General features: G+C 49.1%; 5 protein-coding genes across 14 annotated transcripts; 1 reads left to right on the top strand and 4 right to left on the bottom strand.

The window, feature by feature from the left end:
* Positions 1-25017: 25017 nt before the first annotated feature.
* ULK3 (unc-51 like kinase 3) lies at positions 25018-49349 on the bottom strand. Its single transcript, XM_083460508.1, has 16 exons — positions 48681-49349; positions 47253-47393; positions 45719-45839; positions 45113-45217; positions 43840-43983; positions 42922-43004; positions 41903-42058; positions 41076-41181; positions 38971-39011; positions 38252-38354; positions 33956-34020; positions 33441-33519; positions 32421-32461; positions 31534-31581; positions 30160-30226; positions 25018-25518 (listed from the first exon to the last, which is right to left on the bottom strand). The coding sequence occupies exons 1-16, from the start codon at positions 49044-49046 to the stop codon at positions 25502-25504; spliced, it is 1683 nt and encodes a 560-aa protein (XP_083316634.1). The 5' UTR covers positions 49047-49349; the 3' UTR covers positions 25018-25501.
* An 833-nt stretch (positions 49350-50182) lies between these two features.
* On the bottom strand, positions 50183-75882 carry SCAMP2 (secretory carrier membrane protein 2). 2 transcript variants are annotated; one of them, XM_083460614.1, is made up of 10 exons: positions 75626-75882; positions 64452-64532; positions 63178-63267; positions 62514-62630; positions 60024-60141; positions 58849-58977; positions 58089-58248; positions 57100-57201; positions 53697-53814; positions 50183-52481 (listed from the first exon to the last, which is right to left on the bottom strand). In XM_083460614.1, the coding sequence occupies exons 1-10, from the start codon at positions 75680-75682 to the stop codon at positions 52335-52337; spliced, it is 1119 nt and encodes a 372-aa protein (XP_083316740.1). In that variant the 5' UTR covers positions 75683-75882; the 3' UTR covers positions 50183-52334. The 2 variants fall into 2 exon arrangements, with proteins under 2 accessions (XP_083316740.1, XP_083316741.1); XM_083460615.1 differs by lacking the exon at positions 62514-62630 and having other exon boundaries at positions 75626-75861.
* A 5-nt stretch (positions 75883-75887) lies between these two features.
* On the top strand, positions 75888-91331 carry MPI (mannose phosphate isomerase). 3 transcript variants are annotated; one of them, XR_014516013.1, is made up of 10 exons: positions 75888-76115; positions 78195-78316; positions 79238-79365; positions 80705-80905; positions 81369-81510; positions 83408-83590; positions 83805-83978; positions 86061-86269; positions 87924-89810; positions 90098-91331. XR_014516013.1 is itself a non-coding variant. In XM_083460551.1 (9 exons), the coding sequence occupies exons 1-9, from the start codon at positions 76043-76045 to the stop codon at positions 88140-88142; spliced, it is 1407 nt and encodes a 468-aa protein (XP_083316677.1). In that variant the 5' UTR covers positions 75940-76042; the 3' UTR covers positions 88143-91331. The 3 variants fall into 3 exon arrangements, 1 of the variants encoding a protein (XP_083316677.1); XR_014516014.1 differs by having other exon boundaries at positions 75902-76071; XM_083460551.1 differs by having other exon boundaries at positions 75940-76071; positions 87924-91331.
* Positions 91332-91639: 308 nt separating this feature from the next.
* FAM219B (family with sequence similarity 219 member B) lies at positions 91640-100208 on the bottom strand. 7 transcript variants are annotated; one of them, XR_014516016.1, is made up of 7 exons: positions 99966-100208; positions 98271-98367; positions 96755-96848; positions 95876-95953; positions 95399-95447; positions 93187-94585; positions 91640-93148 (listed from the first exon to the last, which is right to left on the bottom strand). XR_014516016.1 is itself a non-coding variant. In XM_083460652.1 (6 exons), exons 1-5 carry the CDS (start codon positions 100056-100058, stop codon positions 95318-95320), a joined length of 492 nt encoding a protein of 163 aa, XP_083316778.1. In that variant the 5' UTR covers positions 100059-100127; the 3' UTR covers positions 91640-94585; positions 95308-95317. The 7 variants fall into 7 exon arrangements, 3 of the variants coding, with proteins under 3 accessions (XP_083316778.1, XP_083316777.1, XP_083316779.1); XR_014516017.1 differs by having other exon boundaries at positions 95308-95447; positions 99966-100127; XR_014516018.1 differs by having other exon boundaries at positions 96755-96955; positions 99966-100088.
* A 2691-nt stretch (positions 100209-102899) lies between these two features.
* COX5A (cytochrome c oxidase subunit 5A) lies at positions 102900-112496 on the bottom strand. The gene is made up of 5 exons (XM_083460248.1): positions 112098-112496; positions 108135-108251; positions 106886-107007; positions 105740-105862; positions 102900-103062 (listed from the first exon to the last, which is right to left on the bottom strand). The coding sequence occupies exons 1-4, from the start codon at positions 112180-112182 to the stop codon at positions 105749-105751; spliced, it is 438 nt and encodes a 145-aa protein (XP_083316374.1). The 5' UTR covers positions 112183-112496; the 3' UTR covers positions 102900-103062; positions 105740-105748.
* Between the last annotated feature and the right edge of the window lie 28146 nt (positions 112497-140642).

Here is a 140642-nt window from a genome sequence, read left to right as displayed (position 1 = left end):
GTCGGTCACGACTGGACTTAATGGTCCGGGGTCCCTTTACCTTTTAGAGCAAGCTGTGCCCCCTCTCAATCCTTCATCCAGACAAGGAAGAGGCACGGTCAGTGTTCAAGGACATATGTCGGCTTGGCAAAAAGGCAGGGACCTAGCCCAGCCAGCGAGTTGTGTGGCCTTGGAAGGGTCCCAAGGGCGAGACAGAGAGACCTCAAGGGCCACATTTGCCCCCCCCCCCCGAGCCTGAGGTTCTCCATTTATGCTGCGTCTGGTGCTGTTTTGTTCTCTTACAAGCCTAGACAGATGCAACCACTTCATCTACCAACTGATTCATGAAACACAAACACACAACGATGCACCAGCCTTGAAATGTGACTAGCAAACCTGTTGCTGTGGATGGTGCTGGGTGCTTCACCAGCCAGATTGTTCCTTGAGTACGTCAAGGTAAAAGTGGCTCCAGCACTGACAAGGGCACTCCTGGAAGCTCCTCGGAACTGAGGGCAACCAAACTTCTGAAACTGCACAGGAAGTTCAGGTTGTTGTCAAAGGTCCCAGGCTGTTGAGGTGGCAGCGGCCAAAACTGCTTGTGCTACAAAAACCACAGGAAAAATGCCTGGCATCATTAGGAGTTCTTTGGATGTACTAGTGGGCCCAATGAAGGGAAGTGGGGAGAATGGCAGAGGCAGACCAGGAGGCCCCTCAGACCCTTTTTGGCCTGTGGACCAGAAGTTCCCTATGCCTGGTATGCACTGTGATCTGTTGTACAAACACGTTCTCCCAAAGAGACACCTTGTCTCAGTCAAAACTGGTCCCATTAGCCTGGATCCAGTGCATATTTACTCTGAAGGAAGACACATTGCCTGCTCTGACTGGCAGCAGCTCTCCAGGGTCTCTGGCACGGAATGGTCCTTCCTAACCCTGCTTTCATGACTGGAGAGGCCTGCACCTGAACCTTCCATAAAGGAGAGCATGTGCTCCATCACTGGCAAAGCAGAGGCAGCTTCCTTATACCAAGTCAGACCACTGGTTCATTTAGCTCAGGATTGTGCATCCTGATTGCTGGTGGCGCTCTAGGTTTCCAGACTGGAGTCTTCCCTGGAGAACTTCTGCAGGCAAAGCACGGGTTTCCCCACTGAACTATGACCCTACCTCTTAGAACAGGGAAGGGGAACCTGTGCCCCCAATGTCCCCAACCAGCCAAGGTTGATGGGAGGTGTAGTCCCACAATATCTGGAGGGCTCCAGGCCCCCTACTCCTTCCCTGGTAGGGCCAATGGGACTTCCATCTGGAGGAGCCATTGCTCCGTGATTTCTCTAACTCATGCTATGCATGTGGGAGGCCTCTGGCTCAGTTCCCAGCCCCAAATGTTAAATGGTGCCAGATGGTTGGAAAGTCTTCTGCCTTGGACCCTGACAAGGTGCTGCCAGTTGGTGTAGACCAGGTAAGGGGAAGCTTTGGCCCTCCAGGTGTTGCTGGGCTACAGCTCCATCTGCTCTAGCCGCTGGTCATGCTGGCTGGGGCTGATGAGAATTGGAGGTCAGCAACTTCTGGAGGGTCACAGGTTCCACATCCCTGGTGTAGACGGCCGTGGGCTGGGTGGGCCAATGGCCTGAGCTGAGCACAGGACAGCTTTGTGTCTTCAGTGCTGTCGAGCTGCCACTGCCCATATTATGTGCCATCCCTTCAAGCTTTCCACAAATCAGAATAAGGACACTCTTCAAACTCCACTATTCTTGACTGGTGCCCAAGAAGAAAGCGCACTGCAGACTGTGGAAGGCTCTTCTCCATCTGCTGTCTGCAGTTCCCGTATGTTCTTTGGTTGCATACCAAGGCAGCCTTTGTTCTTTTGGCTTGGGAGACACTAGAAAAGCACTATTGTCCAACAATCTGTTATCAGCAGCTCAGAATGAGTCTCTCCAGCACGTGAAATGGCAGGCTCAGCAGCGCACAGGGCCTGTGCATTGACTTGGGTGCGCATCCAGCACCACCACTGTCCTTGATGTCTAGAACCTCTTGGGTCCATAGGGCTCATGTTTGCCCCTGTCAAGCCACTATGTCATCACAGGACGGGGTGCTGTGAGGTCAGGTCCCATCCAACATGCCTCCCTGATTTCAGTTCAGGGCAGGGATGGCGACCCTCTTCCCTGCCCAAGGGCCACATTCCCTCACTGGCAACCTTTGGGGATGCAAATGCAAATGGTGCACATGGCCAGAGCAACAGATGCAGCCCTTCTCTTTGGCCCTTAGCAGGCTGCACGTAGCCACAGAAAAGCCAGAGACCTGTACATACATGCCCACACTCCTCCACTCAGAAAAGCGAGAGGCATGGCCACGCTGCAAGGGAACCTTCCAGGCAGGCCAAAGCACTTGAGGAGGGTATGGGGCAGGGATGGGGCAGGGGCCTTATAGAGAGTCCTGGAGGGCCAGATTCAGCCGCTGGGACCTGAGCTTACCCACTCCTGACGCAGGAGGTGCGGCTAAGGGCCTCTTCTTCGCTCCGCGCAGAGAGAGGTTCACTTTGCCATCCTCCGCCGAGTAGCTTTTTCTGGTTTAGTGCAAGCAGCACAAAGTGGCCTTTGGGGAACTGGAGAACTGTCTGCTCTAAAAATAGCAGTGGCACCACTTCTGAACATGAATCATTCCATAAACAAGCATCAGAACAAAATCCATCTCTTTTGAGCAGGCCAGTTATCTAACTACGAGTGCCTTTTGACATCACATTTTCCAACATGGGGAACACTTTTGGGTGCACATCTCATCAAGGCACAAGAAGGCTGTGGGACCAAAGAGCCATGTCGACTTAACAGAGATGATATGTGGCTAGGGGTTGGCCACAGTCTAGTATGCGCTTTCTTGAAGAATTCTAGAAAGGTGGTTTTGTTTGTTTTTGGTTCTGCTGTTTTTAAAGATCTGCCTTGAGAGCAAACCTACTATGCCTCAGGCCAGTGTCTCCAGTGCCGATTGCACGGAAGGCTGGAGGATGGGGAAGTGCGTGCCCATAAGCATGTGCACACGCTATTTCTGGTGCACTTCCGGGTCGGAGGAGCACCAGAAATTGCTTGTGCGCATGTTCACGGGCCTTCTCTGACCCGGATGTGCACTGGAAATAACGCTTGCGCATGTGCAAATAACGCTTGTGTATGCACAAATAATGCTTGTGCATGCACACTAGCTATTTCCGGTGCTCCTCTGACCAGGAAGTGGGAAGCCATGCAGTGCAGCGCTGGTAAGAGTGGGCGGCGGCGGTCACCGCAGGCCGGATAAACGAGTCCCTTGGGTCTTATCCGGCCCACGGGCCTTAGTTTGGGGACCCCTGCTCTAGAGGAGGAATGAGGAATCTGTGGCCCTCCTGCTGTTATTGGGCCACAGGACCCATCACCCTTGACAATTAACCAAGTGGTTGAGGCTGATGGCAGCTGAAGTCCAATGACATTTGGAAGGCCACAGGGTCCCCTGCTCAGGAGGGGGTGGTGGGGGGGAACCATCCCCAAAGGAGTTGTGTGGAGCAGCAGTGAGGGACCGCCAGTCTGCAGTCCTGATTAACCCCAGCAGAGACCTTAATTTGGCCCATGAGATGGCTTTCCCTGCATCATGCCCCATAAGGTATGAACTGCAACTCCCACCATCCCTAGCTATTGACCCTGCTTGCTGCGGCCAATGAGCTCTGTAGTTCTTCAGCTATGTCTGAAGTAAGGGGAAGAACAAGCAAGTGGTAGGTCCTCTGCATGGAGAATACAAATAAATGCTATTGGGTGACAGAGAGAAGGCAGAACTATTCAACACCTACTTTGTCTCTGTCTTCACCCAAAAGGAAAGGATGCCCAACCTAGTGAAAACAGAATAAATGATGCAGGGAGGGAGCTGCAGCCCAATATAGAAAAAGAGGTAGTAAGGGAACACCCAGCTGCTTTAAATGAATTCAGATCTCCAGGGCCTGATGAGCTGCACCCAAGAGTACTGAAGGAGCTTGCAGATGTAATCTCAGAGCCTCTGTCTATAATCTTTGAGAATTCTTGGAGAACAGACGGCGTCCTTGCAGACTGGAAGCAGGCAAATGTTGTCCCCTTCTTCAAAAAGTGGGAAAAAGAAGACACGGGTAACTACTCAACGCTGAGCTTGACATCGATACCAGGAAAGGTCCTAGAACAGAAAATTCAACAATTGTTCTGTGAGAATTTAGAAAATGATGCTGTGATTACCAAGACCCAGCAGGGGTTTCTCAAAAACAAGTCATGCCAATGAATCTCATTTCTTTTTTTGATGGAGTTACAAGCTTGGTGGACCAGGGGAATGCTGTGGACATAGTGTATCTTGATTTCAATAAGGCTTTTTACAAAGGCCCCCATGACATTCTTGTGAGGAAGCTGGTAAAATGTGGGCTGGAAGAGCTAACTGGTAGGTGGATTTGTAGCTGGTTGACTGGCCGAACAAAAAGAGTGTTCATTAATGGTTCCCTGTCATCCTGGAAAAAAAGTGACAAGTGGAGTGCCACATGGTTCTGTCCTGGGCCCATTGCTGTTCAACATCTTTTTTTAAACGACCTGGATGAAGGAATTGAGAGAACGCTCATCAAATTAGCAGATGACACAAAACTGGGAGGGGTAGCTGATGCCACAGAAGACAGAATCAAAATTTGAAGTGACAGTAACAGATTGGAGAACTGGGCACAAGCTAACAAAATGAATTTCAATAGGGACAAATGTAAGGTTGTGCACTTAGGCAGGAAGAATGAGATGCACAAATATAAGATGGGCAAGACCTGGCTTACTAGCAGGTGAAAAGGATCTAGGGGTCTTGGTGGTCCATAAGCTGAACATGAGTCAACAGCAAAAAGGCTAATGTTATTCTAGACTGCATCAACGTAAGTCTAGTGTCCAGATCAAGGGAAGTAACAGTACCACTCTATTCTGTCTTTGCCAGGCCACACCTGGAGTACTGTGTCCAGTTCTGGGCACCACAGTTTAAGAAGGATGTTGACTAGCTGGAACATGTGCAGAGGAAGGCAGTCAAGATGATCAAGGGTCTGGAAATTGAGCCTTACGAGGAATTGTTGAATGCGCTGGGTATGTTTAGCCTGGAGGAGAGGAGACAGAGGAAATATCATAGCCATCTTCAAATATCTCAAGGCCTGTCACATGGAAGATAAAGCAAGCTTGCTTTCTCCTGCTCTGGAGGGTAGGACTCAAACCAAAGGCTTCACGTTACAAGAAAGGAGAATCTGACTAAACATCAGGAAAAACTTTCTGACGGTAACATCTGTTCGACAGTGGAACGGTCTCCTCGGGAGGTTGTGGACTCTACTTCATCAGAAGTTTTTTTAAGCAGTGGTTGGATGGCCATCTGTCATGGATGCTTTAGTTGAGAGTTCTACATGGCAGGGGTTGGACTAGATGACCCTGGGGTACCTTCTAACTGTACAATTCTATGATTCTGTAAGATGCCAAAGCTTCCTCACCCTTTCCTTGGATCATATGTGACATTAGGTGTGGGGCAGGCAAAGACATGCCTACAAAGGAACAATCAGCAAAAAGCACTCCTTTGTGGCACCTTGAAAAGTGGGACTCACTGACAGCACAGCATGTCCCTCTGGTGCTGTCTGTTTGCTGGTGAGGTTTGGATTCAGATGTGGTCTGGTTATTACAGCACTTTATGATGGGTAAGAGGGTATATTATTTTTGTTGTTTTTTAAAAAATATTTTTAAAATTGATTTTCCAATATTTACCCAATATTACCACAGTTTTGCCAATTATAAGGCTATATTATTTATGTTTAATGCTCTAGAGATCCACCTGTGTGGCTGGACATGAAAAAACAGTTTGAGCCTGTTTTTAAAACCACAAGTCTAGCACACAGAGAGCCACAGTAGCAGAATATCATTAGACAGATTAATGAAGCTATTTAATGATTAATGATTAGGCTATTAAGCCTTCTGTAATGCTGTGTGAAGCTGCTGACCCTTTATTTTTCAATAAAATAGACCACAGACTGCAAAGTAAGTTTAAAATGTTTTACTTACAGTTTCTAGGTCTCAGACTTGCATTTTCTTATGCAACAGCAAAAAAATAGTGTAGGTAAAAATATTCTTAGAAATATAGCAAAGCAGCCTTGGGCACAGGAGCTAAGCTGAGACATGTCCACCTCTGTTGCTTGCAGCATAAAGACAGAGAACAACAGGAAATAGGTTTTGCTTCTTCCCTTCATGTAGTCACTAGCATTGTCAGCTTTGAATGCAAATCTCCCACACTTTAAAGGTATATTATGAGCTTGGGGGAGGGGCAGGTGTCCATCAGCATGATATCATTGGATCCCTTCCAGGCTTGTGATCCTTTAGCCAGTAAGGGATAGAATCTCACAGAAGAGGCTGTGAAACCTGCCCAACCAGTTCTCAGGTTAAGGTCATGGCTTCAGCTGGCCATTTAAAGTGTCTTCAGCAGCATCCCAAAAAACAAGGGAGGTTGCAAGAGCAACAGCTGAGTGATGGTACTCTCCAGGCTAAAAGGTGGGCCTCCCTCCACACAATAGCTAATTCCAGTGCCAAATGCTTCATTCATAAGGAAAGAGTGCTGCTAATAGACCTCACAAAGCCCATCCCCACTTCATTGGTGGCAATTCTTCAGAAATTTGTGGACCACTGAGCAGCCAGGATAATTGCTTTGACAGGTGGTAGGTCTTCTGAAGAAGAAGACCATGTGGCTGGGGCTGATGGGAGCTGCTCTTCGGCAAGAAGAGGAAGAGTTTGGATTTGATATCCCACTTTATCACTACCCGAAGGAGTCTCAAAGCGGCTCACATTCTCCTTTCCCTTCCTCCCCCACAACAAACACTCTGTGAGGTGAGTGGGGCTGAGAGACTTCAGAGAAATGTGACTGGCCCAAGGTCACCCAGCAGCTGCAGGTGGAGGAGCGGGGAATCAAACCCCGTTCACCAGATTACGAGTCTACCGCTCTTAATCACTACACCACACTGGCTTGATCTATTGATGAAAGCAAGCCTATATACATGCCCCTGGAGTTTTTTTCTGCAACCACCCCAAATGAAAAATAATTATTCTTGTCTTCTTTCCAGCCTTTTTGTTTTCCCTCTACAGTTGTGTTCCCTGCACCATGGCTCTGTTTCTCTCCCTTTTCCCTTTTCACAACTAGCTCTGAAACCTCATCTCTGATGAGACCATGTGATGTTTCCCTGGTTTATTTTAGGAGCCGATATGACCTCCAGTTGTGAGAAAAGGAAACAGTGCATTTTATTCTGTCTGGAGCAATAATCTGCTACACACAGGAACGTCTATAATCTAATCTGAGCCCTTTCAGGCCAGGCAAGATGATCAGATGCTTCCTGTAGCGTGAGGATGCGTCCCTTCCTGCCCAGGCCTCCCTAATGCACAGCTTGCAGCAAGAGAGTGTGGGAGGGCAGCCACACAAAGGCTTTTGCAGTGCCCTTTTTTCTAGGGCAGGCATTGACTCACCCTGGAGATGTCAACCAACACTGCAGCTTGGAGGGCAAGATCTGAGTGCCCTCCACTCAACAGATGGGAGTGGCCTGGTTAAGATCATGCCGGTCCTTGACTCAGTGTGAGACTCAACTCTGCCACAAAAGCTTGCCAGGGCACTCATTTGCCCCCCTGCCCTTCCCCATTCTTCCTGCTCCCTTGTCACCCAAAGCTAGCTTGAATTTAAATCTCACGCCTGTTACCAAAGATGCGCAGTTGAGTCTTGCAGAGCTTGAGGGCAGCCACTCCCTGTCTTGGTCAGACCGCACCTGGAGTACTGTGTCCAGTTCTGGGCATCACAATTTAAGGAGGATATTGACAAGCTGTGGTTACAGGTAGGTAGCCATGTTGGTCTGCCATAGTCAAAATAAAATAAAAAAATTCCTTCCAGTAGCACCTTAAAGGTAAAGGGACCGCTGACCATTAGGTCGAGTCATGGCCGACTCTGGGGTTGTGGCGCTCATCTCGCTTTACTGGCCGAGGAAGCCGGCGCACAGCTTCCAGGTCATGTGGCCAGCATGACTAAGCCGCTTCTGGCGAACCAGAGCAGCGCATGGAAGTGCCGTTTACCTTCCCACCGAAGCAGTACCTATTTATCTACTTGCACTTTGACATGCTTTCGAACTGCTAGGTTGGCAGGAGCAGGGACCGAGCAACGGGAGCTCACCCCGTGGTGGGGATTCGAACCACCGACCTTCTGATTGGCAAGTCCTAGGCTCTGTGGTTTAACCCACAGTGCCACCTGCGTCCCGTGGCACCTTAGTAGCACCTTAGAGACTAAGTAAGTTTGTTATTGGTATGAGCTTTCATGTGCATGCACACTAAGCTCATACCAACTGACAAGCTGGAACGTGTGCAGAGGTAAACTCTCCTTCCTGGGAGGTTTTTAGTCAGAGGTTTTCGGCCATCTGTCTTGGATGCTCTAGTTGAGATTCCTGCATTGCAGGGGGTTGGACTAGATGACCCTCAGGGTCCCTTCCGCCTCTACAGTTCTATGGGTTTTTTTTGACTCAGCTGTGCACATCCCTGAGAGAGCATTTCCAGTAGTCAGTCTCTAAGGAGCCAAATGTGACACAGCTGTAGCACAGAAATGCTGGAGGCCTCGGCTGCTGAGGGCTTTGGAAATCAGTATCTGCACCATAAACTAAGCCCCAAAAGCAAAAGGGAGCTGACACAGACTCCAGATTGCTGCTACATACATACAAACATACATACATAATTTTATTTATATGTCACTTTCCCACAGTTCAAACCATGTTCAAGATGCCTTACAAAAGGGGGTGGGGAATACTGTATTTACTTGAATGTAAATAAAAAAAATTTGGGGCCAACTTACGTTGTGAAAATTAGGGTGCGCATTAGATTTGATGTTGCATTAGATTCACATAAATACGGTAATTACAACTTAACAAAAGTAGTCATAAACAAGAAATAAAACTGCAAAAATACACAACCAAGTTAAACAATTTTCACATAAATCACAATAAGATCTAAAGTAAAGACACAAAAGAAAATATCAATAGCAGCAACAAGAACCCCTAAATAATACTCCAGCTCAAAAAGTCTTCATAATCCAGAGGGATAAGAACGGAGGTGACTTTGCAGGATAGCTCTTCTTAAATTGCACCTGCTGAAATTCCCTTCTCTAAGCTAGATGTGCTGTAGCACCTTATTTATGTTGGTGGCAAGGGAAAATAGGTGTTTGGTTGCTTTTTTGTATTTTTGTTTAAAGAAAGAATTCCCTGGATGCCAAGATCCAAGTTTGGTGCAAGTACTCTTTGGGGAGAGAATCCCCATAGAGATTTAAAACTACAAAATATACGAAGATATAGGCTATTAGACCTTTAAAATATGTCTTCGTGAGTTCCGAAACTTCCCCCTTCCCTTAGCGTAGAAAAGACCACACGTTTGTTAAGTTAAAAATGGTTTACTTACAAATTCTTCAAAGGTCAGATTCATGTGTTTTCCCATACATCAGAGAGAAAACTGAGGCAGAAAAACTTGGCTTAGTTACAGTGGTGAAAGTTCCCAAATTATTGATATAGGAACAAAAGAATGGCTTGTAAGAGCCATGCGGTCTCAGTTTGGAGCAACCAGTTCAGACCTCATTAAACACTGAGCCTCTCAGGTAGACTAGAGGAACAAAGCCTTGATAACCTATTCCCTCCCAAGGTGTGCTAAGCCTGGTAAAACAACTTACTCTGTGGTCTTAACCCCTTCGTGCATTAATTTGTTGTTTATATGAGGCTGGTTAGTCCGCAATTTATTTATTTAAAACATTTACAAACTGTTCAATAGTTTAGAAATCTCGTAAGTCATTCACAACATAAAAAACAGTAAGCAAAGTCATTAAAACAAGAAAGTAACATTAGAACAGTAGCATGAAAATGTATAAAAACAAATAAAAGGCATTCACACAAATCAAAGCAGGGACCCAGGGCTGTCTTAAGCATATGTGGTGCTGGGGTGCAAAGATCCGCCCGGAGGCTCACCCTGGTTGCCCAGTCCCAGGCACGCAGGAGGACGGAGCCAGCTGGCCACCTCAGTGTCTCGCTGGCTCGGTTGCCCCCAAACTCTCGGTGCAGAGCCGCCTGCAGCAGAAGAGCCTGCCGTGGTGCTCCAACTGACGGGCAGGCTCTTCCCCAGACTCAACTCTTGGGCTCCAGACTCTTGGCCTGGCGCCCCTGAGAGCCCAGCGCCCAGATGCCCTGCACCCAGAGCGCCTATGGGTAAGGCGGCCCTGCAGGGACCAATCATATGGATCAGGGTCCAGGGAAAGCCTGGGCAGAAAATTACATCTTTGCTAGTCATCTAGACCTACTGATGTGTTATGTACTGAGTTGAATAGGATCCAAACTGCAGCAGTCTGATTGGTCCTAGAACAATAGGATCCAAAAGGCAGCAGTCTGATTGGTCCTAGAACAATGCAGTACTATGATTGGTTGGCAGGAACCACCCAATCCTGCCCCAGATAGAAGTGAATCCACAACCTGATTGGCTTACAGTAGAATTCCGGAATTAGCCAATCATGTGCAGCCCAATGTGTAAATAATGTATATAAAGCAGATACTTTGAGGGGACATTCATTCATTCCTCCTCACCACTATGAGCTGAATAAAGAGCATGAAATCACTTTGTGACTCTGAGTATATTTCACCTGTGATTCACAGCACAGCGGCAAGCACAGGAATTGCCAGTTTTTTGGTCGCCACCCTGTGGCACTCTGTAGGGTGTGATACCCCAAGAAGAATTTCCCAGGTGAGCTATGTGATCTCACATTATTCCACACAGCTCTGTTCCTTGCACAGCCGAGCACAGCCGAGCCATCTCACTCACCAGGGAAAAGATGAAAAAGAAGTCTTGGCCTGCAGTCTTGCATACAAATGTCTAGGGGAGAAGTCATAATTCTGACTGCTCAGTCACTGCACGCTAGTCCCCCATCCGATTCGATCCGAGAGAGAAAAAGTCTCACGTCCTGTATGTTGGCCCAGAGCCATCGCTGTCTCCACAGCTGTTCTGCTCATACAGGCCACAAAACCTTTTGGATTATTATTATTATTATTATTTTATAAAATATTTATTGAAATTTCACAAATTATATAAACAGACACAATAATACAAACAAACACAGACAAAAAAAACAAGTATAATTTCAAATCCTTATTTTCTTAAAACTTACTTCACCGACCTCCTCATACCTCCCCTTTCTGCATTCCAATTTCAAATATTAGTTCAGCAAATCCTCACCCTTAATTTTATCTAATTGTTAACCTTTCTTTTCTTTTGACTTAATCTTTACAGCTGTAATCCACTTAATTTCTAAACCAACATCATTCTAACATTCATTAATTTTGCAATGTTTCTTAAGATAGTTCTTGAATTTCTTCCAATCCTCTTCTGCCGTCTCTTTTCCCTGGTCTCGGATTCTCACCAAACTGAGGTCCAGTGCCAAGGGCCTTCTGGCGGTTCCCTCATTGCAAGAAGCAAAGTTACAGGGAACCAGGCAGAGGGACTTCTCAGTAGTGGCACCCGCCCTGTGGAATGCCCTCCCATCAGATGTCAAGGAGATAAACAACTACCTGACATTTAGAAAACATCTGAAGGCGAGTTTGTTCAGGGGAGTTTTTAATGTGTGACATTTTGATGTATTGTTAATCATCATCATTATTAATTAAGCCATAAAGCTCCCTGTGCCATTTTAGGTCAGTCATAGGAACATAGGAAGCTGCCTTATACAGCATCAGACCATCAGACCATCAAACTGGGACCTTAAGGTGAAGAGCAGGCAAGGAATGAATGAATGAATGAATGAATGAATGAATGAATGAATGAATGAATGAATGAATCTCTTGGTATGTTTTGGTAGGGACATTGTACTGACTAGCCACTTCCCCGTGTGGGGCTGGGTGCCTGCAACCCAGGCTGATTCCACACTGCAAGGGCAAGTGCTGGATGTGGAATGCTCACTCAGCGGCTGCAAAAGGCACATCGTGCGCTTCAGTATGTGCAGTGACATTTTGCAAGCTTTAAGAAAATAATAAAAATGAAAATTCAAGCCCCAGTGCACAATGACTAGGATTCACTCGGACAGAAGCCAGCCACATCACAGGGGGCAGAGCTGACTTTTCTACTTGCCAGAGCCCAGGAGAGTCAGAAGAAGGAGAGTATTTTTATTTTAAAATCCCAAAAGGGCATCGTCGGAGCAAAGAGGGAGTTGAAGATCTCCCTGTCACTGATGGTCTGTTACATTATACCACCTGCATTCTTTTTGGAGTTAAGAAATAAAAAGCTCCTAGGATGAGATGGGACTAGACGGTGGTTTATGGAGCATCTCTCCAGTGTAGTGTTCAGATTAATGCACAGGGACCAGCTATAAACTCCACAAGGGAGGAAAACCTATGCATGCAGAAGGTAGCAGTCTGACTGATTGCAAGACTTTTGCTGTGAACATAAAAGTGTACAAAGAGCCCTGTTGGATCAGTCTAAAGGCCCATCTGGTTCTGGATCCTGTCCTCCCAGTGGCCAAGTAGATGCCTCAAGAGGAAGCTCATACGCAAGACTTGAGAGTTTCCCAGAACTTGTGGTTCCCAGCAACTGGTGTTTAAAGGCAAACCGTGGAGGTAGAACAGCCATGGTGGCTGGTGGAAGCCATGGATAAAGCCTGGTCATCTGTGTTGTTGTTAAAAGGGGTCCAGGAAAATTAACTGGAACGCTCTCATTTGACTATGATGGCAGCACTAGAGGTGGTGCTCCTTGAAATATCAGTTGCTGAAGAAAGTGAGCGGGGAGAGTTGCTGCTCTGCTCGTGTCCCGCTTGCAGGCATCTGCTTGGCCACAGCAAGAAGTTGGACTACATGAGCTCTTGGTCTGGCCCAGCAGGGCTCTTAAGCCATGAGGCATACACCATGAGCCCACAATACATGGCCAGATGGACGAGGAACCACATGAATCAGCTTCCAACCAAGCTGCCAGACAGAGCACTGCAATCGCAGAAACGGCTGCCTGTTGAAGTTCCCGTTAGCCTTTCCACCACTGGGCTTGGTACACACCATGGCCAGATTTGCCAGGGAAACTGCCCTCAAAGCGTCAGATCTATTGGCTGAATGTAACTGGAGGAAGGAAATAAAGTGGCACCAAAGACTGTGAGCCCCCACCCTTGATTCAAAAAAACCCTAAAGAGAGGACAGCTTTCACAAAGACTTAATCTCTCATCATCTATTTTATTATTCTTAGATCAAAGGGTTATGTAACAAGAACAACAAAAAATAATCTCAAGGGATTATGCATTGTAAGGATGCATCATCTTATGTAGCTTAAGGAGAATAATCCAATTATCTTCCCACCCCACCCCCCAAAAAACCCTCTACAATAAGAAATGCAGGATTGCGTCCAAAGAATTTGAACCCAGCCAGTCTGATGGGGTGCTCCACTAGCTGGCTGGTTCATTTTCCTTTTGTGATAAAACACCTCCAAAATGAAGCAGACTGTCATTCATTTAAGTATGAAAAGGAGCTGCGTTTTTGTCATGTGGACGCACAATCTGCTCTCCAATTGGCTTCAGGAATGGGCTCGGAGACCCATGGGTGGGTGGAAAGTTTGAGCTGTGCTTTTGTCATGTGGATGCACAATCTGCTCTCCAATTGGCTTCAGGAATGGACTCGGAGACCCACGGGTGGGTGGAAAGTTTGAGTCCATCACAACGCAAGAAAAAGGCACTGCTAAAGTGCACCTGATCTGTCAAACTGAGCAAGGGTTTCTCTTACAGTGGAAGAGACCCACTATTGGTTTAAAGCAGTTTCTCTCCAAGATGTCTTCTACACGAAGTTCTGGATTTAATGTAGTAGTTTAGGGCAGGTATTTTAATTATAAGCAAGCACACATGCCCAGGCACCGCCATCATTTGAACTTAGCCTTCTCTTATAGCTCAACCTACACGGCAGGCTTGATCTGTTCTGAATAGTTGGGAGCCTTTAGCAACATGCATTGAGAAGAGCGGCCCATTGCACATGGCCTGGATACTGAGGCAGTGGCATCCTGTATCTCAGTAATGGAGAGGAGAGGTAGGGGGGTGGGGAGGGCAGAGGAGCAACAGACAGGGTAACAGGTGCTTGCATCTGGTGCCTATATCCAACTCCCCACAGTCCCTCAGGTGCTCTACTGCTGTGCCCTATACCTTGGAGGTGGGGCTAAATGCCAGCCCAGCATGTAATATGACCACAGTCATTCATGATATAATCGTGGGTGAGGATTCTGACTTGGCACTTATTGCCAAGTCATGGGTGGGAGAGATGGGTGGGCTGGATCTTATCCACCTTTGTCCCACGGAATGCTTAGTGCAGCACCAACCCAGGCTACAAGACTGTTTCAGGTTTTCATTGGCATGATGCCCAGATCAGGACATACCCTTGACTTGATGTTTGCTCCAAATGTGTCAAGGAGTAGTCTGGAAATGGGATGTGGGGTATTTGTCTGTGACTCCGTTGCCACGGTGGGACATTCTGGTGAAGTTTGGACTCACAGCAGCCATTGCCCTCTGCAGGGGTGGGGGGACTGATTAAGATGGCCTGCCCCCAGAAGCCTACTGATCTTGATGGGTTCCTGGATGCTCTGGGCAGATCACCTGGATCCTGCGGAGGGTTTCATCTCACAGCGGAATGGTTAGATGTGGAGGACTATTGACACAATCTCTCCTGAAGCCTGGTGTCCTAGGGACCTCTATGCAATGACATAGGCTGGACAACGGCAAAGAACTCACCAGATAGAGCACATAAACACAGCTACCATGTGGCAACAGGGCAGCAAAGTAGCTTATTTGATGGCCTATAAAGGTAAAGGTAAAGGGACCCCTGACCATTAGGTCAAGTCATGGCCGACTCTGGGGTTGCGGTGCTCATCTCGCTTTATTGGCCGAAGGAGCTTCCGGGTCATGTGGCCAGCAGGACTAAGCCGCTTCTGGTGAACCAGAGCAGTGCACGGAAACGCCGTTTATCTTCCCGCCGGAGTGGTACCTATTTATCTACTTGCACTTTGACGTGCTTTCGAACTTCTAGGTGGGCAGGAGCAGGGACCGAGCAACAGGAGCTCATCCCATTGCGGGGATTCGAACCGCCGACCTTCTGATTGGCAAGTCCTAGGCTCTGTGGTTTAACCCACAGCGCCACCCACGTCCCTGCATACCAATTAACCGTCCAGCACAGCTTTTCCAGGTCATCTGGAATCTGGCCTCACCTCTTGGTGTGGCTGGGCTTCGCAGGCAGCATAGGCCTGCTGTGGCTCTATGTGTGCGCATGATGCCGCAGGGCTGTCTTGCCACATTTTGAAGTGAAGTAACACACAATCCCGTCAAAGGAGCTCCACCCCCATTCTGATAACACCATGAAGTCCAGAGTCTAAGATGACCAACCTGCCTAGACTTGACTTGGGGGGAGGGATTTATCATGAGTTCTCAACAGAAACAACTATTGAGTGTCATGTGCCTTCGGACATGCAAAGCTGATCACAAAAGGGACTACTTGCATGGGCGTAGCCAGCATTTATGTTGGGGGGGGGAACTGAGCTATCTGCAACACGATTGGTCAGTTAGTTAAGTATTATTTTTTTATTTACTTGATGGGGGGCAGCTGCCCCCTGTCCCCATTGGCTATGTCCATGACTTCCTGCAACATTTCATCACAATCCAATTCACTTCCTAGCATAGGAACCAGGTACTGTGGGGTGGGGGCTATAGCTGGAGGCCAAGTTTTGTGCAGATTGTCACCATTTTCTTTTTGGGAGCCAATGGGGTTTTCTGGACCACCAGCTTCATTTCCCTTCTCTCCGACTCCGACTGAAAGCGGGTCCAGCACTTTATCAAAGAACTCCAGAGAGTTTTAGAGCTGGCTGTGGGTTCAGGGGCATCTGCACTGGGAGAGAACCTCCTTTGCCTGCAAAAGTTACCCTGGCAGCATCTCCAGGTAGCGCTCAGGAAAAGACACTCTGTCCGAAAACCTGGAGCACCATTGCTTCCGGTATGTGTAGCCAGCGGTGGCCAAAGTGGTGCTGTCCAGGTGTCAATGGACTACAGCTCCCATTGTCCCTGATGGCTGATAGGAACTGTAGTCCAGCAGCATCTGGAGTTCACTCCATTGTCTTCCCATGGCGCAGACATCACTGAGTCAGAGGGACCACTGGCTTGACTTGGTACGAGGCACCACCCTACATCAGTAACTCTCCTTCACCAGCGGAGGTTGGTTCATTGGAGCAAATGGAGCCCTGCCCCACCAGCATGCTCTGCCCTTGGCCAGCTGCCACTTGCCTACAACCCAGTGGAAGGGGCTCCCTCATAAGGCAGAGGACACTGGAGGTTTTTAAGTGGTTGGACGGCCATCTCTCAGGGATGCTTTGGCGTCATTCCTGCATTGCAGGGGGGTTAGACTAGATGACCCTTGGGTCCCTTCCAACTCTGCAATTCTATAAGCCAACCCCTTGTCAGCTGCCTCTTCCTCCTTAGTCTCAGTGCTGCCCTCGCACAACTCAGCAGGAAAGGGGGGGCAAACTAGGATTAGGGGGGTCTGCCTGCCATTGTCTCTCTGGCGCCACCTACTGTTGGTCTCCCTGCCTCCCCCACCCCCACCAGCCCACTCTGTTCCCTATCCCACCCCACGAGATTTCGGGAGCTTAATGCAGTGTTTATAATCTCTCTATTCAGACAGGTGGCTATTCCAGTTTGGATGGAGGAGCGCACCGTCTAAGTGCGGGGGTGAGGCTCACCTCGCCTCGCCAATGTATAAGGGGACCCTATAAAACAGTGTTGCCAACAAAGGTCCATATAGTTAAAGCTATGGTTTTCCCAGTAGTGATGTATGGAAGTGAGAGCTGGACCATAAAGAAGGCCAAAGAATCGATGCTTTTGAATTATGGTCTGGAGGAGACTCTTGAGAGTCCCATAGACTGCAAGAAGATCAAACCTCTCCATTCTGAAGGAAATCAGCCCTGAGTGCTCACTGGAAGGACATATCCTGAAGCTGAGGCTCCAAGACTTTGGACACCTCATGAGAAGAGAAGACTCCCTGGAAAAGACCCTGATGCTGGGAAAGATGGAGGGCACAAGGAGAAGGGGACGACAGAGGACGAGATGGCTGGACAGTGTTCTCGAAGCTACAAACATGAGTCTGACCAAACTGCGGGAGGCAGTGGAAGACAGGAGTGCCTGGCATGCTCTGGTCCATGGGGTCACGAAGAGTCGGACACGACTAAACGACTAAACAACAAATAAAACAGTGTCTCTTTCTCTCTCCAGCTCCGCTTGGAAGCTGCAGGGGGCGAGGCGGAGAGGCCGGCCGGGAAAGAGGAGGGGAAGGGGCGATGGAGCGGGATTCGAGGGAACAAAGAGCCTGCAAGGAAGATGAGTGGGAAGGAGCCCCCAACCCGCGTCCCTCCGCTCTGTTCGTGCCCGAAGCAGCTCCTCCAAGCCTCCGGGAGAGAGCGGGGAGCGCTCGCCAGGGCCCCGCTTCGCCCAGCGACGCGCCCGGGACTTGCAACCGGCTCCGAACCCCGACCGACGGAACTAAACTGAACTGCAGCTAGTGAAGGCGCCTGCCCTGGCCAAGCAAGCCGGCCGGGCGGAGACCCCGAGGAGCCCTGCAAGAAAGCGGCTGCCGCTGTTGCTGCGAGTTCGACGCTGGGCGACTCCTCGGACGGACCCCGCGGCAGCGCAAAGCAGCTGCACCAGACGGGGGAACGCCAAGCAGGGCTCCCTCCGGGCGCGCCGGAACCGACGAGGGGGCCCTAAAGGGCGGCGGGAAGCCCTCTGGGGACGCGCCCCGAGCTGGCCGCCGCCAGCGCGGAGGAGCCCCTCGCCAGGCCGGGCGCCGGAGAGCCGGGCTGGGAGGCGCTGTTGAGCACGGCAAGCCGGCCTGCGGCCCCGCCTACAGCTAGTCCCGGGCGGCCTGCCAGCTAGCCAGCCAGCCGAGGCCGGGGAGGAGCCCGGCCTGGGCGGGAGGAGCGGCGGCCCGGCTTGCCCCAGCCAGTGCACCGCGTCGCTGGCGCGGCTAAACCTGAGTCGGAGCTGGCCGGCCCTGGAGCGCAACGCGGGCAGGCAGGACTGCGACGGCGCCGAGCGATCCTTCTGCCAGGTCGTCCTCCAGGCCAACGTGGGCCGGCTCTGCTTCGGGCCCGGCCCGGCCCTCGGCGGAGAGGAGCAAGAGCAGCACGACGGGCACGAGGGCGAGGAGCGCGGGCGGGCGCCCGGCTGGGTCCCTCGGAGGAGCTCCGGAGCGCGGGAGCGGCTCTCCTCGGCGGCGTGGCGCGCCTTGGCGCTGGCGTTCTGGGCCCTGGGGCTCCTTTAGGAGCCCTGCTCGGGGCGAAAGGATCCCGGTTCCTGCATTGCGTGGGTTGGACTAGATGGCCTTTGGGTCTCTCCCAACTCTGCAGCCCTGTGAGTCCATGACCCGAAGAGCCTTCCCTCTGCACCGCTGCCCTTCACCCCGACGGTCTCTGCTCAAAATGGGACGAGGGCAGCGGGCACTTCACAGGACCCACCTGCCCCTCGAGTTGCTGGCGGCTGCAGGGTGGCGCGTGTTTTCCTTGGCGACACGGATCCAGGGCCAGAACGTTCCCCCAACTGAATGGCCATGAACTCCCCCCCCCCAGCTTCCCCGTGAACGTGTGAATGGCCTCAACGCAGTTGTGAATGTAAACGATAAGGATTATCTGAGTTCGGTTTTCTAAACGAAGAATTAAGTACCTTGCAAGAGAGTGCATTTACACGACAATTCTGCGAAGTTACCTCCCACAGATTTATTTTGTTACCTTCCACAGATGGTTCCCACTAAGAAGCTGCATCAGTATTTTTAGACACATCAAACCGGCGCAGCTTCCCTTAGGCGCAGTGGAGCCACCTTCTTCCCCATGGAGGCTTTTTACCTGTGCCTAAGGAATGGAGAGGGACGCAGGGGGTGCTGTGGGTTAAACTACAGAGCCTAGCATTTCAAATCCCCGCGGCGGGGTGAGCTCCCATTGCTCAGTCCCAGCTCCTGCCAACCTAGCAGTTCGAAAGCACGAAGTGCAAGTAGATAAATAGGTACCGCTCCAGCGGGAAGGTAAACGGCGTTTCCGTGCGCTGCTCTGGTTCACCAGAAGCGGCTTAGTCATGCTGGCCACATGACCCAGAAGCTGTACGCCGGCTCCCTCGGCCAGTAAAGCGAGATGAGCGCCGCAACCCCAGAGTCGTCCGTGACTGGACCTAATGGTCAGGGGTCCCTTTACCTTTTTAAGGAATGGAGAAGCCAGCAGATGGCTTTGCCTTCACCCTGTCTGCAACCTCTGAGGTGGTGGTTGTGGTGGTAATACAAGGTGGTACATATGGCCAGTGGCTGAGTTTTGCCAGGCTGGACTCTTCCTTGACAGTTTTGAGCACAATCGGCTGGCCTACGTGTTGCTCAGTTGTCTTGTGTAGACTTAAGTCTGCATCAGCTGCTGTCCTTTTGGGCATACAGTATGTACGATGTACAAACTTGGACATGCATGTAGAAAGTTAGGAGACCTGTAGGAACTGAATGGTAACCAAATAATGTTAATGCATTTTGACTTACCATCTCTGTGCAGGAGAGAAGATGCAGAATTTTAGGGGAAATATTTCAGTGCAACTTCTATAAATTTTTTGACAAAAGTGACATCACCACTGTCCGTGTTTCTCTTGTTGACATGTGCCTCAGGTTCATAGACCTGAGATATTCAACAAGGTGTCCTCTGGAGATTGTTGTACAGTGGTACCTCTGGATGTGAACTGGATCTGTTCCGGAGCCCCGTTCGCATCCTGAAGCGAATGCAACCCACATCTGCACGTGTCGCGATTCGCCGCTTCCGTGCATGCGCGTGACGTCATTTTGAGTGTCTGCGCGAGCAGCAAAACCCAGAAGTAACATGTTCCGTTACTTCTGGGTCGCTGTGGAGCGCAACCCGAAAACGCTCAACCTGAAGCTACTTCAACCCGGGGTATGACTGTACTACCATTCCCGCCAGTATGGTCAGGGATGTCAAAGACATCTGCCCAACACCATGTCAGCTACCTGTGTCTTGGGCAAAGTTTACATTCTGACATTTGGTGCTGATTGCAGAAACACTGGCATCCTTAGAAACCAAGCTCCTAGCCCCTGTGATTGCTAAAAGAGGCTTGAAAGGTACAGCAAATGCCCGGTGCACTTTCAGAAGCTGTGGAACAAGGCTGGGCTGAGCCAGATCAGAAAGAGAGCAGCAGGGCCCTAGCAGCGCCTTGCATGACACAAGGCAAGATAAGCAAATGTGCCCATTAGTATTATAACTATTATTATTAAAATTTGTTAATCACTTTTTGTCTTACCCAAGGCAATAAGCAATTTACAACCAACCTTTTCTTGCTTTGAAGTGCAATTCAGTATTTTCCTCAACCCACCCAGCCCCTACAATAACTTCTGCGGGGGGAGAGGAGAGCCCCTGAATATCTGTGCATGTGCAGAGTGCTTTGACTTTGCATCTGCATTGGTATCTTCAACTGCCATAGTACTGTAGATTTGTGGTGGGTCCTGGGGGGTCATCTAGTGAAACGCCCTGCAACGCAGGAATCTCAACTAAAGCATGTTTAAAAATCTCCAATATCCTACCACAGCTCTAAGGTGAAGTGAGAGCACATTGCTCACCCTGCAGGCAACTGCGGGGAGAGGGTGGTCTTGCACACCCAGCCAAGGTTCTTGTGGAGGAGCAGGGAGATTATGGCAGGCGGGACTCCATGTTGCATCAACGGTGGTCAGTATGGCAAGAACCAATGAGTGATGACACAGGGGCTGATCTTTCCCTCTAACTGGGTTGGTGCCTTGTAGTCAACTGCTAGCACCAACTGGAGATTATATATATATAAGGCTGGTGCTGATGGAAGTTTCTCACCTGGGATGAGCAGCAGTTCTGAGCTGTGGGTGGGTGTGAATGTCTGCTGGGACTATAGCATGGGAGGAAAGGGCAAAATCCCTCCCACCCCCTGATGTCCCAATAACCATGTGAGCAAACAACTGCTACGCATAAACAATTTTCCAAAGGCACGTGGAATGTTAAATGATATCCTTAATGATATCCGCATGCAGCCTGGTCCTTAATGTTACTTGACTCTTAGCAGCAACAAAATGTTCATGTCTTTGAGGCCATTCTATATACAAAAATATGCACATTAAAATGTTTTTCTGTTTTTCTGTACATGCATCTGAGGTCTGCAGCGATGCAAATTTAGAAAGACTAGATCCCAAATGCTGGCCAGAGTGGCGGTGGCGGCAGATGACTTAATAAAGAGATGGTTGACATCTTCTCTTGACGACCTTCCAAAGAACTCCCAGATGCAACAGGGAGGCTTCACTTGCCAACCCATAAATGAATTTAAAGCCAAGAAACTTTACTTAAGACCAAGGACATTTCCGGGCCCCACAGCTCTTGGAGCGCAGCTAAGACTCAGGAGGTTAGCAGTTCAAGAGTAGCAGCTGCCATTAAAATATCCAGTGACTTGTCCACTGAGCAGGAAATCACTTCCAGGCATTGCTCACCTGTTCACAGCCTTTATAGGCCAGACACCTGAAGTGGGATCTGCAGGCTGTTTCTGCTGCACTGGAATCCTGGGAGCAGCCTGAGAACTGACAGACTGCATGTGCTTTGCCAGGATCTTCCACCTGCCTGCATAGCAGGGGCAGCAAATCGTGGGCTGTGCACAATGCACCTTGCGGTTGTGATCCAGACACAGAAAGCCTTGCTATCCTGCACTTTGGGGGACATAGTAGTGCTTTCCATACTTGAAGAAAGAAGGGACTGCACTCGTTGCTAGTCTTAATCAGAGCAGATCCATTGAAATTGCATGTTAATTTCAATAGGTCTACTCTATTTCAGTTCTCATGGTGGCAAAGAAAGGGATGATTTAACAGGAACCCCAAAAGCTGGTCTTAGACAAAAACCAGAAACATCTGGGCTGCAGTTCACACAGTCAAAGCACATAGATTTGTTATCTCCTCACCTCAAAAAGGATACTGTAGAGTTGGGAAAAGTTCTGAAAAGGGCAGACCCAAACCATCCAAGGGAAGGATTGCTGAAGCATTTGGGACTTTTTAGAATCATACAATCATAGAGTTGGAAGAGACCACAAGGGCCATCAAGTCCAACCCCCTGCCAAGCAGGAAACCCCATCAGAGCACTCCTGACATATGGTTGTCAAGCCTCTGCTTAAAGACCTCCAAAGTAGGAGACTCCACCACACTCCTTGGCAGCAAATTCCACTGTCAAACAGCTCTTACTGTCAGGAAGTTCTTCCTAATGTTTAGGTGGAATCTTCTTTCTTGTAGTTTGAATCCATTGCTCCATGTCCGCTTCTCTGGAGCAGCAGAAAACAACCTTTCTCCCTCCTCTATGTGACATCCTTTTATATATTTGAACATGGCTATCATATCACCCCTTAACCTCCTCTTCTCCAGGCTAAACATGCCCAGCTCCCTTAGCCGTTCCTCATAAGGCATCGTTTCCAGGCCTTTGACCATTTTGGTTGCCCTCCTCTGGACACGTTCCAGTTTGTCCGTGTCCTTCTTGAATTGTGGTGCCCAGAACTGGACACAGTACTCCAGGTGAGGTCTGACCAGAGCAGAATACATTGGCACTATTACTTCCCTTGATCTAGATGCTATACTCCTATTGATGCAGCCCAAAATTGCATCAATTAGTTTGAAGGCAAGAAAAAGGTGACATGATAGAAGTTTGTAAAGTTAATGTAGGACAAGGAGAGATAGGACGAGAGGTTACTGAACCCTTATTGCAGGGGTTGGACTAGATGACCCTGGGGTCCCTTCCAGCTCTACCATTCTGATTCTATGAACCCAGGACCTTCTGTGTGCAAAGCAGTTGCTCTAACAAGTGCCCTTCCCTTAAAAATAAACTAAGATTCCTGTGCTCACTGGTTTTTTTTAATTTTCATAAGATTTATGCACCAATTTTTTAAAAAGTTAAAAGTAAAGGACCCCTGACAGTTAAGTCCAGTCGCAGACGACTCTGGGGTTGCGGCGCTCATCTCACTTTACAGGCCAAGGGAGCCGGCATTTGTCCACAGCCAGTTTTTCCGGGTCATGTGGCCAGCATGACTAAGCCGCTTCTGGTGCAACGGAACACCGAAACCAGAGCAGCACACGGAAACGCCGTTTACCTTCCCGCCAGAGCGGCACCTATTGATCTACTTGCACTTTTGGCGTGCTTTCGAACTGCTAGGTTGGCAGGAGCAGGGACTGAGCAATGGGAGCAGGGATTCGAACTGCCGACCTTCCAATCGGCAAGCCCAAGAGGCTCAGTGGTTTAGACCACAGTGCCACCCACGTCCCTTACCAATGCAAATAGGGACATCCTAAGGGAAAGCGGGACATTCCGGGATCAAATCAGAAACTGCCATCAGCCCCAGCAAAGATGGCCATGGATCATGAGAGCTGAAGTCTCACAAATGCCCATCAGGCAGGCAGCTAGGAAAGAGACCAAGGTCAGGGCATTGTGGGAATCCAGAACAGTGTCTGTGCTGCCACCAGCCATGGTGGGCCCCTTAGGGTGGCCCTGCCTGCCCGCCTTCTCCTCTTCCCTAGGCTCAGCACTGACCCTGGTGAGGCTCAGGAGGGAGCAGAATGGGACAAAACCAGAACTTGCTCGCTTGACCATCCGCTGCCTCTTTTGTCTGCCCCCCACTGGCCTGCAATGGACATTGGTCACCAGGTCAGCTTGTTGTTGCAGTGGGCAGCTGAGCACTAGCACAGGGGAAGGGATGAGTGAATCTGTGGATCCTGATCAGTCTTCCTGCTGCCCTAAGTTCAGTTCTGCACACTTCCATGCATAACTGAAGACTCAAATGGTTAAATCGTATATAGTGTTCTTGAAGGGGAACTGCTGGGTGGGAAGAAAACAAGGCCATATGTTGCGTGATAGAAAGGGAGTGAGCAAGCTTTGTCACAGATAAAGAAGCATTTTGGAGACCGCAGGAGTTCCTGCTGCAGAAGCTTCAGAGAGAACTGCAGGTGAAGCACTTCTGACTCGCTGATGGTGTAAAATAAGGTAGCAGCCAAGGGGACTAATTGCGCCGGACGAAAGGTGTAAACTGCTCATTGGTTAGTGCCGCTGAAATGATGCTTTACGACGGTGTTGAACTCAGGGAGGGACACCTTGACAAGCCCCCCTTCACACCGGCCACAACCCTGGGAGAGATTTCTGCAGAGAGGATTTCATAGAGGATCATCTTTGCTGTCGCTCTGCTTCCTTTGAGCTGCGACTCCAGAGCGGAGCCTCGCTAGAGACCTGGAGGGTCTTGGAAAGCAGCACAAGCCAGATGTTAAGGGGGAGGGGGACTGCCCATCCTCGCCTTCCAGGGGGGTGGGGAAAGGAGGAGGAGTGTGGAAGGGAGACAAATCAAAAGCTTCTCCGACCATGACAGGGGGGGGGGCTCCATCATCTGTGGCCAAGACGAGTCGGGTCTTGGCAAGGTTCTCCCAGAGCGCTATTAATAACCTCCTGCAAGCGCCCTGGGAGCACAGAAGGCAGATGGGCCTAGCTGCCTCTTTGCTACAGCAGCCTTTGTGGCCCAGCCAAGGCAAAACAAAGGCCTTTCCGTCTCTCCCCGCTGCCCCCGTGTGGGGAAAGGGCCTCACAGCTGAGCAGGCGTTCTGCGTGTAGAAGGTCCCGGGTTCATCTCCAGGGAGGGCGGGGTGAGACACCCCCCCCACTCCGCCGCCTGGAATACTGGGTGGCAGCTGCCGGTCAGTGCAGACAATACTAAGCTGGACAGACGCATTGTCTGACTACATGAAGGCAGCCTCCTATGCTCAGTTTCTTCTACAAGCCCCCTCCCTTTCTCCCCACCAGCAATAAAACACTGTGGGGCGTCCCAGTTAGTGGATCATGTAACCAAAGCAGTTTCCTTCCTCTTGGGGGAAAAAGTCTAATCAAGCTCTTTCTCTGAACAGAACAAGTCCCTCCCCTCCCATGACCTGGGCTTAACAAAATTGGTGGAATAAGCACATCTCTCTCGAGGGCATGAAGTAGAAAGCAGTTTATAGGTGAAGACAGTAATGTGCTCAGTGTGAGCCCTGCTCTTCCCCCTACCAGAGAACCTAAAACCCCAATCCGTATAGCAAAGACCCTCCCCATACAATCAGACCCTCAAAAGCCCCCCTCTTGATTCCATGCTTTGCATCTCCTGAGAGGGGCATGTGGTTGCCCTGAGCTTAATTCCTGTACATTAAAACGCTTAGAGGAGCCCCCGCTTAGACTTAACGCTGCTCAACAAAATTACAATTAGCAGTATATAAATTAATTACACTATACAAGCAACAACCGTTTAAATAGCCTCACACTTAACAAAGAATGCTCCCTCCGTGTGTGTGTGTGTGTGTGTTTTCAAAACCCAAACCCAATTCCATGCCAACAGCCACCGTGAATCTTCAGTGCATAAACTGTGTCCAGGCAAGAGGACCGTCTGTTGTTCGTGGGGCTGAATCCATCGGGCACCATCCAGACAACTACTGCAAGGTACAGGCTGCAGAAGAGAAAACACAAAGAGGCTGACTAGCATCCAAATAAATCCACACCTTTGTTTGAAAACGAAAATCCCTACTTTCAAATCAGACGCAGCAATCTCAGGGGACTCTTCTTTAGCTCGAGGGCCACGCTCCCTTCTGGGCAACCTTTTACAGGCCGCATGTCAGTGGTGGGCGGAGCCAGGGGGAAAGCAGACCCAGCAGTTAATGCAAGTTTCCCCAGAGAAGGAAGGGGCTCTGAGTTCAGGGGCACATTCTAGCCAGGTGCAAAGCAGGGCCAGGGAGGCTGTGGCTCAGGAGAGTCCCTGAGGGCCAGAGGGGAGGCTTGGAGGGCCACATCCAACTCCTAGGCCTGAGGCTCACCGCTGTTGCTCAAGACGTGGGCAGTAAAATTTGAGGCAAAATTTTAACTGTTATTTTATAATCATTAGTTTAATAAGGGATAAATGATTATTTCAAGAACAGCTCTGTACGTGGAAAGCTGCTCTGCTCAGGGCCAAATGGATCTCCCTGACATACTTGCTTTCCTGCAAGAAGGAGGTTTTTTCTCCTCTTCCTCCCATGGTTCCCTCCTTGAAACACAGCACACCTGCTCCTAGGAGCCAAGTATAAATGCAAAATGTAATGCAATATAGTGGGTGCTCGGGTTGCGAACATGATCCGTGCGGGATGCACGTTTGCAACCCACAGCATTCGCAACCCGCAGTGGCACGTCTGCGCATGTGCGGGTTGCAACTCGGTGCATGCGCAAAGAGCAATTTAGCGCTTCTGCACATGCGCAACCGCCGAAACCCAGAAGTAACCCGTTTTGGTACTTCTGGGTTTCGGCGGTCCGTAACCCGAGAAAACGCAACCTGAAGCGTCTGTAACCTGAGGTATGACTGTATGTGTATGTATAGTATGTAATCAAAAAACCAATAAAGATTATCCTGGGGGGGGGGGGGAAACAACAGCACATCTGGGGGAGCCTGGCTGCAACTCACAGAAGGTGGGAACATTGAGGGAGGAATGGGTACAGAACGGAGTGTCATGCTGACTCTCACCATAAGCAGGTGTGTCTTTACACAACAATGTTTTGAAGCAGGCTTCCCTTGTAAGTCTGTATTAGCTACCTACCACCACCACCACCCCGGCCAAGAAAGCAATGGGACTGTTAAGCCCTGCTCAGTGTAGACCCACTGAAATCAATGGTCCTAAGTTAGCCCTCCTCATTAACTTCAGTGAGTCCACTCTGAGTAGGACTGGCACTGAATACTGCCCATGGTGACCAAACCAAAAAGAAATAGACAGGGAAGGCTGCTGTAGAGGAAGGGGGAAGTAGCAATGGCAGAGGTGGAAGGGACACCAAGAGTCATTTAGTCCAGCCCCCTGCAATGCAGAATGCAAATTTCCTTATGCGATTAACTGTTGCACCTTGTTGGATTAGGGAATGAACCAGAGAAGTCAGCCGGGGGTGTTTTTGTGAAACTGACACGCAGCCACTTGGCAAGGGGACATCACTAAGCCCAGGAAGCCCATTCACAAGCTCAGGCCGGGAATGAAGGTCCTGCCGCCAGCCGGGACCCCCCCTCTACCCCATTTGACTTCTCCCAGGCTCAGGAGCTTACGGCAAGCAAAGATGAAGGATTAAAACGATAAGCCATCCCCATCATCATCATCATAAAACGCGCCCTCTGAGCCTCTGGGGAGATTTCTGTGTCAAATGTGAGGCTGAGTATTTCTGTCCACACCCCCCAAACTAAAATGCATTTTGCTTTGATAAAAATAATAACAAGCAAATCCCCACTACTGCTGCTTGCCTAGCGTGGTGGCTGCTCCTGGGGAAAGCATTCCCCCCCCACTTCAAAGGATTGTCTCTCTGGGTCCTTCTGGACACCTGCCTGCCCCCCACTCCCCTGGGCAAAACAGAGTGAGGACTCCCCGCCCCTGCCCCCCCCCCCCGGATTCAATAAGCGTGCAAATGCCTGGGTGGACAGACACGGTCCCTGCTCCCAGGCTTTATGGTTTCCAGGCCCTTTGGCAGGGAGAAGAAATGGTCTCTTTGCCCCTTCTTCCCCTGGGGACGACCAATTCTCCTGAGGCCCAGCTGCGGGAAAGAAAGTGTGGGGAGAGAGGACCAACAGGGCAGTTAATTCCAATTAACCAGCCAAGCTCAAAAGGGGAAGAGGGGAGGGGCGACTTGCAGACCCCGCCCAAGCTGGAAGGAGACACACAAAGAGATCTCCTGCCTCCCTGGGAAGGAGGAACTATGTGGCCACCTCCCCCCCCCCCCCCGAAACCTCACAGACAGCCCTGCTGTGTCTGATCTGCTCCCCCATGAGGATTTTGCTCCACTCCACTTAGCACAGCAGAGCACTGAAATGGGGGCTCTGCCATTCCTATAGTTTTTATCTATATAGTAACACACGTACACCCCCCACCACCACCGCCCACCCTACTCTCCCTCTCCACACACACCCAGCCCCCCTGCAATGGAGCAATTAGTCCTGCTTACTGGGGGGGGGGGGCTGGGCAACCCTTGCTTTCATCTTATGAAGTCTGCAGACTGAACCCTCAACTGAGACGTTAAGCAGAATAAAAGTATCGTTTGCACACCTGCACGAGGCGCTTGACCCCATTCCCTTCCACTCAAAAGAGAACACGTGCAAGCTGTTCACCCCAGAAGACCTGCAGCAGGGATGTTTTTCGAAACCAGCCTGCAGATTCGCTTGGGAGGGCAGGCATTGGTGGTGGCAGGCAGGGGCAGAACCCGGAAGTGGGGAGACTGGGCTGGGCTGCAGGATTGCAGCTCTGTGTCTCTCTGGGCTCCCCCAGATTACCTGCTCAGCGGAGGCCATTTGGGTGAAGGGCACACTGCCTCGCCACTTTCGGTCAGCCTACACCTGCCTCTCTTCTTACTTTCCAACTAGCCCAGGTACGTGGCCATGGTGGTCAGCCTCCTCCTTAGTCTCAGTGCCCTGCTGTCCAGGATGTTTCACTTGTGATGCTACAGCTACAGTGGTGCCCCGCAAGACAAATGCCTCGCAAGACGGAAAACTCGCTAGATGAAAGAGTTTTCCGTTTTGAAGGTGCTTCGCAAAACAAATCTCCTATGGGCTTGCTTCGCAAGACGACAATGTCTTGCGAGTTCCTGCTGGTTCCCCCCCCCTTTTCTAAGCCACTAAGCCGCTTATCAGCTGATCCGATCAGCAGATAAGCCGCTAATAGCGCTAATCCGCTAATCCATCAATGGGCTTGCTTCGCAATACGAAAAAACCGCTAGATGAAGAGAATCACAGAACGGATTCTTTTCGTCTTGCGAGGCACCACTGTACAATGCTACAACTCTATGAGTGCTGCCCCTTGTAGACTCAAAGCTAGAATTAGCCAGCTCCACCTCTCATGATCTCTGGCTGCCTCCCTGCAAGTCCCAGCGGGCGCCAGGCCTGCTCAGTCCAGCATCCGCCCTGATTTGCTTGTACAAATCTCCCAGGGAGGCGAGACGATGCCTGGCGTTTACTGAGCCTTCGTTCTGGCTTGCTTTCGGGAACAGCTATACGAAAATGAAAATTGGTCCTGCGTGAAAGAATGCAAGAAGAGCCCTGGATCTGGCCCGTGTCCCATCACTGAGCCCAGCATCCTTCTCTCACAGGGGTCAGCCAGATTCCCGTGGGGAGCCCATGAGAAGGATCTGAGCACAAGGGCAACTTTCCTCTCCTGCAGTTTCCAACAATTAGGATTCAGAAGTGTTTCCTGCCTCTGGGCGTGGAGGTAAAAGGTAGCCAGCAGGAGGCAGAACAAAGCCGTCAGGGTTAGTAGCCATGGATGGTCACTTTCTGTTTTTTAAAGTATAAATATCTGCTGTGAAATGCTTTGGGAGGCAAGAATTTTATGATAACCCTGAGGAAGAGCTCAGTCAGTAAAGCATGAGACTTCTAACCTCAGGGTCATGGGTTTGCGCCCCACGTTGAGTGAAAGATTCTTGCACTGCAAGGAGTTGGATTAGATAATAATAATAATAGTAGTAGTAGTAGTAGTAGTAATAATAATAATAATAATAATAATAATATTTGTACCCCGCCCATCTGGCTGGGTTTCCCCAGCCACTCTGGGCGGCTTCCAACAAAGATGAAAAATACGCTAAAATGTCACATATTAAAAACTTCCCTGAACAGGGCTGCCTTCAGATGTCTTCTGAATGTCAGGTAGTTGTTTATCGCTTTGACATCTGATGGGAGGGCGTTCCACAGGGCAGGTGCCACTACCGAGAAGGCCCTCTGCCTGGTTCCCTGTAACTTGGCCTCTCGCAGTGAGGGAACCGCCAGAAGGCCCTCGGAGCTGGACCTCAGTGTCCGGGCAGAACGATGGGGGTGGAGACGTTCCTTCAGGTATACTGGACCGAGGCCGTTTAGGGCTTTAAAGGTCAGCACCAACACTTTGAATTGTGCTCGGAAACATACATAGATGACCCTTGTGCTCCCTTCCAACTCTACCATTCTAGGATTCTATGAAATACAGTAAGGGATTGTTTAGCTGAGACTCCTGCACTGCAGGGGTTGGACTAGACGCCCCTTGGGGGACCCACAGTTCTATGAGTCTATGAATAAATAACGCCAACAGAACCCAGCCAAGACTTGGTAAGGAAGAGAACGGGCACTCACAGCTTCTCACAGAGTCCAGCATCCCCTCCTTGCCAATGGCTTCCGCTTCCCACTGCGACTCCTTCATCTGGAGGAAAAGGAGAAGGAAGAGAGGGAGGCGGGTTGTTTCCTCTGATCTCCATGAGGGCGCAAGAGGAGCCTGGCTGGATCAGACCAAGGGTGCATCTAAGACCAGGGTCATGTTTCTATCCGGGCCTCTGAGATGTCCATGAGGAGAACAGGAAGGCAACAGCTCTCCCCGCTGGAGTGCCACACACACACACACACACACACACACAGCAACTAACATTGAGGGGTAGGCTGTTTCTGCATATGGAAGCTCCACTTAGACAGCAGGGCTAGAATAAGAATCCTGCTGGGTGAGACCGCACTATTCTACCCCATGCAGCAGCCGGCCCAATGAGCCAGGAAGCCGGCAAGATTTTATTTATTTAAAGTATTTCAAAAGGACCTGCATATTCTTGAAGAAGAGTTTGGATTTGATATCCTGCTTTATCACTACCCAAAGGAGTCTCAAAGCAGCTAACAATCTCCTTTCCCTTCCTCCCCCACAACAAACACTCTGGGAGGTGAGTGGGGCTGAGAGACTTCAGAGAAGTGTGACTGGCCCAAGGTCACCCAGCAGCTGCATGTGGAGGAGCGGGGAAGCGAACCCAGTTCACCAGATTGCGAGTCCACCGCTCTTAACCACTGCACCACACTGGCTCTCTGAAGAAGGATGTGAAGGCAACAGTGCTTTCCTGCTCCCAATCCCTGGCTCCTTCCTCCTTCCAGAGCTGTCAGCCAATGGCCTGCTGCCTCTGAACACGCAAAGGAATGGGCTCCGGAATTGGATCTCCAGAAGGGGACAGGTAGGGCGCAGGTGGCCCTCTGGGGACACCCAACTCCCACCAGCTAACAAGGCGAATGTCAGGGGTTGTGGGAGTCTGGCGTTGCCTGGAGGGCCCACAGCCCCCTCCCCCTGCGCCAGGCCAAGAGGGGCTTCCAAGGAGGCCCTTTCTTCCAAAGGCAGTGAGCTTCTCTGGGAAGCGAGCCCAGGGACCAAGCACACGCCAGGCAGGAACGGAGACCCAAAGGCCACCTCGCTCCCACAGCACGGATTCTGCAAAGGATGCTTTACTTGAGATTCCAACTCTATGGCACTTAAGAGCCTACAGTGACTCAGCCAATCTTCAGAAAATATTATCTTTGCTTTGAGGCTGGGTTTGTGTTGCTTTTAAAATCAATTAAGCAGTGTATACACCTTATGAAACAATAAACCACCCAAATCTATTTTTCCATGCCCTGCCCCAGCCAAGCCTCCTCTGCCAGCCCCGTGATGCCCACACGTGCCCTCACTGCAGCCCCCACAGAACGCAAAGTGCCCTCCTGTACCTTGATCTGCTCTTTCAGGTATTCCGCTCGGCCCATCAGTGTCTGGATCTGCAAACAGTCATTCACTCGGTCAGATTAGGAGGAAAGAAGAAGAAGGAGCCCCAGTTCAGAGGGTCACACAGGAAGGCAAACCACATGGGAACCCTCCTGCACGGCACCTCGAATCCCACGGAAGAAAAGGTGGTGCAACATACATATAACAATTCCTTCTACAGTGGTGCCTCGCAAGACGAATGCCTCGCAAGACGAAAAACGCGCAAGGTGAAAGAGTTTTCCGTTTTTTGAGTCGTTCCACAAGACGAATTTCCCTATGGGCTTGCTTTGCAAGATGAAACATTTTGCGAGTTCGTTTCCTTTTTCTTAAAGCCGCTAAGCCGCTAATAGCCATGCTTCGCAAGACGAAAAAACCGCAAGACGAAGAGACTTGCGGAACGGATTAATTTCGTCTTGCGAGGCACCACTGTATTTCCAATGTCCACGCTGTGAGTGCCAATCATTTATGTAGCCAAACTGGCACTAATCGCGAGGAACTGTGGCAGGAGGCTTCCCCAAGGCTTGCAGAAGTATAAAAGCGGGGCAAACATGCCCTGATGGTGGGGAACCCCAAAAAAGTTCAACAGGGAGCTCAGAAGTGACAGATTGCTGACTGAAGTTTGCAGGGGGTAGAATGCAGCGGCTGGAATCTTGGACTGGGAGTGTCCCACGCTGCAACATTTTGCTGCAGGTCCACAACAGCTGAGCCACGTCCATTCTGCCGCCTGCGCCCTTTAGTGCCCCCTGCTGGGCACTCTGGCTCCCCAAATACATCCTGCAGGGCTCCCCCACTTCTAAATAATAGCAGCAGCAAAGGGACCAAGCACAGCTCCAGGGACGAGGTGGATACAGACCTCAGCATGCAGCAACTCCCGTCTCCTTCCCGCTGGCTCAGCTGGAGGCAGGAAGGAAAGAAAACCATATAATATGATTTGTGCTGTAACTGTGATGTTTAGCATGTTTTTGCTCATGGTGTTTTATGGATTGTAGTTGCTTTGCTGATGATTTGTTAAGTCTTTAATATGACTTACGTTGTACATGGTAAGCTACTTTGGGATTTGACTGAATGGAAAGTGGCAGAGAAGTGCAATCGATCAATCCATCCTGGAAGGTGGGGTTAGACTGCACAGGAGACCTTACACATCCCTCTCTGGCTTAGCCCCAGGCTCTCTGAAGGACTGTCTTCTCCCACATGTAGCCTCGCCCAGAGATCTCTGGTAGAGGCCCTTCTCTCGTCTTCGTCCCCTGGCACGCTTGGTGGGGACGTGGGAAAGGGCCTTCTTGGTGGTGGCTGCTGCCAGACAACATTGGAACTCCTTCCCTAGAGGAGCTGGACTGGCTCCCTCCTTGATGTCCTCCCACCAGCAGGTGAAAATAGTTTTATTCCTGCAGGCTTTGGGGAACGGAATCCTTATTTAAAGGAAAGGGCTTTTACTAGAGCAGGGTTGTTTTGGCTACCTGTATTAAAGGTAAAGGGACCCCTGACCATTAGGTCCAGTCATGGCCGACTTTGGGGTTGCGGCACTCATCTCGCTTTATTGGCCGAGGGAGCCGGCGTACAGCTTCTGGGTCATGTGGCCGGCATGACTGAGCCGCTTCTGGCGAAACCAGAGCAGTGCATGGAAACGCTGTTTACCTTCCCGCCGGAGTGGTGCCTATTTATCTACTTACACTTCGTGCTTTTGAACTGCTAGGTGGGCAGGAGCAGGGACTGAACAACGGGAGCTCACCCCGTCATGGGGATTCGAACTGCTGGCCTTCTGATCAGCAAGTCCTAGGCTCTGTGGTTTAACCCACAGCGCCACCCGCGTCCCTTGCTACCTGTATTACACCCCCATTAAGCCCCCACCCACCACAAGCTGCTCCCTCCTTACCAGCTAACATGAGCAGCAGCTCCCCCAGGCTCTGCTGGTAGAGATCAAGGGTTTCGCCGTCATCTTTGCCCTCCTCCTCCTGGAAGACAAACACAGAGCAGCTCCGTCAGGCCTCAGTGCTCAAAAAGGAGCAAACAGCCGCCTTCCCCCTAACGAACGTAATGCAAGAACTGGATCAGGCCAGTGGGGGCCCATCTATTCCAGCACCGTGCTCTCACCCTGGTCAGCCAGATGTCTGTGGGAAATGCGCAAGCAGGAATCATGCGCAAGAGCAGCCCTCTCCCCTCCTGTGGGTTCCAGCCACTGAGACTCATAAGCATCGCTGCCTCTGACCGTGGAGGCAGCAGCCATCAAAAGCCCTCTCCTCCATGCCGTCCCTCCCCAGGGACAGGTACACTCCCTTGCCTCCAGGGACAGGGGAGGCAATGCAAGATTAGACTCCAGTTTTCATTTCAGGACAGAGGTTGGGGGTCAATGACAAATCAGCAACTCTCTGCTCCCCTCTGGTGACTGACCTTAGCAACAGCGGCCGACGCCACCTCCAGAGCAGCGTAGAGGCGAGGCTTATCCCTGGACATCTCTGCAGAAAAAATAAATTAAATTATAAGGGGTGTGACCCAGCATGTGCAAGGCCAAGCGGTATCCAGACGCGACAAAGCAAGGTGGTAGAGTCCTGTGAGGATGGAGCAGGCTGTACCACTTCGGGCTGCAAGCAGAGGAGAGGGCAGCACTTTCGAAACTTCTGCAAGTCACAACAGCCCCTCAAACACACCCGCCTGCAAGTAAAAAACCTAACAGGAAGAGGTTCCAGTCCAGGTGCCTGCTCACTGGTGTGGTCCTCGTTTGCTATACTACTTCATATTTCAAATAAAATCTCTAAGTAGTTGGCAACACGGTTAAGCCACAGGTTGCCTCAACTTGCCCATCTGTAAAATGAGACCAGCAGGATGAGACCAGGGTTGGAGGTGCCTGCAAGTGAGAGTGCAACAAAAGGAGGTAAGCAAACAACGCAATGAGCACATGCAGTTAAGAGACTGGAAAGGGAAGGCTTCTTAGGTGTTAGAAACAGCAGCAAAATATGCTGGTTTTCCTTGGAAAAGAAATTCCCGATGGCGATAGCATAGGTGGGACTCTGCTACTAAAGCCTATTTGTAAAGACAAAAGGCATTCACAGACTGACTTTGGACAGTTCCCTAGTGTCGCAGGAACCCCCCCCCCCAAATCATTCAGTTTGTACAAACTTCACACACACTCACACACTACATACGCTATGCTTCTGTTATAAATTCATAGAAAATCAACCATACATCGGATTTCCACTGTTCCACTTTTTTACTCCATGAAGGAAGGACTACAAAATGGGGAAGGTTTGATACAGGGCAGCCATAATCTCTTGAGCATACCAGCACATCCACAGGAGCCCTGCCCAGTTGCTATGCCAACCCGAAATGGTCCTAGACAGAAGACCATCAAGATCACAAAGAACTTGCATATGGGAGTGGATTCAGCCACTCAGCACGGACTGGAACAAAGGACAATAATCAGCTCTTCCCTCTGGGGTTAGGAAACTGCAAACTCCCCTCTGTCGCCTGGAAAGTACTCATGGGGAGGGGGAAAGGGGGAACCAGCCAGGTGACAGGACACTCAGGTTACCACCACAACTCCTCCCTCAACCCCTCCTTTCTGTGATGTATGTATGATGTTTCTGGGGGTGGTCTTGATCTACAGGGTGGCAATTTCAAAAGTCTTTATAAGACCTTGCACACCATTTTTCTGGGTCTTTCCTCTCTCCTGCAAGTGAGGGGAGCACCCTGTTGCAACAGTTCAATAAAGGCCAAGCCTACAGGCTGCTGTTTTGCTCCAAGTTATCCTGGTTGGTGTCTTTGTTTTTGTCCGAGGGAGCCCTCGGATTTTTCCGTTAACACTAGTAGCCCATAAAACTTTCAGAGAAGAGAGCACAGGAATGGGAGTAGTACGCCCTCCCCAACTCCCATCAGCCCCGCCAGCATGAACAATGATCAGGGATGATGGGAGTTGGAGTCTAGAAACATATCTGGAAGCCTCTTCCTTCCCTTAACCCCAATCCCTGACTGAAAGGAAGCCCAGCTACCTACTGATGAATTTACTACTTATTTCCGCTTAACCTCGCCTCCATCTCGCTCCCCACAACTTTGGTTCTCTTCCCCATGCCAAATTTTAAACTGCAAGCTCCACGGGGGGGGGGGGGGAGGGACTTTGCTCTTCTTCTTCTTTTACATGTAATGCACACGTGTGGCATTATCGTCACATGTAGCAGGTGAGGGAACCTTTGGCCTTCCAGATGTTGTTGAGCTACAACTCTAATTATCCCTGGCCGTGGCTGGGCCTGGCTGCAGCTGACGGGAGTTGCAGCGCAGCAACATTTGCAGGGTCAAATATTCCCTGCACCTGATATCTACCGATAGCGACCTCAATTTTTTCACTGCCAGTTCTCATCAGCTGAAACAACAGCAGCTGTGCCAAGGAGGGGGAACCGGCAGGCTGGTGCGAATCCTCAGATTCCTGCAGGAGTATATAAAATAAACCTTTGGGAAAAGGAAACCCCATTAACAGCCCAGCAGGAACCGAATACGTTCCGTGGACACAAAATATTGACTTGGGGTGGAGGAGAGAAAACTTGGCTGCAGGAAGAACAGACTGGAGTACAAGGCTGAGGATTGGGAACAGGAACACTCGGCAGTGACCTTGGACTTTAAATCCCTTCTCTGCTTACACCTTTAAGAAGGGAGAGCCTATCCTCCTCCCCCACAGACACACATATAAGACAATGATTTCACTCCCTAATAGAAAACGCACCGAGAAACGCAAGAAAACTTGGATGCAATTATCTAAGGTGAGAAAACACTGAACTGATGTCCGTTTTTCATAAATAATTTGACTGGCAATAATAACTCTTGGAAATCCTTATTTCTAGACGCATCTCGAAAAAGAAACATAAAAGAATTAAATGATACAGACTTCCAACAGATTTATAGTCGTCAAAAAACCGAGGTATGGAACCAAATATCATGATATGTTTAACATACTTTAGAATGTATATAATTTATTATATTTATAGTAGTAGATAGGTAGCCGTGTTGGTCTGTCATAGTCAAAATAAAAAATTCCTTCCAGTAGCACCTTAAAGACCAACTAAGTTAGTTCTTGGTATGAGCTTTCGTGTGCATGCACACTTCTTCAGATACTGAAGAAGTGTGCATGCACACGAAAGCTCATACCAAGAACTAACTTAGTTGGTCTTTAAGGTGCTACTGGAAGGATTTTTTTTTTATTTTGACTATGGCAGAAGTGTGCATGTATCTGAAGAAGTGTGCATGCACACGAAAGCTCATACCAAGAACTAACTTAGTTGGTCTTTAAGGTGCTACTGGAAGGATTTTTTTTTTATTTTGACTATGGCAGAAGTGTGCATGTATCTGAAGAAGTGTGCATGCACACGAAAGCTCATACCAAGAACTAACTTAGTTGGTCTTTAAGGTGCTACTGGAAGGATTTTTTTTTTATTTTGACTATGGCAGAAGTGTGCATGTATCTGAAGAAGTGTGCATGCACACGAAAGCTCATACCAAGAACTAACTTAGTTGGTCTTTAAGGTGCTACTGGAAGGATTTTTTTATTTTTATTATATTTATGATCTATGGAGTGAAGCACCTTGATCTATCTTGACATATTTTTTGATATTACCAGCTGAAGAAGGAGTGTACTCCGAAACAGGGCCCTGTCCTGGTCACCACTACTGAGTCGTACATCTGATTCACACTCCGGATACTCCTTTTTGGCCCCATTTGATCCTTTATTCTTTATTCTTTATTCTGATTTTATACAATATGGACTCTTTTTGACTGCTATTGAGACTTGTATAAAACAATTGTTGTGTACTGGTATTTCATGTACCTTTGTACTATATCACTGTGTATTTGAAACTCATTATTTCTGTACTTAAACGTTGTATCCCAACTTACCATTACTTTAAAACTATCGTACTTACACGGTGTGTTTAATTTTCTACTAGCTTCAAACTGTTATTCTTAGCAGAATATACACGTTTTTCTTTTCAACTCTTGAGTAGGAATTATTCCTTATATTGAAACTTTTGGCCAGAGTTCTTGATATATCCTTTTCAGTTTTTTATGCTGAGTCTGACCATTGCTCCATCCAGTTCAGTATTATCTACTGACCAGCAGCAATGACTCTCCAGGATTTCAGGCACTGACTTGCCATTGAGCTATCAGGCCTTTTTTATTTTTTGACATTAATTTTTTATTTCCAAAACCGAAAAAAGAAAAATTACAAACATCAAATTCAACATCCATATTCATTTTCTAACATAAACCTATTACATAATTAACTAAATTAAAATATAGCTAATTACTCTAAACTTCTCTTTGCTGTAAACAAATACAACGCAGTTAGAAATTTTATATAAAAGCTTTTATATTATAAATTTCAAATTCCCCTATATCCCCGTTCCCCTTCACCCATGTGTGATCTCTTTTTTTCTTCTTCTTCCGTCTTGTCATGTTGTTATAATTTAATCACTGTTCAGCTGATTCTTTTATTATTTCCTTCCTTACCCCTGCACGTTTTACACATTATCTATTAATATTCCAGTTCCGGAACCATAATTTTTCATATATTCCTGAAGTGAAGGGCTTTTTGGTTTGACTCCTATTTCCTAACAAAAACATGTTGCAAAGTGCAGAGTGCTCTAGGCTGCTGTTCTCAAAAACATGCCCCCTGTGCCCCACTTGGCCCTCTGCTCTGGAAATTACCTTTCAAGATGTCCCTGGCAGGGCAGCCCTGCTGAAGGAGGGCCTTGTTGTTGGAAGCAACCAGTGCTTTGAGCTGCTCTGCTCGGGAAATGTATTCGCTCACCTAAGCACAAGGAAACAACACGACACAGTCACGAAATTTCATTCTCAGAGGTGCAAGAGAAAAGCAGGCACCTCCAGGGCCTTCTTGCTTGTGGCACCAGCCCTGCAGCTCCCAGCCACGAAAGCTAACTTCTACCTTCACTGCCCAAGGCAGCCTGCTCCTGGGAGCCGGTTGCTGGGAGCCACAAGCAGGGAGAGGTGCTGCTGGGCTCAGGTCTGGTTTGAGGGCTTCTGGCAGCCCACTGCAAGAAGATGATGCTGGACTAGATGGACCACTGGCCGGATCCAGCATAAGGGCTCTGCTTATGTCCTGTTGGTGTGACATCTCAGGAAGGCCTGCAAGCCTGGGCCTTGACATGGATTCCAAGGCATCAGACTGAATTCTGGCTCTTCTGAGCAGCCCTTGGGCTAAATCAGTCAAAACGAGAACAAATCTCCGCCTGTCATGGGCTCCGCCTACTGTTGACCGCCCAGCCTTCTGCCCAATGAGCACCAGCCACCACTGCTCTGCTCCCTCATTGGCTGAACCCTGACCATGACCTCATGCACCCACCCACAGTTCGGCCCAAAGGTGCCCCAATTCACAGCTTTTCCACTGGCTGAAAAGGAGGACTGACCTTGGATCGGATCGCCTCCTTCCTGCGGACATCGACTTCGTCTGAGGGTGGCAAGACAGAGGCAGGTTAGGGAGAAAGGGAAAGTCCATGGAGTGAGCGAAGAAAATGGGAAACTGTCCCAGTACAACTCCCTGTTTCTCATCGTCAGCTCCGAGCTGCATCAGGGAGACGGACGGACATCAACCAGCCTCCGTGTCTGAAGGGGGTTGGAGTAAAGCAAGCAGAAGCGCCCCCCCTCCTGCTCAGAGCAGAGTCCCTCCTCCCAGACTCAGAGATGGAGAGACTCCCCCATGTTTCAGAGGCCTTGCAAAGATCCTGGGGAGGGGAACTGTAGGAGTATACATGTCCAGAGTGTGGGGATCAATGGGATTACTATGAAGAATTATAAAATATGCATCAAGCCATTGTGTCTGCTATGAAAGCATGGCGTTGACTGGGTTCGATTCATTGACAATAATTTCTGATCAAATCCCACAACCCTCTGCATCTCTGGCCATTTCCTCTACTGTCCATTTCTCTCTGCTTGACAAGTCACGTACACAGCCCAGTCGCCAGTTACTTCATCGGGCATCCTGAGCCATAAAAGATAGTAGGCAGTTTCTTTGATGTAGCTATTGTTAGTTTTGTTAATCTTAGGACCAGGAAGAGTTCACAAGGAGATGGTAAATACTGTTTACTCCTGTTTATGACCTTCCTAAAAGCATTCCTCTTCACTTCCTATTTTATTTACGCTGGGTTACTAGAGTAATGCATGCTCAAGTAGGAAATAGTTTCTTTGTAGTTAAAAGAATTTCTTCTGATCTAACTTTGTCCCACCTGGGGTTTTTTGAAATGCTCAGAGGAAATCTGATTGGTTCTTACGAACACTGTGTAAAAAAGTTCTTTTGTGAATAAAACGACCTGGGCCGGAGAGTGGACAGGAATTCTTATTATACGCACTCCTCCCAGAGCCTTGCTGGTTCAAGCCTCTGTGTGTATTTTCATTATCAGAGTCTAACCCTTCCTTTGCTTTGGGAACGCCTCAACACTCTGGACATGTGCACTCCTATAGGGAATTCCTGGAGACAGCCCACTTCTGGCTAGCCAGCCGGGCCAGCCCCTTGCCCTTGGGCATGTGCCCATCTCCCCTGAGCCACTATCGTATGTCATGGGTCCTGCCCCATGGAAATGGTCAAGGATGGGCCATAAGACCACACCTGTCTTCCTCCTTCTTCCCCTTTGAAATAATTTCATTTTAGGTCGTAACGGGATTAAGACGGATGGAGGTCTCTGATGCGTCCTGCTTGCCTACGAAGGACAGAAGAAGAGGAAGGCAGGGCCAGGAATGCAACCTGCTGTGGGCAAGAACTTGCCTCTCTTAGAAGTGGACTTTGGGACAGGCAACACACGCAGCTCCGGATATGAAAACAGATATGCTGTTCTCATTTAATTTATTTCATAAAATGTATATACAGTGGTACCTCGGGTTACATACGCTTCAGGTTACATATGCTTCAGGTTACAAACTCTGCTAACCCAGAAATATTACCTCGGGTTAAGAACTTTGCTTCAGGATGAGAACAGAAATCGTGCTCCGGCAGCGCGGCAGCAGCAGGAGGCCCCATTAATTAAAGCGGTGCTTCAGGTTAAGAACAGTTTCAGGTTAAGAACGGACCTCCGGAATGAATTAAGTATGTAATCAGAGGTACCACTGTACCGCTTGATTGTAAAAAGCAAAACAAAACAAAGAAACTCAAAGGAGTTTACAAAAAAGGTGATAAAATGACCAATAAGAACATTTAACAACAATAATTTAAAACTTTCAAAAAATTAAAATCAACAATAAATTAAACCCAGATTTACTTGCACCACCTTTCTCAGCATCTGGGCAGCCTTGTCTAAACGAGAATGTTTCTAGCAGGTGCCGAAAAGAGTAGACTGAAGGCAGTGAGTTCCAAAGTGTAGGAGTTGCCACCATAAAAAGTTCAATTTATTACAAATATGGAATGGGAATTTTGTGGCCCCCGTAACAAAGCTGCTTCTGCCAATCTAAGCAGCCGAGCGGCAATTGTGGGGCAAGGCAGTTTCGCAAAGAGGGGAACAATAAAAGCCTCTGGGCCACTCACAGCGCAAGGCGGGGACGAAGTACTCCAGGGCCCTGCTGTAGAGGGAGAGGGCGGCAGCAGCGTCGCCTTCCTGGTCCTTCTTTATCGCTTCCGTCACGAGAGACGACTGCAAAGGGAAGAGATACAGAATGGAGAAAAGCGGGAGAGGAGGAATGGAAGAGGGGAATTGGTTCAATGACCAAGCGCAGCTTGGGCCAAGCGGAGGGTGGACAACCTTAGGCCTGGGGGCCACATGTGGCCCTCCAAGCCTCTCCATCAGGCTCTCAGGGCCCTCTCCAGGCCACCCCACTCCCTGGTCCTGCCCCACACTCTCCCCATGCTTCTGCTTGGCTGGAAAGCGTCCTTGGACTTGGAGCTGACGCCTCTTGCTTGCCTGGATAGAGAGGTATGTAAAATAACAGTGAATTCAGGTGTGAGCCAAAGCCGAGGGTCCCACCTGCTGCCTACTGCCAGCATGCGGCCCCTGGAAAGCTGCCCAGAAGGCAATGTGGCCCTCGGGCCCCCTTCCTCTGTGTTAAGTGTCTGGAGGAGGGAATTGTACAGCTGCGTCCCTCTGTGTTCAGGAACTCTTGCCTCTGAGAATCAGCATTCTCAGCAAGATCTTGCCCCCAAAGAGAGACAGGGAGTAATGTTTGGGCTGATGGGGAAATGGACCCATTTCTATGCCCACATTCAGAAGACGGTTCCCCTCTATGTCGCCAGATGGCTGCCCTCATGCCTACAGAGGAGAGGGCAGCCCCCCATCTCACCAGCTCCAGTGCCCAACTGGTAACCCAGACCCACATCCTGCAAATCCCCCCCCCGCAGGCTCTCTCTAGCCCTCTTACCGCTTTGCCCAGGCTCTCCAAGCCGGGCATGTGCTCCATGTCCACAAAGGGGTGGGCAAAGAACTCCTGGAAAGAGAGGCGCTGCTGGGGGTCCCTCTTCAGCAGGCGCTGGAGGAGGTCCCGGCACTCCAGCGAGAGGCGGGGGCGGCTGGGGAGCTGTGGGGGGCAAGGCAGAAGGCTGAGACACAGGTAGAGAAGCTCCCAACCTCACCTCACCTCGGGGCACCGGCAGCGCTGAGCTGGAAACGGGACGGGGGAAGCAATCCCTTCCTGGACACAGGAGTGCCATGCAAAGGATTGTGGGCCCACTGGTCCACGGTGGTACTTTCATAGCCATGAGGCTCTCTCAAGAGAGTAACGTGTATTTTCCAAAGGAGAAAAGGGAGGTGCTTGCCCCAAGGAGCTTACAGTCTAATCCAGGTAGTGGGATTCCCTAGGGGGACCCTGGAGGTGTAAATGACTGCCAGATTTGTTGAATTAATTAAACTAAACTGTTTTAATTGAATTTTAGATATATGTGCAATTAATGATCACTGTTTTGAATTTTCTTGTATTATTGCACTCCTTAGTGGGTCATGCAAACGGCTATTCTGAATTCTGCATTGTATAGGGTCGGGGGCACTGGGGGTGGGTCTGTGGAACCAAGGGTCCCAAAAAGTCTGAGGACCAATTAGCGGCAGGGGGAGGCTGAACCCCCCACACTCTGCCTGACAGCAGTCCCCCTCTTGCCACTGCCCTGTGTCTGAATTGAACCAGGCCAAGCCACTTGAATGACGTTTTTGAGATGATCAGACCAAGTTACATTAATCTCTGCCTGCAAACTGAACCCTACAGGGTGTGTCAAGTTGGACCGATCTTGGCAGGACGTTGGAAGAACTGTGATGGGAATCTTCAAATAGCTGGTGGGAGGTGGTGGTGGAGTTGGGGTCAGGATGGCAGGGCAGGGAAAGGAACCACCTCCTTTCTGTCCCTCCCCAGGACTGCACAAATACCAACACCCCCAGGAGCCACGAGGTTACCTCGATGGGTTGGTTGCTGCGGATCTTCTCCTCCAGCTCAGTAAACGACTTGGAGGCAAAAGGTGGCCGGCCAAACACAGCCTCTGAGAAGGGAAATAAGCCCCCATCCCCAAATAAGACAGGGAGCCACATGTGTGTCGCATGCTCGGCTGAATTACCACCACCCAGCAGCCCCAATGCTCAGCAATGCTCAACTGCCACAAGAACCCAAGACAGCCTCTGATGGAGAGGGGAAAAGGCCATTGTGGTGAGCAGCCATGGATACCAGAGTCAGCTTTACAGTTATTGACACCAGCATCCACAAAAATGGAAGTGATTGGGGCCAGTGAAGGCAGGAAGGGGCCTAGTCAGAAACTGGGCAGGGAGGCGGATGTAGGATTAGGCAAGAGCAACCGCAGAGCATGCACTCCCCAGGCAGAACTAGACGCTTGCTTCTCTCCCTTTTAAAAATGAGCTAAGTTTCTAGCCCTCAATGCTGGCAAAGGGGGAATAAAGAACCCTGATACAGGCAGGGCTTTGTATACTCTGGACTTCAAAAGAACAATCGAAATTCCAGCCCATCGGAGATCACAGCTACACGCAGCACTTTCTGCCACTTTATTCCCATTACACCTTATCCAGAACATAAGAATATGCAATGTGTGTGGTTTTTAGCATAGGTATTTCAACCTCCTTCATTGGAGGTTTTAAAGCAGAGGTCAGATGGCCACCTGTCAGGGATTCTATGATTCCTGCACTACAGAGGGTTGGGCTAGATGACCCTCGGGGTCCCTTCCAGCTCCATAATTCTGTGAGTGTATTATTCAGTCCTCCCAATTCATTTTGCGCAGCCTCTCAGCTCCAGCATGGAGCTTAGCCAGCGCCTGGGAAGTCAAGACGGAGCCCCAACCTCCCCTCAAAACTGAAGGATGGACTTACCGTAGAGAATCACCCCCACGGACCACAAATCCACGCGGGCGTCATATTGCCGGTTGCACACCATCTCGGGAGCCATGTAGAGGGGAGAGCCCCTCAGCACGTGCTTCTCATCCCTTGGGGACATGTGCTGGGCAAATCCGAAATCTGGCAGGGAGGGGGGAGGGGGAAGGTGACCCAGAAAAACTGTCATCGGGCATGACATAGTAACCTTGCAGTTATCAACTGGCCTGGTATCCACAGGCAACCAGAAATCCCACACTGGGGATTGAGCAGGCTGGTGAAAATCTCCCTAGGATTTTCTGCTGGCTGCAGAGTGGGGAAAACTAGCCCTAATCAGGCCCATTGTAAAGGTAAAGGGACCCCTGACCATTAGGTCGAGTCGTGGCTGACTCTGGGGTTGCGGCGCTCATCTCGCTTTATTGGCCAAGGGAGCCGGCGTACAGCTTCTGGGTCATGTGGCCAGCATGACTAAGCTGCTTCTAGTGAACCAGAGCAGCTCACGGAAACGCCGTTTACCTTCCTGCCTATTTATCTACTTGCACTTTGACATGTTTTTGAACTGCTAGGTTGGCAGGAGCAGGGACCAAGCAACAGGAGCTCACCCCGTCGTGGGGATTCAAACTGCCGACCTTCTGATCGGCAAGTCCTAGGCTCTGTGGTTTAACCCACAGCGCCACCCACGTCCCATTGTACGTTACAGTTATCAGCGACTGTATTGCTATAGCTTTCTACTTTGTTGCATTTGGTATTTTTAATTTTTTATCATTACAGTGGTACCTTGGGTTACATACACTTCAGGTTACATACGCTTCAGGTTACAGACTCAGTTAACCCAGAAATAGTACCTCAGGTTAAGAACTTTGCTTCAGGATGAGAACAGAAATTGCACGGCGGCGGCGCAGCAGGCCCCTTTAGCTAAAGTGGTACCTCAGGTTAAGAATAGTTTCAGGTTAAGAACGGACCTCCTGAACTAATTAAGTTCTTAACCCGAGGTACCACTGTATCTATTATGATTTATCCTAAGTATTTCTATACATTAAAAATATCTCCAAAAGGTGTACAGAAATAGCTAAGTAGGCACGGGGAACCTCTGACTCTCTGTGTGGCTATAATACTAGCCTTTGGGATTGACTGGTTGAAATAAAAGATTGGCACATGAACGAGAAAAATAATGTGGGGAGAAAGGAGCACCTGAGCCTGCTGGCCTGAAAGCCCAAACGAAGCCTCCCTGAGCCTGGGGGGCAAGCCCTGCCCCGCCCTGCCCCACACCAACCTGCCAGTTTGAGGTGAGGCTTATCCAAGGAGCTCAGCAGAATGTTCTGAGGCTTCAGATCCAAGTGGGAAATATTCTTGTCATGGAGGAACTTTAAGGCACAGGCTGTTGGGACAAACAGGAAAGAGCAGTTGCAGGCGGCAGGGGACTGTCAAGGCATCCCTCTCCAGCCAGCAGTCTCCTTCCCAAAAAAACAGACTCCTCTGCCTCCAAGATTTCCTTTCCTTTCTCTGGCACAGAGATAGGGGAGAAAATGCAACTCCCTCCTTCCACACATCTCGAGCCAAGATGTAAAGGGAAACACAGCGATCCTTTGAAAATCCACACTTCTCTGGATTTTGCAACATGGTTCTCCAACCAAATAAAATTTGCAGGCACAGTTTGAGCCGCACCCACAAATGGATGTTTTCTCTTTGCAAATGGTTTTGCCGTTCTGCAGACGAAATAGGTTTGTTTGTGAGCACAGTTTGAATCCAAACCCCATGGCTGAGATTTTTTAAAGTGGAGATGCCAGGAATTAACCCTGGGACTTCCTGCGCACAAACAGTATGCTCTACCTATGAGCTCCACCCCCAAATTATTTTCCTTTCCTCTCCAACTCCTTACCCAATTGCTGTAGGAAAATGCGAGCCACCTTTTCCGGCAGGATCCTCCGTGCATGGATAAAGCGAGACAGGTCACCCCCAGCACAAAATTCCATGATCAGGTAGATATAGTCCTTGTTCCACTAAAAGGCAAACAGGCGCTATCAGGCTTCTAGAAAGACAAACCCTGTCCTATCTCCACCAAGTTCATTCCTCTGCCTGCAAGTTCCTAGTCCTTATGAATGCAACACAAATGTGGAAGCAGCTGGGTGATGCCATTAAGTGCAATCCTATGCACAGCAACCTGGGAATATGCCCTATTGAAAACTCAGGAATTTACTTTTGAGTAAGCACGAATAGAACTGCACTGTCAATCTCAAGAGTCAGCAAAGTGGGTGCCTCAAACCAGTATTAACACATAAATGGCTTTAATTGTTCAGAGCATCTATCACCCTTGCTACGTGTCTCGTCTACTGCAATCCTCAGGAAGGAGGCGACACAAAGCAAGCATTCTTGTGGCTCCGCCACCAGGAGACATTCAGTTTACCCCCATAGTAGACACATGAAAACAAAGGGCAGAGGCATTTTTATTTTCCAGGTGTGAGGACCATAATTGGAATTGACTTTTGGAGGTGGTATTAAAGGTAATAACTTTTGCTAAGTTAGCTTCACCAGGGCAGCATTGCACTCTGCACTTGAAGCAATATCCTACCACTTCCACACACACACCCCTGCAATCCTGGGAACTGTAGTTTAAGGGGTGCTAAGTGTTGTTAAAAGGGTAAAGGTACCCCTGACCGTTAGGTCCAGTCGTGGACGACTCTGGGGTTGCTTGCTCATCTTGCTTTACTGGCCAAGGAAGCTGGCATTTGTCCGCAGACAGCTTCCAGGTCATGTGGCCAGCATGACTAAGCCGCTTGTGGCAAACCAGAGCAGCGCACGGAAACGCCGTTTACCTTCCCACCAGAGCGGTACCTATTTATCTACTTGCACTTTGATGTGCTTTCTAACTGCTAGGTGGGCAGGAGCAGGGACCGAGCAACGGGAGCTCACCCCATCGCGGGGATTCGAACTGCCGACCTTCTGATCGGCAAGCCCTAGGCTCAGTGGTTTAGACCACAGCGCCACCTGCACCCCGTTGTTAGGAGACCCCTATTCCTCTCTTGGAGCTACAATTCCCAGAGGTCGGTTGTTAAACCAAGATAAGGACTGCCTTCCGTTTCGGCCTTTAAGCACCTGCTGAAATCTTTGCTATTCTGCCAGGCTCATGCATGAAATTCAGAATATATCTTTCCATAATAGTTAGTTGAGAGTCTCTGATTTCATATTTTTCATGTGTTTTTTCTTATATAGTGAGATTATTGTAAACTGCTTTGGTATTGTTTTCTGTATGATATAGTGGTACATAAATCTCAGCAACATCCAGAGCGCCAAAGGTTCTCCACCTTATCGGATGTGTCACACATCCGAGGAATAAAAGCTCCCCCGTTTTCCAGCTGGAGGCTCCAGAGTCCTCCTGGCTGACACCTCAGCCCAGCCCGGTCTCCCCTCCCCACCTGAAAGTCCTTCAGCTCCACAATGTGCGGATGGCGGATGGTCTTGAGGATCTCGATTTCTGTCAAGAGGTTCTCCACAGACGCCTTGTTCAAGCTCTTCTTGCTGACGCACTTGATGGCCACGACCTCCCGGACGTCCTTCTAGCCAGGAAAAGAACACGCGACACCACACAAACGAACGTCAGCAACACAAGCACCTTCAGTCCTGACGGTGGAAGTCTCAGGGAAGGTCTTGAGAGGTCCAGGGAAGTTGCTATGGAGATGGGCATTCCTTCAGATCAGGAGAGGGAATGTCTTTTCCACATCAGGGGCCGCCTTCCCTTCTGAAGAGGCTTCTGGAGGCCACTGATGGGCAAGGCCAGAGGCCAAAGCGGGCAGAGCAACAAACACAGGTTTGTGTGACAGGGCAGTTTCTACATTCCCTTGATCTTCACCCTCCACCCAAGGGAGCAAGAGGTACAGGGACGCTCACTCCAGGCAGGTGAAACATTCAAGGAGGGGGCTAAGGAGGGTCACCTGGGGCTGGGGGCTGGAGGAAGCCCTTAAGGCTGGAGGGCCAAATCTGAGTGCTAAGAGAGCGGCAGGTTGGAGAAGAAGAGAATATCTTGAGCCAGAAGTTGGGATATCAACTGAGATCAGGACAGGATCACAGCAAATACTTAAAAGACTGCTGAGATGATTGCCCCTTCCCCTCAAAGCTGATTTGATGACTCAGACTCCATCCCTGGACCCAAAAACCAGTGTTGCAAGCAAGGAACCTCCAGGGTGGCCCCAACGCCCAAAAAATTAAGACTCAGGTGAAGGATGCACTCACAAGAATCCACCTTTTGCTGAAGGGATCTACCAGTCAAGTTACACCTGGGACCCAAACCCTGCAGGGTAGCGATGGGGGACGCTTTGGCCCTCCTGCTGCTGTTGGACTCCAACTCCCATCAGCCCCAGCAAGCACGGCCAAGGGCCAGGGACGCTGGGAGCCGAAGTTCAGCAACATCCTGAGCGCCAGAGGTTCTCCCGACCCCTGACTCCGGGTGTCTCCTTTTAGTGCTACGCCCGATATCAACCCCCCTGCGTCCTGCCTCCGACAGAGGACAGCCAAACTGCTTCCGGGAAAGTCCTCTCCCTGCCGCGGCTGCTTCCAGGTACAGTGGCGTAGCGTGGGTTGTCAGCACCCGGGGCAAGGCAAGTAATTTGCGCCCCCTAACCCGTGGATTTGCGCCCCCTAACCCTAACCCCCAGATGTTGCGCCCGGTGCGGCCGGCCCCCCCTGCACCCCCCACGCTACGCCACTGTCCAGGTAGGCTGCTCCCGGGCGTGGAGGCTCCGCGCCGCGGCCTCTGGGTCAGGGGGGCGGATTCCCTGCACCTCGTGCATTTGCGCCCCCCAACCCCGGACCTCGCGCCCCCCAACCGGGGCCCTTCCCTTCCCTACCTTCCTGTAGGCTTTGAAGACAGTGGCGTAGGTGCCGCTGCCCAGCCTCTCGGTCAGGATGAAGTCCTCCAGCTGCGGCGGCGCCCAGCCGGCCATCCCGGCGACCCCCCCATGCGGCCCCCGGAGGCTGGCGAGCGGAACCCGGCCCTCTCTGGGACCCCGCGGGGGCGCCTGGCTTCCCGGAACGGCGGCGCGGGAGGCGGAGCAGCGCCGGCAGAAGCGCACCTTCGGACGCCCCCTGGCGGCGACCCGCGGCAGAGGCGAGGCGGGGCGGCGCTCGTGGGAACTCCGCCTCCGCTGTCGCGCGTCTGCAATGCGGGGCGGGGAAGAGGAGAAGCGAGCCCTGGATCGCCCCCCGATTCGCATCTGGTCGACGGAGGATAGAAGCTGAGCAGCTCTGGCCCGAATAAGCCTCGCTGCGAAATGCTGAACTCCCCTTTTGGAAAGCGCGCCCCTTTGGTAAAAAAATGGAAGAGGACTGGACGCAAGCTCAGCCCCGCGCGTGATGGCAAGAAAGTCCGTCGCCCTCGATCTCGACGCGGCTTCAGGCTCCCGTCCTCAGCTGTGATCGGTTGTGTTTGGTACTAAACTTTTAATTTTAAGAGTGGCTCTTGATCGGTGGCTTTTAGCATGTCCCTGTGGGTAACTGTATTCAACACGTTTTTAAATAAAATGTTGAAAAGTGCTGGGCTTCTAGAAGTTGTCTTAAGAACAAGCAGAACGCTGGGTTTGCCCTAGTTGTTGCAATAAAATTGCATTGGCCAAAACCTGCTTCATCCTTTGAAATTCCCCAATATTAACAGTGCATTAGCTTTGCATGTGCATTTCCAGGCAACTTACAATAATCACAAAACAAAAATTTGATTTGGAAAGCAATACTTAACGCAGCACCACCAATCCCCCTTTGGGGACACCCAACTCTCGCTCTCTGCAAAAGGCTCAATTGCATAACTAACTTGTGTTGCATTAAATACAGTAAAAACTTCATTAAAAATTAAAAAAAAAATCCTCTTCTATCTATTGCGTTTTTTGGGCCACATCCAGTCCCTGGACCATCTACCCACTGCTGCCCGGCAGGAACTTCAGGCAGCAGCTGCTGGGGCTAAGCTATGGCCATTCCCTGTATTCTCACTTGCTCTCAGGGTGCCTGGCTGCTGCTGAGTAATGCATGAAACTGCTGGTCAGCTGAAGTGTTCTCCCTACCCCTGTCCAGTGCGCCAGGCTGACTGGGGCTGACGGGAGCTCTGGTCTCTTCCAGATGTTGAAAGGCTCCTTGGCCAGACCTGCGTTAAACATAACTTGAGGTCATTGGTGCATCTGGCCCCGTATTGTTTAATCTGACAGCCCCTACAGTAGACATGTGGTCCTTGCCCCTAGAAGAGAGAAAGCAATAAAATGGGGTTGGCTGGGCTCCAACATCTGGATCCACCCATTGGCTGCCGACCCTTTGGCTTAAATGGCAGACACATGGATCTTCAAAAGCAGTCTGATTCACAAGCATGTACTAACAGTCTTGACATTTTTATTTTTGTATCTGAGCACAAAAAGTTTCGACATATACATTTTTACATGAAAAAGATCAGAGAGCTGGAAAATACACCCAGGAAGGGAAGACATTTTAAAAATCTCATTTCTGCCATCATTACTTTTACTCAAAAGGGGGAGGTGGGGAGGGAAAGAGAAAAAGACAGACATCAGCAGATACTTTTCTGGGATGTGATGGGCTACGTTAACCCTTCAGGAGAGAGGTTTGGAAACAATCAAAGGAACTATTTCGGAAAAGACACTGAGATCGTGAAAACAAGCAAAAGCAAAGAAAAACCATCAGCAAGACTTCCAGTGTCTTACTCCTCTGAACATTCCCTTGTGCTTCCACTGAAAGCAGCCTGCAGGCAGCTCAGTTCATGGAGCCCCATATTTCAGATCAGCTAAGCCAAAGTGTTAAGAGAAACAGCCATGAGTGACAGATCTTTTAGTGACTTAAGAGCACTATTCCTGGTCATCTACATTTCCCCAAGACAAAGCACACCTCTTGGAGACAAGAGTCAAAGCAAGCAAGCATGCAGTTTAGGTGGTGGTAGGCGTGGCCGATTCTTGCTTCTGCACCCCTTTGTTCACACAGGCTAAAATAGTGCTTCCAGTTACACACCCAGCGTATCTCAAGGCATTTCTGAAGCCCAAGTTAAGTTCCTGTGTCTCACACGTGCTCCTTTCTCTGCCCCTGGTCAAATTACTGCCTCCCCCCTCGCAATCCTGCCCCTTTCAGTCCATGGGAGTTACGAGGTTCACAGTTTGCACCACCCATTCAAACAGACTCCAAGGCATAACCTGCAGTTCCAATTCACTCAAGTGAAGGTTAAGGGAATGAATATTCTTCACAGCTTGTGCTCAAGGAGACAAGCAAACAAAAACTAGGGATTCCCTTTGTGTGTGTGTGTGTGTGTGTGTGTGTGTGTGTGTGTGTGAGAGAGAGAGAGAGAGAGAGAGAGAGAGAGAGAGAGAGAGAGAAGCATCTCAGGATAATGGGGTTCTTCCCCTGGGGTAGAAAAACATGGAAGTATGGTGAAAATAGCCATTCATTTGCTATACCAAAATCACAGCCAATGAAGGCTCTTTGAATGGATCACAACTAGGAGCCATGTCACACATCCAGCCAGGCAATCGTTATGTTAAGCCCCCCCTTAGGCAAACAGGCTCTTCGGCTGATCTTGCCCTTTCTCTTGACAACTCTTGTTTGCCTCCTGGAGTTCCTCATTCCCTGGAGTGCTGAGAGAGCAGCTGGCTGGAGAAGAGGAGAACACCTTGGGGCAGAAGTTGGGATATCAACTGAGATCAGGACAGGATCACAACAAATAGTGAAAAAACTGCTGAGAGATGATTGCCCCTTCCCCTCAAAGCTGATCTGATGACTCAGACTCCATCCCTGGATCCAAAAACCAGTGTTGCAAGCAAGGAACCTCCAGGGTGGCCCCAACACCCAAAAAATTAAGGCTAGGGTGAGGATGCGCCCACAAGAATCCACAGGAAGCCACCTTTTGCCGAGGGTGGGGCTGAAGGGATTTTATGCTCTACCAGTCAAGTTACCTTTAACGGGGCAGCAGGACAGAATTAACCAAGAAGGCAGGTTGTTTCTCCACTTGCACTCCCTTGGATCACAGAGTAGACGCGTACACCAAAACCTGCCCCGAACATCCCTTACCATGGTGGTGAAAGATCAGCAACTAATTAAAACCCAAAAGCAAGAAGTGCAGTGACTTCTGATAGCACCCCAAGGGCTGATGTTAGGAAGGAAAAAGTCCATTCCCCATGGCGGCGTCTAGTGGAAGAGAAATTAAAAAGTGCAAATCTGGCTTCCCCCAAACCCCTGCAATAGAAGGAAGGAGTGAAGGAAATGTACACACCCAGGTCTAAATGGGGAAATATATTTGATTTATGAGATTGGGGTTGGGGAAGAGAACACCATACACTGCCCTGGCCCTTCCCACCGAAGAGACACAGATGCAGGCAGGACAAAGCTCAAGATACGCCTCTTCCAGCAAGTATCTTGGTGCCAAGACTGGTACCCATGGAGAGAGCCTCCTGAACTGTGGAAGACCAGGGAGTGGTGAGAGCAAGTGTGGAAGAGAGCAAGACGCTGGCCCTGTCTGGGGGACTTCAGTTCCCCTGGAAAGCGCTCTGGGCAGCAGTTGAGGCGGCCCCGGCAGCAGCATTCTGGACGGTCCGGTTGGTGAGGATGCCTTGCGAGAACTCCTCCTGGGCCCTCTGGAAGCTGGCGCCCGTCCGGCGATACTGAGAGTGGACCTGAGGAGCAGAAGAGACAAGGCGTCACGTCAGCAGGGCCACTTCCCTGCTTCTGCAGCCAGTGTGCAGCACTACTTGCCGCACCTCCCACCTGCCACCCAGAGACCAAAGGCCAGGAGCAGCGAGAGCCACAGTCCATGGACATCTTGTTACCTATTTGGAACACCAAAGGGGCAGTATAAGTGTGTGTGTGTGTGTGTACACACACAAAAGGCAGGTGAAGGATCATGTCTGAATCAAATCAAAAAGCAAAGCAGCACTACACATGTAAGAAACTAGCATTTCAGTGAGGTGACCAGGTGAGAAAATGATCTACTTCTCAGGACGCTAGTTTAACTTACGCAGGCCACTGTTTTCCTTGGGAAAACATTTGAATATGCCACCCCCAATTTGAGGTGGGACTCTCCCAAGCGAGCTTACACTAAACTTGTGGGGGTTATCCCCCCCTTTCCTCAAAATAGCTCACAGCATACAGGGTCACCCCCAGCCCTTTATACTTAGAACCACCCATGGGGAAGCTGGTGAGGCCTAGTCAGCTTTGTGAATGAGCAGGGATTTAAATCTGGGTTTCCTGATCCAACACCCAAATCGCACCTCGCAGCGGCTCTTCTGTGTCAGATGCATTTCCAGAATGTTTCGAACTGACTCTTTTGCAGGGTGTCACACAACATTTACATGGAAAGTATTCTAGGTTGCAGGTCTCCAAGCCTGAATTAAATAGATGCCTTGGCAGAGCAACTGGAATTCGTTTAGGGCAGGGACAGGGAACCTGTGGTCCTCCAAATCCCACCAGCCCCAGCCAGCATGGCCCATGGTCAGGGATGTGGCAGCTGTGGTCCAGCAATATCAGTGTTGAGTGCAGCACATTTTCCTCGCCACAGGGTTTCAGGCAGCACTCCTCCGGGTGACACTGAAGGGGGTGAACTGACAGCCCTACAGTTCCCACCCCCCAACCACTGGTTATGCTGGCTGGGGCTGATGAGGGTTGGAATCTAACAACATCTGGAGAGCGCCAGATCAGGGAAGGCTTAGTTGTCCAATAGTCACTCTCTCCCACTGCATATATTTTGAAACATCTGTAGTAGACACTGAGGAGAGACAGGATGCATGAGTGAGGACAAAACTCCTGCTCCTGGTTCCCTTCTGTAAAGCAGCATGGCAATGGCTGCAGCCCTGGACTCAGCGAGCAGCATTTCCATCCGGTCCCCAACTCACCTGCTTCAAGAGGAAGAGAGAGAGAACGGAACAGACGGTGAAGAACACAGCCACCACCAGCATGATGATTGCCACTGCCAAGTTATGCCCAGTCTCCGAGAGAGCTGCAATCCAGCCGCTGGAACAGAGTGAGATAAAAACCCAGGTGAGCAAGGAAAGGAGCAAGACGACTGTGGGCGGTGGTTAGGGGGACAAACTCTATGGGCGTAAATTGGAAAAGAGCCCTTCTGAATCAGACCAAAGGCCCACCTCGTCCAGCATTCTGCTTACCTGGGTGACTGACCATGTTGATGGGAAACCTAGAAGCAGGAAGGGGCAGAATGGTCCTTTCCAGCCATTGCCCCCAGCAACTCATATGTCTGAATATACTGTGTCTTGAGTAGGGAGTTTCTATTATGGCTGGACAGTTCCAGATGGGACCCAGCTGGAAACTTTCTGCTGCCCCACAAATTCCATATCCACGATCTTTATGTTTTTATAAACTCAGCTGCACATTTTAGTTAATAAATTTTATTATTTTTCACCCTTAGCCACAAATATTTTGTTTGCAGTTCAGTCCTTTAAAAGTACATTACTCAGATATGAGAAATATATTGAACTGATTTTAATCGAGAAACCGTGTCTTAAATAAACCAAATTTATTTTCTAAGGAAAGGAAATTCTGCGAGGGAGCCCATATTCTGCACATCAATGTGTTTTGCTTTAGCTTCTCTGAACCTTGAATTTTGGAAAGTCCTGGATGTCTATCATTGTCTGCAATGACCAAAGACAAAGAGAAGGGAAAATATCATAGGCAGCTGCTTTATACAAAATCAGGCCGTGGGGCTCATCTGGCTCAGCACTGCCAACACTGGAGCACTGACCACAGGACCTTTTCCATGCAAACCCAATGCGCTTACCACTGAGCTATGGCCGTCCCCTGAATCCAAGCTTCTTTGAGGCAGCAGCTATTTTCAAACATTCACATAGATCTTGCCTTTCCATTGTGCCCATTGCCAATATCATACAGAGTTCAAGACTAACCAAGCTTTGCTAGAATACACACCGTCTATTAAGGACTTTTTTATATATTAAAAAGTACAAATACTCTCCTGTACAAATGTGAAACCACCACTTTACATGGATGTGAACTGTTGTATGTTTACCCAGAAGTAAGAATCCTATTGTGTCCAACTTACTTCCAGGAAAGTGTGAATGTATGTGCAAAGAAATGTCCCTATAAGACTGTAGACTAAAATGTAATGCCAAAATTATATTTTATTTATACAAATAGAAGAAGAAGAAGAAGAGTTTGGATTTGATATCCCGCCTTTCACTCCCTTTAAGGAGTCTCAAAGCGGCTAACATTCTCCTTTCCCTTCCTCCCCCACAACAAACACTCTGTGAGGTGAGTGAGGCTGAGAGACTTCAAAGAAGTGTGACTGGCCCAAGGTCACCCAGCAGCTGCATGTGGAGGAGCGGAGACTCAAACCCGGTTCCCCAAATTACGAGACTACCGCTCTTAACCACTACACCACGCTGGTATACCCTGCCTGTCACTGCCTTTTGGAAACCCAAGCCAGCTGATAAAGCCTACAAGCAACCGCAAACATTTAGTAGTTAATCCGAATTTCATAATTTGGGCTACAACTGAAGGAGATGAAGACCTTCTCTTGTTTCATTAGCCACGAGGAAATCATGAGACTAGGCCAACCGGGAAAATTATTTGCTATTCAGGATCGGATTTGGTTAAAATCATAAAAGCAACCAACTCTCTAAAGTCAAGCAGAAAGAAAGAAAGAAAGAAAGAAAGAAAGAAAGAAAGAAAGAAAGAAAGAAAGAAAGAAAGTTTTGAGCATGACTAAATGTGATAGTCAGGGATGGCTGGAATATGGCAAAGCCCAGAGGACTTTCTTCTCCAGGCTACATAGAAAAATAAACACCAAGTCTGACCTGAAAGGGCCCCTGAAGCTAAAACTGCCACATAGAATACTGAAGATTATTCACTGATACGTCAATTTTTAGATATAATATATATATATATTAAGACAACTTTCAGAGGGGAAGCTGGGTCATTCTGTTGCAACAGAAACAACATGGAGTCCTGTGGCCTCTTAATGAAGTGCAATTTATTGTGGCAGAAGCTCATGTAGAAAAGAGCCCATGTCATCAGATGCATGAAATGTTGCCTTCAGCTGAGATCACTCTCTCCCATTCAAACACACCCACACATGTGGGAGAGAAAGTAGTAAGTAAAGGAAACAGAAGACCATGAAATGAAAGAGAACCCACTTCACTTATCTTCAGAGTTGTACATACCTGAGCATTTGATGAAGTGGGGTCTAAGCAACAAGAGCTGAAGTCACAACACCTCTCTTAAGAAGAGGCGGGGACCATTTTGCACGCATCCAGTTGACGTGCAACTGCCGACGCACAGGTCCTTTTGGACCCAGAAGAGGGCAGAACAGGGGCAGAGTGGGGCAGGCTTATGCATGATCCACCAACGTGTGTGGAGGCCAGGCAGAACCCCCGCGCAAAATAGCTGCCGCCTGTATTTCACTTGCCACCTCTGCAAGTCCCTCGTCACTTCCCACTGGCATATTTTCCATCGGTGGCCCTTCAGATCTTGCTAAACTACAACTCCCATAAGCCCCAGCCAGCATAGCCAGTAGTCAGGGGTGAGGGGAGCGTGGTAGTCCAGCAACATCTGGGAATAGCAGAGGGCAATGGTGGAGCCATGCCGATAGATGGACAAAGTTCCCTCCCTTTGCATGGGGTCCCTTATTTGAGCCCAGAAAGACACCCCATAGACTGGCAAGTAGGGAACCTGTGGCCCTCCTGATTTAGTTCCCCCTCCTCCCAGGCCATGTGGCTGGGGCTGATGGGAGCTGCTCTTTGGCAACATCTGGGACGGCACGTGTGTTCCCCTCCTCTCCTTCACAGCCTACATGCCCATCTTTTCTCTCTCCTTCCCCACCAGCAGAGTTCACTTTGATTGTGTATCTCTTGAGGAGGTAGATACTGCTGTTGCATCTCACCAATGTGGTGCTGGGCTGAACAAGTGAGAGCAGGCAAGGCGGTGAAGGGCGGGGAGAGAGGTCTCTGCCAGGCAAGAAAACAGGGAAGAGGGACTGCTGAAGGCAGGCAGGCATGGGAGAGCATGCAAGGGAAATGACGGCAAGACGAGGATGCATTAGGAAAGGTTAGAGGAGATACGTGCCTTTCAGGCGAAGGACTTAAGAGCAGGAAGCATTGGAGTTAGAGGCGCTTCAGCTGGGATCTGTGGAAGCCGCAGAATAGAAGAGAGAAGCTTTAGAACAGCACAGCTACAGAGGCCTCACAGGCAACTGTGTGCCTGGATCCAAAGAGGCCCTTTGCTGCCCAGGACTGCCTCTCATCCAGGGTGGCAGCAATTCAGACCTACCTGACGCCCCAGTTAGGAATGCCAACGGTCTGGATGATGTAGATGGCAATCTGGCAAAAAAATACGAAGAAGAAGACAAAGAAACTGAAGGAACTGTCAGACCTGCAAAGAGAAAGAACAGGCGATGTCAAGCCAAATATCATCAGAGGTGCACAAGGGGAACTATGGGATGTTTCTTAGCTAGGGTGCTGAGCCAAGCTGCTGCAAACCTCCAGATCCTGTACAGTGACTGGAAGAGACACAGGGATTCTGTCACTGAAGGAAACTGTTTCTGCTAGCTGTGAGAGTGAGTGTCCCAGGACAGCCAACCTAGAGCCTGGCACTGGCACGAGAGGCCAACCCTTCTTATGCACGCCAAACATCACCTCCCTTTCTACATGCCCCACCCAACCTACAAGTTTACTCACCAAGACTATGGCTGACCCTATAGATTTATGGTGTCGCAAAGCTTATTGATGGAAGGGAGCGACTTGCCCATTATCTGTGCCAGTGAAGAAGCCTCTGGCCAGCTGTGCCACTAAAGCAAGGGGTAGGCACCTGCATCCAGGGCTTTGCCAGATTGGCTCTGTTCTAGTTCTGGTTGTAGTCCAAAACATACGGAGGGAATCAAGTTGTGGAAAGATGCCTTACCCTAACCAACCTCACAAGGTTGCTGCTGCTGAGGGACTACCATACTCTGAAATCCTTGGCCAAAGAGTGAGAGACAACTCAGGTAAGCATGTGACCGCTAAAATCTCTCCTCAACCTTTAGTGTATATAATATTCAACAAAAAATATAATTCCAAAGTTTTCAAGACAACTTGCTTTGAAACATGTCTGACACACACATTCAGAAGCGGATCCTAAACTTCCAGAATGCATCGCCTGATACTGCAGTACAGAAGTATTTTCATCAATAAAATTACAAACATGCAAAGTTCTCCCAAGGAAAATTACGATCAACCATGTACACTGAAGATCAATTTCCCATTCTGGGATGTGGTACTTGCCTGAAAGCCTTGTAGGCTGGCCGATACCAACAGAGGAAAGCGCAGGGGGTGAATATGATAAACCACAGGATGGAAAGGCCGAAGTCTACCCCTCTTTCGCTTCTGTCTGTGAACCACGCCAGGCAGGCCAGCAGGTTCAGCAGCAGTGTAACTGAGTGGACTGTCCGGGATAAAAAAACAGCATCAAAGTTGATCAGTGAGTAAGCGACCTTGTAAAGAGTGAGGTGTCTATGAACGAAGATCCAGAACTTCGTGTATGTGTGTGCGCGCTCACCCTGTACCAAAACCAGCTGCACCAACCTCCCAGTTCGGCGCTCATTGTGCCAAACAAGACTGATTCACTTCCTTGGCACAGCTCATTCCAACAGCCTGGAGTCTGGTTCAGACATCCCAATCTTGGCTTTGCGTACATGCAGTTTCCCATCCCCACCATCGCTTCTTGGCATGCTCTGTCCTTCAGAAACCCCTTCCACTCTTCTGCATGCTGTGATAAGCCAGGAAACCTTTAGATAACCAAGGTTTCTTCATTATGTCCGCACTAGGAAACTGTGTTACTGTTTCAGGTTTAAAAACAAAGCACAACAGCCACAGACGACTAAAGACATGAACAACATCATGTCTAGCTTAGAAGGACGTGCCATTCTGGGCACTGGGACCCATTCTAATTCCTGTAGCACTTCCAGAGTCAAAAGGCTATGCTGTGACAATCGCCCACTCTCCTGAGCAGAGTTTCCCAGCCGCCATCGCCAGTTTTACTCACACATCCACAGGTAATATAGCATCTTGCAAGTCCGCTGGTAGTCGGCTGGGATATCCGCAGAGAAGTCTTGGTAGAAACATGGCTTGACAGGGCAGCTTTTGGGAAGTGGAGGCCAGTTGTTCTGTTTCGCTGCAAGGGCAGAGGGAGGTTTTGCACAGTGATATGGGGAAAGTGGAGGGTTCAAATTATGTAGGCAACCATTTTACAGCAAATGATGCGCAACTGCTGACGCACAGGTCCTTTCGGACATGGAAGAGGCAGCGCAACGGGCTTATGTGCCCTCTGCCAAGGAATGGAACCCCCACACAAAATGGTCGCCACCTGTAATAACACAGTTATATGATTCTACAGGGAGCTAATTCTGCTGCCAAGAAAAGAAGAAAAACAAACACTAAACACACTGAACTTAATTTTCCATTGATTATTTCTTATTTGGAATATTTCTTTAAAAAAGGAATTTCAGGTGTTTGATGGGAATCTCAGGTGAGATACCCACACCGTAGAAGTTGCTCCTAGTACCAGTCACCACATGGAAGCAGAGAAAGGTTCTGATATTTTACTATTGCAGAAGATAAGGCTCGGTAAAATAGTTCTGGACGTAGGTACTATATATTAGCTTTGAGGCTTTTACAAATACTTATATATACAGATACCTACAAATACCAAGTATCTCCATTGCTCTAAATAAGTTCAGCAATTCAAGACTGGACAATTAACACCAACTGGTTAACTGACTACCAGACAGACAGACAAACAGCAGACTAACAGACACGAACGACGGAGCCTACATGCATTAATCACTGATATCCGGGCATTGGACCGTTGCCATAGCAACTGGCTTGGCTGACATTGCACCTACGATTAGCTCAGCCACAGAGTAATTTACACTCATGAAGGAAATCAACCCCTTCTGGTGTCCAGTTACTCCAACATGTTTGACTTGTTTCAAGAAGCTCTGTGGGTTACAAAACACGACAAGACATGGGCATGAAAAGACCTGATCCAACCGGCTCTGCTTATGTTCTTATGACCTGGAATAAGGCAGCTGCCTCTGCTGCTTGGCAGCCTGCTGGATTTGCACATCTGTACTGCTTGGAAGAATCCTGACTCCAGGTGAAACAGCAACAGAAGGGAGGCACAGAAGAGTTTTAAGAAAATGTTAAATGAAGACTCACGATTGAATCCTGCTGCACTGTTCTGCAGCTCACGCTCCTTCCTGTCCAACTCTGCTGCTTTCCTCTCCAGCTCCTCCTGCTGCTGAAGGAGCCCAGCCTGAGCTGCTGAGGCCACGGCCTGAGTGGAAGGAAACAAGAACAGTAACAATCATCAGGGGAAATGAAGAACACAGGGTTCAAAGCAAAGACAGTGGGAGTCTCTAAAAAGAAAACGGAGGCTCCAAACATAATGACATCGAGAGGGGGTGTCGTATGAAATGTAAGCAATGCTTGGGAGGTCTCACTACATGACCCAAAAAAACCAGCCCCCCAAAGCCATGCACAGTGGCTGGTTATGCAGATCCTGCACTTTCGCTCTGCAGAGTGGTCTGAAGTAGCAGAGTTAAACCCTTCCTGGTTTTTAATTTTCTGATCATAGGTTTTCTGAATTTTCCTAGAAACCAATAAAGTTCACTATCTCTGAGTGCAATGAGTTTATTCAAGGATGGATGGATGATTTTTGATGACACTGCACCCAGGTTACTTCTAAGAACCATCAGCTTATGGATGCAACAAAACATATTAGAACTGCATAAATGGGAGCTTTCATCAACATTTTACCCTCTGTTGGAAAACATGCCATTCCCCATGCCCTGCAAAATATCTCCCTTAATTATGTTTTTCTGCTTACTCACAGAATTGTAGAGTTGGAAGGGACCCCAAGGGTCATCTAGGCTAACCCCATGATGAAGGAATCATAACTAAAACATACGTGACAGATGGCCCTTCAACTTCTGCTTTACAACCTCCAAGGAATGAGAGTTCACACCCTCTCGTGGGAGTCTGTTCCAGTGCTGAACAGCTCTTGCTGTCAGAAAATTATTCCTGATATTTAGTCCAAATCTCCTTCCTTGTAACTTGAAGCCATTAGTTTGAATCCCACCCTCCAGAGAAGGAAACCAAAAATGCTCTATCCTCCATGTGAAAGCCCTTTAGATATCTGAAGATGGTTATCATATCTCCTCTCAGTTTCCTCTTTCCTAGGCTAAACACACCTAACTCCTTCAACCATTCCTCATAGGGCTTGGTTTCCAAACCCTTGATCATCTTTGTTGCCGTCCTCTGCACATGTTCTAGCTTGTGAATATCCTTCTTAAATTGTGCTGTCCGGAACTGGACACAGTATTCTAGGCATGGGCTAACTAAGGCAGAATAGAGCACGGCTATTACTTCTCTTGATCTGGACACTAGACTGCTAGTGGTCTACTAAGACCCCTAGAGCCTTTTCACACATACTACTGGCAAACCAGGTGTCCCAGGTGTCATCTTGAATCACAATTCTGTCTTCTACAGCATTAGCTACTCCCTCAAGTTTGGTGTCATTTGCAAAATGGATGATCATCCCCTCAATTCCTTCACCCAAGTCATTTATAAAGATGTTGAGTAACAACCGGCCCAGGACAGAACCCTGCAGCACCCCACTTGTCCCTTGTTTCAAGGATGATGAGGAAACATTAGTGAACCAGCTACAAAGCCACCTAACTGTTAGCTTGTTCAGGCCACGTTTTGCCAGTTACTCCACAAGGAAATCTAGGGCAATTTGTCAAAAGCCTTTCTGAAATCAAGATAAAGTACATTCATAGCATTCCCCTGATCCATTAAGCTTGCAACTCTATCAAAAAAAGAAATGAGATTTGTCTGGCACAACTTGTTTTTGAGAAACCCATGTCTTAGCAATCACAGTAACCCTTTCTAAGTGCTCACAGACTGACTGTTTAATTATCTGTTTTAGGACCTTTCCTGGTAACATCAAGCTCACCAGTCACTCTTTACCTGGGTTTTCTCCCCCCACTCCTTTGAAGATGGGGACATCTGCCCGACTCCAGACTCAAGGGACCTCACCTGTTCTCCAATAATTCTCAAAGATTCTACACAAAGGCTCTGAGATTCCATCTGCAAGCTCCTTTAGTACCCTTTGATGCAGCTCACCAGGCCCTAGAGATGTGAGTTCATTTAAAGTAGCTGGGTGTTCCCTTACTACCTCTTTTTCTATACTGGGCTGCAGCTCCCTCCTTGCATCATTTATTCTGTTATCACCAGGCGGAGCACTGCTTTCCTTGTGGGTGAAGTCAGAGGCAAGTAGGTGCGGAGCAGTTCCAGCTTCTCTCTGTCACCCAAAAGCATTTCTCCATCTTCTCCATGCAAGGGACCTCCTACATTTTAAAGACCATTCCAAGCAACATTAAACACCATTCCCTTCTTCCACAGAGGGATGGACTAGATGGCACCTGAGGTCTCTTCCAACTCTGTATGATTTTGGCCACACTCACTGTGCACATGTAAAGCACACGGCTTCACCCAAAGAATACTAGTTCCGAGGATTCTTTAGGAAAAACCCATGACTTTTAAAGTGCTTTAAATGTGTGGATGTGGACTCTGTGATCAGAAAAGGATTGATATAGTGGGGAGACATCTCACCTTCCTGTGGGTTTCCCTGCCCTCCCTTTTTACCTGATGTTTACCCTGAGAGCTGCCGTCTTCTCCAAGCAACCTCTGCCTCTCTGAGCCTTCTGAGCTTGCCGAGATGAACTTAGGAGTCAGGTACTTGCTGGCCTGTCTAAGCAGCAGCTGCAACACACAACTAGGCTGGGTCTAAACTCACTGGGTGGGTCTGGCCTGATCACTCACTGGAACTAAGGCACTAAGGCTCTTTAACAGGTTAGATTATGAGACACACAAAAATGGAAGCACAGGTGGGATGGGGGCAGAAGGAGAGCCGCCATGTGTGCGCTCTCTCACACATGCACAAACAAAGACACAAAGACACACACACAGAGTCACAAGGGCCAGGGCTAGGGACCCTGTGGCTCTCCTAGTGCTCATCTGGACTACATAAACCCTGATCAGTGTGCCACTAGCAGAAAAGCATGGGGCAGCAGGGCAGCTTTAAAGTCTGGGCCATTCTAGTCAAGGGGGTGTCACAGGCTGATAGGAATTTGGAAGTCTTGAATTTGGATCTTGGGTCACAGGGAACATGTTTGTAAAGCACACTCCACCCCAGTCCTTGCCAAGAGGGAGATGGGTGCATCCCAATAAGAGGAGAGCTGAAGTGATACATTTCCTAGTGATCAATCAGCCCTCAGGGCACCACCCAGGTGTGGTGGGAGGTCTTTACCTGTGGGGTGGGTTCCACCGAAGGCTGCAGCACAGCAGGTTGCGAAGGCCCAGTGGGCTGAGCAGCTGGAACTGTCTGAGCAACATTCGTCTGAGTCAAGAGAAAGGAAAACATCAGAAGACTGTGAGAGATGAGCTGGAAGGGCTTCTGGCTTTACTGTTGTGGAAGCACTAGGCAGACAGCCCACCCCTCTTCCCAGGGAAATTGGGAACCCTAACAAATCTCAGCACCCCAGGATTACTTGAGGGATGCCATGATCATTTAAAGTAGTATGATACTGCTTGCATAGTGCAAATGTGCCCCAGAAAGGCACTTACTCCAAAGTTCAGTCCAACCTTATTACTAAGACCACAAAAGATACTACCATGAACATATTGTTGTTGTCGTTTTACTAGCCTGCTAGTCATGCTGCCTGGGAAGCTCTTGGCTCTGCTGCCAGCCATGAAACACAAGCTAAAGAATTGTCTTCTGTCAAATGCACTGCTGGAGGAGGGGAAGTGTGTTCTGTCCCTCTTCTGCCAACCTGCTTAGTTTCCATGCAGGCCATGGAGGAGGGATGGAGCAATCCACCTCCCCTCTGCCAGCCCATTCAGTCACCTACATATGGTAGCCTGAAGGGGCTACCAGGTGCACTGCTGTTGAATGAAAGCTGGGCTTAATCTGATGCCAACAGTTGTTTTGGAAAGGAGATTTGTCTGACTTCCATACGATGCCCATCTATGTTTCCGTGGCCCAGGAGAATCCAGGGATACTATGTATTACCTTTTCAAAGAGAATCAGTTAGAAACATATCTTTTCCCAAGCTACTGTCAATCTAGGGGAACTTTTATTAGCAAGACTGACTTACTGGCAAACAGAAGCCAAGGATTATGACTCAAGCCTGCAACTTACACCTTAACATTATCTCTGTTTTGTGCTACTTGTACGAAATCTTGGTGAACTGTCCCCAAGACCGCTGTGATGACAACAAACATTGGTTAACTTACTATTAGAAACCAATTCACACAAAATTCCAAATATACATGATTAATATACATTGAGTTGTATTTTCTGCATTTCTGTGACAGCACGTGGTCAATGTGAAATAATAAAACAAATGCTGAACTGAGCCTCTCCCTGTGCCAAGAGGCACTGAAAGAAGGGAGCTGTGAAAGGGAGAGGTGCTTTGTAGGCCCAGAAAGTGAAGCATGCTGATCCCTGGCAGTTTCAAATAGATCCCTTCATGAAGGCAGCCTTGCTAGCTGGCGCAGGGCCTGACCCCATGCTGCACTTACCAGCCGGGAGCTCTCAGAGAAGGGGTTGAATTCATCCAGGCCACCCTGGTTAGCACGTGCCAGTTGCGTGACTGAAGGATCCTGGAAGAGAAGAGGGGGAAATGCTATTTAACACATGGCAACTCCTGATAAGTATGTGCAGTTGGATGTTCACACCAGTAGACAGGGCATGCATGCATGCTGCACTTTATTTGTAAAAATTGCCTGTGAACTTCCTTTCTCCTTGCTCACTCCCAAACCAAACACAGTGGGATTTGCCCTCCTCCCCAGCCAGCTACAATGGCTTCACTGACTCCTAATGTGAAATAAAAACACCAAATCCACACGCCCTCTTGACCATACTTCCTTTTTATTTAAAATGCACAGGGTTTTACAAGAGTTATACAAGCAACAGACAGGCCACTGCTCCCAAAGAGCTTTCTGTCCTGAATAGAGATAGTAAGGAACAGAGAGAGGAGAATGTGACTGACTGTCACTACACTAATTTAAAGCTTAACTGGGCAGAGAATGAAGTTTAAGGTAAACCAAGGTGTCGAGGAGGAAACTGACATGGGGTTGTAGCTGTAAAGCATTGTTTCAGGAAGCAGGAGATGATCACCTGAGGGTGGCTGTGTTAGAGGGGCAGAGGCCACAAATGGGAACAGAACAAGAAACAAGGGTCAAATGATAAGTTGAAGAAACCCTCTGACTCACTCTGAAAGTGGTTTATGCTGGATACAGGAGAGAACGGAAAGCCAATGAAGGGATCTGGAGAGGGAAGAAATGCAGGATTCCTGGAGCAGAGTTTTTGCCTAAAGAGAACTAAGATAGGAAAGTGGTGTCCCTTTCCATTTAGTGGTGCAGGACCCCTTGTGCCATGGGATCACAACAATTTTTTCCACCTTGTGGGCTGGGCAGACTGAGTGACAAAGTTCCACACAAATGCCCAGATGAAGCATCCCTCGAGTGCCCAGGGCAGGGGTCTGCAACCTTTAAGACAAAAAGAGCCACTTGGACCCGTTTCTGAAGGGAAAAAAAACTGGGAGCCGCAAAACCATTGCGACATTTAAAACAAATATATCTCCGGAGCCGCGATCTGACAGCGGGCGGGAAGGTGACGTCGGGACTAACACATGCACCGCCCCCATGCGACGTCACAGCCAGTACAGCGCCCGCCACAGTGGGGAGTGTCGGGGTGCACAATGCACTTCCTCCCCTCACTAGTATCTGCCCCGGAGCCGCGGCAAAGGTGTAAAAGAGCCACATGCGGCTCCGGAGCCGCAGGTTGCAGACCCCTGGCCCAGGGGAAAGTTCACTCCTAACTGCTTTGTTTACAGCTGTAGAGCATATTTTAGAAACCGTCATATAAATCCAAACATGCAAAAATAGAAGTGGCTGGCCTTGCCTCCAAACAAATAATGAATCAGATTAAACTGCTCACACATGACCAAGCAGTGAGAATCAGACTGTACGCAACAACGGGAGAGGAGAGTGTGTGCTGCAAATCAGTCTAGAGAGAGGAGGCCTGTGGTGCTGGGCAAAAATCTAGTCTCATCCCAGCTTTCATCTGCATGCTGCAAGCTCTCGTTTAATGAATAACTGCAGGCAAACAGCCTGAGCCCTGACACTCCTTGCATAAGCATGTTGTTGCACAACCTCATGAATCACTCCAGGAAGAAGAAACAGGTGGAAGCCAACCTGTGACGAAGGCTGTGGTCTGATGCAAGTGTACCAGGGAGGATGCTCCTGTTGGCCAGAGGGACCTACACATAGCAGAGGATCTGTTTTGCAAGCAGAATATGCCAGGTTCAATCCCCCACATCTCCAGGTAGGACTGGGAATGTCCCTTGCCTGAAACACTGACAAGATGCTGCCAGTCAGTGCAGGCAGTGAAGAGCTAGATGGACCAATGGTATAAAGAGGCTCCCTCTACTCCTAAGTAAACATCCACAGGGCTGGGTTGCACATTCCTTTGCCTTGCACTCTAATAGGTGCAGACTCAAGAGGGAAAAACTAAGGAACCCCGTAAGGTTTTTGCACTTACTTAAGGGGGTAGCCATCACATCAGAAAAATGATGAACCAGAGCCAGTGTTAGAAACTGGAATAGAAAAGCTATTTGCCACATGGCTCCTGGAACCTGGGTTAAGGGCACAAAAACCAAGTGGCTAGTTGCACAAATGCAGCAGCACTTTCCATTTACTTTTTCATAGAGAATTTATTTGGCTCTTTTTGCGATTTGTGGTATTTGGAGGCTTGTAACCAGCTATAGCAAAACAGGTCATACAGAGAGCACAGCAGGACTTAAATTTAGGCATGTATAGGACAGTAACACCTAGTGAACTTCATGGCTGAGTGGGGATTCGAACCCTGGTCTCCCAGGTCCTAGTCCTACTGACACTCTAACCACTAGACCACACTGGCTCTCACTGGAGGGAGCCTTTTTCTTTCTGTTTGCAAAGTCACAGCTTCTGTGATGAGTGGAGTTGTCCATCAGGCCCACATAACGTGATTATTTTCAAAGTTCTAATGTTTTTAATCTATGTAAAGGAAAGCACTTCCTTTACAGTTAGGTGATGATACTCCACCATTTCTAAAAACAATATTTCCAGCATGATAATATCCTTTAAGAGATGTGGTGAGCAGAATTGCACACAGCATTCCAAGTGCAGCTGCACTTGGAATAAGCTGCACTTGGAATAAGACTTGTATAAGGCCATTATATTTCCAGCCCTACTTTCAAGCCTTTTCCTAATGATCCCTAAAATATAGTTAACCTCTTTTTACCACTGCCACAACCTGGGTCGACATCTTAACTGAGTTATCCACTATGACCCTAAGATCTCGGTTCTTGTTCAGTCCTGCCACCTCAGACCTCAATAGCATATATGCAATGCTAGGATATTTTGCCCCAGCATGCATCACTTAAAACTTGCTCACACTGAATCAGATTTATCATTTTAATGCTCATTCACCCAGTTCGGAGAAATCCTTTTGGAGTGCCTCACATCCTCTTGTAGTTGAAAACTACGCTGAACAACTTGGTGTCATAAGCCAACCTTGCTAACTCAAACTCCAGGAAGAGCTAGAAAGATGCTCTGTCTCGTGCTGCAGACAGGTTCAAAAAGCAGACAACACACATCCAGTAAATCTCACTGGCAGTCACAAATATGCAGGACTGGAACCAAGAACTAGATAAGAATGGTTTTCTTATATATTTCAAGATATAAGAATATTTATTCTAACACTCCTCCCTCCATACCAAACACGCCATCAGATGCACAAAAGCAAACTTCAGAGTGCCAGGTACACAGGAACAGACACCCCGCAAAAAAACACAAAAACTTTTTGTCATAATTTGCAGCGTGCTCTCTCCACCCCCAGGCTCAACCTGCATTCCTAGAAAAAAAATTGCAGTAGAATCCAAATAAAAGGGGTCAACCTTTATTCTTCCAAGCCAGCCAGCAAAAATATTATTAGGAGAAGAAATGAAAGGCAAGGCAAAGAAAGGAAGCACTGCTTTACTGCTAGAACCATTTCACTTTTGAGAAGATAGATCACCCTCCTGCTTCCCCTGCCTCCAAAAGAGAGAAGCAATCCATTAAGTATTTGCAGCTTGCTTGCTTGTTTGCAAGGGACTTGGGTGGCGCTGATCAGAAGGTTGGCGGCTCAAATCCCTGCGACGGGGTGAGCTCCCGTTGCTCGGTCCCAGCTCCTGCCAACCTAGCAGTTCGAAAGCAGGTCAAAGTACAAGTAGATAAATAGGTACCGCTCTGGCGGGAAGGAAAGTTTCCGTGCGCTGCTCTGGTTTGCCAGAAGCGGCTTAATCATGCTGGCCACATGACCCAGAAGCTGTACGCCAGCTCCCTCGGCCAATAAAGCAAGATGAGCGCTGCAACCCCCGAGTTGGTCACGATTGGAACTAATGGTCAGGGGTCCCTTTACGCTTACTGCTTGTTTGCAAACCACAGCATGTCTTAGCAAAAGACTGAAGGGGGGGGGGGGTAAAATCAACCAGATCTCCCCTCCTGCAACTGTGTGAAAGAGCTTCTTCCCAGTTTGCTTACTTATGACAACTGTACAACAATGGAAAGGTTTCCTCTTCTCAGCACATCAAAAGCCTTCCTGAAAGGGAACAGAAGTTGCCCTCGGCTCTCCTGCTGAGATATCATTTGCAAACCACTTGACTGGAAATCTCAACTTGGTTGCTAGGTGGCACCCCTGAGTCCCTGTCCCCCCACTCAAAAAAAGCCTGACAACTGGTTAATTTCAACCACTGACCAGAGCATTGAACTGATGGGAGCTGAGAGATCAGCAAGGCAGGCTGAAGCCGTTACAAATATTTCTGAGTGATCAAGCTGCACCAATGCCAGAGCGCAACACCATGCAGAGGGGAGACTTTGGCTGCAGAGCTTGATGGAAAGAAGACGAAGACAGGCGTTCAAAGCTCTGGCTGTGATGCAAAATGGATGGTTGTATTTCCTATTGCAAAACTTCTGGAAGCAAGTTGCAGTGTCACTGGTGTCACCGGCAGTTTAGCTTTCCAAATCTTGCCTAGCGTGGAACATAAGAAGCTGCTTTTTTCAGACTCAGGCCACTGGTTCCCCCAACTCAGTCTTCTCCAACCTGACTTGCAGGGGCCACCGAAGGCCTCAGACTGAGGACTTGCCCACCTACACCAAGTGAATTTAACCTGGATCTTCCATATATAATGCACATAACTACTAAAATACGGCCTCTTGCTTGCATTTAGAAATCTCCCCACCCCAATTCTTCCTACTTCTAGCGATAGCCTCCCTCTGGATAACTGTGTTCTTGTGAAGCTGTTGTGAGCACACTGCGTGTCTTAATCTAGACTTTTAGCTCTTAAAAGTGAAGCAAAATACAAGGAAGTATCCATTTAAAAGTCACAAGATCTCCCTGCAAAGTTATGCCAGTCTAAAGATTATAGACACAGAGCAGAGACTTATCTGGAAATCAGGAGCAGGGATCATAGAATGGTTTTCACGCTAGATATAAATTATTCTTTAGAATTTGCAAGAAGTACAAGAGATGTGAGAAGGCAGGTTTAATTTAAGAAGGTAGACATGCACAGACACCGATCTAGCTCACCCTTAAGCAAACCGTACACCTGTATCCCCCCCCCCCCGCTGCAGAAACAAAATCAGGAAAAGACTACAGTGCCTTCTGCTCACTAAAATGATTTGCACTTGGTCTATCACAATCAAGGTAGGGAAGCCCAAAATCACAGCTCATAAGCCATAGCAGGTTTTAGCTTAATGTGATGGGAGTCTCTGAGATGCCAACATGCAAGAATAGGAGACAGAGGCAGGCTGGCTAGATAGTGGAGATGAATCCTCAGGACTCAAAAAGTTGACTCCAGATGGCTAGTCTACAGGAGTAAAAAAAAGATGGGGAGTAAACGGCTCAATTTAAGGCCAATTCAGTCAATTAGCTACTACAGACTATTCAAAAACAGGTTTTGTTTAAAAAAATCTTTTGATTATGTTTCTCTAAGCTAAATGACAAATGATTTGCTTTTTGGAGGGGGAGAAAAACTATGGCATCAAAGCAGAAGCAAAGGGAAATCAATGTCCCTGGAACATTGTAGACTATTGTTAGTCTTTAAGGCATCATTAGACCTTTTGCTGTCTTCCCTGCAAGAGGCTAACATAACCACCTTCAGGAAAGTGAAGTAACAATGCTTCTGTTAAAAGCAATAAGTGGGTTACTACAGAAGCTTCCAATTTCATTATGCAAGACGAGGCTTCCTCAACCTCAGCCCTCCGGATGTTTTGAGACTACAATTCCCATCGTCCTTGACCACTGGTCCTGCTAGCTAGGAATCATGGGAGTTGTAGGCTAAAAACATCTGGAGGGCTGAGGTTGAGGAAGCCTGTGCAAGACTCACTGCTAGACTTTAAAAAGAATCTAATTCCAAGATAACATGAAAACATGGGTTTCATTTGAGTTCAGATTTATTCTTCATCGATAGCAATTACAGGAAGGGAAGAAGAGCTGATCCAATGAAATACAGTCATACCTCGGGATAAATACGCTTCAGGTTGAGCGCGTTCGGGTTGCGCTCCGCGGCGACCCGGAAGTAATGGAGCGCATTACTTCCAGGTTCCACTGCTCACGCATGCGGTCAAAATGACGTCACACGCATGCGCGGCGAAATGCGGCACCCACAGACGTGCTGTCGCATCTTATGTTATGTTCAGGATGCGAACAGGGCTCCGGAACGGATTCCATTCACATTCTGAGGTACCACTGTACCAAGAAACAGAGCAAAAGGAAGCTTTCTAGCGGTGACCCCTTTCTGGCAATTTAGGGTTGGGAAAATCTCCTAAGCACCATTATGGGAAGGCAGAAAATCTCCTAAGCACCATTATGGGAAGGCTTGAATGCTTCCTGTGAGTTGCTCCCATGGCAGAATGACTTGTTCTCAAAAAGTAGAATCAAAAGGAAGCGCAGTACCATGGACGACACCTGGGTAGAAAAGCCTATCAGCTGTTTTCACACACAAAGTAGTGCTATGTAAAACACCAGCACCCAGACCAGGACACCTGGTCCAACTTCACAGAGACACACAGTTAAACCAGGGCATCACTCACCACCTCCAGACTGCTCAGATCACAGGTGGTACTATGGAAAAACCATCCCAACTCTTTTATTTTTATCATTTTATCCCCTTGCCCCACCATCTTATTTTTTTTTGCATAATTTTCATTTGTTCTCAGATTTATGTGTAAATAAAGAAAATGAAAAGAAGACCCCAGGGTTGTCACATGGTGATGATGAACATTCATTTTTTTCTCTTTTTAAAATGGCAAGTATTTATAATGAAAACAGTTACAACTCCAGAAGAAAAAGGGGGGGACTTGGGGGGGAAGTATTGATCGAAGGAGAGAAAGGCAAATAAACATGTTTGATTAGATCAGTGCTAGCTCAGTATCTATACAATTTAATTGGATAAAATCTGTGCAAGTGTCCATATTACTAAAACATTTTGAAGAGGAAAAACACATACAGTCTTTGTTTTCTGTGGTGAATGCAGGTACCATCCTGGAAGAGGGACTGAAATGGGAAGTGCCTCTTCCAAAACACTGCCTCCTATATGTGGTTTTTACTTTAAACAAAAGTACAGTTCTAAATACTGTTAGAAATTGAAAATATGTTGATCAATTGCCTTTTTACTAAATTTTTAATCAATTAAAAGTTACAGCCTTAGAAAGCACATACACAACTTAAGTATAAAAGGCTCAATACCATACACAGTCCAAGAATGTTGAAAAACACCTTTTAGTAACTAGAACAACAGGAAAGGTCTCCATGCTATTGTTAGCTTTGTTGCAGTTTGCCGGCCCTTTAAACTGGAAGGCTTCAACAGCTGATTGCCACAAAGCAACCTTGGTTCTCACATGGGAGTTCAGAACTGCAGCTACCTGAATAGCTTGATCTGCACACCCACACCCAGGTCTCCAAGATTAAAACGCTGGATCGGGAGCCATCTGCCAACTCCCTTGATAAACAAAGGCATGTTTCAGAGATGGCCAGCACTGCCAATGTTGTTTAGTAAAACATGAGTGACACTCTGGGAACAGAAAAGCTCCTTTCATTCTCCTGAAAGCTGAAAAGAGAGGACAGTGCCCATGAGTTTCGTATATTTACCTCTGAACCCAACAGTTTGACAAGGAAAAAGAAAAAAACACTGTAGTGCCGGGGGAGAATGCATCACTTGAGCAGGAATAGGGGACCTGCTGATGTCCAAGCATGCTAGATTGCAACTCCCATCATCCCTGACCGTTTGGCTATGCTGGCTGTGACTGGTGGGAGTTGGGAGTCCAGAACACCTGGAGAACCACAGATTTGCCACACTGGCTATAAAACCAGCTAATTCAATACAAGGTAGTTTTGCACCGGTGCCACCTGACACAATTGCAACAACTGCTTCATCCCAGCGGCCCAGCCCTTCCCACTTGGGGGCTTCAACAACTGAGGATCCTTGCCGCCAAAGAAAAAGCCCTTCCTTGGCAAGCATGTCTGACTTGCTAACTTGGAGGCATTTATTAGGCCAGATTAATACATGCCTTCAGCAGTGCGGAAACTTCTTGAAGACACAGCCACACAGGGGCTACTCCACACAGGAAGCTCTTTGTCAGAAGCACATCCACACACCCTTAGTTCCAGAGGTTCTCACTACAACTCATACAAACAACTTGTCTGAAAGTGTGTATACAAGCCATATCACAAGGCTAATTTCACATGTAAGATCAGGCCTTCAAAAAAGGAAAGTCATGCCACCTGCATTTACTATGTGCTGCCTCACCACACTGTAGGGCTGAGCTTAAAGTGTGTCAGGTATAGCGCCTTTTCCTCACCACAGGCTCTCGCAAGATCTCCCAGTTACACAAGCTGGCTATATTGAAGTAGGAGCAGGGAACCTACTGCACTCTATTGCTGGACTACAACTCCCATTGGCTATGCAGGCTGGGAATCTAAGCTCTGGAGGTTTACAGGTTCACCACCCGTGCTGGAGAAAAGAGTGCAATCCAATGCACAATTCCTTGAAATTACCACTGAATTTAGTTGGCCTTATTTCCAAGTAAATACCCAAAAGGTTGTAAAATATATAATCTGTTCTGCATGTGTATGCATTTTAATTAATGATTCTTAAAACATGCTTAAAGTCATAAATGTTGATAAAGATGGATTCAAAAAAGGAACTGGGTAATCAAAGGAAAGTTCTGCGGCTTAACTCTGAAGAACCAACTTAAGCCATTAAGTATGCTCCTTTAAACCCAGGCACATCAGATTGAATTGACCAGATACAGAGAGGAGAGCAGTCCAGCTTCTCTGTGCGTTCAATCAGAAGTCAGTCCCACTGCATTCATAGGGCTGACTACCTAGAGCAAATATGTTTAGGACTGCAAATTCGGTGTCCTAAAAGAATCAGAACTACATTATGAGCTTTCATAGTAGGCAGTAATGTTCTCATTCCACCCATCTCATGTACACCTGAGAAGCATCAGATGTAGGAGGGCAGAGTCAAAGCAAAGTAGCACTATGACAGTGATGTGCTAACAGGAAAAGCAATACTGGAGAAACTGAAGAAGAGTCGAAGCTGTTATAAACAAGCCAAAAGGATTACGATTTCCCACAGCAACAGTAGAATTAGCACTCAATTTCACCCCATCACACAAACAGGTGTTCAGATCAATGAAGCTGGATGCCTGGCAGCCAGACAGCTCTGCAACAGGTAGCCAATCTGGCAGTCTCCAGATGTTGCCAGACAACTTTCATTGATACTGATCACTGGCCATACTGGCTGAGGCAGATGGGAGATGGGAGTCCAACAATTTAGTGAGGGCAACAGGTTCTTCACCCCTGCTTGACAGAAGCAGCTGGCATTTGCAATAGACGTGTTGGTAAGTTGTCATTTATTATTTGCTTAAGTGCCTAAAGCACACTATGCACTGTACATGATGAATGGTTAAGTTGTCATATAATAATTGTAAAAGTGCCTAAAGGATACTCGGCACTGGGAATGAATTCAAACCTAGAAATTCCTACCTACAGGCTTATAATCTAAAGTTTAAAAAGTGTACTTATCAAGTAGAACAGTATGCACACATGCAACTCTGCCCCTTTCAAGAGATAATGCAGTGTAGTATCAAAAACCTGGTACTAGTTCTTGACAGAGCAGCTCAGGAAAGGAAACTGCAACATCACTACAGAGCATTGCTCATAATTCTGTCATGAGAAGGAGCAGCAAGCAGGAATGGAGCAGCAGCAAGCTCTGCCTGGTACAAGTCAAAGAATTAAGAAAATTGCTACAAACTCCAGAGTGTACAAAAATTACAGCTCCCCAAAAGTGTCAGTAAGCAAACACTCCTTTTCCTCAACAATGAAGATACAGTTCTGCCTCCCTGCCACTTGGTTCTCAAAGGAAAAACCTGTTTGCCAAGACAACATTTGTGTTTAAGGATGGATATGCCCCCATCCCATCCTCAGATGATCCCGTGTATTAAGAAGCAACATGAGATGGGTAATCTTAAAAGCATAGGCTTTGATTTTCTGTTAGAATTAAGGTAACAGGCCACATCCATTCATAACTGAAGAAGCCCCAAATCTTGTCTCAGGCCAGACTGGAAATCCCCCCTGTAATTTACCTTGGGCTTAAATCCATAACTTCCCTTTCCCATTCCTGCAGTTCATTGTGATATAACACCTGCTTCTGGAGGGTTTGTTATGTTCACTGGGCAATGAAGAGACATGTGACCTCTTATTTTATTTATCAATTCCCTCATTCATTGCATTTTCATTCCAGTCTTCCTCCAAGGAGGTCAAATCCCAAAACTCCTAGATCTTCCCAGTTGTTGTCCATCTGACCCAGCCTAACCCCTAAACCAGGGGTCTGCAACCTTTAAGACAAAAAGAGCCACTTGGACCCGTTTCCGAAGGGAAAAAAAACTCGGAGCCACAAAACCACTGCGACATTTAAAACAAATATATCTCCGGAGCCGCGATCTGACAGCAGGCGGGAAGGTGACGGCGGGACGGTGCGTGACTAACGCATGCACCGCCCTCATGCGACGACACAGCCAGTACAGCGCCCGCCACAGTGGGGAGTGTCGGGGCGCACAATGCGCCTCCTCCCCTCGCTAGTATCCGCCCCGGAGCCGCGGCAAAGGTGTAAAAGAGCCACATGCGGCTCCGGAGCCGCGGGTTGCAGACCCCTGCCCTAAACCATAAGGCAGGCTTCCTCAACCTCGGCCCTCCAGATGTTTTGAGACTACAATTCCCATCATCCCTGACCACTGGTCCTGCTAGCTAGGGATCATGGGAGTTGTAGGCCAAAACATCTGGAGGGCCGAGGTTGAGGAAGCCTGCCGCAAGGGGTGATTGAGAAACAGGGCTTCTTGGTTCGAGGGCCAAGATCCCCCAACGTGGCTAGCAGACTACACGGAGCGCGCTTACTTAAGCTCGGCTCGCTTCAGGCCCTGCCACCTCTGGGGCCACAAGGAGCGGGAAGGGGGTTTGCCGCCCTCCTGCTCCCACGGAGACCCCTCCACCCCTCCCCCACCCCGGGGCTCTTTTGCATTCGAGGGGGGCAGAGCCGAGGGGCGTGGCCTGTGGCCCCCCGCCCTCCGCGGCCACAGGTGTTCCCTTCACACGCACACTCCCCGCTCACCTGGAAGGGGTTGACGTCGACGGGGTCGGCGAAGGGGTTGGTGTCGAAGGCCGACATGGCTGCTGCCGCCGCCGCCGCTCTCCGAGACTCAGCTCCGCCGCACCGGTTCTCAACCCGGTCCGCTCCCTGGAAACGGCACACTTCCGGGACCAGGGGTCTCCTCCCCGCTCCTCCGCCTCTTACGCGCCTGCGCAGAACGACCCGCAAGACGCAGGCGCACTCCTTCGCCACGTGACAAAGACGCCTTTTTCTCTCTCTCGCTTTTGTGACCTCATCGAGCCGCAGAGGAAAGGGCGCGTGGAGGTAGCAGGGCGCATGCGCAAATACAGAACGCGCGCTTGTTCGCGCTCTCGCTCTGTCGCTCCGGAGATGGAGGAGAAATAGATCTCAAGATGAAGGGGAAGTTGACTTCCGGGCATGCGCACTGAACGGCGAGAGCGCTCCAGGTACCGTAGTGTGCCGCGTAGTGCGCAGCAGTCTGTTTAACTCGGTAAGCGTGAATGTAGAATGGCAGCCAAAATCCTAACAGCAACACACTACTGTATATGAATTGAATTACATTTATATCTCCCCCATCTCCTCTGAGTAGTTTCTTTACTTCATGCCTGAAAGGTATTAACGAAGGGGCCAGGCAAGCTTCCTTGAGGCTATTCCTTGGACTTATTTATTAATAACAGTGATGAACATGAAAATCAGGGCACCACCACAGAAAAGGCCCTGTCCCCTGTGGTCGCCTGCAGAACCCCCAAAGGTGGGCCTGGGCCTTTCCAGGCAACCTTAGCATACACAGGAAGGCTCACCCACAAGGACCTTCAGATCCCCAAGGCCTTTTGGGAGAAGGGTGAGCAAGAAAAGGAGAACCAAGGTCAGCTTGCAGGTTGCTGAACAGTTTGCAGTAGGCCCCAAAGTGTTTTTGACTTCACCCTCCCTGTCAATAGCAGCAACAACAAGGGTTGTCGTGCGTCGTCATACTCGTCATCAAGTGCTTTAGCAGCCTTTCTTAAAAACCACACAAGGCAACTCACAGAAATCTACAAATATATGCTGCAATATTCTAACCACCTAATTTAAGAATATAGGCTGCTACAATCTCTGATTTGTAGTAACCTGCAGGGCAGTCTTAGCCACATCTATTCAGAAGGAAGTCCTATGCAATTCCATGGGATGTACTCCCCAGGTTAGGATGGCAGGTTTAGTCTTAGTTATAGATCAGGCACAACAATTCCCATCATCCCTGACCACTGGTCCTGTTAGCTAGGGATGATGGGAGTTGTAGTCCCAAAGCATCTGGAGGGCTGAGTTTGGGGATGCCTGTTGTAGAGGAAAAAAGGATCCATTTACATTGTCTCAAGCTCCCTGCTGGAAAAGTGGGATATAAAAATAGGAAATATAAAAAATAAGAATAACAGATTTGCATTGGAATATGTGTGGGTCATCCTATTGCACTGCATGTGGGATACCTGCAGCAGGTAATCGGCTCCCCTCCTAGATTCATCATTTTGTACCTGATTTTGCTGGATGCAAGTGATGGACTCCAGCATCCTCATTAAAGTAAAACAAGTCCCAGATGCTGGAGCTCTGTGCACCCAATTTGGGATTTTACTGGCCAAAGCCAGTACTTTGAAATGAAACCACTGATCAGCACCTTCTTCCAACAAGCCTGGTTCTAAGTTGAGATTTTTGTCCTGGTCAATATTTGTATTGTGCAATTTGAAACTGTTTCTGTACATGTCATCGTTCGAACACTCATTATATATGTGATTGTTCTCTATGCTTTGCATTGTGGTGTTGCTTTGAGATGCTTCATAGGAAGTGATTCAGCTGTGGAAGAACAGGAGGAAGGGGGGGGGGGAACAAGCATAGCCTGCAACTGCCCTGCAGGAACTGTTGGCCCCTCCTGGGCCCTGGCCTCTGCCCGCCCCCCACACCCTGTGTGCAAAGGCAGCCCCACCTGTGGTGCATTTTTGGGTGTGATGCACACTCACTTGGAAGCAAGTCCCATTCAAGGAATAAAATGATGTAATTGTAGAGTTGGAAGGGTCCACTGGGATCATCTAGTCCAACCCCCTGCAATGCAAGAATCTTTTGCGAAATGAGCCTGAGATTAAGAGTGAGAGTCTTCTGCTGTACGGACTATTCCAGCTGCAGCAGGGTTTACGCTTGCGGAACGGCTGAGAAAACGCTTGCGGAACGGCTTAATACTTGCCAGACCTAAATGTTGCAAGAGCTTGATTAATTAATTGCATTAATACATTTCCGGCAACTCGTGCGTAATATAGCGCCTAGCCTGGCTGCACCATCCAGCTCCCCCGGCAAAAGAACCACGTTTCCTGGAGCACAAGAGAGATTGCGGGAGAAGACTCGGATCCGGGTTCGAATCCAACCGCTCACTCCCGTGTCTGACCATAAACCTTTAATAAAGTCCAGCTGCCCCTTTTGCGGAGCGTTTCAGGGGCGGCCTCGGGGCCCCTGTGTGGCTGCTGCGCTGCACCGGTGCAATTCCTGCTTGCAGCTCCAGGACGCAGCAGCCTGGCCCGGGCTGAGGCTGACGGGCGCTCTCCCTCCCCAGACACCTGATCCGGAGCGGCGGACTACTTTTCCCGGCGTGCCCGGCCAGCCGGCCGGCCGGCGCCTGGAAGAGGCGGGGCAGAGCGAAGCAGAGCAGCATCGCGGGGATGGCGGAGCTGCGAGGTGAGCGAGGCCGGGGCAAAGGAGGGCGCCTACCTTGCCCGCCTTGGGGGTCCGGGGGGCGGCGGCGGCGGGCGGCTCCTCGTGCTCCCCGCCCGCGATGGACGGAGGGGCTCCGGGACAAAGCGGCGGCGAGCAGGAGCAGGAGCGAGCCGCTCCGGGTGGGGAGAGGAGGGAGGCGTTCCCGCGGAGCGAGCAGGCAGGAGCGGTGCCCGCTCTCGGGGGAAGCCCGGTCCCTCCTGCGCCTCCCGGGGGTGGGAAGGGGTTCCGACCGTCATCTAGCCTAACCCCCGCCATTCAGGACGCGCAGCCTTGGCGCCCCTGACCGATGATCGCCCAACCTCTGCTTAAAACCCTGCAAGGAAGATAGGGCCTTTTTCACAGCGGCCCCGTTGGCCAACAGTAAATTTTGAAGGCCAGGCAAATCTATTTTATTCCTCCAGGCCTTTAAAAGAAAAGAAAATCTCTTAAAACCATCTCATTCTTTCCTATTAGCGTCTCCGATATCGGCCACCGCATCCCACCAAACCATCTTGGGAACTGTAGTTTGTTTTGGGCACTGAGGGTTTTTAGAAGACCCTGTTCCGCCCACAGGGCTGCAGCTCCCCAGGAAGAGGGGTGGGCTGTGAAAACCAGAGGGAACTGTAACTCTGAGAGATAACTAGGGCTCTCTCAGCACCCTTAACAAACTATAGTTCCCAAGATCCTTTGTGGGAACTCATGACTATTTAAAGTGATGCTGCTTTAAATGTGCAGGTGGGGGCCTTTGTCAAGATGCAGGGTAAGGGTGAGGGGGGCTCACTTACCCTGAGAGGGAGCATCCTGACAACAGGGATGGAGCTGTGGGGCCGACTGGGGGCAGCTTCCCACATTGTGTTCTTGTGCATGACCTCCCACCTGTGCCTGTGTCTTTTGCTCCCTCAGTGTTTCCCTTGGCCTGCACCGTGCAGAACTACTCCTGGGGCAAACTGGGCCAGGACAGTGAAGTGGCCAGTCTCCTGGCAAGCAGTGATCCAATGATCCACATCGAAGCGGGCAAGCCCTATGCGGAGGTGAGTGCAAACTGCCTGGGGGCCCTTGGGGCCAGGCTCCATCCCCTCCTCCCTCCTTGCCCATTCCCAAATTCCACTATATGGCTGGGAACTTAGATCAAGGTGCTCAGATCAGTCAGGGCGACCACTTGTGCTCTAGACCTCTGCCCCTCTTGCCTGATAAAAACCAGCAGGGAGGGAACAGCGGACTGGGCCAGGGAGGTGATCAGTGCCTCTTACAAGAGGGGGTGGTCCCTGCCTGTTTGAAGGAGGCAGTGGTAAAACCACTCCTTATGAAACCTTCCCTGGATTCAGAATACCCAACAAACTACTGGCCAGTTGCTAATCTCCCTTTCCTGAGCAAGGTTCTGGAACGAGTAGTTGCTTTTGGAAGAAACTGATTTTCTGCATCCATTTCAGTTTTGGCACAGAAACTGCTTTGGTCGCTAGTGCAAAATTCAGCGGCCAGGTTGCTCACTGGAGCAGGATGGTTTGAGCATATTACACCGATCCTAGTCTGACTGCACTGGCTACCAGTTAGTTTCTGGGCCCAATTCAAAGTGCTGCTTTTGACCTATAGAGCCTTAAATGGCTCAGGACAGCAATGCCTCAAGGACCATATCTCCATATGAACCTACCTGGACCCTGAGGTCGTCTTCTGAGGCCCCGCTTCGTGTTCCACTTCCTCGAGAAGTCCAGAGGGTCACAACACGAGAATGGGCCTTCTCTGCAGTGGCTCCCCGTCTGTGGAATGCTCTCCCCAGGGAAGTTTGCCTGGTGCCTTCATTTTACACCTTTAGGTGCCAGGCAAAAACGTTCCTTTTTAACCAGGCCTTTTGACTGACATCCTATGCCCTTTTAAAATGTGGGTTTTTTGGGGGGGTGTTATTGGGTTGTTTTTATTTTGATTATATATATTGTGGTTTCATATTTTGATTTTGTTCTATGAACCACCTTGAGACCTCTGGGTATAGGGTGGTATGTAAATTCAATTTTAAAAAGCAAAAAAACCTCACGAGTCTGAGCTCTCAGCCCTGTCTAAAGTGGCCACGGGGGAACCGTCACAACACTGCTGCTCAGAAACTGATTTCTCAGGGCTCCGAAATGGGGACAGACAAGGTGCCACCTTTCCTTTGTTGTCAGATGCCCAGCTCCCATCATCCCCAGCCAGCAGGGCTAGTGGTTGGAGCTGATCGGAGTGCAAGACGCGTGCTGTACTCCAAATCCTATCAGCCCTGATTTCTGGCTGTGCTGCCTGGGGCTGATGGGAATTGGAGCCCATCATCTGAAGGGCTACAGGTTGCCCAGATGTGCGCTAAGAGGTTTTGTGCATCATCTGTGTGCTCTCTTTTCCTCCTAGCTCTGGATGGGCACTCACCCCAAAGGAGACGCCGTGATTCTAGATAACCGCATCCCCCAGAAGACCTTGCGGCAATGGATCGCGGACAACCCCGACTGCCTGGGCACCAAGGTCAAGGAGGCCTTCCAGGGCCAGCTGCCCTTCTTGTTCAAAGTGCTGTCTGTTAACTCAGCCTTGTCCATCCAGGCTCACCCCACCAAGGTAAGGCCCTCTTCCCAGGGTGCCAAACGGCATAGAATCCTGCTGAGCTTTCTGGACTTTGCAGGTCAAGGACAAGGAGCTTGAAGGAGCATCAGCGGTTGAAGCCGGAGTTCAGAATGGCGTACAAGGGAAGCAGGTGCTCATCTGTTGGGTCCAGAGGTTCCCGTCCTCCGATACAAGGAGCCTTCCACCAACAGGCAAATGGAACCTTTTGGATCCAGCCCAAAGTTTCACGTTAATGGGTTAATGTCAGACCTGGGGTCGCAGCACAGATTCCGCCTGCTTCGCTTCTCATCCTTGACGTATTAGCCCACCCCTGGGTGCGTTGCCTGGTTCCCCAGGTGCTCTGTGGCTCGCTGAAGCCACGGCAGAGCACCCCCCCCCCCGAGCAGACTGACTGTGACACTGGAGCCTGGGGCTCAACACCTGTCCCCCCTCTTCCCTCCCTCTTCCCCCCTCCCAGGAGCTGGCAGAGAAGCTTCATGCCCAGTATCCAGAGCACTACCCAGATGCCAACCACAAGCCGGAGATGGCCATCGCCCTGACGCCCTTCGAGGGCATGTGTGGCTTCCGGCCTGTTGAGGAGATTGTGTCTTTTCTCCAGAGTAAGCATGGGAGGGGAGGGGAAGGGAAGGAAATAAGTACCAGCAAGATACAGGGACTCGGGTGTCCCAACTGGGGATGGAATTGTGTCCTTGGAACCGTGTTGTGATGGAAACAAGCATTGCCTCCCTGCAGGCTCACCCATCCTCTCCCTCCCCTAGCACAGCCACAAGGAGGCAGGTGGCAGCATTTGCTTTCAGTTTCAGCTAACCACAGTTTAGTGTTACAGCCCAGCCCTCAACCGTGGTTTGCTTAATAGTAGTATGTTGAAATCAAGTTAGCTTCTTGAACTATAGTTTGAATTTGGCTTGTTTCAAGCAAGCTGTAGTTAAGATTGACCACACAATTAGTTGGGCTTGGTCGACATGACAGGCTGTGATTAACTGGAAGCAGAAGCAGCTAACTGCCCCCTCAGGGACCTGCCAGAGGTGGAGGATTTTAAATCAATTTAGTTTTTCAAATTTTGAAATTTACAGACAATTGTCAAACATCCAAAATAAAAAGAGAATTCCGTAGATTCCTCTGGAATTCCCTCCTCCCCTGTGTGGGTCCTTAATTAAGTTTTTCCTCCTGCATCTTCTCTATTAATCCAAATCTATTAAATCTCCATTGCAACCATAATTCAACGTTAAACTACAAGTATTATTATTCCAATCCAACTAATAATTTTAATTGTTTCAAAGTGATTTTTAAGGTAAATTATTTATTTTCCCCATTCCTGGTTTTCCTGATTTCTGATTCTTCTGGTCATTTTTGCCATTTCGGCATAGTCCATCGACTTAATTTGCCATTCTTCTCTGGTAAGGATTCTTCTTCTTTCCATCTCTGGGTTAGTAACAACCAGGCAGCAGTGGTCGTATACATAGTCTTTTCTGTTCTGTTGTAATTTTGGCACCTAGAATTCCTTCAAGGAAAGCTTCGAGTTTTTTAAAGAAAAAGTTATTCTAAACATTTTTTTCTACTTCATTATATACCGTCTCCCAAATTTTTTTTTACTACTTTTTAAGCCCACCACATCTGATAAAAGGTGCCTTCTTTTTCCTTACATTTGCAGCATGTATTTGACCTTGTTTTATACATTTTAGCTAATTACTAGGAGTTAAGTACCAACGATACATCATTTTCATACAATTTTCTTTCAAAGTATAACATGCTGTAAAGTACCAGTTCCATAACTTCTCCCATGCTGTAAGTTGTATATTATATCCAAAGTCCCTCGCCCAGTGTATCATAACTGATTTAACCTGTTCATCTTTTGTATGCTATTCTAATATTACTTTATACATTTTAGAAAACAATTTGGTCTTGTTTTCTAACAGTTCTTTTTCAAATTTAGATGTTTTATTTAAAAAGCCTTTCTTTTATCCATCTTAAATATATCATTAAGCGGATGGTATTCTAGTGGCTGGGGAAACCCAGCCAGATGGGCGGGGAATGAATGAATGAATAAATTCTATTTATTTATTTATTATTGTAACCAATCAGTTAATAGTTCTCTTATATCCTCAGACCTATTTAATTTTAATTGATGTTCTACTTCCATTAACAATTCTTTATAAGTTGCCCGGTCATTTCTCATATTTAATTTTTTTAGAGATGCTGCTTTCAGTGGGAAAGTCATCATGGTGTTTTTCGTTCTAATAATTTTTTACATTTTCCGCATATTTCATAAACCACTTTCCTTACTACACGATTTAGGAAAGCTCTATGTACTTTAACTTCATACCACAAATATTCATACCAACAATATCTGTTATCATGACCTTCAAGATCTAAAACTTAAGAATTTTTAGTGATATCCATTCCTTTAGCCAGCATAGACAGGATGCTTCATAATATAGTCTTAAATCCAGCTAGACTCCATGCAGCCATTCTCAATATTCTTTGGGTTCCTTGCAGACGTTCCTGAATTCCGGGCCCTGATTGGGAATGTGGCGGCGGAGCAGCTGGAACGCTGCGTGGGCGAAGACCCCCGGGGTGTCTCTGCCGCACTGCGCATCTGCTTCACCCGGATGATGAAGAGCGAGAAGAAGGTCTTTGTGGACCAGCTTAACATGCTGGTGAAGCGGATTTCTCAGGAAGGTGGGTCTGGTGTGAGACTTGGGTGCTGGGGAGGTTGTGGCCCTCCAGGTGTTCCTGGGACTGCAACTCCAGGCACTCTTAATGGTGGTTGGCCGTGTTGTGGGAGGCTGATGGGAGCGACCTCTGTGGGGGGTTAGGGCCTCCACTATAAGGTGAAACTTGGCAACCAGCAGCTGCTGCTCACCAGACTCCTCCATGTGTCTCCATCCCACAGCAGATGCAGGGAAAGATACTTTGGCCAGCTGTGGGGAGCTCCTCCTCCGCCTCCACTCCCAGTACCCTGGAGACATTGGCTGCTTCGCCATCTACTTCTTGAACGTGATGAAGCTGCAGCCCGGGGAGTGCATGTTCCTGGGTGCCAATGAACCCCATGCCTACATCTACGGAGGTGAGTTTCTGGGCATAGAAGCAAAAGAGAGGCTTGGAGGTTGAATCCTGACAAGACAGAAGTACAGGGGGCAGGTGGGTGTGGGGGACTCCCTGGTTCTGAATGGGGTAACTGTGCCCCTGAAGGACCAGGTGCGCAGCCTGGGAGTCATTTTGGACTCACAGCTGTCCATGGAGGCGCAGGTCAATTCTGTATCCAGGGCAGCTATCTACCATCTCCACCTGGTACGCAGGCTGAGACCCTATCTGCCCACGGGCTGTCTCGCCAGAGTGGTGCATGCTCTAGTTATCTCCCGCTTGGACTACTGCAATGCGCTCTACGTGGGGCTACCTTTGAAGGTGACCCGGAAACTACAGCTCATCCAGAATGCAGCAGCTAGACTGGTGACTGGGAGCAGCCGCCGAGACCACATAACACCGGTCTTGAAAGACCTACATTGGCTCCCAGTATGTTTCCGAGCACAATTCAAAGTGATGGTGTTGACCTTTAAAGCCCTAAACGGCCTCGGCCCAGTATACCTGAAGGAGCGTCTCCACCTCCATCGTTCTGCCCGGACGCTGAGATCCAGCGCCGAGGGCCTTCTGGCGGTTCCCTCATTGCGAGAAGCAAAGCTACAGAGAACCAGGCAGAGGGCCTTCTCGGTAGTGGCGCCCGCCCTGTAGAACGCCCTCCCATCAGATGTCAAAGCGATAAACAATTACCTGACACTCAGAAGACATCGTAAGGCAGCCCTGTTCAGGGAAGTTTTTAATGTGTGACATCTTAGTGTATTTTTGGTCTTTGTGGAAGCCGCCCAGAGTGGCTGGGGAAACAAATAATAAATTATTATTATTATTATTTGTATGGCCACCAGATCTCCTCTCAAGGCAGCTTCCCAGGTTTATGGGATTTAACCGCTTGGATTGAGCACTTGTGGGGGGCAGGGGTAGCAGGGCTGTGGCCGTGGGAGAAACCTGGAAGCGGTCACGTATGGCGCCCAAGCCTAATGCTCCCCATTTTAATTAGTGCTTTGAAAAACTAGATCAGCCCTCAGAGGAGAGGCAGCCAGCATGGCAAGCAGGTCTGTGGCTAAGTTCCGCGTGGCCACAGTTGGGTGCACTGAGTCTGAAGATCAAGTGGGGTAGAGCGCAGCTGCATCTTAAGACCTGATGAGCTGCCTTGCAGAAGATGGGGCAGACTTGCTCTCTGTTGCTCAGGAGGGCAGGAGCAGAGCAAAAGGTGGAAACAGAGAGGAAGCCGCCTGTGGCGATCACACAGGGTCCCTGGATGTATTGATCCCTGTGCCACCACTGTGCTCGCTTCCCCGCTGCCACCAACCCGTTACACTCGGGTAAAACACTGAGTCCAGACAGTTGTTAAAAGTGAACCAAATAAACGAGTTTGTTTTATAAACATTAACAAGTTTATAGTTTCTCAGATAATATTCCTGTCGGTATCTTAACTTTAGTTTCTTCTGACTGATTATCTCAACTGTTTGACTGACTCCTCTTAACAAATTCTCTCACTCTCTCACATCATACTAGCCCAACCCACAGACTTATCCTCTCAGTCTCTTCTAACTCCAGACTGTCTTCTCAACCACCCTAACTCTAACTCCTCCCCTTGGGTTCCCATTGGTTAGTCATTTTACAATTAGTTAACCCTTTCCTTATGAACCCAGTATGATGTCACACACCTAGGAAGGCAAACACCACACCGCCCAATGGCCAGGGCTCTTCTGGCAATGGAATGCCTTGGCAGCCACTTCCTCCAGATGTGCTGGACTCCAGTTCCCATCACGCCCCAGCTGGCACAGCTGATGGTCAGGGATGATGGGAGTTGTATTCCAGAGATGCCTGGAGGTCACTAGGTTCACTATCCCTGCTGCAGCTGCAAGAATCCTGCGCTGGGCTAAGTGGCCTCAGGGGGCCTTGCCAACTCTGAAACTCTTAACTCTTAGTTTGAGATGACAGGGAAGGGATGATAAAAGAGGGTTTCTTGAGATGGGGCAGAAGGGTGTTTCTGGAGGGCCTCTCTTGCCACCAGCAGCAGCCTCTGCTCTTCCTGACGGCCAGCTTCTCTTTCTTTCCTGCCTTGCCACAGACTGCATTGAGTGCATGGCCTGCTCTGACAACACGGTGCGCGCTGGCCTGACGCCCAAGTTCATTGACGTCCTCACGCTGTGCGAAATGCTGAACTACACGCCGGCCCCTGGCAGCTCCAAGCTCTTGAGCCCCGTCCAGAGCCGCCTGGACCCTTGTGTCTACCTCTACGACCCGCCTGTCCCAGACTTCTCTGTCATGAGGATAGAGGTGAGTTTCTCGGGGGCTTCCCCTGCCCTGATGACGGCAGGCGGTTCCTGCTGCAAGAGCCTTTCAAGTGCCGAGGTGGCATTAGGCACCTGCTCCCTGTGCAGCTTGGCTCAGATGGATCCGTCCACTTTGGTTTCTCATTCTGCCCTCACCCCGAATCTTAGGTTCAGTTTGCTCTCTTTCTGGATGTCTTTGCGGTTCATTTTTAAACAGTGTGCATGGAAAATGTGTAAAACACATTTATGCACACAGTGTCCTCTAATATAATGCATGTTGATGCATTATTTTCACTGATACACACTTTCCCCAAATCATGCATTTCTTTTTTGGTAAGAGGAGTGCATCACACATTTGAAGAACAGCATATCTCCAAGGATACCTGCTTTCAGATTGCACGTTGGTTCAGAAAAGTGTGAATTACCGTATTTTTCGCCCTATAGGACACACTTTTTCCCCTCCAAAAATGAAGGGGAAATGTGTGTGTGTGTCCTATGGGGCGAATGCAGGCTTTCCCAGGCTTCCTGCAGCTCCGCGCCACCCCCCGGATCCCGGCGCGAAGCCGCGCGGGGCTCCGGAGAGTGGCGCGGAGCTGCCTGCATTCCGAAGCCTGGTGCGCGCTGAAGAGCGCCCCCGGGCTTCGCGCACCTCTCCGCAAGCCTGGGGAGACCGGTGCGGCTCCCTAGGCTTGCAGATAGCAGGCTGTTCTGGGGGCTGGGGTCGGGGGAAGCTCTGGCTTCCCCCGTGCCTGGGGAGGGGAAAATTTTTTTTCTTTATCCCCCCCCCCAAAAAAGAATTAGGTGCGTCCTATGGGGCGGTGCGTCCTATGGGGCGAAAAATGCGGTAGGTAGCTTTGCATGTTAATGCAAATTTTACAAAGTTGCCTCCCTGTCCCTACATGGGCCCCAACTTTATTTATAATGACATTCTTCCTCCAAGGAGCTTGGAGTGGCATGTGTGGTTCTCTCTCCTTATGTTTAAATAGGGATTTTTGTGTGAAACTCTATATTTTTTTTAATGCACATTAAGATACGGGTGGTGCTGTGGGTTAAACCACAGAGCCTAGGACTTGCCGATCAGAAGGTCAGTAGTTTGAATCCCCGCGACGGGGTGAGCTTCCGTTGCTCAGTCCCTGCTCCTGCCAACCTAGCAGTTCTAAAGCACATAAATGTGCAAGTAGATAAATAGGTACAGCTCCTGCGGGAAGGTAAACGGCATTTCCGTGCATTGCTCTGGTTCGCCAGAAGCGGCTTTGTCATGCTGGCCACATGACCTGGCAGCTGCACGCCGGCTTCCTCAGCCAGTAAAGCGAGATGAGTGCCACAACCCCAGAGTCGGCCACGACTGGACCTAGTGGTCAGGGGTCCCTTTACCTTTAAGACACAAGTGGCACAGGACACCCGTGAGATTAGCGTGGGTGAGAAACAGACATGCCCGTCGTTGCCTGCTTTTACAGTTGCTGAAATCTCAGTTTGGCTTGAGATGGAGACCAGCTTGCACTGCTGAGCACTCTGGAGGCTGGAGGGAAGTCAGGATCTGCCATTGCCTCTGGATTTGTCCCACGCCCAGCTCATTCGCTTCCCACTTAGTGAGGCAGGATGTTAAAATACCCAGGCCCCACCTCTCTACTGAGCAAGGGTTCTGCTTTCTCTCGCAGATTCCTTCCTCCATCAAGCTGTACCTTATTTCGGCCATCGACTCAGCCAGCATCCTGTTGGTGGTACAAGGAACTGCTGTCGGGACCTCCACTGCGGCCGCTTCAGAAATGGCTGTCCGCCGCGGCTCTGTGCTCTTCATCTCCGCCAATGAGAGCGTCTCCTTGCACCTGTCTGCACCTGATGGCATGCTGCTCTTCCGAGCCTGCTGTCTCCTATAATGTGGGGTGCTTGGCTCTTTCTTCTCTTGCTGAGACTCCAGTAGAACGGCTGTGTGTCCTCTGCACAGCCAGTTACTCCCCTGACCCATCAAACCACTGTGTCAAAAGCCCAAAGCATTGGCGCTCACCCCTGTATGGTGGGTCCTCGTTTCCCACACAGCTTGACTCTATCCAGGGAGAACACTCCTGCTCCTGCAACGGTTGCTGTAAAACATGGGGCTGGGAATTCTCCAGACCTCGTCGTTTTTTTAAAAAAAACTGCCCTCTCCACCTTGTGCTAGACCGTTCTGCTTTTGAGGGGTAGCGGTCTGCACACCCTGAACTTTTAAAATGCTGTAAAACTTATAAAAACCAGCAGTCAATGGTGTGCCTCTCCCCCCCCCCCCACCCTGGGAAGAGGGTGGAAGTTTGGAAGAAGGGCTTGGTGATGATTTGAGCTTCCCAGCCACTGGAATTCCCTCTTAGCCAGGACTTTCTGCCTCCTGCCCTTTACCCTGGGGGGCAGGCAAAAGCCTGTCTCCACCTCGCCCCAGTTCCTGCCGATGGAGAGTGGTTGGCTACCATTGCTTCTAATCCCTGGCTGACAAAGTTTCCTCTGGCTGTAGTGGACAGCATGTTCTGGTGTGAAAGTGCTTCCTCCTTGAGGGCCAGCTGCGGGTGGTTCCTTAATCTAGGGGTGGTTCTGTCTGCCCACAGCAGGGCCATGTGAGTTGACCCTGATAGGAGTTAGGAGTCCAGCAACTCCTGGGGAACCATGGGCTCCCCACTCCCAGCCAACAATCCTGATTTCGGGATGGGAGGACAAGCCAGTGGTATCTTTTTGGTACCGGTGGCCTTTCAGGTGCAATGTCCACCCTGGGCCAGGTGGCAGAAACAAGACGTCCTCTAATTCTACAGGCCTGGGGCTTCGCTTTGGGTGCTTTTCACCATCTGCTTTCCCCCCCAGTAGCATTTTCCCAGCACCATGTGGTTCTATCCCCTGGCTCCATGTGGGTGTCACAATATACCATAGCTTGTTGTGATAAGAACAAACCTAACCCTGGTCCAGCTCCCAAGTGCAGTATGTGTCTTCACTTTTCCTTGTTTGAAACAAGCACACCACGGGGTTGACGGAGCTGGCTTGTTCCAAACAAAACACAGTGAAGACAAAGCAGTCTAGGGCTGAGATGATTAATTAAAACTGGCACCCCAATTTTCCTATTATTCCTCTCCCTCAAATTGGTTGGAGTGAGAGAGGCTGTGTGGGGTAGAGGCTCCTTTCTATCCAAACGTAGCCAGTACCTGCTTTCCCTGCAGTAGTTTGGAACCTGTTCCCAAGCAACCAGGAGAAAAGGGTCCCCCGTCCCAACTAGAGTGTTAAGTTTGGAGGCAGGCTCAGCTTTTTGTGTCCTGCAGGGGCTGTGGTTATAAGATGATCAAATTGGCAGCTCATGTTTGGCTTTTGCACCAACAGGAAGAGAGTGGCTCTTCCCTTAAAAACATCAGATTACCACATCTTCACTGTATGGTGAAGCTACTTACCTGGCATGTCAAAGTAAAGTACATGTACCAATAGCTAAAGCAAGTGTTATAATCACTCTGCTCTACCCCTTGCTTCCACCTCTTGCAGAAAAATTCATTGAACGATAGTAAAAAAATCCATCCAGTAGCACCTTAGAGACCAGCCAAGTTTGTTTTTGTTTTTAATTTTTATTTTATTCAGGATTTTCTTGTTTTACAGAAGTGTAGTGCCTCGTTTTTTGTTTTTTTTCATGTAACATTTTTACAAATCCATCTCATTTGTTGAGGCATTAGGGGGAGAAGAAAAGAAAAAAGAAAAAAGAAAGGGGGGGTGGAGAGGGGGAAGATGGATAGGGGTGGGGTCGGGTGGCGGTGTTTCTATTATGTTTAATGTATGTAGAGTTTGGTGTCAGCGTTGCTTGTGTTGTTCGCTTGTGTTCCTTTGGTGGTGCCAGCCAAGTTTGTTGTTGCTATGAGCTTTCGTGTGCATGCACACTTCTTCAGATACCTTGCATGCACACGAAAGCTCCTACCAACAACAAACTTAGTTGGTCTCTAAGGTGCTACTGGAAGGAATTTTTTTATTTTGTTTCGACTACAGCAGACCAACACAGCTACCTACCTGTAACTAGAATCATTGAATGATGGTACCCTGAACTCTTGGGTAAGTCAGTGCTATAAATTCAAGCGTTGCTAAGGGACAGGCGCTGCCTTGGGGCAGGGCAGGGTGGTGGCCTTTCAGTTGTGACTGGCTTACAGCTCCCATCATCCGGAACCATTGGCCATTCTGGCTGATGGGTGTTGGGGTCCTGCAAGATCTAGGGGGTCAGCGGTTCCTCACCCAAAGTTCAGTTCTGTGGCTTGGGGAGCAGGAAGCCCAGCCACTCCACCTTCAACTCAGTTTCAAGTTGCAGTTGAGGGAGGGAAAGTCCACTTGCGCTTCCATTCGACAACTCTGGTTTGATTTGCATGCTCCCTCATTTGGGGCTCAGTATATTTCAGCAAAGAGAACTGCCCCAGTTTCTCTTTAGCTTCCTGCCAAATAGGAGTGTCCTTACCCTAGCGGAGTGCCAAGCGACTGTTGTCTCCTGCAGAATGATTCGAGAGAGAAAAGTGCAGGGGGGGAAATACAGAACCTTCAGAGACTGAAATAACAGCTATAAGTGAAAAGAAATAGGATGTTGGGGGACTGGCAGAATACATGCGTTGTCTTAAGGGGTTGTGTATCAGAATTTGAATCCTGAGGTCATCCGTCAGATGGATTTTGACTCCAGACTCTGGCGCTGCAAATTGTAGAGCTGTGGTTTCAGCATTTGACGTTTTGATAGCTGCAGTCAACCACTTCGTACCATTTGTGTTAAGAGATGTGTGGACCCAGTTGTACACTTTATACAAACTATTTTGTTCCTAAATTAACTGGAGGTTTGAGATGTATGTACAGAGTGTGTGCAAGTAAAGACCCCTGGAAGAGCCAGTATTCCTGCTACCATTGTACTGTATTCCATATTTCACAGGTATAGTTATGGCTAATAATCCCCAAAGAATGAAACAGGGAGATGAAATTCAGATGGGTTCAGAAACAAAAAATCTTCCCACCAGTGTAAAACATCAGTTGTTTAAGAGTCAAATGCAACGAGTTAAAGTTGACTAAATAAAGAAGGTGCTGTAGAGGACAGGCCCTGAGAACAACCTGTCTGGTGTATGTTTTTCTTGGGCTATAGTTGCTTTTAAAATTGCATTTTCAAAAGGCCGAATAAAGAGCTTTGTCCAAGTAAGATGAGGTTAGGACATTCAAAACCTCGAAGGAGCAAGGGAGGCAGAAAGAACAGCAGACTGGAGCGAGTCCCACAAATGCCAGGATGACCACAGGCTCCTCACACCTGCTATGAACGGCCTTTTGCCCTCCACCACCACCACAGTGGACCCCAGGAGGAATCCTACTGCAGGCCTCTTCACTAACACGCAGGTAAGGAACAAACATTTCACATACAAAAGGATCCAAGCCTTGTGAATACAAGGTAGAGTTTTATTAATGCACACTTCCCTTGCTCAGTATATATAAAACTATTTGCTAGATAGTTCTCTGCATATACAATAACATTAATATCCAATAAGATTGTCCTCGGTGCCTTTCAAGGTTGGTTTGTGTTTCAATTTCACTTCATTTAATGCATTTCAATATTTTAAGGCAGCTTTTTAAACACTCTATAGGACACAGTCACGGAACTCCTTTTTCCACCCTGACACCCCAACATACACAACACTGTCAGCCTGCCAAGCTTATTTTGCAGCAGAAAGCCGGCAGTTTTCTCTCTACAGGTCTACTAGTGTCCTGGCTCTCCACTGTCCACCTCATCTAACGTTACACACTATTAAAAGCTTACTGCAACTAGGACTGAACAGCTCGAACCTGTCCAGGAACATCAACCTTTTACCATGGAGAAGTTGTCTCCAGAGGATTTGCAGGCAGAGGATGCTGCAGGCAGCACAAATAAATATAGAAAATGAAAGGCAGCTGGGGGTGGGAAAAGTTGCCTATGTAATCTAGTGGCTGCACCAGCAACCAACTCTCTACTGGAGGGCTGGAAAGTGCAGAGTTCACTTGCCCGCCTCTTGCTAAGCATGTTCCCTAGTGAGTAAACACTGGCCTGTGTTATGGCCTGCCACGTGGCCTATCTTGACAAATAATTCTAGCAAAACACATACCCAACTGGAAATGGCCTCCTGGGTGCCACTCGCCTGGGAACAGCTAAGCAGAGCAGAGAGAACTCCAGTTTAGGATCAAGTCTGCCAAGTAGGGCAAGACTATCTCATCCCTACTGGCAAGTTTTCCAGGAAATGGGGTGTGGGGGTGTGGGAAGCAGCCGCCACTTTTAGCTGCTTACAGTAACAGAGGACAACAGTGCAGTGGCATCTTGCTCAAGTTGTGTTAGTGACTTCAGAGACCTCTGGATCTCTTGCTACTAAAGCTTCAGTTTAGACGGCAGAGGTAATAGCCTGCTATGGTCCCCAGACCAAGGCAGCAAAGGGGGGGTACCATTCATACGGATTTATTACTCAGTGAGGCTGCCCAAATATACAGGGCACATCTTCCTCCCCCAACCTAGTGCTTCCAGGTGTTGCTGGACCGTAACTCCCATCATCCTCAATCACTGGCCATGCTTGGGCTGAAAGCACCAGCACAACTGGAAAGCACCAGGTGGAGGGGAGATCATGGCTCCAACTTGCATGCTAGCAGGGTACCTCACAAAGCAACACTCACAAATGCTGGCAATTCCTCCCCTCCCTGTTCTCCACAACTGCCACATAAAGTGAACCACAGCTGGTGCTAGCGAATCAGAAAGGCTAGATCGCAGCTCTTGCTCACAAGCTGTCACTTAGTGTGCATGGAAAACACACTATGCGCTACTTGAAATCAAAAGGAGGCTGCATAAGCCAATTCTAATTGTGGGGAAATTAAGTCAGAATAACAGGAACTGATGCAGGGATGGGAGACCTGTGGCCCACTAGATCAGGCTTCCTCAACCTGGTACCCACCAGGGACTGGGGAGACTCCATATCCCATCAACCCCAGACAGCAGGGCCAACAGTCAGGGATGATGGGAGCTGAAGTCCAACAGCAGCGCTTGGAGCCACACCTGGTCTAGACCCCTCATCACACAAAGGCAGGCAACACAGAAATGAGGCTATGGGCGCTAGCACCTTAGCCTTCATCCTCTGCTTGGTCTCTATTCACTTCAGAAGAGGGTAGGGGAGAGGCGCAAGCATGTCTGAATCAGCACCAGCTCCCCAGTCAAAGTGAGGCAGCTATGACCTAAACTAACCAGGATTCTCACCCGGAGCCAGGGATGTCAGATTTGTTGGCCCTTTTGCCAGGGAGGACCAGCCTCCAAGGCAAGGCAAGTGAACCCTTCCCCTCTATCTGTGGGAGGGGGGGGGGAATACACCGTCCTCCCATGCCAAGAAAAAAGGCTCAGTAGGTCCATCTTTCACCAGGCCAAGACTTAATGCTGAGAGTCAATTTGAGACGATGCGGCAGCTGGTGAAACTGTTTTGAAAGCTCCTCAAGGGAAAGGACTGAGAGCAGCAGCTTCCAGGCAGCAAAGCCAACAGAGGGCTGGGTGGGAGTTCAAGAGACTGCAAGGATGCTAGCAGGCAGCGCCCCATCCATGCAGCTTGTTAGAAGAGCTTCTCCATCCCAGAAATCCACATGACAACATCATAGTCCAGCTCTACAAGGACCGCAGGAGACTGTAGCTCAAGCACTGGAGTCCAGGAAAGGATCCTGAGCAAGTGAGGAAAATCTGTTTGACGCGATGTAGTGATTGCTGTGCTTTTTCCCCCCAATCATAATTTTTGTAAACTAAAGTTTTAACTTGTCCTAGTCCATTCTTCATTCCCTTTCACAAAAAAATCTTGGCTGTTTGCCTTTAAGGAGGAAAACACTTGCCCTGTCCTCTTCTCCCATCTGCATCTTTCTCCAAAGGCATTCCCAGGCAAGGGAGCCAGCTGGCTCAGAGCCTTCCAAGGGCTTCCACTGAACAGTCTTGTATGTGCACCACAGAAAAGAGTTTCAAGAGGCTGGTTGGTGCCCAGGCAAGTGCAAGCAGGGCAACAGTGCACCCCGCTTTCCCAGCCACCAAAGCACCCTCTTCCTGCTCCCTATCGGCTTGGTCAAGGCTCGGTGCCAGACTCCATTGCCTCTGCTGGACCTCCAGGCGTCTGAAAGGAAGGGGGGAAAGTGCTGGGTTCTTGACCTGTGCAGTGCAGTCCCGCTCTTTGGATCCTTACTGGATGGAGCAGGAGGCAGACTCCCCAAAGCAGCAGGGACATGGTGAGGATGACACAGGCTTGGGAGGGATGAGGTCAAGGTCCTCGTCGTCTGGGATTTCATCGAGGCGATACCCATCTTGCAGCAGCTGGCGGCTGAGATCCTGGTTGACCTGAGAAGCAAGAGGAGGGACAAGCTGAAAACACCTGCTGGAGGACTATGGAATTGGCCACGGCCTGCTGGTTATCCGTTTGTGGTAACACGGAGGCAGGGTTTTCCACTGGTGGAATCAGTGACTAGCATTGCGCTTCATGCAGAAATATGAGAGCCCCATCAGTAGTGGCATTCTGCTGGCTCTTGAAGACACGCCAGTTGAGGCAAGCATTCTCCTGAACTTGAACTTCCTGATCTAATTACCTTAACTGCTTTTAACCCCACTGTTTTACTTGCTATGCTTCTTCACTGTTTTCTTTTATTGTACATTTTAATTATGGTTGTTTTTTCAAATCCTAAGAGCATATTCCTATGCTTATCTATTCAGAACTGTGTCCCCTTATAGGATTGGACTGCAGTCCTAAGAAGGAAGAAAGGCCTGGAGAGCTCTCCTTCCTAGCAAGCATGCGAGTGAGAAAATACACTTCCATGTGCCTACATTTCCTCACTCATGGTCAGTCACAACATGCTTACTGGGACACATGCACACATAGACATTGCATGTAGAAAGTGCTCCCAAACTACACGCTCTCCCATCCCTGGCGACTGGCTGGCTAGAGATGGAGGCTGACAGCACCTGGAGGGTCTTTGCACCCCAAGATTAATGAGCAGGCAACATGAGCACCTGAGGTTCATCTTGCACCCCACCCCCACCTGCCATAAAAGCCTTTGCTCACTAACCATCAGAAGGTCAAACAGACAGGCAGACAAACCCCACCACCTGCAGGTCAATTTCAATGCCTGTAAGGAGCAAGCCATGCACCAGACTTGCCTCTGCAGAGGAGTAACCGGAGGAACATCTTGATTCCAGCTCCTCATCACTAGGAGAGAAAAACACCAAGGGTCAGCACAAACTGAAAGGGTATTTCTAGCACACTTCCGGCTCCCAGTTCTCTGCTAAGAATGAATAGGGTTTTGTGACATGAGAGGAAGTTTGTCTCCCATAAGAACATAAAATGACCCTGCTGGATCAGAATAGTCCAGCATCCTATTCCCAGAGCAGCCAACCAGATGCTTCTGGGAAGCCCACAAGCAATGCTGACTCCTGCCATTGCTCCCCCGTATCTTCTGGGGAAGACTGCTTCTGAAATTGGAAGCTCTACAGGGCTACTGTGACTGGTATTCCGTTCACAGACTGATCCTCTTTGCTAACACTCCTTTTTAGAGCCATTTAAAATTGGTGGCAATGCTCAAACCTTTTTGGCCTCCCCTACCCACAATCAGCAAGCAGGTCCCACTCACCCCTCACCTGTCAGAGTCCAGGGACACCAGGGTTTCATCTGAGATCTGGCTGAGGGCAGCATAGCCCTTGTTGAACTTCACTGACCTAGAGAAAGAGGCAAAAACCAATATGAAGCACCTGAGAGTGGGGGAAGGTGAAGGGAAGGATGTTGGTGCAAATGACAGGGTGTCACTCAGGCAGAAGATGGCCTTGGGCAAGTCACTGTCTCAACTGGACAAACCTGATGTGGCTTTTGGCACCGATTCAAGGTGCAAAAAAGTCAGGTTCTGTATCTGCGTATTCTGGAAGCACATTTCAAATCATTCATAGCTGAATCCTGCAGTCAAGGCTGACTTATCAACAACAGGGACAGAGGAAGCTACCTCAACCAAGTGAGAGTGTTTGTGCTCTGCATCAAGCAGGATTGAACTCGGCATATCAGCTGATTTGCAGAAGTACAATCCTGATTGGTTCAAAGCTTCAGAAGCGCCTGACACCCAGAAGTTATGATGACAGGTGAGTACAGCTTGCCCCAAAAGGCCTGGCAGGCCAAATGGAGAGGACTGGTGGAGTCCCCTGCCCAAGCTCTCCACTTTCAGACAGGAGTGTCTCCCAGCCCCACCTGGAGATCTTGTGGACTGAACCTGGCACCACCTTCCTGCAATACAAGAGCTTCTGCCTCTGAGCTGCACTGGCCCATCTCTTAAATTGTGCCATTTCTGGAGGCCTTTGGCTGCTTTTCTGAATTCACCCCATCATGGGGAGCAGTAAAGAGAGCGCTAGATTAGGTTAGCAGGACACCAATGTTAGCAGCCTAACCTAACGCATGTGGAGTTGTTAAGGGCCACTGAACTCACAAAAAGCCAAAAATTCCCCCCCCCCAAACAGTAAGAAAATGGACTGGACCTCTTGGCTGGTAGCTTGGGCTGGTGCCGGACGGCTCCTGAGAATGCGCCTCCCTTCCTCCGCAGCATCGCCTTTGCCATCTCGCGATGTTTCTCTGCAGCCCCCAAAATGACCAAGGCAAACTCAGTGAATATTTGCTGTATTCCACGTTCCTGGGGAGGATCGCCTCCCATAAACCACACCCCACCAGCCAACTGCTGCCTGTGGGGCAAGTTCAGACAAACATTTACTGCAAAAGGACAGCAGAAAAACCCACTCTGCCTGCATAGGACATGAATCATCTGAATCCTCTGGTTGCCCAGGAGATGCCAAAGCACACTCTCAGGGGTTTGCCATCTATTAAAGTGGGTTGGCGTGGCAACTATGCTGTGCAAGCCATCTTGGGGAAGTCCCAGGGGTTCCCACCCCTGCAGCAAACATTCAGGTGAATCCACACCACCTGCTGGTGTTGCAAAAATGCTTCCAGGTGTATGATGGGGTGTAGAACATAAAAGAGCTGCAGCTGGATCAGGCCAAAAAGGGCCCATCCAGTCCAGCATCCTGTCCTCGCATTGGCCAACCCGATGCCTCAATGGGAAACCCACATGCATAATCTGAGCGTAACAATACTCTCTCCGCTTGCGCATCCCAGCAACTGGAATAAAGAGGCTTCCTATCTCAGACAGTGGGGGGAGCACCTAGTTATTGTGGCTGGTAAGCATGTACGAGTCTTATCCTCCATGTCATTGCCTTGCCTTCCTCCTGCAGCAAGGAGGGAGCACTTTCTGCTCAGCAGTGAAGAAAGCACAACTATTTCTGCCTTCCTAGTCAGTAATTTCCATAGAAAATAATCCATGAAGTCCTTTGACATCCCACCCCCGTGTCTGTACCCTGCTGGATGGCTAGGGAGCCTGTGCCCCTTCAGATTTGTTGGGCTCCATCTCCCATTGTCGAGGCCACAGGAACACTCCACCCCTGCTCCTCCACAATGAAGCTCAAGCAGGAACAATTGCTGTCACTTCTTCTCCTGCCTACATTGTCACTTTTTTCATGGCTGTATATGGCTGACAGTAAGCAGGTATTGTACTATTGTTGTTGCTAACAGCAATTTAGTTCCAACTAGAGATGTGTGGAGGCTTTGGTCAAATCATGAAAAAAGTGGGATATTTCAGACGGATTCTCTGAGGCAAAGTGGGATCTGCACAAGGTAACCGGAGTCAAAGCAGGGATGTCCTCGAGGTGCCTCAGCAATAATATTGTCTGCTAAAAGCAAAACTAATGTCTCTAAATTGACCATGCAAGGGGTGACTCATCCCCGTCTCAGTGCTCTGAATATCCCAGTTGTGGAGGAACACAAGTGGGAATGGTGCTACTGTGCAAATGAGCCACTTATGGGCTTCCTGTGGGCATCTTACTGGCCACTGTGGGAAGAAGACACTGAGCTAGGTGAGCCTGCAGTCCAGCTCCTCAAGCAGTGAGCCCACCATACTTGTGAAGGCTCTGCCCTCATGGAACATAGATTCCAGTCCTGACTTACGTAGCTTATCCTGAATGGAAGGAGTTTTGCTCATGAGGTACGGCCCCCTTTTCTCCACTGGTGTTTCCCTGCTTGTCCTCTTCTTGTCCCTCTGCCCCTGTCAGAAGGAGACATTTGACAGCCATTATACCCCAGAGAGAACACAGAAGTCCAATGCAGGGGAGCTTTCCTGTCTTCTATTGATGCCCAGCTTTTTACTTATTTCATCGTTGGCCCCATATCAAACACATGCCTGTTTCATTTACTGCAAGATGCACTTCAATGTGTTGCCCAAAAAGGGAGATAGAAAGTACAAAACAACCACAAATATAGTATATGAATCCCCTCGATTTCCAAGGTTCAGGCTGTGAGAGCCATTATGTAGCCAAAACAGCACCATCCATTTACAAGGAACAGATATCAGCAGGACTGCCGTGGATGCAGAATGTTGATGGGACTATTAGCAGGGGGAAAGCAACCCGGGGTAGGAAGGAACAGAGTGGCTAATATACTGAATGGGGAGCACTCTGCTGATGAATGCCTGACTAGCTAACAACCCACCCATGCACCCCCTGCCCGCAAAAAAATAATAATGATGTCCAAATTCAACCCTCTCTCATAACAGGACCTTCAGCCTATATGGAGGTATATATGAGATGGGGGGGTTGTTTCAGGTCCTCAACTTTCAGAATCCCCCTTTACAAAGACCTGAGCCCCATCACATGGAACATTCCCATCTTAAGACCTTCTAGCCATGACGGGCAAAACTGGCATTTCTGCTGGCCACAGCTTCCATCCTCAGAGCAGGTGCCTTTGCTCTGATCCAGCGGGCAAGAAGAGGGCTTAAGAAGAGCCTGGCTGCTGGATCAGGCCAAAGGGGGCCCATCCAGTTCAACCTCCTGTTCCCAGAATACCTGAAGGAGCATCTCCACCCCCATCGTTCTGCCCGGACACTGAGGTCCAGCTCCGAAGGCCTTCTGGCGGTTCCCTCACTGTGAGAAGCCAAGTTACAGGGAACCAGGCAGAGGGCCTTCTTGGTAGTGGCACCCGCCCTCCCACCAGATGTCAAAGAGAAAAATAACTACCAGACTTTTAGAAGACATCTGAAGGCAGTCCTGTTTAGGGAAGCTTTTAATGTCTGATGGACTACTGTATTTTAATATTTTGTTGGAAGCTGCCCAGAGTGGCTGGGGAAACCCAGGCAGATGGGAGATGTATAATTTATTTATTATTATTATTATTATTATTATTATTATTATTATTATTATTATTATTATTATTCCTACTACTACAGTGGCCAACCAGATGACCCGAGCGGAAAGCAGGCGAGGAGAAGGGCCGGAGCCCAAGAGAAACACTCCCTTCCTGCGGCAGAGCACAGCCTCCATCAGGGCCAGCGGTGGGACAGGCTTGCTTCTTCTCCACGAAGCCCCCTCATCCTCCTGCGGGAGGGAGTTCCGCAGTTTAGCTGCGCCGCGAAAGGAACTCGCTCCTTCCATGCCTCGGGACTCCTCCAACGTCCAGCTCGCGCGTCTGACGCAGTTGGAAGGGGACCCCGCAGGTCATCTACGCGACCCCCGAAAGCCCCGTCGGGCGGCCCCCCTCGCCCCGCTTCCAAGCAGGGCAGCCGGCAGTAGAGCCTCCCTGGCCAGGAGCAGCCCACTCGCCCTGAGGAGAGGTCCCGGAAAGGCCCGGCCCCCCCCGCCGGCCACGCACCGTGTCTCTGCTGGGCCCGGGCAGCGTCGCGGCCTCCCTCCGGCCCCGAGGCTCCGCTCCGCCTCCCGCCGCCGCCGCCGCCGCCTTCTCCATAGTCGCTGCCCTCACGGCGGCACCGCCACGAAGCCACGCCTCCCGCTCACGTCACCCTGCCGGCTCTCCCCCATTGGTTTGTTTTCAAGCGGCCCGCCCCTCGTCCTCTCGCGTTAGCAGCGCTCGTCTGCCGTTGAGGGGAGACCAACCAACCAGCGAGAGGAGGAGCCGGAAGAGCCGCTGAAAGGCAGTGACGGGGCTGAGGCGACGGTCTAGGCTTCCGGAGGTGTCGTAGTCTGTGGTGTGCTGCGCTGCTCTCGGAGTCGCAGAGACCCGCAGGGGATGCGAGAGGGAGAGTGGATGGCCTAGTTATCATGGGGGACGGGGCTAGGACCGTAGTCTCAGGAGTTAGTAGGGAAGCTTTTAATGTTTGATGTATTACAGTATTTTAATATTTTTTTGGAAGCCGCCCAGAGTGGCTGGGGAAGCCCAGCCAGATGGGCGGGGTATAAATAAATTATTATTATTATTATTATTATTATTATTATTATTATTATTATTATTATTATTATTATTATTATTATTATAGTTAGCTTTCTGATTAAACGCACTTTTCTGCCACCACAAATCCCTGCAGATAGAAAAATAGCGCATCAAGGGAGTGGCTCTAACTAGGGTTGCCATATCTCAAAAAATTGATTCCTGTTCCCTTTTTAAAAAATGTATTTTTATTAAAGATTTTCTTGATTTACAAAAGTATGTGCAATGTCTCTCTCTCGTGTTTTTTTCCAACTTAACACTTTAAAAAAACAAAAAAACAAATCGGTTTCATTTGTTGAAGTAATATTCCTGTTGACCTTTTTTAAGGAAACCACCACAATTGTTGAGCTTTTTTTTGGGAATCCTACCCCAAAAACAATGATTTTGAGCTTCTTGAACGGTTTGCGCTTTTTTTCATGGCACTGCCATACATCCAAGTTTTCCCTGACATTTTTGCTAGTTTGGCAACAATCGCCTGACACAATTTTTTACACCCCAAAACAAGGACATGTCAGGAATTTTCCTGGCATACGGCAAGCGGACAAACCTCTCTGGGCAAGGAATGAGTCTCTGTGCCCCACGGAACATGGAACTGTTGTGATGGGAAGACAAGGCTCTCCTTTGTTCCCTCTCATGTGCAAAAGCACACTTATCTTGCTCCCAAGTCAAATTTGACATGTGGATGCTCATGTCTGGCTCAGTTGTAAAGGAGATCAGGAGCCACCATAGCCTCCAGGCAGATGAATAGCTGTTCCAACAGGCCACTGACACACCTGGAGTGAATGGCAGGGACATTGTCTGGCGGCTGCAAGCGCTTCTTCTCAGGGGCCCTCTTGCACATTCCAGGAATATCAGTGTTTTGATACAATAGACTAAAGCAGAACTGTCTGACGTGTGGCCCTCTTGTTGGGACTGCAGCTCCCATCAGTCCCAAGCATCATGGCCAACAGATGATGATGGGAGTTGAAATCCAGCACCAGGAGGGTCACAGGTTAAACACCCCTTGCATACAAAGTAATGTTGTAGTGGGCTCAACCTAGCAGTTCAAAAGCATGCCAGTGCAAGTAGATAAATAGGTACCGCTGTGGCGGGTAGGTAAACGGCGTTTCCGTATGCTCTGGCACTTGTCACAGTCCTCTGTGTGCCAGTAGCAGTTTAGTCATGCTGGCCACATGACCCGGAAAACTGTCTGTGGACAAACGCAGGCTCCCTCGGCCTGAAAGCAAGATGAGCGCCGCAACCCCAGAGTCGCCTTTGACTGGATTTAACTGTCCAGGGTCCTTTACTTTTTATCTTACAATGATCATATAAGAAGTCTTACTATATGATTCTGCAATTTACTATTCACGTGAAGAGGGGAGGAAGCCTTGCTATCAGACCAATAGAAATCTTAAGGGTTAACTGTATTTCTTGCAGATTCATATTTTTTTCTTGTGAGTGTGTGTGTGTGTATATATATTATGATATATATAAAATCCAATATTATATTTTATGTATTTCTTGCTTACCAGTTATCACTCAGATAATATAAGTAGTATAATAAGAATTATTGTTCTATATTTTAATTTGTCATGTAAGTGTAATATATTGTATTTGTTTATGTCTGCTTCTGTACTTTTTATTTTATTGTTTCTATACATTTGTTTTGTAACTCATGTATATTTGTTTATGTGAAAATTAATCAAGATTTTCTATTTAAAAAAGAAATATTAAGGGTTTACCAGCTGCACTCAATTCTCTCCAATTTTAAACATGCTCCATTGATTTCAATTTGATCTAAGCTCAATGAACTTAGTCTGGATCCTTATTTAGTACCTCCAACTTACAGGACTCCACTAAAAATTGATCAAATACCTTCAAGCATTTCTGCCATCTCAAGAGCTAAAAACTTGCATTGCTGTAGTAGTACTATATTTATCAAGAATTATGAAATTTTTAATGGTTTTCTCACTGGATGTTGTTTTATCTGGTTCTCGCCATTGTGTCTGATTGGAGGAAGGGCCAGATATATAAATCAAACAGAAGCTGTCCTTAGCAAGCAAGTTTTTGTGTAGCAGTGCACACATAGTATCTGCACAAGGAACAGGAAGTCAAGCTCCTGGCCCCATCAGTTTCATGAACTCATATGGTGTTTTGAAACAAAAACATGTAATGATAACCTCCTTCAATGTCCTTTATAGGGATCCACACACAAGCAATAAAAATTTGAATGTCATTGCCACCAATAAATGAAGTTTGAGAATCCCATTGTCAGGTTGTGAAATTGAGGATTAAGTTCTGTACCCCATGTTTATTCACTTTTATTATGGGAAATAAGATTTTCTTTTCTAGTATATAATAACACAGGCTACAAAGAACACGCAGTTCAAACCAGTTCCCCTTTATTAGGTCCAGCTTCACAACACATACTCCAGGACTCAATAAAAGGAAGGCGTAATTTCAAATAAGTAATATTTTAACGTCTGATTCCAGGCAATTGTTGTACAATCAAATAGCATTAACAATAACCCCACAGGAAGCTCATCTGGAAGAGAACAAATATCATGGATTAGTTCATACATTTCTACACCCTTTTCAAGCTCTTTCTGCCTCCCCACCACCACCAGAAAGCTTCTGAAAGAGAAAAAATGGATAGTTGGGGGAACATAATCTGATCTGTGTACCAAGCAGCTGCAGATTAACAGCTTGCTGCCCAGTGGTGTAAAAAGGCCATTTTTCTACCACAGCCTTGTGACATCTGTGTCTTCCTCATATCTCAAAATATATATATGATGCAGTCTAAAGAATTACAAACACGGCACGCGCACACACCATATATCCCAGCAGCCCTTCAAAAAAATTCTTTCAACATTTGCTTAACATTTTTGACCTATATTCTTTCTATTTTAGCAGGTATCTGGCAAACTGGGCTGATTTTGCTTAGTTCTCTCTACTGCTTTGGGTTGCATCCAGCGCTACTGTTCCATTAGCACTGCAGACTTCTGCCTGTACAACACACCACCACCCCCTCTCACTGCAACCTCAGAATCTTCTCCAAAGGGTTGGATAACCCCTACAGAGCAGGTGTGGATGGCACACAGGGAGAGGAGAGCAACAGCCTGTTTCACAAGTGGGACTCCGTGCACACAGTACTGGACACAAGCCTTTGTGTCTTAATCTGTATTTGTAAAATAATTGTGTTTTGATTTGCTGCCGTTCTTAATCTGCTCTTATGTTATCTTATTGTACAATGGCTATCTTGTTCCTATTTCTTTTATTCAAGACTGTACTGTTCTTAGTCACTCTGGTCATTTTTATAAAAAAGGGGGGAAGTACATTTTGTGGTGTATGAAATAAATTAATAAATAAATAAAATTGATAAGTCGGCCCTAGAATACAGGCTTTACCCCCCCACACACACAAGTACACAAGAATTACCGTATTTTTCGCCCCATAGGGCACACCGGCCCATAGGGCGCACCTAGTTTTTTTGGGGGGAAATTATTTCCCCCCCAGCCCGAGCTTCCCCCGACCCCAGCCCCCAGAACAGGCTGCTCTCCGCAGGCCTTGGGAGCAGGCTTGGGATAGAGGCAGCTCTCCGCAAGCCATGGGAGCCCGGCAGGAACCCCCGCGGGCTCCCAAGGCTTACGGATAGCTTCCTGAAGCCTGGAGAGCGAGAGGGGTAGGTGCGCACCAGGCTTCAGCGAAAGCCTGCATTCGCCCCATAGGACGCACACACATTTCCCCTTCATTTTTGGAGGGGAAAAAGTGCGTCCTATGGGGTGAAAAATACGGTACATTCTGGGTCCCCACACATATAAGTGAAATTGCATAAAGTGGGGAGCACCCCACTTTAATAAGGACGGTGTGTGTGGAGAAGAAACTCAGCCTGGAAATCTCTTGGGGCTGCTGTCTCAAGCCTGCTTGCCTGCCTGCAAGGAGCTAGTATGTGTAGCTGCGGCCACTGGCCACACGAGAGCAAGGACCAAGAAGGGCACCCAGCAGAACTGTTGCCAGGATGGGGGCGTGGATGTGCTTCCTGCCCTATGTCATTGATTGACTGAAGGCCACCTTCTGTTGCTTGGGCAGGGAGGCATGGGAACCAGTAAAACACTTCCAACTGCATACAGAGCTGCAGCTCTTCATTCAAAGTCTGTAGGATTCTAGTGTTTACACAGAACACACAGCATATGGTGCCCAAGCAGTAGATTGTGGATATGTGGCTGCAAATGAGGATCCCAATTCACTATAACCAATGCAACATTAGAGTAACAGCTCAGATTCTTCTCACTGGAAAAGCCTTTCTCCCTGCAAAGGCCACTTGCCCCAGATGAATACTTATGAGAACACATTTTATTGCTAAAGTCAATTCAGGTTTGTGCAGGCTTGCTATTAAATGCTGTTTATTTTCTCCTCCCTGGTGCCACTACACCTAGCAGGGGCTCTGCTGCTTTTTTCTGTACATTAAATGAGTGACAGCTTAAAGCTAGCAGAGCATTGCATGTATTGCCACTAAACATCCAACTTCCATAGCACTGTCCTATTTAAGGGTGACGTGTTTGCATAGTCTCCAGTGCTGCTCCATTAACAGAACAGCAGTTGCTAAGCTTAGGCTGAGTGCTTGACCCCCACTGTAAGTTCAGCACATATGACAGCAGGAGAAACACTCCTGGTTGCCAGGAGTGAAGTTATTTGATGCAGACAACTAAGCAAGCACCAATATTATATGGCTGTATTTGAGTCAGATTCAGAAATAAGGAGCCTGACACTGATGAATGAGAAGTGTTCACTGTACTTTTCTCCAGTCTTTTTTAATCACTTAAGTATAAGAACTACATTTCAAGTACATCAAGAATGGCCCACCAGAAAAGGGGGTGGGGCTAGGTGAATGCAGAGAATTTGCAAGTCTTTTTTCTGCCTTTCCTCAGGCAAACCTAGAAAACAAAGCCTTGGTGTTCTACTCAAGATAGCTCAAACTATATCTGGCGTGCAGGGCAATTGCAACTTGCACAAGGGTTGTTCCCGGGGGTTGCGCATAAAAGCAAAATCACACAAAGTCAGAACAACCCCTGGAACTGCTCCCACCTCTTGAGAGCTTGCAAGATCTCAGATGGCCCCATGAGATCTCCTGGGAACCCTCAAGCAACTGTCCAGGAGCCTGGTAAAGAAGATGGATGATTAAAAAGCTGTTTCCGCAAAGGACTGAAGATTTGTTCTCTTACCAATAATGTTTACACTTTGTCCAGGCCAAGTTCCTCTGGAGTTGAGATTCCCAACTCATTCAACGTTGGTCTAAGTTCCTGGATAACATATGGGTATATTTCCTTGTGAGGCCCTGCTTTGTCCTAATTGAAAGAACACAAAATGAATTTAAACTTAACAAAACCAAGACAGAGTCATATCCAAGGCCAATAGGGTTAATTCTTCAATAGTCTTAAGGTTGTTTTTTTTTAAACACACACACACACACACACACACACACACACGAGAAAAGCATTTCACCAAGAGTTAAGCAACAATTTAATGCTTCAAAATCCAGCTTTTAGAGGTGAAAGTGGCCATAAGGTAAAGGTAAAGTGACCCCTGACCTTTTAGGACATTCGCGGACAACTCTGGGGTTGCGGCGCTCATCTCGCTTTTCTGGCCATGCAAGGGAGCCGGCGTTTGTCCGCAGACAGCTTCCGGGTCATGTGGCCAGCATGACTAAGCTGCTTCCGGTGAAACCAGAGCAGTGCACGGAAACGCCATTTACCTTCCCGCCGGAGCAATACCTATTTATCTACTTGCACTTTGACGTGCTTTTGAACTGCTAGGTTGGCAGGAGCAGGGACTGAGCAATGGGAGCTCACCCAGTTGTGGGGGATTCAAACCACCAACCTTCTGACTGGCAAGCCCTGATTGGCTCTGTGATTTAGACGCTATATGAGGCTACAAATCTATACTCTCCTGAAAGCAAATCCCACTGAACACAGTGGAGCTTTCTTTTGAGTTTACATGCATAGGCTTCCATTATAAGTAGCCTGGTAAACTTTTGTGGGGAAATGGGCAAAAGCAAGGCAGGGGCACATGTATTTTGTACAGAAAGTTCCACTCTCAGTTGCACATATCCTGTCAAAAAGATCAAAGTTAACAGGGTTAGAAGGTCCTATGTCACAGGCTGTGGAGAGCCAATGACCATTAAAGTAGACAATGCTGGCTAGAAAGATCTGTTAGGCTCTCAAGGCTAGTCAAACAAATCTCTACACAGAGTGCAAAGGCTCTTTATGGATCACCAGCAAGCCGGAACTCCACAATATACACACTATAAACACAGAGGCAAATGGAGAAGCAGGGTGTTGGCTGCTCAGACACAAGTGTCTTTCACTGACCTTTACAACTTCTAAGATACGGACTGCGCTAGCAAAGTCATTTAGTCGTCGGCATGCCCTCAAAGCAGCATCAATGATTTTTGGTTCTGGAACCAGGTCATAACCAACCAGTGTGTTCATACCTGTGGGAACGAACAAGAATGAGAATATTCTGTTGTTCTTACAAGTTCAGGAGTGTCACACAGGCGCCATTTCTCTTCCTAACATTTCTGATTATATCTAAATATGCCAGAACATATTATTAATACCAAATTTCCTGCAAGCGACTTCTGATATTTGATATTGCCACAGTATACAAAATTTGTACAGCTAACATGAAACGTTGCTTACATTCCACATACAAAATCTGAGCTCAAATCTGTAATTTGCCATTTCAGTGCAAAAACTTCAATTTTTTTTTTTTTTTTTTTTGCATCCCACCCAACAACAGACCCCAATTCCCACAACAAAGCTCCATTTATTGTGGACTTTAAACTTGAAAAGTTAAACACAACTTCAAGATTCTGAATGTTTGTGGCTTTTTATGCTCCCTGCTTATACTTCGGGGAGTTTTCTAAAAGGTTACTTTAATAAATACTTTAATAGACGATCAATTGCTGTTCAGCCTCTGTAGCAGAGTCACCCAGTAAAAAGTGCCATTTTGTCTTGACAACCATCAGCACAATAAAAACTGTACACTTCCTCTTACCTTAAATAGAATATTGCAAGGCATTCAACAGTGAAAGGGATTTTATCAGTTTAGTGCTCATTCAGAGCCCTAATATCATTGTCCTCTTATGTATAGCCGAAGTCAGACTTATCTCTCTTTCCCTACCAAAAGATATGCCTTGAAAAAGGTGAGGCATGGCTGAAACATCAAGGGACTGACAGAAACACTGAATCCGTTTCGATTTTAGCAAGTTATGATAAATGACCGTTTTTTACTACTCATACAGCTATTAAAATACCAGAGGTACAATCTTAAAAGCAGAGGTTGGGTGGCCATCTGTCACGTATGTTTTAGCTGAGATCCCTGCACTGCAGAGGGTTGGACTAGATGACCCTCAGGGTCTCTTCCAACTCTACAATTCTATGCTCTGGAACAGTTCCGTTAAGGTTGGTGAAATGTTGGGCAGGGACTGAAGAAAAATGGATTGACTGCTCCATGCAAGCTGCCACAACCAGCTTGCAGAAATGCCTCCACAGCTGCAGCTGCAGCAGCAAAGGAGGGTTTCTCAAGCTCTTCAATACTACTCTCCCTCAGCCTTACCTTTCCTTAGCTCCCAGGCATCGATATCCGGTTTATTAAAGTACGTCACCCAGCGAGCATCAAACTCTTCATCTGACTCATGTGACCCATGAGAATAGCAGCGCACAGGCAATACAGCTGTGACAAAAAAAGGAAGTGGGAAGAAGAGGAAGATATTAAAGAGCTCAAGGTAAAGCTGCAATACAGCAGGTACACATAGGAAGTCAGTGTACACTTGAAATCCCAGGAATGCAGCTCTCTGCTTTGGTCAGCAGCAACCATCCCCACATCACTTCCAGACTGTAGCTGCCAGAGTTTCTACTGAAGAACTATGCCATCACCCCCTCCCTCCCCAGTAAAGAGAAACATGCACTGAAACAGCCCTAAATTACACCACTTTAAAAGGTTCACCCAGCTGTGCACAAGGGTTGCTGTATGAATTTTGCCATTTCCTGCCAGAAGAGAGAGAGTGGGGCAGGAGGCAGCAGGCAGCAGGTAGAAAAACTACAGCAGAGTATTGATTTGCATTGCTGGAGCAACATATCTTCAGCATTCATGGCAAGTTAAGTCACCTAAAAAAAATCTAATTACCATCCCATCAGAATAAGCTTTCCAGCAATCCAATTGCTATTTTGTAAATTATCATAACTTTGTAATGCACACATTACAGGTATCCCTCCCAGCTTTAGATTATTATTATTATTGCTAGCAAGTCACCTTTGGGCTTATTTACATAGTTGAGATAGCTAGTCTGGTGCTTTCAGGGGAAAACACGAAGTCCCTGAATGCTTAAGAATGTATGCCAGAAGAATAGTTAATAATAGTGATAATAATTAAAATCACACTTCAATACTATCTAAAACAAGTCAGTGTTCTGAACTGTACAGTATACAGAAGAACAAAACCTTGCCTTCAAGTTTATAACCTGGGAAAAATACAGACACACAAGAGAAAGGGAAGATAATGGAGAAGATTAAAAGCTCACTTAAATAGAACAGGCTTGAAAAAATAGACACGTCTAGAGTCACTTCATAAGGAGTGTGTGTATGTGTGTGTCATATAAGTACCTGGAGGCAGCAAGCTCCAAAGTTCAATTATCTCTGGCAAAGATTTGAAGCAGATATAATCTAAGGGTTCTAAAGTCTGCCACCAGAGTAGCAGTTCATATTCTACTTAACACATCCTGCAGGATCACTGTCAGTGTTAGAAATTAGCCAGCGGCATTTTGCTACTGGCGTGGGTCAAATTGCGACTATGCGGAGATATCTGGACACCTTGTTGGCAACCACAGTCTAAAAACCTCTCCCTTAGTCCATAGTTAAAACCATTTCCATAGTGTATGTTTCTCCTTCTTGCATACTGGGACAAGTGCACTGTTGTAAGAGCAAGTAAAGCAATGTAGTTACAATAATAGAATATTAGAATAGTATTGGAAGGGACCCAGAGAGTTATCTAGTCCAACCTCCCCCCCCCCGGCAAATAGACATTCTGTTGTGGCGACCATAACCTAGTTTTAAGCTGCTGCATAAATAATATTTAATTCGAAAATTCACTTCGTTTAGTCCAATTCAGCAGTACAATGAACTCAAACAAGAGTAAAAAAAACTGCTTTCATTGTGGACATTGTCTTGCTGTTGCACAATCCACAGAAGAAACTAGACGGGCTTTTAAAATGCCAGGTGTTAAAACTACCCAGAGAAATGAGATGCTGGCATTTCAGCTGAAAATTATCCATTTCACTCTTGATTTTTCTATTCTTCAGTTAATAAGCCTCCATCTCAGAACAGCTGCTCTAAAGTAAAACATGCTTTGTTGCAATGTTGGTGGTCAAAGACAATTTTCAGTACCGTCAGTATTTCAACGTCCTCAGATTTTGTGGTAAATCGTATCTGTTAAATGAATGCAAAATTTGCTGGAGTCTTTAGCATCAATGGTATTCTTAGTTTCCAGTACCTTCACCTGCCATCTTGGGGGATAAGTACAAGACACAAAGGCCGTACAACACTTGTTAAGTATCTAGGAGCCTTCACCTAGAATAGACACCAATTTGACGACTGCATCAACACTGTTCTCCAATGCACTGCCTCAATGTCAGTGAAGTTTTATTGAGCCAATTTCCCTGCTGGGAATTAATTTAGATACTACTTTCACAACCAAGCTATTGTATAGAGCCAACTCGCATGTAAATTGGGACCACACTGACTTGAAAAGAGACTGGTTTGGAACAAGTCAACAAAGCCATGCATAAGTGAGTTCATAAGGCAGAGTATTTTTTCCAGATGTCCCTATCTTAGGTCTATTTGACCCACTTACTAAATACCCATCTTGATTGGCTTGCACACAGATTATTCAGCGATTAGCCTATGTCAGTCTATACTGAGCAGTCATTCTGACTTGTTTCTGGGGTTGATATACAACAATAAATATTAATCCTGATATGCTTGTGCTGTGTTCATACGCCTTCCCATTCATCCCAGTTTTCAATGCATTGCCCTGTCACATTCCAAACTGCAAAAAAACCCCCACCCTTCTTTTTAACATGGATTTGTTGCATCAGGGCAATAACTCCACTTTAATTGTGCTAACCTAAAGTTCCAGTATGTGCCTGAATCCCTCCTTCAAAATACTGTCTGGAAGCACCCTTAAGCAGATCATGGCCCTAACTGCCCTTCTTAAATGGGAATGGGATACAGACAGGTTATCACATAGCTCCCCCTACCCTTCTTTCAAGGAACTCAGGGTAGCATTCAAACAGGATCATCTACTCCAAGGGTCAGAAAACTTTTTCAGCAGGGGGCCGGTCCACTGTCCCTCAGACCTTGTGGGGGGCCGGACTATATTTTGGGGGATGGAAAATGAACGAATTCCTATGCCCCACAATTAACCCAGAGATGCATTTTTAATAAAAGGACACATTCTACTCATGTAAAAACACACTGATTCCCAGACCGTCCGCAGGCCGGATTTAGAAAGCAACTGGGACGGATTCAGCCCCCGGGCCTTAGTTTGCCTACCCATGATCCACTCCTTCGCATCCTCACAGTGAACCTGTGAGGCAGGGAAGCTGGGGAGAGATTGGTGGGCTCAAGGTCACCCAGTAAACTGTTCATTTCTTTGGACAAGCTAAGAACACGTACGGCTCTGACTGTTTTCAAGCCTGGACTGATAGCATATCAGCATATGAGCCCATTTTCAGGTAGGAGGGGAGCCTTAAAGGATGTGCACCTAGAAGAGTTTGGTCCTTAAGAGAAGCAACCTATTCCATGAAATGGAAGCGGAGTCACTGGCAAAAAGTGAAACCAGGAAGAGCAGAAACTGAGGGAATGCCCTGCAGATCAGAACCAAAGGGAGCACAAAGCAGCCATGCCCATCTTGAAGAGAGGGGAAACTCTCTTTTCTTAGGAATACTCCAAAGCATATTATCCCGCCTGAGATCTTCTTCCGTATCTGATCCCCTTCCTCCTTCAAAATCATTTCCTCCTTGCATTTACACCTTTCCTCCCGACAACCCTGCGAGGCAGGCTAGGCTGACCCCCAAGGTCACGCCCAGAGAGCTTCATCCACGGCCGAGCTCGGGATTTGAACCCGGGCCCCTCCGTCACCTTCCTCCCGAGGGGAGCTCAGGAGCCGAGGCAAGGGGGCGGCTGAGGAAGAGCAGGCGGGCCCGCGACCTTCCTCGTCGCCGCCGCTTCCCGCGCCAAGGTCACCCGGCTCCCTCCCCCCCCCTGCCCCCCCCCGGCAGGGTCGCGACGAGGCCGAGCAGCGGGCGCAGCGGGCGCCCTGAGCGTCCCTCGGGGGGAGAGGGGGGGAGGTCAGCAGGGGATCCTCCAGAACCGGGCCGAGCGCGAGCGGCGGCGCCTTGAGGAGGCCCATCGGCTCCCCGCGGGCGGGCGGGCGAGCGGGGTCACGGCAAGGACACGGCCAGGCCTCGAGCGCCGCGGCGCCGGCGCAGCAGCCGGGAGCGTAGGAGGAGGGGCGCCTCACCTGCGGGGGCCGCGCGGGGGACGAGGCCGCGGAGGACGGGCGCGGCGCAGCGGCGGCTGAGGAGGAGCTGAGCGGCTGCCAACATGGCTGAGGGGACACAGAAGCGGCGGCCGTGAGGCGACGCGCGGGAGGGAAGGGGCGGGCGGGTGGCAGGCGGTGGGGCGGCTGGGCGGGCGGGGGTGGCGGCCGGCGCGGCGGCGGCGGCTTCTGCGGCGGCTTCTGCTCCTGGCCGGCCTCCTGGCTTCCTTCCTCCGACGGCCACGCGCCGCTGCTGCTCCGCTGGCGAGACGCTCCGAGGGCAAAGGCGGGCGGGGCCGAGGCTACGGCGGCGCAGGGCGGACTAACCTCCTCGCGCCCTCGCGAAGGACGGCGCCGGCGCGGGAGGAAGAGAGGAGAGCCGGGGCTGCGCACGCGCAGTCGGGGAGAGGGCGCCGCGGGCTCCTCCTCCGAGGGGCGGAGTCGGCGGGGAGCTCCTCTGGCGGAGAGATCCTGGCGGGACCCCCGCGCTATAGGATGCCCTGCGGACGGCGCAGCGCATGGACTTGCAGGGCGCATCTGCCTGTATATTTAAGACACCTTCGCACGCACCCCAAGATCCCTGGGAACTGTAGTTTCCACCTCGAGGTTCTTCAGCGCCCTCGATCAGCTCAGTGGCGTAGCGTGGGGGGTGCAGGGGGGGCCGGCCGCACCGGGCGCAACATCTGGGGGTTAGGGTTAGGGGGCGCAAATCCACGGGTTAGGGGGCGCAAATCCACTGATTAGGGGCACAAATTACTTGCCTTGCCCCGGGTGCTGACAACCCACGCTACGCCACTGGATCAGCTACAGTTCCCGGGAGCTTGGGGGGGTGTAGTGGGGGGGGGTGATTCCCGGGCACAGCGCAAGACGCGGGATCCCCTGCCCCGAGGCGCTCGCAATCTTTCCTTGCGCCGCCGCTGTTGTTCTTGCTGCTTAGCAGTGGGGGGGCTGTTTTCTGCGGATCTGCATCTACTCGGGAACGCGGCCCGTTGCTTTCGGTGCAGGTGCGTCAGGCGGAAGCCCCAAGGCGGCGATGGGGCACCAGTGGCCCCCCTAAGGTGCTGCTGGATACCACCCCCCACCCTTCAGCCGCTGGCCACGCTGGCTGGTGCTGACGGGAACCGGAGTCCCACAGCACCGGGGCTTTGCTCTGGCAGAGCTTCGCCCCTGCGCTTATTTCAAGCAGGAGCGCTTTGCTCTTCGTTGTGGAAGCGCGACGCCCGCAGTGAGCAGAGCTGCGCTCCGAAGGATCAGGGCAGAAAGCCAAGGGCTTTGCCAGCAACATGAGTTTGTGCTGCAGGGTTCCGATGGGCAGAACAGCAGCACAGAATCCTAGAACTGTAGAGTTGGAAGGGATCCCGAGGGTCATCTAGGCTACCCCCCTCAATGCAGGAATTACATCTAGGAGGGCTAGCTTGCCCCTGTGGCCGTGGATGCAGCGTGAATGGCCCTGGTGCCGCAATTTGTGGGTGCCTGGCCCCTTCATGGGGAATTTTGTGGGTGCTCAGGGCCCCAGGAAACCGGCACCTATAATTACAGCTGAAGCATCCCTGGCACATCCAAACTCCGCTCAAAAACCTCCAGTAAAGGAAAAGTTTCACAGTGAGCCTACAACCCACCATGCTTAAAAGGGGAACAGTCTTGCCACGCGTACAGGGAGCTGTTTTGTACCAGGCCAATAGTTTGGCTGTCCTCATTTTGCACACTCCGGCTGACAGCATCTCCAGAGACTTTCCCATCACCTGCTACCTGCAATCCTTTCAACTGGATGTGCTGGGGACCAAACTTGGGATCTGCACCCCTCAAAGTATGGTATTTGGGACTTGGCCACTGAGCTGTTATGGCCTACAAACTGTTCCTCAGGTGCCACCTGCTGGATTCTGCAGGACTTTTCAGGAGGTTTTGTGAAAGATAACTCTCTTCACTTCACCTGTAGAGGCACACTCCATTGTCTCTTGAGAGAGGCGGATGCCAACCAACTCCCTCCCACACTCACACTGCTGCATTGTGCAAGGTCTAACTGTCTTCTTTCCACCCAGCACCTCTGTTGCAGGCAAATGACGTCTCCCTGTGACTCAAACCACAAGAGTGGGCTGTTTGGAAAACATGGTCTCTCCACCGCTCTCACACACAACATGGTGCAAGCTTTCAGATTAGTGTGTGCTGTGTGACTTGCGGTTGTGCTAGTGTCACAAGTGCCAATTGTACTGTGTCTGTGGCCTTGCTATGTGGAATGTCACTTTTTATGGCATATTTGGGTTTGGGCCTTGGAAGGTGCTTAACAGTGCCAACCTTGCTGCTTACTACATTTCTAATAATCAGGATTTCGTGGGCTGCCTGTATTTTAAAAATCAGCTTTCTGGGTGATTTTTAAGCACCTTAACTATATTAGGATGTGCACAATGCCCTCCCCTTTGGGAAAGATGTAAACATTCCCCAGAATCAGAATTTTTCTTGATTATGGTACAGTGGTACCTCGGGTTAAGTACTTAATTCGTTCTGGAGGTCTGTTCTTAACCTGAAACTGTTCTTAACCTGAAGCACCACTTTAGCTAATGGGGCCTCCTGCTGCCGCCGCGCCGCAGGAGCACGATTTCTGTTCTCATCCTGAAGCAAAGTTCTTAACCTGAAGTACTATTTCTGGGTTAGAGGAGTCTGTAACCTGAAGCGTATGTAACCTGAAGTGTATGTAAACTGAGGTACCACTGTATCTGGAATTTGGTGTATTTCAACTCCCCCCCCCCTTTTTTTTTAGATTACAAATTGTGCTCCGTCTTCAGGGAGATTCCACTGCTGCTGCTTCCCTACAGATAATGCTATCTTGAATTATGCATATAAGAAAGTTCAGTCTTCTTCAGGATCACATGGAATTGTCCCCAAAATTCTGATTCATGCAAACATGATGCCTGAGCGTTTTCATTGTGTCCAAGAGGTCACATGGCTTTAAAACTAAATAGTGACATGACAGGCATAAGTTCATCAGACTGAGCTTTCCCAATCACTGCCTTTGTATGCTACAAAAAGCTTCAGCTGATGAAATTTGCTTGTTAAAGGCAAAAAAAAACTTTGCAAGAAAATGTTCTTTTTGGCAATCCTTATATAGTTTGCTTAATCTCTACAGCTCAGACATTGCAACAATTTAATGAGTAAAAAACCCTAAGGACCTTGTGCAGCAAGGACCTAGAGGCTATTTTAAGATGCCTTTTATATTTGGTCACACTTTTAACAAACTCTCCCTGCCTTTTCCCACCCTCTAAGGCAGGAAATTATTGATCTGCAGCCAACATAGTGATGGGCTTGACTTCTCCAGAGCCCTGCTGCTTTCATAGCTTGAAATTGCCTGGATCTAAAATCAATTAATAATAATTCAAAACATTTTGCAAAATATTAAATTGAAAGAGGATGGCACTGGTTTCTTTTTATACACACAAAAACACCCTTCAGAGGAAGGCATGAGATATGGCTAGATGGGAACACAGAGGAGATGGTAATGTCGTGGCTTGCAGCCCTGAAGACTCCCATGGCTAATTCATTGTTGGTGGATATTGACAGCTCCCTATGGCAAACCAGAGGAATCACAAATAAAATTTTCCTACCGGTAACAATGATTGCACAATGGGTTTTTTTTGACACAAGTCTTACCTCAGAACCCCATGTTCTGCTCATTGGAGGAGGAGCACCTTTCCTGATGGCCCTTTTGGCCACTATTTCTGGAAGGCCCCTCCCCCCGGGGGGGACAGTTAACGCCACCCTGTTAGGCCCTTTCTGCCTGCATTTATCTGCCATGTCTCTCTGTGGCAATGTGGCTGGCTTTAATGGCAGTTTTCCTAACTTGTTATCCAGGCACACCATCTATGGGGGAGGTGGGAGGCCAAGCCCCCCCCCCAAATACTGAGGGGGTCAGGCCCCCACAATATTCCACAGCTGGACGGGCCCCGTCGGGCCCTCCTGCTGCTGTGACTAGTCCTTGTCGGGCCTTTAGGAGGGTGTGTCAGGCCCTGCTGGGCCTCACCACACGTGTGCACTGGGCCCCCCCCAATGTTGCTATATGACTGGGAGGGGGGTTGTTTTAAAAATGGGATAGAACTGACTGTAATGCATAGATGACCCTTTGTGTCCTTTCCAGCTCTACAATTTTATGATTCTATGTACTTCTTTACTGTAATTTGACCAACAGACAGACAAGTTGGCCAAGGAGGGCGTCCGCGTCTTCTGCTCTGCACTGTTCAGTTATCCAGGCTGTACAATTTCCTGGGAGGAGGGGTGTAAGAAGCCACTGTCTTCCATTCCACCCTGTATTTGTCACTTCCAGCACTGTTTCTGTGCCACTGCAGTTTGTCTTCTGCCCGAAACAACACCATTTGTCTCACTGCAGTTAAATTACCAATTGTTTGCATACATTACATTGCCATTGAGCCATTCCCACCCCATTTGTTTCAATGGAAAGGAGAAACAGTGCAAAAGGAGGGGGAATGTAATCAGTTACATAGGGTTTGCAGAGTGAAAGCAGCAGCAAATACTGACCATATCAACTGGATTGATTTCCATGCAGGACATGGAACGAATAAGAAAACCTTTGCAATTTCCACTAGCATTTCCATTGCAATTCTCTGATGTCCCTACCTGAGAGTAAGCTGCACTGAACTTAGAAGAGCTTGCCTCTGAGTACGCAGAGGATTGTGCTGTCACTCTACATAGTCAGCACTATAGTGGAGCAGAGCTGCACAGCTGTTCTCTTGATCTTTGCTGATGTCCCACTTAGCTACCATTTTTAGATGCCTAGAAGGGAGAGGGTGATTCGTCCAAAATGTGGAAGAGTTTGTGTGGAGCTGGAAGATTCCATTGGCGCCTCCCTGATCAAAAATAATAGCGATTTGAGCACTGTCAAACCCAGAAAGCATTTTTCCAACTGCTTAGAAATTACGTTGGTGACTCACACGCAGACAGACGTGGAGGTGTTGGCATAATTGTTGCACTTTATTTTATGTGCCTGGCAGCGTGGGCACACGACAAAGCATCTGCTGGGATTTTGGAACAATGCTAGTGGCAGGTAAGTCCACGCTCACATGGATCAGGCCCTGAGTTCCCACCCCAGCACCTGGCAGAAAGGCAGTAGCTCAGCAGCAGAGAACCTGCTTTGCAAGCAGAAGGTTCCCGTTTCAGCCCCCAATGGCATTGTCAGGAGAGATCCCTGAGAGCTGCTGCCATTCCGTGTAGGCACTACTGAGCTAGATGGACCAATGGGCTGACTCAGTATACAGCCTCTCTGCTTCCAGGAATTTGCGGGTGGGGGCAGGGTGCTTTCCCTTCTTCCCTCCCAGATGGACAGGGCATGGATGCTGAGATTTGCCTTCATCTTCACACCATGTGGGCCCTCTGCTGATCTGGGGGGGGGGGGCAGCCAATGCCCAACCTTGCCTCTGTTTGGAGCCAGTTCCAACCTTCCAGAGCTTTCCTTTGAGACCTTTAAGGTAGGAAGAACACCTGCCTCGTAAGGTCTCCTGCTGTGATCTCAGGCACACTTAGGAGCAAGTCCCATTTAAACACACGAGTTTGCTTTTGAGCAAGCCTTCTTTGACTCACAACACTAGGAGCTCACTCTTCCCATCTTTCTGCCCTCTGTCACTTCCGCTAAGCCTTTCAATGCAAACTCCACCAGGCCAAGGCGGCACATCCCCTGCCAAGGCTACAGGCCTTCTGACAACCTCCCATGACGCAGGAGAGAAAGACATCCATCATCTCTCTCCTCCATGCCAAAGTGGCACGAACCACCACAAATTAAACCCATCAATCAGCTCAGCTCTGCCTCTGTGTGAGTTTGCTGGAAAGCCAGAGCGAGGAGTGGGGTGCAGAGGCTTCTCTGCTGTACGTTGAAGAGGAAACCAGGTTATTTGCACCCCAGATTGCAGAGGCTGGAGAACTGAGAATTGGGATGGGCAGAGGTGGGGGACTGACAGGCAGTGGTCCCTAGTGGTAGCAGCAAGCGGCAGTGGGTGGCCATAGCACTATGAGCACTGCCTGGTGCCCACTGAGCAGGGTGTGGCCGAAAGCAGGGAGGCCAGCATTGGCGGAGCTAGAGACAATGACAGGCAGGGAGTCCGCCTCTTTCCTCATCCTCTGGTGTAAGGCACAAAGCGCCCACTCCCAATCCCTTATGCTTGGTTGGTTGTAGCTGCAATGATTGGTGTGAGGGCATATTGCAAAAAAGCAAATTTTGGGGCCAGCAGGGAAACGGGGGCGTATGGCCTGCAACAGACTATCTTGAAAGGAATGCAGTGGGAGAGGGAAAGAAGGTTCTCAACACCTGTAATAGGCATTCTCCAATATATGGGGGCCATGATTTGGGGTGCCTTAAAGGTTACTTTATGAGGGACGCAGGTGGTGCTGTGGGTTAAACCACAGAGCCTAGGGCTTGCAGATCAGAAGGTCAGCGGTTCGAATCCCTGTGATGGGTGAGCTCCCGTTGCTTGGTCCCTGCTCCTGCCAACCTAGCAATTTGAAAGCACATCAAAGTGCAAGTAGATAAATAGGTACTGCTCCGGCAGGAAGGTAAACGACGTTTCCGTGCACTGCTCTGGTTCGCCAGAAGTGGCTTAGTCATGCTGGCCACATGACCTGGAAGCTGTACACCGGCTCCCTTGGCCAATAAAGCAAGATGAGCACCACAACCCCAGGGTCGGCCACAACTGGACCTAATGGTCAGGGGTCCCTTTACCCTTTACCTTTTTAAAGGTACTTTAGGGTACAGAGGTGGGTTGTACAACCAGCCAAGAACCCACTTGTCAGGCAGTGCTGTAGCTACGGGGCAGGGGGGGCTAGCCATGTTTTTTGCCCTGGGCCAAGCCTCCAGCGGGGAGCCATTGAGGCTCCCAGCATGTGTGTGTATGCAAATGCACATGGCGCATTGCCAAACTGAGTCTTTGATCAGGGTGAATAAAGCCTAGTTTCGCCCCTGTTGTCAGGTCAAGGCTGATGTCAGGAATTTGCACTCTGCACAGTGTCAGAGCTGGGGCTGGCAGTAAGCCTCCCTCCTTTATAGCAAGAGAATGCCCAGTGACTGATGGGCTGCTGGAGTCTCCAGACCTGGAGGGCGAATTAACTCCCCATCCCTCAACCTCGCCTGCCACCTTCTCTCTGCCTGCCTTCTTGTCCCAAGGCCTGACGCACTCAGAGTAAGGGGGCACCTGTCCTGTCCTTGCTGCAGGCGTTGCCCTCCTACCCTGGCGTGCTTCTGGAGGAAGGGAGAGCGTGGGGGAAAGACAATAACAACAGCACCTGACAATTAATATTCAATTATGCAGACGCAAGAGAAGTGAAATGAATCAATCTGTGTTGCAAGGAGATAAGCCGCTGCCTCCAGCCGGGAGGAGATGCTGCTTGCTGGCAGATAGCAAGGAGAACAAAAACAAAGCCTCCTCTCCCATCCCATCCCCAGGACACCCCATGGCCCATCCATCCTCCCCTCTCGCTTCCCCTCCACTATCCCGTACAGCAGGGCTTTTGTTTTCAAAGGGAGGAGTCCTTCAAGGCAGGAGATGGCATCCAGGCCCCCCCCCTTCCCCAAAAGGCTGCACATTTTCCATGGCAGAATCTGTCATTCTTCCTTGCATGGCTCCATGGCCTGCAGCTGGATTAGAAGAGGGAGCCGAGTGATGAATGGGGAGATAGGGGCAGAATGGCTGAGCTGGGAGGATTGGTATCTCTCCACTGGCTCAGAGCTTAGGGAAACAATTAATGCATCTGACGGCCTGCGGATGCTGATAGGGAGTTGGGAGGAGGTGTGCAGATTTTGCGGTTCAGGGGCTGGAGGGGACGCCATCTGCGCACACAGCATCCTTTCCGACTTTTGCAGTCAGATTGTGAGCAGGGCTGTAAAAGCCTGAAAAGCAGAGATGTAGGGATAAGGACAACAGAGCTGCAGAGAAGGTGCAGGGAAGGGCTACAAATGGCAGCTTAGAGTAAGAGGCCAGGCCAGGTGTGTCGAAGGCACCTCAACTGGTTGGTGATCCTGCTAGGCCTCAGAAAAAGCACTGGGCTGCCCGTCGGACAAATGACACCTTTGTCCCCACCTCGGCTGCTTTTGGAGTGGGGGGTTGCTGTCCCCACCCCCACTGGGGGCCACTCCAGGCTTAACTGGGATGCAGCCCCAGAATGCGTTGCAGAAGCATGTGTGCACGTGTGACAATGCGTGGAATATGTGGCCTGGCCTGTCTGCCTCTTCATTCATTCAGGAGCCTTTCCCAACAGCAGGGAAGGGATGTAGCTCAACAGCAGAGAATCTGCTTTGAATGCAGAAGGTCCCAGGTTCAATCCCAGCCAGAGCCATAAATAAAGTGCCTGCTATGTAGAGGAATATCTTATTTTCCCCTCCCTGGATCTACTGTCAATCAATTTCATTGAGTGACCTGGAATTGCACTATTGCAAGTACTTATACCTTTGAATAGATTGCTGTGAATGTCTTGTTACTGTAAAAGTGGTACGTAAAGTAAAGGGGGAAATATTATATGCTCCCAGAAAGGGTGCTTTTGTTTATTTCAGTGGGTTGGATTTACAGTTTTAGTCTATAATTCAAACCCTCCCCATAAAAATGTTACAGACTTGAACAAGAGGCTGCTCTGGGAATATATCAGTGCCAATGAGCAAATCAGAATTGTTTGGTCCTGTAGGCTGTGTTCACCTATTGTGGGAAGGAATGAACTACTCAGGTTGTCTAAGGTGGGCTGTGGGTAGCCATTGGTGGTGAACCATGAGGTGGGACCCACGAAGTGTAGGGCAAAGCCAGTAGTCAATAAGCTGGTTCCTTAGCACCCACATATCCTTTTCTATCCTCCCTTCTCACAAGTGAGAACCACAATCAGAGTTCACGGACACACATTCCAACGGGACCAAAACACTCCAGGAGACAGCAAGGTGAGGGGCAAGGCTTATTAGAGGGTGTGGCCTGGGGAGAGTCCCAAAGGCTCCAGTATACCTGAAGGAGCGTCTCCACCCACATCGTTTAGCCTGGACACTGAGGTCCAGCTCTGAGGGCCTTCTGGTGGTTCCCTCACTGCGAGAAGCCAAGTTACAGGGAATGAAGCAGAGGGCCTTCTCGGTAGTGGCACCCGCCCTGTGGAATGCCCTCCCAGCAGATGTCAAAGAGAACAACAACTACCAGACTTTCCGAAGACATCTGTAGGCAGCCTTGTTTAGGGAAGCTTTTAGTGTTTGATGGACTTTATATTTTAATATTTTAATAATTTGTTGGAAGCTGCCTAGAGTGGCTGGGGAAACCCAGCCAGATGGGCGGGGTATAAATAAATTAATATTAATATTATTAATGAAGAGGGCTGCAGAGAGGTACTTGGCCCTCGTCCTGATCCCCGTTGATCCCTGTTCCAACATCACCCATTGCCCAACCACCTGCTACCTGAGTCAGCAGGTTCACTTTACCTTTCACTTTACACTTTCCGGCTGACCCCGGAAGGTCAGCAAGCCAGCAGACAGCACCAAGCAGCAACTTCCTAGCCATGTTCTTGACCCTATGCATAGTGTTATTGCCTCCATCCTGTGCCCCCTTGCCCACCTTTTTCCTAAACGGAAAAGCCCCCAGTGCTGCTATGCTCTTTAGCTCTGAGGTGAGGGAGGTGGCTCCAGGTGTTTCCCACCCTGTGCTGTGTTTTGTTAACAAATCCCACAATGGGTGGGGGCCAGACCTTGCTGGAGAGAGATACACTGGCTCTCTGCCATTCAAGAGGCAAGCAATGCATCCAGCTGGGACATAACTCTCAGGCAACTGCATTTTCCAATGGCCACCTGCATTGGTGATAGCTCTGCTATCTTGGGGAAGAATCACATTTTCCACGGAACAAGATCTCATGCTCCAACACATAAGGAATGTGATCTGCCCTCGAGAGAAGCTCTCACCCAGGGTTACTAAATGGAGCCTCCATGTTCAAAGCAGTGACGCTGAGGTCAAACAATGGGGGCAGTCAATACCTTAGATAGTGAATTCCTAGGGGACAGGACAGGACTGCTTAATTGCCGAGGGCCAATGGCTGCAAGATGCTTCCAATGTGTCCATGGGCAGCCACAGAAGAACATTTTGTGTCAGCATCTCCTCAAAGCAGGGGTGTTGGCCTTTCTCTCTGTGCTCTGCTGCCTGGCAATCCTCTCCACAGCTTCCAAGCAAACACAGACCTCTGCTTCCTCCTCCTCCCAGGTGCCAAGGTCTCATGCTGTCTATCACTTTGCCTTAGCAACCTTTGTATAGAGCTGAGTTCCCATTTTCCATTTTGGTCCCTTGTGGTTGCTCTGATGTTCACTGATGGTTCCTGGGGCTCAGCAGGACCGGATTGAAACCTGGAGTCTTGTGGCAAGTTCCTGTCGAAAAGAGACTGGTTAATGAGGCGGGCCTTTGACCTGCCTCAGCAAGGCAAATCCTTACTGTGCACACTGCTCTGAGGGAAGATGTGGCGGTCAGGTGGGATTGCTATGAGGAATTATGAAAATATGGAGCAAGCCATTGTGTCCGCAATGAAAGCATTACGTTGACTGGGCTTGATTCATTGACAATAATTTCTGATTAAATCCCATAAGCCTCTGCATCTCTGCCCATCTTCTTTACTGTTCATTTTCTACGCCTGACAGGCATGTATAAGCATTCTAAAACACAGGCATCCTGGGTCATAAAGATAGAAGGTAGCTTTGATGTAGCTATTGTTAGTTTTGTTAATCTTAGGGCCAGGAAGATTATTCTTCGCACTGCCTCCCAGAGTCTTGCTGGTCAAGCTACATGTGTATTTTATTAATCAGAGTCCAATCCTTCCTTGCTTTTGGAACGCGACAGGAAGGTGTCTGGATTCCACAAAATAAAAGCAATCCCCTGCACATTTACTGTGTATGAAGGGGAGAAACCCCTTTGCAGAAAAGACCTACACAACCACCTTTATCCCTCTCAGATCCAGGCAGTGGCGTAGCGTGGGTTGCCAGCACCCGGGGCAAGGCAAGTAATTTGCGCCCCCTAACCCATGGATTTGCGCCCCCTAACCCTAACCCCCAGATGTTGCGCCCGGTGCGGTCGGCCCCCCCTACGCTACGCCACTGGATCCAGGATCCTCACAGGAATCCACTTCAGATATTTGACCTTTCCCTCTCCCCATCCCACTCTGGGAGGCCAAGGAGGACTTCCTGCCTTCTTCAGAGCTATACAGAAGATAGGGTGTTGGCAGGGGCTCTGCTCCAGGCAGTGGCTCTAGTTGATAGAGGCAAGGCAACCAGGACGCTTTGAGGAGCCTTCAGCACAGCTGCAGGCGGAGCCACCTGGGGTGGGAATCTTTTTCAAGGGCCACATTCTCCTCTGAGGGCTGCATGCCACTGGCAGAAGCCAAAGTGGGTGCCGTAACAAATTTTGTCTCTGCATTTTTGTTTCTCTAGCTGCACATTTCAGCAGCACATCTAACCCGGTGGCGTCAAACCTCACAACCTTGGGCAACTCCAAGGTCCCAACTCGCCCTGAGCAAAGCTGTCCTGCTCTGGTCCTGGAGAAGAGTCTGCAAAGCTGGTCAGTCATGACAGTACCAAGGAGAGCTCCTAAGTCAGCAACCTCATTCTGCCTCCCTTTGGAAGAGCTACCAGCTCTTACAGGGCTGAGTCTCAAGGAGGAAAAGTGGGTACGAGGAAAAGAGGGAGCAAGGAAGCAGGGAGGAGAAAGAAAAAGAGGAGAGAGAGAGAAGAGAGGGGTGATGGCAGAAAAGGAAGGGAGAACAGAGAAGGGACTGATAGAAAGAGAGAAAATGGTAACCTCATCCACCTTTGGCTCTAGCCCAGGAATAAGGAACCTGAGGCCTAGCAGGCCAAATGCCGCCCACACCAACCTTTGTATCTGGCCCTTGGAACTCTCCCCAAACCAGAGACCCCCCCCAAACCACCTTCCTCAGCAGCTGCAGCTGCTTGGCACCTTCCTTGTGTGATTTTTGCCTGGCTGGACTGTGCTCTTGAACTCTAACAGAGCCTAGGACTTGCTGATCAGGTCGGCGGTTCGAATCCCTGTGACAGGGTGAGCTCCGGTTGCTCGGTCCCTGCTCCTGCCAACCTAGCAGTTCGAAAGCACGTCAAAGTGCAAGTAGATAAATAGGTACCGCTCCGGCGGGAAGGTAAACGGCGTTTCCATGCGCTGCTCTGGTTCACCAGAAGCAGCTTAGTCATGCTGCCACATGACCCGGAAGCTGTACGCCAGCTCCCTCGGCCAGTAAAGCGAGATGAGTACCGCAACCCCAGAGTCGTTACCTTTACTTGCCTGGTTGGAGGAGAGAGGGAGATCTGTGCAGAAACTAGCCTCTGGTACAGAGATAAAATTTACATCAATTGCTCTGCCCACTTTTGGCTCCCTGAAGGTTGTGCAGAAGGGGATGTGGCCTTCGGACTGAAAAAAGGGTCCCCACCCCTGCTGTAGTCCATAGAGAGTGTGGTGTGATGGTTAGAGTGTAAGACTAGGAAATGGGAGACCAGGATTCAATGCCCCACTTGGCCAGGAAGCTAACTGGGTGAACTTGGGCCACTCACTGCCTCTCTCAGCTTAACTTACCGTATTTTTCGCTCTATAAGACACACCAGACCACAAGACGCACCTAGTTTTTGGAGGAGGAAAACCAGAAACAAAATATTCTGAATCCAGAACAGCAAGAGGGATCACTGCGCAGTGAAACCAGCAATCCCTCTTGCTGTTCTGGCTTCTGGGATAGCTATGCAGCCTGCATTCGCTCCATAAGACACACACACATTTCCCCTTACTTTTTAGGAGCGAAAAAGTGAGTCTTATAGAACAAAAAATATGGTACCTCACGGGGTGTTGTGGGGATTCAATGGGGAGACACTGAGCTCCTTGGAGGAAAGAAGAGGGTGTGTAAATGTTGTTGTTGTTGTTTAGTCATTTAGTCGTGTCCGACTCTTTGTGACCCCATGGACCAGAGCACGCCAGGCACTCCTGTCTTCCACTGCCTCCCACACTTTGGTCAAACTCATGCTGGTAGCTTCGAGAACACTGTCCAACCATCTTGTCCTCTGTCGTCCCCTTCTCCTTGTGCCCTCCATCTTTCCCAACATCAGGGTCTTTTCCAGGGAGTCTTCTCTTCTCATGAGGTGGCCAAAGTCTTGGAGCCTCAGCTTCAGGATCTGTCCTTCCAGTGAGCACTCAGGGCTCCTTCAGAATGGAGAGGTTTGATCTTCTTGCAGTCCATGGGACTCTCAAGAGTCTCCTCCAACACCATAATTCAAAAGCATCCATTCTTCGGCGATCAGCCTTCTTTATGGTCCAGCTCTCACTTCCATACATCACTACTGGAAAACCATAGCTTTAACTATACGGATCCCCTTCATGGATCACTGCCTTGCCGTGGCAAAGGGGCTTGAATAACTCAGAGAAGCTATGAGCTATGCTGTGCAAGGCCACCCAAGATGGACAGGTCATAGTGGAGAGTTTTGACCAAACGTGATCCACCTGGAGCAGGAACCGGCAAGCCACTACAGTATCCCTGCCAAGAAAACTCCATGGACAAAGGCAACAGTGTATATGTAGGTGGGGGAATAGAAAACATCAAAATTAAATACCCACTTTGAACTCCAGCCTGTCACCAGGATGCAGCCCCTGATGGACAGCCCCAAGGGAATGTGCCCCTGGGTTAAAAGAAGGCTGCTAGATCCTCCTGGAGCAGAGCAGTGTTTTTCTGGAAGCTCTGCGGAAGCCAAAAGAGAAGCACATGCTGAGGAACTACATTTTGTGCATTTCCATAAATATATATATGATGCTCTAGGCCTCATTACAGTGGAGACGGTGATCTGTGCACATTATAATCTGGCTGGAGAGCTGCTGAGGCCACAGCTCCTTCCCTCGCCCTTTTGCCTGCCCGACATTTGATGACATTCCTGCCGCTGCTTTTCCCTGCCCTGAGGGAGGCTACCACCACCAATGCGAGGTGAAAGCAGGAGAGGCGAAAGCACTTGAGCTGCAACCCCAGCTGACAAGCGGGACCAGAGGCGCTGGCAGAGAGACGGCTTTTTATAACTCTGATGAGAAATTAGCCATGCAGTGAAGTGCCCTGGGCAGAGTTTGATGCTCTGGGCTCACCAAAGGAGCAAAGAAAGAGGGGGCGGACAGCTCCCCACTCCCGCCATCTGTGTCTCCCAGATAAATTCTGAATTGGGGGGGGGGGGGTGTCAGTGGATAAACAGAGGCAACGTTCCTCCACTCTCTTCCATCTTCAGCAGCCCCCCTTTTTTTACAGCCAGGGAATATTCAGCCCTTCCACACTGGTGCAGATTGTTACCATTCTTGTCTTACCTCCCCATCGTAATGAGCTTCACCTGCCTCTTCAAATTCCAGGAGCAGGCCGTGAAGAAGCCTCCTCTTCCTCCTCTTCCAGGGCCCCCCACCCCCTCACACGCTCCGTTTGCTTTTCTCCATTTATTTTCATTTACTTCATGTTATATAGCGGTACATAGCAAACAAGCACAAAACGGACTCTGCTAGCTGCAACGAAAAGAACTCACTCAGCGCTCCCCTGGAATCAGCACATGTCCGCTTCGCTTAAGGACAACTTGACTCTTCTCCCAGCCCACCCCTGTCCATTTCTTAACTTGCTATTAATGTGAGTCCTGCTGGCAAAATTGTCAAGCTCCCTTCTGTAGGCTTTTGAGAATAGATAAGGGTTCTTCCAGGGGATGTGGGTGGCGCTGTGGGTTAAATCACAGAGCCTAGGATTTGCTGATCAGAAGGTCGGCGGTTCGAATCCTGCCAACCTAGCAGTTTGAAAGCATGCCAAAGTGCAAGTAGATAAATAGGTACCACTCTGGCGGGAAGGTAAACGGTGTTTCTGTGTGCTGCTCTGGTTCACCAGAAGTGGCTTAGTCATGCTGGCTACATGACTCAGAAGCTGTAAGCTGGCTCCCTCGGCCAATAAAGCAAGATGAGCACCGCAACCCCAGAGTCGGTCATGACTGGACCTAATGTTCAGGGATCCCTTTACCTTTTAAGGGTTCTTCCACTCTTTAGATCAAGGCATGGTAGGATTTGCTGCCTGCTTAATTTATAATTTTACTGTCTGGAACAGCATGTATGGATTCTGTCATTGTCATTTCATATAATCAAGCTTTCTTTGTTAATGTGTCTCCAGAATCTTAATGTAAAGCTATTTGTTTGCCTCTTAAAATTACTGGGTCGCCACACCCCTCACTGGCAGAAATGTTCTATTGAACTCTGATAATGCCTTTAAAAAAAAGATACAAGGGTATGTAAGAGAGAGTGTAGAATTTACCCAACTGACCAAATTGCATCCATTGTTCTGCCCACTTTCCCCTCTTGCCCTGCCCAGCAGTGGCATGTGGCCCCCAGAAGGGAATGTGGCCCTTGGGCTGACACAGGTTCTCCACCCCTGATTTAAAGCATGCCCAAGGCGGGAATGGTGTGTCCCATTGCTGTGCCCTCTGCCAGCTGGACAGCACGGCAGCAGGAGAAGAAGCAACATGTTCAAAGGTCTTGTGAGCATGCCTGACAATATGCATAGAAAGGGCCCTTCCACAAAGTGGGGCTGCTCCATCTTGCTAAACAAGCACAGGACTAGGACAGAGGGACTTCCTAGTACAGGGGTGGGCAACCTAAGGCCCGTGAAGGAGCGTCTCCACCCCCATTGTTCAGCCCGGACACTGAGGTCCAGCGCCAAGAGCCTTCTGGTGGTTCCCTCGCTATGAGAAGCCAAGTTACAGGGAACCAGGCAGAGGGTCTTCTCGGTAGTGGCACCCGCCTGTGGAACGCCCTCCCACCAGATGTCAAAGAGAACAACAACAAACTTTTAGAAGACATCTGAAGGCAGCCCTGTTTAGGGAAACTTTTAATGTTTGATGTATTACAGTATTTTAATATTTGGTTGGAGGCCTCCCAGAGTGGCTGGGGAGGCCCGGCCAGATGGGCGGGGTAAAAATAAATTATTAATATTAATATTAATATTATGCAGCCCAATCGCCTTCTCAATATGACCTGCAGACGGTCCAAGAATCAGCATGTTTTTACATGAGTAGAATGTGTCCTTTTATTTAAAATGCATCTCTGGGTTATTTGTGGGGCATAGGAATTCATTCATCCCCCCCCCCCAATATAGTCCGGCCCCCCACAAGGTCTAAGGGACGGTGGACTGGCCCATGGCTGAAAAAGGTTGCTCACCCCTTTCCTAGAGAGAGCCCTCGGTGTGCTCACTTCCCCTGCCTCTTCTGGGTGCGAATCCTGTAACAAAGGAGATATAGTGGTACCTCTGGATACGAACGGGATCTGTTCCGGAGCCCCGTTCGCACCCGGAAGCAAACGCAACCCACGTCTGCGTGTCTGCGTGGGTTGCGATTCGTCGCTTCCGCGCATGCGCGTGGCGTCATTTTGAGCGTCTGCGCATGCGTGAGTGGCGAAACCTGGAAGTAACCCATTCCGTTACTTCTGGGTCGCTGCGGAGCGCAACCCAAAAACGCTCAACCTGAAGCAACTTCAACCTGAGGTATGACTGCAATCCTTTATCCTTCCTCCTCCCTCGGAGGACAACCCCAGATAATCAGAAAGCAGAAGTTCATGCCCTGTTGTAGCTGAAGGCCAAGGCAGCCTGGCATCAGTCCACCTGGTAACCTGGCCTGGACACCTGATGAGCTGAGTTCCACACCTGGGGCGCCTTTCACAGAATGGGGCTGAACGTGATACAGTCACATCTGCTTGGCTGGCCTTGCTCCTGCCAGGGCACGAGAGGCTGCGCTTTGCTCTCTGTTTCACAAGGCCTGCTCCAGTTTACGGGAGCAGTTGACCTCTGCCCGAGATCTTGGGAAGCCACTGCCCAGGTAGGCAATACCAGGCTTGATAGATAAGTAGCCTAACCTGGGACAAGGCAGGTGGAGGGCAGGGGGATACCATGGCATCAAACAGATCTGCCACAAGGAAGGGCAGGTATTCTCCTTTAGCATTGGCTCTTCCTCACCCCACCCCCTATTAGCGAGCAGAGTAAAAGGAACAGCGGCAGCCCCCAGCACTGGCGTGGCCGGCAGCTCATAAGTCATGGCAGCGCCTGGCCTGGTGCTCTGCAATAAAGGAAGGGGGGGAGGGAGGAGGAAAGCAAGCCCATCTGCCTGTTTGTGTGTTTTATTCAAAACAAACCATTTGGCCCTGAGCCCTGAGCCGCCCATTAATAACCCTGACAGCTCCTTCTCCGCCTGCCGATAATGAAGGCGCAGTTCGGCAGGCTTCAAGAGAGCCACACTTCCTGGCAGCCCAGATGTCTCAATGTGCGCCTGTCAGCTCCCTGCCACTCCACGCAAAGAGCCGGCTGCGGCTAGCAGCTGTTCTGCATTCCCTGCACCCTCCACAGGATGCCAGTCACTGGGGTATGTTTGGTAGGCCTCAGGCTGCCCCAGAGCACCCAGCACCCCAGAGCAGGCCTTGCTCAAGAGAATGTGCAAGGCAGAGCTCTTTTTAAAATGGCTTGCCATCTTTCGAAAAATGGCCCTCCTCCTGTGCCATCCACAAGAGCCAGATCCAGCTTCTCTGTTCAGTGTCTGTGCTCAATCAGCTGAAGCTGAGAGGTTCGCTCAAGACAAGCTTCCCTCCAGATTTTTCAGACTACAACTCCCAGCAGTCTCAGCCAGTGCGGCCAATGGTCAAGGAGGATGGGAACTGTAGTCCAAAGCATGCAGAAAGCACAGGGCTGGGAAAGGCTGGCTTCAGACCTAGTGGACGTATGGTTGGAGTAGGATTTGACTCCTTCATTCTTTGCTGGCTCATCCTCTGTGCTATGCCAGAGCTTTCTTAAGGTTTCGATCTGGTGTTTCCCAATTACAAAAGTTTTCCTAAGTTTAGCCTACTCCCCAACATTTTACAGGCAAAAATAGGGGCAAATCTGTAAAACTCTGCTTCCCGCACTAAGGGGGATGTTGCTGGAACATTTACACTCCCTTCTCATGCTGTGCTTATTTGCTCTGCGATCTTCCATTTCCCCCCAGTTTAAAAGCCAGGTTTATATTTGTTCCTTTGATCCAAGGTACACTAGAAAAAGACTGTTCCTTATATTTGCAGCGTTCAGGGGTGAAGTGCTGACAAAACAGCTGCAGCAATGACTAAGAGGGAGCTATCTAAAGCCTTGCTTGGAGGAATATCAAGCTTTGCAGACACGGATAATAATCTTTATAAGATGGTGTGAGGGTTTGATTAGCTGCTTGTGCGTGAAAACGTGCTCCCTCAGAGTTTGTGCGACCCCACAAACCTCCGTGTGTGACGGAGCTCCTCAGACATGTCTGCTCTAGTCACTAGTAGAGTCCGACAGTGGCTGCCTGCGGAAGCGTTTCCAGCAAAGAAGTTCCTTAACGGAAACGCGTCTCCTGGACTCACGGCGTGACAGTTTCCTGCGAGGTGTGGGTCTCCCTATGGGAGACTCCGATACCTCCCCACTGTTCTCGCTGGAAGCCTCCCTGAGCCCTCCCTCCTGCTCGCATTCCCTCAGAGACCCACTCCTCCCCCTGCTGGTCCCTGCTTCAGCAGTTGAGTCTCTTTCATCCTGCCTGAGTCCCTCCACCACCTGATGCTCTGATGGCAGTTCCCTGACATCCACCTCCCCTCCAGGGCCCCCCTCACCCCCTCCCAATTCCTCCCCCCTGGGAGGTGAAGGGCTAAAACCCCGAAACGAATCTTCCTCATCTTCTGACGTCTCGAACAATTCTCTCCATCGATCGTCGTCCTGGCCAGCTGAATCCTCCTCCTCTTCAGAATCTGGGAACCCCTCCAACTCCTCTTCCTCGTCGGTGGTGGCAAAGTATTCCCTTCGGAACCTCGCTACAGGCTGAGGTTTACGTGGGAACCTCTGATGAAAAGTCTCTATTAAAACCTCGTCATTGACATCCTCTGCCCTAACCCAGGTGTTTTCCGACTCCGGTTCCCCTTCCCACATTACCAAATACTCTACTTGATCTCCCTTCCACCTGGAATCGAGGATCTCCGCTACATGGTAGCTGTGTTCCTTCTCCTCCATTGCTGGTCCTCTAGTGACCCTCCCCTCACTGTCTCCTCTATACGGTGACAGCAACGACCTGTGAAAAACTGGGTGCAGCTTCATGTGGTTCGGTAACCGGAGCCTGAAAGCCACTGGATTGACCTGCTGTATGACTTCAAACGGACCCAGCCTTTTGGGTCTTAATTTCTTACAACCTCCTTTGAATGGCAACCCTTGGGTTGACAGCCACACCTGGTCCCCCACCCTGATGCTTTCACCTTCCCTTCTGTTTTTGTCTGCCTGCCTCTTATATTCCTCCTTAGCCCTGTTTAAGTTGAGTTGGAGCTGGCGATGGATCGCTTCCATTTCTTCCACGAACTGTTCTGCAGCTGGAACGCTCCAGTTCTCCCCCTCCCCCCCTGGGAAGGCTCTGGGATGGCACCCGTGATTAGCCAAAAAGGGGCTCATCCCCGTGGACACGTTCTCTGCATTGTTGTAGGCAAATTCTGCCAACGCCAGCTTCTCCACCCAATCATTCTCTCTGTCATTAACATAACACCTCAAATATTGTTGGAGAACCCCATTTGCTCTTTCCGCCTGCCCGTTGGTTTCAGGATGACGGGCCGTCGAGAAATTAACCTCTACATGCAGTAAGCTCATGAGCTTCCTCCAGAACCTGGAAGTAAATTGTTTCCCTCGGTCTGAAACCACCCTCAAGGGGGCGCCATGCAACCTAAACACATTCTCTACAAACAATTTGGCGGTTTCTTCTGCTGTAACCGCATGTGAGCAGGCTATGAAGTGGGCCATTTTAGTTAACAGGTCTACTACAACCATGATGGCTGTTTTCCCTCTAGACCTTGGCAGATCAGTCATGAAATCTATTGCCACTGCTTCCCACGGTCTCTCAGGTGTGGGCAGTGGTTCTAATAAACCAGCCGGCGCCTGCCTCTCCCCCTTGGCTCTTTGGCATTGTTCACACCCTCTCACATACTCCCGCACATCTTCCCTGACCTTGGGCCACCAAAATTCCCTGGTAACCAGCCACATGGTTTTGTGTTGCCCAAAGTGCCCTGCTGTGGGGCTATCGTGCAGCTCGTCTTTCACCCCCGAAGAAAGACCTTCTTCAAATAGCATTTGAACGGGTGCCGCCGATAAATCCCAACTCAGTCTGTGAATCAGCATGGTAAACTCAGTCCAATATTCACGGACAGATCGACTTCCCTGCTTACAAGCCATTAGCTGTCTGCGCACCACCCCTTCCTCAATATCGCTGGAAAACATGATATCCATTGCACGAAAGAACTTCATTGTGTCCTTTAGTATGTCATTGTGCGTTGCCATTAGGGGTCGAACCCAGTCTCTAGCCCCTTTCTCAAGATGCCCAATTACAAAAGCAACTCGCGATTCCTCATCAGGGAACTCATCGAACTGCACATTAAGGGCATATTGCATCTCTGTCCTAAAAGCATGGTAGTCCTTGGGGTCCCCCCCAAATTTCTGCACCAATCCGGGTACCTTTCTGGGGAATTGAGTGGCTCTCCCCTTCTTGTCTGCATCCTGAGCCCTTCTCTCCTCCAGCCTCGCCGTCTGCAGGGCCAGTTGAACCTCCAACGCTCGGTATCTATCTTCCAAGCTTGGACCAGCTCCAGCCCCTGCTCCTCCGGTTCCGGTTGGTTCGCTCATGATGCCTTCTCTTGCACAGGCAGCGTACAAAGACTGTCGGACTGCTGTGAGGGTTTGATTAGCTGCTTGTGCGTGAAAACGTGCTCCCTCAGAGTTTGTGCGACCCCACAAACCTCCGTGTGTGACGGAGCTCCTCAGACATGTCTGCTCTAGTCACTAGTAGAGTCCGACAGTGGCTGCCTGCGGAAGCGTTTCCAGCAAAGAAGTTCCTTAACGGAAACGCGTCTCCTGGACTCACGGCGTGACAGTTTCCTGCGAGGTGTGGGTCTCCCTATGGGAGACTCCGATACCTCCCCACTGTTCTCGCTGGAAGCCTCCCTGAGCCCTCCCTCCTGCTCGCATTCCCTCAGAGACCCACTCCTCCCCCTGCTGGTCCCTGCTTCAGCAGTTGAGTCTCTTTCATCCTGCCTGAGTCCCTCCACCACCTGATGCTCTGATGGCAGTTCCCTGACAGATGGGGTGGGAGGAAAACAAAGATTGACTGTGCATGTGTGTAGTAGCATGCAGAAAACAGGAGAGGGAAATCAAGAGAAAGAAATGCGTGCTCAGCTGAACTGCCGCCCTGGATTTAAAAACTCCACTTGGCTGGAGGGGCAGAGAAACACACACACAGCCACAAAACCATATGTAACATTTTGTTGCAGATCCTCCTTGGCTCCATCTGCAGGTACAGGAGGAGGAAGAATAAGAAAAAGGTGCCCACCATTCTTTATTTTCAGAATGAAACCAGTTTATTGAGAAGCACTTTTCAGAGTCAAAAAATACGCAATGGATCAGCTGCACAGACCATTTAGGGAAAAATGAGTGCTCTGTACCCATTCATTCTAGAATAAATTGTTGTGTATATGCAACTGGACCCTGAGAATAACAACTCTAGCAACTTATTGTAGCAAGAAGTTCCCAAAAAAGTTATAAAAAAATTAATTAGGGACAAGTACTAGAAGACTGGAACTGTCCTTTGTATGTAGAGACAGTGAAAGCCAGAATCTGAGCCTGTTTTCTACAGGCTAGTTTTTGAGAAGCAGAGCCAGACACACAGGCAGGGACATGGAATTGGTTGCCAGCTCCCTCCCAGCCACCTTAAACTGTGCCCAACAGGCAGAAATTCAGCAGGTAGAGATGGGAGAATTCTTGCTTGCTGAAGACCATCCCAGGAGTGAAGACTCAAAACACAAAACGTTCACCACCCTATTGCAGAACAAAGACATTCAGCAGCAAGCAGCAGCCAGGCTTTCTCTTTTTACAGTATTTTTAAAAAGCAGTGTTTCCAACTGCACAAATTCTCCATCAGACACCCCACACCAAAACAAGAAAAAGCACCAAGCATGCTTTGCTCCTTGCTTACACCCTCTATCCGTGACAGTTTCTCTATAGGAGTCAGCAGTTCTTATCTACTCTACAGTGACAATTCATTTATGAATCTGCCTTAGTTCAGTAACTAAGGTACCGTATTTTTCGCTCTATAACACGCACCCGACCATAACACGCACATAGTTTTTAGAGGAGGAAAATCTGTAGGCATGCCACCCGTAGGAATTCCCTCCATAACACGCACAGACATTTCCCCTTACTTTCTAGAAGGAAAATGTGAGTGTTATGGTGCAAAAAATACGGTATTTGCAAGAGTGAAATAAAGCATTTTCTGCCAGAAGACAGTGCAGTACGGAAGCTTCCATCCCTGAAGAAGCAGGTATTTTGGCCTGGCTTGGGCATTTGATTGGAAGAATGCAGCACATTCTATAACCTGGGCACATGCTGGCCCTGGCATTGCCTGTCCCTCGACTGCTTAATAAACACTTATAAACTAACATAGCTAATTTCTCTGCTCCTTTTTTCCAAATGGCAGCATTTCTAACTCCACTTTCCCACCCCCAATTCAATATTTTGCATCCAATTGCTTGCTCCAAGCCAGGGGTGAACAACCGTCAGGGTGGGGTGGGGGGGCTTCCTGTCCCTCAGATGTAATCTGTTGGGAGTGAGGTGGGGGGGGGTCCTGAAGGCTGTGGTGCACAAGGCTAGAGCCCTCTTCATGCCTCACTCATCACTCTTTTGCCTCCCACCTGCCAGCCTGACTAAAAACAGTCTGGCAGATCACTATCACTCTTGCCAGAGGTCTGAACTGATTGCTTTCAGTGTTTTATTTTTAAATAGGCATTGTGAAATTCAGCCAAGGGCCACACACAACCATAGAACTGCAGATTGCCCACCCCTGCTATGGATCTTATGGGACCAGACTTTCCTGATTTTGTGCCTTCCAGATGGTAGGAACACAGGAAGCTGTCTTCTGCTGAGTCAAACCACTGATCCTCATAGGTCATAGTGTTGTCCACACTAATGGGCAGCAGCCCCCAGGTTTTCAAGCAGGAAGCATTCCTAGCTCCACCTGGAGATGTTGGCGGGAACTGAACTCAGGACCACTTGTATGGAAAGCAGATGCTCCACCATGGAGCTACCATGGATTGGACTCTCAGCTCCTGCCAACCCCAGCAAGCAAGGCCAATGGTGAGGGATGATGGGATCTGGAGAGCACTGTTGGGGAAGTCTGACAAACAGTTAAGAAAATGAGAGTGTTTCTTTTTTTTCTGAAGGGAATGAACTCCTTTTGTAAGTAGAGCCTCTAGATAATATCTCCTGTGCTTGTTAAGTGATCTCAGCTTTGACGAAGAGAAGCACATTGCCCCACATCCAAACGTCTTATTGTTCACATTTCAACTCATAGGATCCAGGATCTTTGTCAGCAAATTTCCTCCCTTATGATGGGCGCAGCCTGCTAGCACTTTGCCAAGTACAGCGAATGGGGCTAATCCTTCTTACCAATACTGTTCTCACCAATTTTGGCATCTTTGAGAGTCTACTTGGAAAATAGTTGGGATGGAAAACCAACCAGTTTGCAGCCCCACACAGAAGGAACTATACAGTGGTGCCTCGCAAGATGAAATTAATTCGTTCCACGAGTTTTGTCGTCTTGCGATTTTTTTTGTCTTGCGAAGCACGGTGTCGGGAAAGTTTTGGAAAAGCTTCAAAAATCACCAAAGTCTTTAAAAACCTCAAAAAAGGCTACCACACTGCGTTCTATGAGTTGCTCCTCGAAGTCAAGTCGCAACTGTATTAACGGTGTTAAGAAAAAGGAAACAAGCTTGCAAGACGTTTCCGTCTTGCGAAGCAAGCCCATAGGGAAAATCGTCTTGCGAAGCAGCTCAAAAAACAAAAAACTCTTTCGTCTAGCGAGTTTTTTGTCTTGCGAGGCATTCGTCTTGCGAGGTACCACTGTAAAGCCGTTTGCAGTTGTTGTTGGCCCTCTCTCACCTTGTGCACAGTGGTTGCTTGTTGAACTGGAAACATATTTCTTCACTACAGTACATTTATGTCACATTGTTCTTCCAAGGAACTCAAGACACACACACACACACACACACACACACACACACACACACACCCCAAACACTTTCAAGGCTCGCTTCACAGTCTTAAGGTGACACCAAATGTTATATCTAGTTACACTAAAAAAATGCAGCATGCATGAACATCCCTGACTAGTGAGATGAGTGTGGGATTGGCGCAGGTTCTGTAGGTGCTTCCCTGTGGTAAACATGCAAGTGCCTTCTGCAGGGGGTGGGAATGTGCCATTTCTCAGGATACATTCTGGTTGTGTGGCACACTGTGAGTGAGCACATGCTTTGCTTGCAAAAAGTCCTAGGTTCAGTCCCTGGCTTGTCCAGGCAGGACTGAGAAAGAGCCCTCTCTGAAACCCTAGAGCAGGCATGAGGAACCTCTACCAGGCCCTCAGAACTCTTCCCAAGCCACACACCTCAATATCCCTCCTTCACAATTCAAATACAGTGGTACCTCAGGTTACAGACGCTTCAGGTTACAGACTCCACTAACCCAGAAATAGTACCTCGGGTTAAGAACTTTGCTTCAGGATGAGAACAGAAATCGTACGGCGGCAGCAGGAGGCCCCATTAGCTAAAGTGGTGCTTCAGGTAAAGAACAGTTTCAGGTTAAGAACGGACCTCCAGAACAAATTAAGTTCTTAACCCGGGGTACCACTGTACTTTTGCCTGGATGGAATGGAATTCTGAAAATGCCTCTTGTTTGTATGAATGGAGAGTAGAGAGGTGTGCCTCTGTGCATGAGCATAACCAGGGGAGCACCTCTCTGCTCCCCTAACAAAAATCCTGGCTACGCCCATGCCTGTGTGTGTGCGCGCGCGCATGCGCATGCGCATGCGCAAAAAAATAGCCAATTGTGCAAAGGTTGAATTTACCTTTCTTACTCTCCCCTCTTTTGCCTCTGCCTCCACCCACCACTGGAATATGGCTCCTTGGGACCATCCCCAGAAGGGAATGTGGTCCTCAGGCTGAATAAGGCTTCCTTGGGAGCTGCTCCCAGTTAGTGGCAGGAGTGCCAGCTTGATCCTGCAACCGAGATTGCACAGAGCCATGGGTGCCAAGCAGCATGCATGGCCCTGGTGTTGAAATTTGTGGGTGTCTGGACCCTTTTGGGTACTTGGGCATCCAGGGCCCCAGGGAACTGGCACCAATGGTTAGTGGAGACCGTACTGAGTGAGATAGACTGTTAAACTGACTAGGAATAAAGCTAGGTATCTGAAGAAGGTATCTGACTAGGTATCTGAAGAAGTGTGCATGCACACGAAAGCTCATACCAAGAAATAACTTAGTTGGTCTTTATGGTGCTACTGGAAGGAATTTTTTTTATTTTGACTAGGAATAAAGCATAACTGATAAGGCAGCTTCCTAAGTTTCTAGTGAGTGCAGAGTGGGTTACAGCTCAGGGGCAGAGTAAAAAAAGGGGGAGGGTAAAGGACCCCTGGATGGTTAAGTCCAGTCAAAGGCAACTATGGGGTTGCAGCGCTCATCTTGTTTTCAGACTGAGGGAGCCAGCGTTCGTCCACAGTCAACTTTCTGGCCCATGTAGCCAGAGTGAAATGAATGGAAACGTTATTTACATTCCCACCAGAGTGGTACCTATTTATCTACTTGCACTGTGTGCTTTCGAACTGCTAGGTTGGCAGGAGCAGGGACAGAGCAACAGGAGCTCACCTCATCGTGCGGATTTGAACCACCAACCTTCTGATCAGCAAGCCCAAGAGGCTCAGTGGTTTAGACCACAGCGCCACCCGAGTCAGGGACAGAGGACCCTGCTTTGCACACAGAAGACCCTGGTTCAGCCCTCAGCATATTCAGGTAGGGCTGGGAACCCCTAGAAAGCCGCTGCCACTCAGAAAATCCTGAACTAGATTGACAAATGGTCCAACTCAGTACATGACAGTTTCCCATTTGACTAGCTATGTTTTACACTGTTATGAGTTTGGGGGAGGTAGGCTATATGCCTGGACCCCCTTCTAATTCCTGGATTCTGCAAGTGCTAACAGATAAGCAAGGATTCAAATTGTTGAAATAGCCAGACAAGTTTCTTGTTAGTGGGTCCCTATTAAGTATGGACCATTATGGTAACAAAGGAAGTGGCTCTGTGCCAGATGAAAAATTGGAGGGCCTCCTTCTCTCAACTTGACAAAGGCCAGAGGAGAGAGTTGTGTGAGCTGGAAGCTGGAAGCGCGAAACAGGCTGGGAAGCCAGAAGGTTAGAGCAATGACTGATTTCTGCCTGAATCCAAGGCTGTGGCTATGGGACAAGCAAGACCATATTGGGGTGTTAATGCTGTGAACCTCTCCATCTAGACTCAGCTTGTAAATATGTGTAAATAAACTGTATATCCTAAAGACACCACAGTCTCCTCTGGGCCTCATTCCAAAGGAAACACAAACCCTGGGTGAGTGCCTGGAAGCTCACACTGCTCAGAGATTGGGATGGCATGCATCCATACCATACCTTGTAAACTTATTTTAAAACATTACCTGAAAAGCAGTTATTGATTTTTTAAAATGTGGTTATCTATACAGTGGACACTTGGGTTGCAAACGTGATCCGTGTGGGAAACACATTCACAACCCACAGTGTCCGCAACCTGCAGCGCTGCACCTGCGCATGTGTGAGTCACGATTTGGCGGTTCTGTGCATGCGCAAAGCGTGATTTAGCGTTTCTGCACATGTGCAAGCGCTGAAACCTGGAAGCAACCTGTTCCGGTACTTCTGGGTTTGGAGCGGTGCACAACCCGAAATTGCGTAAGCCAAAGCGTCTGTAACCCGAGGTATGACTGTACAAAGCTAACGAAAAGCCTGCATTGACTAGAATGGATGTTTAGTTTTAACAGCGCTCTCTCTTGCTTTCTAGAACTATGTTGCATAGGTCTTCAACAGTGATGTGTTCCTGGCAAAAAGATACAATAATCAAGTCATTCCTTGAGGGGGGGAAATGCCCATATAGATCCTTGTTCTCAAGAAATACATTATGTAGCAGAAAAAGAAAGAAAGAAGGACCCACTGCAATTTGAAGGGGAGGCGGTGGAATGAGACAAAAGCATTCTTTAGTTACAATGATCCCACTCTGAATCAATACAACTTAACCTGCACCTTCTGAGCTCCGGAAAGGAATAAATCCATTGCAATGAGTTTTGTGTTCTACAAAGTGTCTGATAAGAGCAACCTCATTGCAAAGTGTTGAAGAGATACAGAACTGCCTGGCTTTGCACAGCCTCTTCTACCCCCACCCTTTGGAGAAGCAAGATTTCTTTTCATCCAGCCAGGAAGATAATGCTCCACACAGAAGCTGTAGGAGGGCTGCAACTGTTCCAGAGAGAGTCAGAAGGAAAGATGTCACAAGGGCAGGAGGGGCAGAGAGACCCAACATTATATCCCCCCCTGCCCCCTGCAATCATGTGCCTCTCAGGATTGATATAAGGAGAACCTCCTAGCAGCAGATAGAGGGACAGCTTAGAAACAGGACTACTGACTTAAGAAGAGCTCTGCTGGATGGGCCCGATCCAGTGTGTCTCCAGTGGTGTAGCGTGGGGGGTGCAGGGGGCGCCGGCCACACCGGGCACAACATCTGGGGGTTAGGGTTAGGGGGCGCAAATCCACGGGTTAGGGGACGCAAATTACTTGCCTTGCCCCGGGTGCTGACAACCCACGCTACGCCACTGTGTGTCTCCTCCAGGTTTCGGAGGACCCTTGGACAAGACTGCTCCTGTGGGCCCCCCTCACTCACTGAGTCCATCTCCCCACTTTAGCAGGTCCAGGGGGCTCTTGGCAGTGAGGCCCCTGTTGAGGTGTGATGCCTGACCATACTGACCAAGCCACACATCGATCTAGTTTTCCACACGGGCTGCTAAGAGGCACACACAAAAGGCCATCTGCCCACCATGAAGGCTGCACTGGTCTGCTCATCTGCCCCCCCCCCCAGCTGACATTTCCGTGGCATCCTGCCCTCCACAAATGTGCCCAATCCTTCTTTCAGGCCACTTATGCTGGGGGTGGAAAATTCCTGACATCCGTTCTGTGTTGTGTGAGGCAGTTCTTGCTCCTGCCTGTCTCAAATCCACGCCCAGCCAGTTTTGCTGGGTGACCCTGAGTTCCAGTGTGATGGAAAAGAGAGAGAAATCTGCTGCCCGTTTGCTCCAAATCATGCTTCCCCCCCCTTTTCTTTTTGGAATGTCTCCTCTGATTCACCTCCAGCTTCAGTAAAACAGAGAAACTCTTACAAAACAGAACAGATACGAGAGGATTCTGCAGGACAGAGCATTTCATAGGATGTGGTCCAGCCCTCTCCCATACAAGGGCACCCACCTACTTCATTAGAAAGCGACGATAAGCATGGGGGCTGCTAAGTCCTTACAAGACTCAGGCAACAGTATATACTTTCCTAAAATGTGCATATGCAAATCTATAGGCAGAGATGCAAATTTAAGTCAACTTTCAGAGGGAAAACTTCCATGGA

The sequence above is a fragment of the Podarcis liolepis genome (assembly GCF_965112155.1).
Source record: "Podarcis liolepis genome assembly, chromosome: 9".
NCBI lineage: Eukaryota > Metazoa > Chordata > Lepidosauria > Squamata > Lacertidae > Podarcis > Podarcis liolepis.
This window is presented reverse-complemented; position numbering and strand designations above follow the sequence as displayed.

Coding starts and splice junctions, on each gene's coding strand:
- ULK3 (XM_083460508.1), bottom strand. CDS start 49,046: ATGCGAATCGGGGGGCGATCCAGGGCTCGCTTCTCCTCTTCCCCGCCC. Junction 43,984..45,112: donor GCCTCACCTCAAACTGGCAG/GTTGGTGTGGGG, acceptor CCTCCCTGCCAG/ATTTCGGATTTGCCCAGCAC. Junction 34,021..38,251: donor TGCCAGGGACATCTTGAAAG/GTAATTTCCAGA, acceptor TTTTTTCTGCAG/AGATGTCCAGGGATAAGCCT.
- SCAMP2 (XM_083460614.1), bottom strand. CDS start 75,682: ATGTCGGCCTTCGACACCAACCCCTTCGCCGACCCCGTCGACGTCAAC. Junction 60,142..62,513: donor GCTCTCAGGGTAAACATCAG/GTAAAAAGGGAG, acceptor CCTTCCACTCAG/GCCGTGGCCTCAGCAGCTCA. Junction 58,978..60,023: donor CAGTGCAGCAGGATTCAATC/GTGAGTCTTCAT, acceptor CTGCCCTTGCAG/CGAAACAGAACAACTGGCCT.
- MPI (XM_083460551.1), top strand. CDS start 76,043: ATGCGCACTGAACGGCGAGAGCGCTCCAG. Junction 76,072..78,194: donor GAACGGCGAGAGCGCTCCAG/GTACCGTAGTGT, acceptor CTCCCTCCCCAG/ACACCTGATCCGGAGCGGCG. Junction 81,511..83,407: donor GATTGTGTCTTTTCTCCAGA/GTAAGCATGGGA, acceptor GGTTCCTTGCAG/ACGTTCCTGAATTCCGGGCC.
- COX5A (XM_083460248.1), bottom strand. CDS start 112,182: ATGTTGGCAGCCGCTCAGCTCCTCCTCAGCCGCCGCTGCGCCGCGCCC. Junction 108,252..112,097: donor CCCCCGCGCGGCCCCCGCAG/GTGAGGCGCCCC, acceptor TTTTTGTCACAG/CTGTATTGCCTGTGCGCTGC. Junction 107,008..108,134: donor TGCCTGGGAGCTAAGGAAAG/GTAAGGCTGAGG, acceptor TCGTTCCCACAG/GTATGAACACACTGGTTGGT.
- FAM219B (XM_083460651.1), bottom strand. CDS start 100,058: ATGGAGAAGGCGGCGGCGGCGGCGGCGGGAGGCGGAGCGGAGCCTCGG. Junction 98,368..99,965: donor CCGGGCCCAGCAGAGACACG/GTGCGTGGCCGG, acceptor TCCTTCTGACAG/GGGCAGAGGGACAAGAAGAG. Junction 96,849..98,270: donor TTCCATTCAGGATAAGCTAC/GTAAGTCAGGAC, acceptor TGGGGGCTGCAG/AGAAACATCGCGAGATGGCA.